The 123468-nt window shown below is 42.8% G+C and overlaps 2 protein-coding genes across 2 annotated transcripts in view; both read right to left on the bottom strand.

Annotated features, from left to right (window-relative positions):
* Positions 1–11146: 11146 nt before the first annotated feature.
* On the bottom strand, positions 11147–64423 carry ANXA3 (annexin A3). Its single transcript, XM_040324259.1, has 13 exons — positions 64296–64423; positions 57719–57750; positions 40883–40970; positions 34414–34508; positions 29782–29895; positions 28656–28746; positions 25497–25576; positions 24545–24601; positions 20933–21026; positions 19653–19748; positions 17955–18013; positions 17618–17740; positions 11147–11336 (listed from the first exon to the last, which is right to left on the bottom strand). Exons 2-13 carry the CDS (start codon positions 57731–57733, stop codon positions 11277–11279), a joined length of 972 nt encoding a protein of 323 aa, XP_040180193.1. The 5' UTR covers positions 57734–57750; positions 64296–64423; the 3' UTR covers positions 11147–11276.
* Positions 64424–102576: 38153 nt separating this feature from the next.
* FRAS1 (Fraser extracellular matrix complex subunit 1) overlaps positions 102577–123468 on the bottom strand; it is a 660838-nt gene continuing 639946 nt past the window's right edge. The window contains exons 71-74 of the mRNA XM_040324225.1: positions 120703–120869; positions 118675–118880; positions 109205–109351; positions 102577–106486 (exon numbers count right to left, since the gene is read on the bottom strand). Of these exons, the coding sequence (XP_040180159.1) occupies positions 105899–106486; positions 109205–109351; positions 118675–118880; positions 120703–120869 (1108 nt within the window). The 3' untranslated portion in view covers positions 102577–105898. The remainder of the gene's footprint in view (positions 106487–109204; positions 109352–118674; positions 118881–120702; positions 120870–123468) is intronic.

Below are 123468 nucleotides of genomic sequence, written 5' to 3'. Positions count from 1 at the left end.
TAAGTCTTTTTTACCCCTGGGAAAGGGACTCGGCTGGGAACTAAAATGGGAGCAGCGCAAATAAAGGATATCATGGATCAAGGAAAAATAAAAACATTCCGAGAGATAAAGGAAAAGATCACATGGGACATTAGTGAATGGGAATATATACAACTAAAACATCTGGTAAAGTCAATACCCTCGCCTATAAGAGAAGAAAAAAAATTAACAGCCTTGGAAAAATTATGCTGTATAAAAACCCCACTACGGCATGTAATATCAAAAGTATATCAAATTTTGGCAGAATTAGATTTACAAGGAAACCCACATTTTATAGGAAAATGGAAAAAAGAAATAAACAGGAAGTTTGAAGACCAACAAGTAGAAAGAATAATAGCATCCGTACATAACACCGCAACTGATATAACTACAATCGAAATGAATTATAAATGCATCGCGAGATGGCACAGGACACCTGAAATTATGCATAAAATCAGTAAAGATAAAACGCCATTGTGTTGGAGAGAATGTGGACAGATGGGAACAACCACACACATATGGTGGGACTGTCCAACGATAAAGGTATATTGGCAGGAAATTCTTGAGTATATTGAAGTGATAACTGGGAAAAAGGTACCCAATACCATACAAGCTTGCCTGTTCCATGAATCAAAAGAGTCAAATAGTAGCTATAGGAAAACATTAATCCCACCATTGATAAACGCCGCAAAGGGACTGATATCAAAAAACTGGTTAAGTATCAGAAAACCAGATATAAAAGAATGGTTTGAAATGGTGGAAAATTATAATAATTTGGAACACCTATGTAGTTGTGATGAGGGGCAACTTAATATATACAAAAAGAGATGGAGGCCGTGGAAAGATTTTAAATTAACGGAGAATATCTGGAGAAAATCATAGTAGACAGCAGCTAAAGAAAGAAGACTAAAAGGAAAGTAAGGGACAAAACCATCAGAGGCGGGGTTGTGGAAGGGGGTGGGTACGGTTTATATTATGAACTAACTAGATAAAACGAGAATATGTAAAATTAATATGAAGAAAAGAAAAGGGGGGGGGGGGAAGGAAAGAAAAAGCCAAAAATACATACCGTAAAAAAACATTTGAAACACCACAATGATGCAAAACCAAAAGTGTAGACGGAATTATGAATACAATCATGATCAAGTCTCTTGATGTGGTTGAGTCTGAGGTGAAAAAAAAAACAAAAAAAACAAAGCATATATTGCAATCACATCTTAGTGTGCCTGTGTGCCGGCACCAAGCTTCTCCAGCCGTGTATGTAAACATATGAGAGAAAAAGCGTTCCTCTATCGCATATCCCCTGAGCCTTTCTTACGATCAGCGTGTTGTCCCGTGGGTGTCATCAGATTCTACGCGTTTCACAAAGTTTGTTGCGTCATCAGGAAGCGTCCATATGTTTGCATACACGGCTGGAGAAGCTTGGTGCCGGCACACAGGCACACTAAGATGTGAGTGCAATATATGCTTTGTTTTTAACACAATACTTTTTTTTACCTACTATACTATGATGGGCATCCTTTTCCTGTGAGCTTTTATAGGGAAAGAGAGGCAGTAATAATAATAATATCAAGATACCTGACAGCGGTGGTGACTGACGTTAAATAGGAGTGGTTATCCTGGGAATGAACCAAAAAGGCATTTATTGAATAGGATCTGGTGAGTGGCCATTTTTAACGGTGATGGGAAGATCACGGAAGTAGTGAAATCACGTTGTATTTGAACACTCCATAGGAGGTATATTGATGGTCTATGAGCACTTGGTTATAACATTGGGACTTTCCTAACAAGGAGAAAATGATACATATAGGGATTCTCCCTTACATATATTTTCCACACTTTTTATTATTTGTCATTTTTTCCTTAATAATTGTTGTTTTATGACACAATATTTTTTGTAAAACCCGTAACAGGGTAACGCACGTTTTTGATTATATATTAACACGAGCATGTTATATTTATGTTTTTTCATATATACATACATAGCCGTTTTAGAAAACTATTTGTATACAGACACTGGGTATATGAAGAATTGACATTTGTTTATACATTGTTGGTGGATTGTCACTTATTAGTAAACTTGTGGTGGATTAGCACAAGGTGATATTTACAGGCGTTAATTAATTTTGCTTATTACAAATGAATAGGTGGATGTAGGTCACTTATCAGGGTAGCGCAATCCTTACATCATATCAAATACACTCTGGGCAAGCCACTTTAGAGGGACTTGCACCCTTTTGATTGCAGCAAACCATCCAACATAGAACAAAGTTGTTTTTTCCATTTGCGCCAGTAACATCCGTCCCATTTAAGCAGAAAAACTGGGTGTACAAATAAAAAAGTCACAATGAATAAAAGTCCTCCAGTGAATAAAGGTCTCCTTACCAGATTCACTGATCTTCTGATTAAGATCGTGACAGCGTGTGGCTTATTATCCCCGCCCGGGGTCTCTCACTACTGGACTTCAGATGCTTTTCCCTTCAGAGTCTCACAGGTCCTCAGTGTTTCTCCCAAATTTAAAGCCCCCATGTAAGAATATGAAACACTGACATGGTGAAGTACTGTAAATGAAGACTTTAATAAATATAAACAATTGCATTTATAAACATTTGTAGCAATTTCGTGTAAAATAGCAAGCCGACTGGCTTTAAAACTATTACGCCCACCCTTCCGGGATGATAGTGTTATATCCTCTGTGTTGTGAGAGACACAAGACTCTGGTCTGGAACAATCATACCTCCCAACATTTTAAAACTCCACTGCGGGACATTTTTGTTGAGGGGGGGGGGGGTTGGCCGATCATCGAAGTTGTTAAGCGGGGGGGCAGACGATCACAGGGGGGACCGACGATCGCGGGGGGGGGCGTGGATGGATGTGAAGTTCTTGCTACTCACCACTGCACAGCCTGTCAGTTCTCCTCGCATGTCTCCCCTCAGAACTTTTTCTTCTCCTTCCTGTGCGGGAAAGTTAACCGCTTTGCGGGACGATGCATTCTGTGCGTGAAGTTCCCACAGAATCCGGGCGGGTTGGGAGGTATGGGAACAATGGATGTTTGTTTCAGGTCATCTGTACACTGCAACATGCATCTCAGGACAGTACATTTTATCAGCTCCTTTACATGTGCTCTCTCTAAGATGGCTACTATGCCCCTTGACCCTTGTCATCACTGCTGGGTGGAGCCAGCCTTAAAGTGACATACCTAAAGGGTTCCACATGTACTAACACCTTCCATCCATCCCTAAAAACAAAACAAAAACAGGCACAAAACATTAACTGATAACTGTCCAATAACAGTCCTCCAAACGCAGGAGAATTACAGGACTTCTCCCACATCCAGATGGGAGACCAAGCTTCCAGGGACAGTTGCGGGGTTAATATGTAATCGGATCACTTCCGTCGGCCCCGTCGAACGTCTCGTAACCGCTCTTGCAACTGAAACCGGTCAGGAGGGTGATAGTGTCGTTGAGGCCGGGCATACAGCGATTCGGGACCCGAGGAAACAGGGCTGGCCGGAATGGGCACCGGCGGGGCCAAGAAGGGATCCCCCAGCTCAGAGGGTAAACAGACCTCCGGACCGGAGCTGGAGGGCTCTGTTGGAGCCGAGTTCAAAAGTTCAGAGTCCCCCCAATCATCAGTTTCCATGCATCCTGATTCGCTGGGAGCAGATCCTTGAGACACTGGTGGCTCAGCCGGCATCAGGGATTCGGGCAGTTGAGAACGAGGACGCAGTTGGCCCGCATGACGTCTTTAAATGGAACCATCTTCCAGGCGGACCTTGTACATCTTGGGTCCCAAAGTCTCTGCAATGACAGCAGGAAGCCAACGGGTGTTGGAAGCCTCATAAGATCAGGCCCATACCTTTTGTTGGGCATTGAATCAGGGGAGCTCATTGTGTTTGACCATCTTGTCTTGGGACTGCAGTACATGTTCCTGGACTGTTTGAGGGCGGAGCATATCCAAAACAGTCCATGGCTGCCGACCCAGGAGTTCCGCTGGAGTTTTCCCAGTGGTTGCATGTAGTGTGTTTCTGTAAGCAGAAATGAAGGAGTCCAGCTGCTGGGGTGACAGGGAGTGTTTACTTGCAGCCACTGTAGCTTTGAAATAGCGTTTGAAAGTCTGCACAAACCGCTCTGCTTGACCATTTGTAGCCGGGTGGTAAGGTGCGGTCAACTTGTGCTTGATGTTGTGGGCAGTCAGGAAATGCTGAAACTCCTGACTGGTGAATTGTGCACTGTTGTCTGATGATTTCTCTGGGGTATCCAAACGTAGCAGCGAGATGTAACAGTATGGAAACCGTTGCCTTAGTCGTTGGCTGAGTAACAGGAATGACCTCAGGCCACTTTGAATGGGCGTCCACTATGATCAAGAAGGTGTGTCCTCTGATCGGCCCTGCAAAGTCCAAGTGTAGGCGAAACCAAGGAACCATGGGCCAAGTCCAGGGCTGGACGCACCCTCGAGGAGGGTCTCTTGCCGTTTGTGCACATCCATTCACATATGTTGTGATATCCGAGTCTAGGTTTGGCCACCACACATAGCCTCTGGCCTTTTGTATTATACGTGTGCCCCCGGGATGACCAGTATGTAGCAAGTCCAGAATGTGTCTCCGGAGGGTCTGTGGAATGATCACTTGGTCTCCCCATAAAAAACAGTTGCCAGCCACAGTTAATTCTATACGCCTACGGAAATAAAGGTTCATACTCCTGTGTGACAGTTGCAGGCCAACCGGACCGTACCCAGGAGAGTATTGTTTTCAGAAAGGTATCCTTGGTTGTATGGGCTGCTATCTCCCCAGAAGACAAGGACAGGCTGGTATAACGACAACTCTTGACCGGTGGAGAAGAGTCCATGGACCGCCCTGTCAGTCGGGACATAGCGTTCGCATTAGCATTGGCATCATGACCACGATACTGAATTTTGTAGCTGTATGCCCCCAAGAATAGGGCATAGCGTTGGAGGTGGGCCGAAGTAGTGTGGGAGATGCCTTTGTCAGGGCTAAAGATCTGAAGAAGTGGTTTATGGTCCGTCAGTATGGTGAATTCCCTACCATACAGGTAAAGATGAAACTTCTTAATTGCCCATATTAGCGCAAGCGCCTATTTGTCAATGTGTGAGTAATTGCTTAATGCTTTTGTCAAAGACCTGGAGGCAAATACCACTGGTTTTTCTGACCCAGCTGGTAAGATGTGGGATAGTACCGCCCCCAGACCATAGGGCGAGGCATCACAAGCCAAGGTGAGAGTCTTCTGGAGGTCATAGTGCACGAGCATGCGTGACGCTAACAGCTTCCACTTAGAAACTTCAAAAGCACGTTGGTATGCAGCCGACCAGTCCCATCTGGAGTGTTTCTCCAAAAGCTTGTTCAACGGAAACAAGGTGTGTGCCAGATCTGGCAGAAATTTGTGGTAATAGTTCAGCAAGCCAAGGTATGATCGCAGCTGCTGTTGGTTTGGGCTGGAGCTTTGACTAAAGCATCAACCTTGGCTTCCGTGGTGTGTATACCCTCTGCATCCACAAGGTGGCCACAAAACTCCAAATTTAGGCACCATGAATTGGCATTTTGCCAAGTTCTTTCAGACCCGGTTCTTGGAGTCTCGCCAACACAAGCTCCACATTCTGCTTGTGTTCCTGGTCGATCCATCCCGTGATGAGCATGTCATCTAGCAGGCACTGCGTGAAAGGAATGTTCGCCAAAATCTCATTCATTTTTCATTGCCAAATGGCTGGGGCGGAGGCTATCCCAAACACCATCCAATTATATTCATAGAGTCCCTTGTGGGTGTTGATGGTCAAACTTGCGGGAAGAAGGATGGACCTCAAACTGTAAATATGCTTGTTTGAGATAAAGCTTGGTGAAAGTCCCCATTTGCTTTCTTTACAGGTATAACTGGTGATGCCCACTCGCTGTGCTCTACCTTTGAGATGACACCTTGTTCCTCCAGCCGACTTATTTCTGCTTCCACACCTGCTCGGAGTGCGAAAGGTACTGTCCGAGCTTTGAAGAACTTAGGCTGAGCGTTGGGTTTCAGCTTGAGTCTCACACAGTCATGCTTTATTTTTCCCAACTGGTCATCAAAAATCTTTGGGAACCACTGCTTCAGGGACACCAACCATCCATCATTATCTCCTAATGGAATTGTAACGATGTTACAGGGACTTATGGCGATGTCTGGCATACCAAAGTGAGAAATCCAGTCTCTCCCAAAAAGAGGGGGTCCCCCATTTTCTAGGATATATAATGGCAGTCTCTTTGTCTGACCCTTGTACAATACCTTTACGTAACCCAGTGGGTGGAGTATCTGCTTTGAGTAGGTCTGCAGTTTGATTGGTGTTGGGCGGACAGTTTTTCGGGTCTACATCCATCTTGAGTTTCTTTCCCTCAACGGTTACATCTACAGTCATTGCGGAGGGTGCTGAATGCATATGATGTACGTCCAATCTGTGGAGCACTTCCTCATCCTCTGACTCAGATGATAATGTATATCTTCCCACCATATATGTCTTTGTCTTGTGGTTCAGGAGGTTGTTATCTCGCACCTTCTTGCTACGGCAAACTTGTTTCAGATGGCCTGTCTTAAAGCAATTATGACAGGTCTGATCCTTAAACCGGCAGACTTTGTGATCATGGTCTGTATTCCCACAACGGTAGCAAGCCGACTCCCGGCTTGGTGGGGGGACTGTTGAGGCAGTATGAGGCAGTTTGCTTGACTGCTGTTCTGAAAACTTCCTGCTTCACCTCTTCCCTTCTGCCACTGAAGCTATCTCAATTGCCTTTGTAAGGGTAAGGTCTTTCTCGGTTAAGTCTCCTTTCGATCGACTCACAATTCAGTCCCATAATAAACGTATCTCTCAGTGCAGTAGGTAGGTACTCGCCAAAAAAGAACAAGAGGCCAGTCTGCGAAGGGCGAGCACATAAGCTTTAATCTCTTCACCTGTCTGCTGCTGCCTCTGAAAGAAAAAAATCTTTCTGCAATGTCTAGTGGTTTAGGCTGGAAGTGATTCTCTAGCAGCGATAGCAGCTCTGCCAATGTCTTAGTTGGTGGTTTTACAGGGTAAAGGAGATCCCTAAGAGTGTCATTTGTTTTGACACCAACCACTGTCAGAAATACTGCTACTTGCCTGTTGTCTGGGATGGCATTTGCACTGAAATACTGTTCGTCTCTCAACCCAGGAACTCCAGGATGTCTGTTCTCCATCAAACTCACTTAATGTCCCGATTAATGACATTTTCCTGCTGGGATCTGTGATTGCTTTTATCCAGGTGACAATCCACAATGTCTTTGTCTCTCTCGCTCTCTCTCTGACTGATATACACTTTGTAAATCCCATCCTCGTCGCCTCTGTTATATCCTCTGTGTTGTGAGAGACACAAGACTCTGGTCTGAAACATTGGATGTTTATTTCAGGTCATCTGTACACTGCAACATGCATCTCAGGACAGTACATCTTATCAGCTAGCGTTCTTAGTGTTGGTGACGCCAGCACATCGCTCCTCCCTACGCCGTTTCATCAAATGGTGACGTCTTCCAGGGACACGAGCAGCGTGCCAATTATACTACACAGTGGGAATGCCCAATTCAGACCTCCGGGGACTCCCACTGATTATTCCGCCGTGATTGAATGGAGAAATGTGCCAGTACTGTGTTGCAATGCTATGCGGCTGTAATGAAAAAACATGACGCTACTGGCTGAAAGTCAATAGAGGGACGCAACCTTCTATAAGGAAAAGCTGCTCCATATTAACTATATGAAAGTTGAATAAAAAATATGTATAAAAAAAAAAAAAAAAAAGATAAATAGAAGAGTTGGAAGCACAGATCGGCAGATAATCAATGTAGGTTACCAACGAACATTTTTAGATTTAGCATACTTGAAATTAATTTTGCCATTAGAGTTGGTAACCTACATTGATTATTTGCCGATCTGTGCTTCCAACTCTATTATCTTTTTTTTTATACATATTTTTTTTGTGATATTATTATTAATCAACTTTCATATAGTTAATATGGAGCAGCTTTTCCTTATAGAAGGCTGCATCCCTCTATTGACTTTCAGCCAGTAGCGGCATGTTGTTTTTTCATTACAGCCGCATAGCATTGTAACACAGTACTGGCAAATTTCCCCGTTCAATCATGGCGGAATAATCAGTGGGAGTCCCCGGAGTTCTGAACTGGGCGTTCCCCACTGTGTAGTATAATTAGCGGTGAGTCAGCACGCCGCTCGTGCCCCTGGAAGACATCACCATTTGACGAAACGGCGTAGGGAGAATCGGCGTGCTGACGTCACTAACACTAAGAACGCTATCATCCCGGAAGGATGGGCGGAATAGTTTTAAAGCCAGCCAGCTTGATATTTTACACGCAAATTGCTACAAATGTTTGTAAGTGCAATTTTTGATATTTATTAAAGTCTTAATTTACAGTACTTCATGTCAGTGTTTCATATTCCTACATGGGGACTTTAAATTTGGGAGAAACACTGAGGACCTGTGAGACTCTGAAGGGAAAAAGCATCTGAAGTGCAGTAGTGAGAGACCCCGGGCGGGGATAATAAGCCACACGCTGTCACGATCTCAATCAGGAGATCAGTGAATCTGGTAAGGAGACATCTTATCTGAGGTGGAGGATTTCTTTCTGCAAGAACACGGCACTTCTCTTGGGTGTTAAACTAATTATAGCCACCATCCTTTATTCACTGGAGGACTTTTATTCATTGTGACTTTATTTGTACACCCAGTTTTTCTGCTTGGCTAGTCACCAACCAGGAGGCTGCTATATACTTTGATATTTTTGGTACATATTTTTGTTATTTATTCACATTTGTTGATTCATTGTGGTTTCATCACTCATTCCATTCTTCACGGTTTAGATGAAACCGTATTTGCAGCGCAGCTTTGTATATATTTTATATATATAATTTTTAAATTCCTGGTCTATGGTGAGTCATTTAATGCAAACATTTACCAATTACCCAATTCCTTTAGAACAGCCTTCTATTGCTTACACCATCCTACCAAACCTGAGAAGGCTTACAAACGCTTGGTCTTACCACATTTGCTTAAGACGTGTTCTCTACCGAAAAGGGCGCCCGCTCCTGAAAAAAAGGGTTCTATTGGCGTGAATTCTTGTACTCCGACGATCACAACACCTTCATGGAGACTACACACTGTTCTATGGACTCTGAGCTGGTCTGGTGAAGAGGGGAACCTATCCAATATTTCCTATCTATCTTTTTCCACTGTATTTCGACCCCCCCACCATAAATAAATTTGAGGTCATTTTTTTTTTTTTTTTTTTGCTATAATAAAACTTTTTTTCAAAATTGTCGCTCTTTTTTGGTTTATAGTGCAAAAAAAAAAAAAAAAACTAAAGAAAAATCACAGAGATGATCAAAATACCACCAAAAGAAAGCTTGATTTGTGGGAAAAAAAGGAAATAAATGTTGTTTGAGTATAGCGTTGCACGACCATGCAATTGTCACTTACAGCAACGCAGTGCGACTCCCAAAATATGGTCCGGTCATTTGGCAGCCAATTCTTCCAGGACACTTTGAGGTTGAGTTACTGTGCACTGCAAGTGCATTTGCTCTAGATCTGAGGGCAAGCTCTGCTGATTTCTATCCAACCATGTGTAAGCAAAAATGCTGTTTTTTATTATCTTGAATGTGATGGAGTATTTACTGAGCTCTGAGATACTTGCAGCACACAGCATATTTTTCTTTAGTAAATCAACTACTTTCTCTTTACAATATTTTACTACCTCAATATATGCACAGCTTGTTTATTGAACTGTATATTTGTATTGTATGTACTTTGTAAAAAAAAAAAAAAGAGAACCTATCAGGCCAGAACAATAGGATTTAGCTGTCCCAGGACTTTCCTTATCCATCTTTCTCTTTGTGTGTCTGTGACCTGAAAAAAGCATGTGCACATCTGATGTCAGAATGCCTGACCTTCACATGCTTGTTCCATGTCAAGTATTCACCATTAAATAGTGAAGCAAGGATTAAAATGAGAGTTTTGGAACTTCCACGTTTCAAAAATGTTACGTTTTTGGGCCCTGTGTATTCAGGGTATATGCGCAGAACATGTCCCTGAATGCATACAGCGATAAATACAAGTAGCCCCTGGGGCAACGTTTAAACCTATCCAGCTACAGCCAAAGACTTTGACAGGCAGCAGGGCTGGATGCTGCACCTGTGCTTCCCAGGTGCACCAATACACCAGGATCTCATGAAAAGGCAACCATTGTGCAGGGGGTCCAATTATTTTAATTCAATTTCTCAGCTTTATTTACCCAGGTATTTGCCTGGTTTACTTTAAAGCAGAGTTCCAGGCTCAAATCAAACTAGGTGTAATCCAATCGAACATATTAGAAAATACAGTGCAACACATACAGCACAGTTCATACATACACAGTACATTCAGGAAGTAATGTCTTACAATTTTTATGCTGTCAGACAGACCGTGCTGTAAATGTTCATAAAAACTGTAAGACATTACTTCCTGAACGTACCAGTAGCAAGTCAAAAAGGAATAGATTTTACAAGCCTGCAGTGTCTTCCCACATATATTAATTTGATCAGCAAGGTAAAGCCTAACTGAAGGGCCCTTATCACATTGCTATTGTAGGTCTGGATGGGGCTCATGTGCAGGCACGAGGGCCCAGAATGACTGTCACCAATAGAGGAAAATTAAGTGTGGAAATACAAGCAATGGCAAGGAGCAGAACCGGACTTCAGGTGCTGTGGTGGAGACACTGGAGAATATCCCTGAAGTGGATTGCTGTTGGAGCCGTCATTTGAGTGATAGCCAATGAGCTATTTATCCTATTAGAGGGTAAGAGAACTAGTGTGTTCAGGTGCTGGTCTCTTTATGCCTATGACACAGTTTCTGCTTCAACAATTACCACTCTGGATGTATACATGGACTTTAGTTATTATAGTGCTGCACCATTTTTACAGTATACACAGTGTAACACACAGTTAGTGCAGCCCTAATGTAAATTTTTAAATGGGATGGAATTCTGAAACCAACCATAGACTGTTGTCACGTAGTATCTCTTAGATTGCTTTTAAGTTAGATCTACTTAACAGCAGATCACCCTGTCCCAGGAGAAAAGAATATGACATGTATAGCAATGTATTCTTTATTAGCAGCTGTTCTGTAATTTTGTGTGTTAACATTTAGCAGAGACAAAACAAGCATAACTTTATAAAATTGTATTTCTTCACAGTAGCAATAGTTTGACCATGTTCTTCCTTTAATCCTCTCCTCCACAGAGTTTCAACAGTGCTGCCTCGTAGTCCCCAGAGGTATCCGACTGAAGACAACAAATATAAAACAATGTTGTGTTTATAGCACACCTTTATAATTGACAGTCACCAGAGGCAGAAGACTGAAAACAATGCTTTTGGGAGGCTCATTATTCCTTTAATATTCCTTTTTATATGACTAGCTAACATGCTTGGATTTCCTGCAACTGACAAAGTATACATAACAGAGTAAAAAAAAATATAAATCCTTTATGACCATTTTTAAGTTTAAAAACAACCATTATGAAATACTTACCTTGGAACAAAGCCCTCCAGCAGCTCGCCTTCACCGCTGACAGGGCTTCCTTCCAGAGTTCGGGGACTCTGGCTGTGTGAGTGGGCGAAACCGCAATGACGTGTCACCCCTGAGCATGTGCCCTGTTCTGGCACGGCAAAGTCACTGGCTGCATCCAGTGTGAATATCTCCTAAATGGGCAAATTAATTTTACCTACAGGCAAGCCTCATAGTAAAAAATCACAAAGCGGACATTACTACTGCTTTAAGGAGACACGGCACTGCAAGCCAGCCAAAGCTTCTTTGCAGTGATGGAGCCTCCCTTAGCTCTCAAGCCCATTCTTTTTGGGCTCAGAAAATCTCGTGATTCATGCCTGCATCAGGGTATTGGGTCTCAGTTACCCTCTTTGAGATTTGAAACCTTGCCATATGCCCAGTCTCTCTCTGGACGGTTGAAAATGAACACTCTGGGAGTGTGGAACAAAAAGACTTATTGTACTGCCCTATGCGTCTAAACCCCAGGGTCAAACTCACCTTAGCATGGTGAATTTTCAGACAAGTGCTGGAATTAGGAAAGACCTTTCCTCCACAATCATGGAAGGCTCTCACAACAGATGCCAGCATGTTGGGGTGGGGTGAAGTTCTGGATACCATGTCGGAGCAGGGAATGTGGTGATTGGAGAAAGTTTGCCTTCCCATCTACAATCTAAAATTGCAAGAATCCAGTTTGACAATGCCACAACTGTGGCCTATAGTAAGTGAAACACCAAGCAGGCAACATGACTTGATCCTCTCTCGGGCAGAACTTAATGTTCCAGTCTTTTCCACCGTTCACAGCCCAGACATGGAAACTGGGCAGACAGACTTTATAAATCATTAGTATCTAGATCTGGGAGAATGCACTCTCCAACTGCAGGTATTGCAAAAACTAGATAAAGGACACAGGATGTAGATCTCTTAATGTCCAGATTCAACAACAAACTGGACAGGTTTGGGGACAGTGGATACTCTGGTGACTCAGCGAGACCAATTCAACCCGATCTACACCTTTGCTCCTCTCCAGATTCTTCTTTGCCTACTTTGCAGGATTGATATGAAAAGCAGCCCAGTGATCCTCATCACACGAAATTGGCCCAGGAGGATACAGTACTCAGAATTCTGTCAGATGCTCCATGGGCACAGCCAGGCTTCCTGGCCCAAGAGGCAGTGTTCCCTCTTCTTTCTCGGTTGCTGGCTTTAACAGCATTGCTGCTTAAGCCACAGTCCTGAGGGACAGGTGCTTTTCAGATTCTGTTGTTCCTCACTAGATAAAGGCTAGGAAGTTGACTTCCCACAAAGTTTATAATTTTACCTAATAAAAACACGTTTTGCTTGGTGTGAGGGGAGGAACTTTTATCACAGAAAGTACTCCATGGGTCTGTCTTTCCTACAGTTCGGTCTGGACCAATATTTGGATTTGAGTACCATCAAGGGACAAGGTTCAGCCTTGGCCATTCTTTTTCAGCGACCTCTGGGCTTTCACGCTCTATTTAAGGCATTTGTTCATGGTGGTGCTCACATCTATATCCTGCTGTCTGATCTTCTGTGTCCCCTTAGGGCAGTGGTTCTCAACCTGGGGGTCGAATGACCATTTGCCAGGGGTCACCAAATCCTGGGCTGTTCCTGAAGCCCGCACCACTCTTCCAGCCTTTTCGTGGCCACCCAGCAGGGCTGTCCCTGGAGCCTGTTGCTGCCTAGCTGGGCTGTTCCTGAAGCCCGCAGCCGACAATTCAGTTCACAGCATGGCTGGGAGGCAGAGACTAGAGGTCAGATGACTGGTGAGGAATATGAAGTGGGAGGGGCTGGAGGAGACCCTATCTCCTGATTTCGGCATAGGTGTCACTGCTACGAGACACCACAAAACCGGAGACACATTGAGTAACACTACCTGTTATTATAGTTTCCATTATAAGTCCCCACTACAGTTCTCGGATCAGCAGATGACCTTGATCAAGAGCACCTAAGTTGGCCGATCAGAACTCCCCCCAGCACTGCCACTCTTCCCAACTCCCCCCCACCAAGGAGTAAGAGAAGGAATACAAATAGAGAATACATCGAAGGGGGAGGAAAAGAGGCGGTGGAACAAAGAAAAAGGAGAGAAAGAATAAGAGAACAAAAATGATGGCTAGAGAGGGATGGGGGAAGGAAAAAAAAAAATTAAGACAGCGAGAGATAAAAAGGGAAAGAAAGGAGAAGAGAAAGATTGGTACATCCTAAAATGTACTAAGGGGATTTAATACTGTACAAGTGGAAGGGACTCAGGAATCGCTAAAAGTCCGTGGGTTAGGGGTACAAATTACTTGTCTTGGGTGCTGACAACCCACGCTACGAAAATAATTTTACTGTTAGGGGTCCCCACAACTTGGGACATTTTATCAAGGGGTCACAGCTCTAGAAAGGTTGAGAACCACTGCCTTAGGGCCTCAATCTGATTCTTTCAGCTCTGCAGAAGCTGCCCCCCAAACATATCAGGGGTATTTCCTTCTCTAACTTTACCTGTAATGTGGCCTCTCTTGTTGCTCTCACATCTACTAGCCAAGCCTACGCATTAGTGGTCCCAACCCCATTTTATTTTTCTAACATTAGCTAGGGATGGAGATGCGATTTTCAGGAGTGTAACAGAGTGCCTCCACAGATCTACCACCCACAGTTAATTTATGCATTGTCATTTTTTGACTAGCTGACCCAGTTTGATGTGGTCCGCACCTAGTTTGGTGGTATTTTGGTTTGGTAGGCATGTATTGGTTTCACCCCTTTTTTTTGTCTTTCCAGTGCTCTCATTTGCCAGACCAACTATAGATAGGGGCACCTTGGTTGGATGCCCCCGGGCTGTCACCGGTCGATCTAGTGATGGACAGACTGCTGAGGCAAGGAGGTGACCCTCTTGTGGGGTAAGAGATATATATGATGGGGTGGGCTTATGCAATGAATATCCCCAGTGACAGTGAGACCTGTCTTTGTGTGTTTTAGGTGGTGACGGGTGATAGCAATGCAGTTACCACATCCCTCTTGTACCGCTGATAGGGTTCTCTGCCGGAACGTCTGCCCTGTATATGAGCTGTGAAACTCCCCCCCCCCTTTTTTTTTTTTTTTCCTCCCCCTTTTTTTCTTTCTTTTTCTCTCTTTTTTTTTTTTTTTTGCTACCTTGTTTCTCCTCAATAAGTTTCCCTGAGTTGAGGAAGGGAGGGAGAACAGAATTGGACGTGATATGTACAGCGCTAGGTATGACAATGTTAACAACTTAGTTTGGATACAGCATATATTGTTTAGTACCCTTGTGTACGAGTAGAAAGATATGTGTTAGGATGCAGCCTGTATCCAGTGTTTTTTATGCTGCACAATGTAACGGATGTGCTTGTAAAATTGTATGGTTCTTCTCTCTTAATAAAACCTTTTCTGATTTAAAAAAAAAAAAAACTATAGATAGGGGCAGGTCTAGGTTGCCATCTGCTCCCTGTCTATTGATTAGCACACCTGTGTTCCTCCTTTGGAGGCCTTAAAAATCAGAGTTAGGACTGCAGCTACACAGAGTGCCGTGACGCTTGGCCTGCAGCTTCCCAGGTATTTGCAAATTCCTGCAACTAAACCTCTGTTTTAATTACATACAGTTAGACAGATTAATTTGGTTTAGTGCTTCTTGGGCTGGTATTTTTGAGCCTGGTCATTATGGAAACAATTTTTAGATTTTATATATATATATATATATATATATATATATATATATATATATATATATATATATATACTTAATCGCATACTGCTATAATCGCATCTCATTTAAAGTCCCAACCCTCCATTTTGTATACCATTACAGGGATGGAGGCCTGTGGTGATGTATACCACATGCCTCATACAAAGTCCCAACCCCATTTTATTTTTCACGCATTAGTGACCCTAACCTGTACAGAATTTGTTTCACAAAAAAATAAAATCTAAGTTGTTCCGAGGCTTAAGGGTACTTTCCCACTGGGGAGTTAGCGGTAAAGCGTTGCTAGTTTTAGCGGTGCTTTTTGGCCATTAGTGGGGCGAATTTAACCCCCGCTAGTGGCCCAAGAAAGGGTTAAAAGCACCCGTGTTAAATGCGGGGACTGGGGGGGCCTGGGCGGCGCACTGGGGGGCGGTTGTTGGAGGCCTTGAATGGCACCCCATCTCCGGCGTGGACCCCGAGTAGGGTCGCCCCTGGAACCGCCTAGTGTGGTTCTCCACCCGTGGCAATACCAGAGCCCGAACCGCGCTGTGCTTAGATAACTGAGGCGGGTAGGCGAGCCATCCACCCTACTCTCAAGAATAACCTTCTCATGCTTTACTTGTTTTGGCTACCTTCGGATATTTCTTCACGTTTTCTTTGTTGCTTTGTTGTAATGGAGAAATGTACGTCACTGTTACCAACGAGTATTGCTAAACTGTACAATGTGACTGAACTCAATAAAGTAAGTTTAAAAAAAAAAAAAAAAGCACCCGTGTTGCAGCGCTGTCGAATCGCTTTGCAGGGGCTTTGGAAGCATTGCCCATTCATTTCAATGGGGAGGGCGTTTTGGGAGCCGATCCCAAAGATACCTTACCACCCCAAAGATGCTGCTTGCACCACAGTTTGAAAGCACTTAGGCTTTTACACTGGGGAGGTATAAGAGGCGCTTTTCAGGCTCTAATTTTAGCGCTAAAACACCCGAAAGCATCTGAAGCATCCCAGGGAAAATTGCATGCATTGTGTGAATGTAGTGGGCTCTGTGGGGGCTTTACCTTTTAGCTACGACTTTCTTGCAGAAATCAGGATCCCCTCTTTGTACTTCCTGATGACTCCCACAAGGATTTCCCTGCATCCTGCTCCAGGTGGATTAGACAAGTTATCATCATTAATGCCTGTAGTCTGAAGAACAGGCATCTGTATCCCAGATTTGCAAGGCTTGGGCTTCTGCTCACCTTTGTGAAGTTCTATCAAAGTGAATGTTCCAGTCCCTTCTGATGCCAGTTTAGGGTATAAGGTACTATCAGCTGCTCTCCAGGCCTCTTGAACCATTTTTGTTCTGTGGGTCTGTTGGCATTGTAAGCAGTGTTGCCCACCTCTCAGTTGGATTGCTTTTGGACATCCCACTTATATTGATTTAAAGAAGCCTTTGTCCTATACTGTAAATCAGGACAATAGGATTTTTGACTTGCCAAGTACAGAACAGACTCCTCCCCTGTTCATATGCTCTAATTGCTTGCTACAAAACTGAGGCCAGGTTTGAATGGGAAGGGGGATGTTCACACAGCTTTTTTGCCAGTGTCTAGTCACCTGAAGATAGCTGCAGTAGTAATGATCTAAAGAAGCCTGTGTCCTGTACTCCAGGAAACCGATTGTAATGAAAGTCAAAAATGCCATTTTATCCTTCCAAAAAGTGGTTATGTATGAAATATTGAAGTTTGGATACTTAATTAGCATTTTTGTGAATTGGTCCACCATTTTTGTCTAGTGCGCTTTATGGTTGATAGATTCTTACAAATTTACAGATTTTGCCAGTATTTTTTTTTCTTCTTTAAGTACATATCTACCCCTCCTTCTAAATAATAGCAGTCAGTCACATCAGGCAAAAACACTGGTAACAAGCACTCTAAAAATGTGTGGGATCCAACCTATGCTATTAACCATTACACATTTCCACAATTATGTGGGTGCTTCTAGTTTAATAAAAAAAAAAAAAAAACACACACCTCACACATGCCCAGTACTAATATACACCAGAAGACTGGTAACGACCAACAACCAACACTGAAGTAAATCCAGATGCAATTTTCTTGAAAAATGTAATCTTTCAATTATAACTGACAGAAATTATCATGTAGATGGTGGATCCCAAAAATTAAACATGAGTGCTCGTTGAAAAGTAAAAAAAACAACAAACTTTTCTCCAATGAGAACAGGCAGCTGTCCAAATCGGAATTTTGTTTTGCCTACTAAATCAGAATAAAAAAAAAAGCTTGAATTTGGTGGACAAGTGTTGTTTTCTAACAGGTTACTGTTAACATAACTTTTACCTTGAGAGCTGAATGCAGGGACTCCCCAGAAAGAGTCTTATATTCGGCACGGATATCCAACAGATCAATTCCTGATCTGGAGATCATAATCCTTGTAAGAGTGTATTCATCTGTTCCTGCACCCTACCATGCAAAGGAAAATTTTAATAAATCCGATCAGAATCTAAAAAGGCACATACAGGAATGGTTCAGTATTAATGCTACGCAAAAATACTAAGATAACATGTATATTTTGTGGCTAGGTTTACTTAATTGTTATGTAGGTTATACAAGTCAGTAGATGTCATAGAAAACACTTTGTGAAAACAAAAACATAAATAAAATTGCATATTAATACCTTAATGGCTTTGTGTAACCTTTCAGCAAAGAAAGCAGGGGTGCTCCTTGCACATTTTACTGCATAAAAAAAAAAAACAACACACACATACTGTTAGCATTACAGTTTAAATGATTTCAGTACATTAAATACATTTCATATTTTAATTCCAATGAAGATTAAATAGAGCTTTATTTTATGAACAAACTGAAAACATTTCTATAATTTTTACACCATGCAAAGAACAAAAAAAAGAAAAAAAATACAAAATTTTAGTTACATTTAATTAAATGTTCTCCAGTACAAGTGAAAGTTGACTGCTTTAAAAGTGTGGGGTATTAAGCTACTTGACACCTGCCCTTCTGACGTAAATCTGAGAAGTCTGTACAACAAAGTTCTCCTGGAGATCCCTTTATTTTACAGCTGCTGCCTTTCAGATCTTCAATCCATAGCCACCAGCATCAGAGATACTCTAAAGACCACAGACGTGCAGCAATAATGAAAGGAACATCACAATTCTAGTGTCTTGCTCGTTATGCTGATCCACATGCTTTCCAGTCACTCACTGGAATAAGCATACAGCTAATGAAGTCAGTGAGAATGCACGACCCCAGTATACGTATAGGTACCTACGTATAGGTACTGAACAAGTGACTTAGAAAGTGTGCTATAACCATTAATTTATTATCAAACTAACTTTTGATGTCTTCTTGGTCAATTTCTTGATCAATACATACTTTTCTATAAATGGGGTGTTATCTGGACACATGAATGCTTCTGTTTTGGGCAATGGAGAAGCTGTGTGCAGACCATCCTGAAACTGCAGATTAACAGATCAGTCAAAGATCTCTATTCTGCCCAAGTACTTTGTTCTCCAAGAATGTCTATTCAGGGTTGTCATGGTACAATAGACACTAAATTGTTCTCAAATCTTCCCAAAAGTGTAGACTTTTCTATGGGCAACTTTATGACATAAGGCGGATTATGATGCTCGACAAACAAGCAGTTTAGCACTATAATTCTGTGTCCCTGCAAGATGGTCCTTGTTTACAAAAGCGTTTCTGTGCTCCCATGATATGAAAATCAATCACTTTAACCGTCTAATGTCTTGGTGTATCTAGAAAAGGTGATCATGGATCTTAAAGCGGGAGTTTACCCGAAATTTTTTTTTTTAACATTAGATTGAGGCTCATTTTGGTAAGCAGAATCGTGTGTGTTTTTTTAAATCGAAGCTGTACTTACCGTTTTAGAGATAGATCTTCTCCGCCGCTTCCGGGTATGGTCTTCGAAACTGGGCGTTCCTATTTGATTGACAGGCTTCCGACGGTCGCATACATCGCGTCACGAGTAGCCGAAAGAAGCCGAACGTCGGTGCTGCTCTATACGGCGCCTGCGCACCGACGTTCGGCTACTTTCGGAAAATCGTGACGCGATGTATGCGACCGTCGGAAGCCTGTCAATCAAATAGGAACGCCCAGTCCCGCAGCCCATACCCGGAAGCAGGGGAGAATATTGCTCTCAAAAACGGTAAGTACTGCTTCGATTTAAAAAAAAACACCCGATTCTGCTTCCCAAAATGAGCCTCAATTTAATGTTAAAAATTGAGTTTTTGGGTGAACCTCCACTTTAAAAACAAGCTGACAATGGCAATTTCTTATTTCTATCCTGACAGATTTTCTTTGTCTCTGCAAAAATATGATTTCAGAACTCTGGTCTTACCTATGGCAAGAAGCAAATCTTCAAGGTGACCGGATATTTCACCAGCTATGCTTTCTTCAATACTCTTATTGCAGATTTTCTGATATTCATCAAATGCTGTTTAAAAATCGAAAAAAAAAAAGCCACCCTTGAGTAAAGGTTACTTAAGATCTTTCACCCAACATGCAGCAACATACTGGCCTAACTTCACTTCAAAACCAAATTTATTAAAACTTCAAAAGACATGCTGGTAGGTTAATTGACTCTTGTCTAAATTGGCCCTAGTATGTGTATGTATGAATGTGAATTAGGAACCATAGATTGTAAGCTCCTCGAGGGTAGGGACTGATGTGAATGAATGTGTGTGTAAAGCGGGCATCCACTCATCTGCTACCGCCACATCCCTCACCTTGTTGTGTCACTGCCGCATCACCAGCCGTCCCATTAACATCACCGAAAATCAAGGTAGTTGATGGGCATAACTAAATCGTGGTTATGGTCCTATGTGGAGATGTGATATGATTAGGCTGTTCTGTGTAGACCACTACCCAAGGATAGGCAAAAGATACAATTTCACACAATAACTAGTTCATCTCATTAACACCATTTCCACATGCAGGTGAATAGTGTATATCACTATAAAATGCCCAGGGACTCCTTATGAGTAAAACGTTCATCCCCACTAAAATGATTCAGTCCACTGACACTGCATCTTTAATTCCTGCAATTATTATTATTATTACACAGGATTCATATAGCGCCAACAGTTTGCTCAGCGCTTTACAAAATGAAGGCAGACAGCAAGTACAGTTACAATTCAATTTGGTACAAGAGGAATAAGAGTGCCCTGCTCGTTAGAGCTTACAATCTACAAAAACCAAAATAAGTGTAAGCTGCAGGGTACACCGCGTGTCATCCTCGGTTATAGGGAGCAGATCACTGAAAGATGATCATGGCTTCTGGTGTGTCACAGCCAACAAGAGAGCCCACAACAGGAGCAGGCAGGTAGAACACAATGGCTTGGGTCTTTTCCCACCATCCAAACCCTAGGTTTCAGCACAGCAGACTGTCAACGAGTCAGGTTTTCAGTATAAATAAATAACTAAAACTACAATACGTGTGCGCTCTACTAAACATGCATTGTTGGAGACCCGAGAGGTTATAGGAAAAATGTGATCTTTCATTGGTCTGTTTATGGCCTATCTACTTTTCCCTGTGTGCTTCATACCAAAAGAAAATTATTTCATGAAACTTTCCACAACAAAGCCAATTTAATTCTCAATAAGAAAACAAAAACATACTTAGCCGGAGTTGTTGGAAACTTCTCAAACAAAGAACTTCAATGAACTTGTCCTCATCTGTCCCCCACTTTTTCTCCCCCGCATTGTACAGAATCTAGGTACAAGAAAAAAATGAAAATGAACACACACACACACACAAAAGTCTCTATCCAATGTATTGTCAGCCATATGCATCTTTCAACATCCTCTGAACTGCTTAGCAGTTCTGCTGAGCATCAAATACGCAGGTGGACGAGGTCCATGGTATAAAAAAATAAATAAAAAAAACTGCAGCAATCAAAATTCACATTGTGCTCGGTTAAAGGACCTCTAAACTCAACATATTGTGGAAAGTAATGCAGCCCCTACATCCAAGGTCTGGTAAGCTACAATATATTACATTTTTGTTTTGAAATACGCTTTTTTTTTTTTTTTTTTTTTTTTCCGCCTCAGAGAACTATCAGGATACTCAATCAATTTGCGTTCAATTCGCAGTCTCCTTAGTTCGCATCATGGTTGGAAAAGATTTTTTTTTTATTTTTTTTGTTATTGCAAAAGTGCTTTTTTAAATATGTGTCAATAAATATACGAAAGGAGAAAAAGGAAAAAATACTTAAATACATAAATAGATACATTAGTTTCCCCTAGCCGAACAAACCCTCGCCCCTCCCTCAAGCCACCCCCAACCCTTATCCCCACCCTCCCACCCTCCCCTATCTCCGGAATTCTGTCTCCTATTGAATCACTCTTTGCCCGTTCACCTTCCTACACTATATCATCCTATCTATATACCTTGGTCCAAGTTTAAAATGAACCCAATCCTGACATTTTCGTTTAAATCCGCCTTCTCCCTCCTCTCCCATGTACCTGAGCTGTTCAGCATAATATAGATCATTAATTCTGCAAAACCAGCTCTTCTCTGTCGGGCTCATAGGGTCCTTCCATTGTTTGGGGATCAGACTCTTTGCTGCATCTAGTACATGGGGAAGTAAGGTTCTCATGTACTGTTTAGTTGACATTTCTGTCCCATGAAACAGGCAGACCCATGGGTCAGGAGGAATTTTAATTCCGGTTATCTCCTCAATTATTATTAATACATTATTCCAGTATGTTTTAATTTTTGGGCAGGTCCACCATATATGTGACATAGTGCCCACCTCAAGACAGCCCCTCCAACAATATTTGGAGGTGTCGTCTTGATAACGGTGTGCTATGGCCGGGGTTATATACCATCGTGCTAAACACTTAAAGTTCATTTCGATCAATGCACAATTAAGTGAAGTCGTATGCGTCTTTTTTAATATTTTCCTGACCTCTGTCTCGGTTTTACCCGTTCCCAGTTCCTCTTTCCATTTATCAATATAAGGAGGGAAACCGGAGTCTTTCAATCCCATCAGTATTTTATAAATTGCGGAGATCGCGCCCCTTCCCTTTGGTGCTAAACACAAACGCTCCAAAGGGAGCAAGTATCTATCTGACCTCAGGGGGGAGGGGAAGGAATCTACAAAATGCGTCAGCTGCAAGTATCGCCACCTATTCAACTCAAACAGTTCTTTTTTTTTTTTTTAGTTCCTGGTAGGTAAGAATTTTGCCGTCTTTTAATATGTCTTTTAATTGTGCATCTGGTTTTTTAATCCAGTTACCAAACAGGTCCATTTTCCCTGGTACAAAAAAATTTGTGTCAAATAAAGGGATTAGTGGGGAGTTATAACCCCATCTATGTTTTTTATGTGCCCTATCCCATGTAGACATGGATGCCAATGTGATTTTGTGCATGTGCGGATTTATTTGTCTAAAATGTGGCGGTATCCAAATCTCTTTTCCTAACAGTGACTTATTTGAACAACTTTCTAATCTCACCCACCTTTTCTCTTTGTTATCTCTGACCCAATCAACCTCCCGTGCCATGTGAATGGCCATATAATATGTGTAAATATCAGGTACCCCCAAACCACCATGTTCCTTATCTCTAATTAACACCTCCATACTTATGCGCATTTTTTTGTTCCGCCATATAAACCTATTTAATAACTGTTTTAGTATTTTAAAGTAAGCACCCGGTAGTGCGATTGGTAACATTTGAATTATGTATAATATTTTAGGGAGAGTAAACATTTTAAAACAATTTATTCTCCCTAGTAGGGATCTTTGTCTCAATGCAATTCTCTTTAAATCTTTTTTAATATCATTTAATAATGGTATATAATTCTGTAGGTAGATTAGGTCAGGGGATGATGTAATATTAACTCCCAAATATTTTATCTCGGTATCTTTCCAAATAAATGGAAACTCTTGCTTGTATCTCCGTACGTCCTGTGGATTCACGCTAATATTAAGGATTTCTGATTTTAGAGGATTGATTTTGAAATTAGCTACATCTCCATACAATTTGAGGGTTTTTAATAGATTCGGGAGTGTTATAGTTGGATTTATTATAAATAATAAGATATCGTCGGCGAACGCTGCGAGTTTATGTTCCCCATCATTTGTTTGTATCCCCCTGATGTCGGGGTTATTTCTATACCCTATTTTTCTTCCGTCCGGCAGAACGGATATGATGAATACAGACACACGGTCCGTATTCATCCGATTCCCCATAGGGGAGAGCGGAGGAGAGACAGGGCAGTCTCTGCACTGTGTGCGGGGACCGCCCTGTCCGCTGACAGCTCAGCGGGGATTAACGGAGGAATCCCCACTGAGCCAAACGAGCTAACGGAGCGGATCAATACGGATCCGCTCCGTGTGAAAGAGCCCTTAAGATAGCGCACACTCCTGGAATGGTGCCAAACTTTAGTATTTAAAAATCTCCATAGACAATGCTTTAATTTTTTTTTTTTTTACAGGATTATATGTTTAGAGTTACGTAGGAGGTCTAGTGCTAGAATTATTGCTCTCGTGCCAACGTTCACGGGCATATGTAATCTGTGTGTATCTGGCTCGGAAACCTCACCAGCCACTGACCTCACCGCACGCCCCTGCTTGAATGCTGTATGAATATCAGAGTGAAGCAAGATCTCCAGACCTGCATACTTTTTCGATGTCAGTAAATCAGAAAGTACTAAAGACAATGGATTAGAATAACATTTTCAGGAGAGGGCATCAATGGCCATTATGCGTTTCATTTACAGTAATTTTCAGTTTATGAAATCAATTTCTAACCAGCTTATGAGTGCTAAAATATCTCAGATATGTACTCTAATAAATCTGAGGTATACGCTAGATACCCTACAGGGTGCAATTAGTTTTGCATTGGACCTGCCTACATCTTACAGCATCCAAGAAAACAACCATATTGTGTCTAACCCAATTCTGATTCCTTATACTACCTGGGCACCAAAGGCAGTAGTGGTTAACCCTCTGCAAGACTTGCTTATCAGCTCGATTTCCCATGATGCAGCCTCAACCCCTAGACACGCTTCTTTAATGGCTGCATTAAATTAGCATTTCTTTGCACTAAAACATGCACATAGCTCATCAGACATTGACTAAAAATGACTATTTGATAAATAGGACTGTTTAAGAGGTAGAAATTACAAGTCATTAGCATGCTAAGTGAGGGTGGCAGGCCGTATATATCATTATCAGGTGTCAATAGTACAGGACTGCAGGGGAGGCCTGTCTAGCTTAATTTACCTCGGCATCCTTTTTAGCAAGATGTTCATCCACTTTTGAACTTTCATCACGTCTTGCCTGCAGAAAAAAAAGAAAAGAAAGGAGAATCAATTTTTATAGATTAAGTATATGGAGATTGATTGTGTTTTTGTAAGCAAAGCTAAAAGCCTCAATCCATTCACTGAGGTAAACTTTACCACTACATTTACTAAAGACTTTGGTGTGTTCTCAGCGATCATTACGGCATCTTCATTAGGTTTTAGATCCATACCAAAACCTTTCTTCAAAGCCCACGTTTAAAAGACAAAATTATAATTTTTGCAATAATCCAGTAAAAAAATCATAATGCTTGTCAGACATTTTGCCCAATTAGTTTAACATAAGTACAGGATTCATGAGCGAGTGTAAACACATGCATACTCTTTCTATGTTTACACATATTATATCAGTACCAGGCTGATATTAACAGACAAAGCCAATCAGATGCCAATCTTAGAGACCAATAGATGGACATACCAAGAGAAATACGCAGGCTGCCATTGCTGACATTCGTCTATAAATGCCTGATGCCTGCCTGTCTCTGGCTTCAAGCAGAACTAAAAAGGCAAAACTTTTTTTTCCACATTTCAGAGTGAGGGAGGTTATAACCCTTGTGAACTTTATTTTTGTCACCCATGTCCCATTTGAGAGATTTCCCCTGCAAATCCTGTCCTATAGCTAAAATAAAAAAGTGAGAAGAAAAGTTAGGGACTCCCTGGTGAACACAGGCGGCTGAAAAGCATTATATATTCCTGCTCTAGTGATCACTTTATTTTTCTTTCACCTTCAGTGATAACAGTAAATAGGACAATTAGAGAAAATCTACTTAAACAGGGACACAGACAGCAATGAAAACCTGCCATGTGTTCTAATCCCTTTACACTATATCCAAAACTAAAACAAAAATAAGTTTTGCCTTTAGTTATATACTTACGTTAGCCAAAAAGAGCAAGGCTTTCCGAAAGTCACCCGTGGTCTCCGAACTGATGTCATCTCCAAGGCTTTTGCCATATACTGCAAGACAAAATAACAATGCATATAGAGAGCTGCAGACACAGATAGAGAGTTGAAAGTACTATAACTATTCTGAGCATTACTCAGGTGAGAAACATTTGGGCATAGGGGATCAACCAAAATACAAAATGTGCACTACAACCTCTCATAACAGATGGCTTAGGCTGGCCATACATTATACAATCTTCCTATTCAAATTCCTTTAGATTTATCTTAAACTATGTAGTGCAAGGGCTGGCCTGACTGCATACAAATTTAAAGTGTTTTGGTTTGACCTTCTATTATGTGGTTTTAGTAAATCAATTAAGAAAATTAAATAAAAAATTGTATAATGTATGGCCAGTCTGATAAATACTTTAGATCATCCACCTTCAAACACAATATGAATAATAATCACCAAATTACATCAACATCATATTCGAACCACAAATAACTTTATTGAATAATATGCATTCACGGAAATACAATTGTACCAAATGAGCCCAACACAGTCCCATTACTGTATACATCAGGGTTTGACAAATTTGCTTGGAATCTAGGAGCCAGATAAAAAAGTTAGGAGCCAGAAAACGCGCCCCGTCCCGACGAGCTTGCGCGCAGAAGCGAACACACACACGTGAGTAGCGCCCGCATATGTAAACGGTATTCAAACCACACGTGAGGTATCGCCGCAATCGTTAGAGCGAGAGCAATAATTCTAGCTCTAGACTTCCTCTAACTCAAAACATGCAACCTGTAGATTTTTTTAAACGTCGCCTATGGAGATTTTAAAGGGTAAAAGTTTGTCAGCATTCCACGAGCGGACGCAATTTTGAAGCGTGACATGTTGGGTATCAATTTACTTGGTGTAACATTATCTTTCACAATATAAAAAAAAATTGGGATAACTTTACTGTTGTCTTATTTTTTAATTAAAAAAAAAAAAGTGTATTTTTTCCCCAAAAAGTGCGCTTGTAAGACCGCTGCGCAAATACGGCGTGACAGAAAGTATTGCAATGATCGCCATTTTATTCTCTAGGGTGTTAGAATACAAAATATATATAATGTTTGGGGGTTCTAATTAGAGGGAAGGAAATGGCAGTGAAAATAGTGAAAAATTACACTTTTAGAATTGCTGTTTAACTTGTAATGCCAACGGCCACCACCAGATGGCGCCAGCTCACATAAGGACACAGAGGGACTTCACAAGGCCGCAAAGCCGCGCCTTCAATTACCGGCCGCCAGGTCACAATTTGTCGCAATTGCGACCTGGCGCCCGGGGATTGTCGACCCCTGGTATACATTATATGTGGATATTATAATGATAGAACATAACCAGAGCAAAATACTGCTCATTATGCAAGGCCAAAATTAATTATCATAACTGTGTGACATGACTGTGTGAAAAGAATTTAGTTCCATGAATAAAGTCCTTGGATAAATTTCACTTTGTTAGAGAAGCTTGTTCCACAACAAAAAAAAAGTAACTTTAAAAGACGAAATCCATCTATTCAACATATTGCTAAGCCACCCCCCAAACCCAGAGCACCCCCTGGTGACCGTATGTAGGGTTTTTCTCCCTTGCAGTATGGTGATAGCAGAACTCATTGATACTTCCTCCAGCTCTGCAAGGGAAAGTCTATACCTTTGTACAGGTAGAGCTTGAGGAAGAGGTCTGCAGGAGCCTGGCATTACACTAGTGATCCACTGATCATGGGTGCAATGCTTTTCAGCCTCCTGTGTAAAATAAATACATGCACATATATTTTCTTCAAAAACATGTACATTTATAAATTTTTAAAAGGTGAACCTAGCCTTTAAAGCACATGTCTACTTTGGATATTAACATTGTAGTCATTTGTATATTTTGGCCTTATGATGTATAGTGAGCAGTTTTTTTTTCTCTGGTTATGGAAAATTACTATATTAGTGAGTATTTGTATTTTGACAGAAGGAAGTACAATGAAATATTCATCACTGAGCCATCTGTTAGGGTAGTGTACATTTTGTACTTCGTCGATTTAAAAGTTTGGATGATGCTGGGTCAATCTGGAACATGGTGCTTAGATGTACATAAAACATGCCATTTTCAACCATATCCTCGCCCCTTCTTTTTAAATTCTCAGTGAAGGTTATAAAATTCTAAATGAAGCTCTGGTTCACACCAATGTGGCTTTGAAATGGCACTACTTTACTTTTTACTCCCCATTCGTAAGGCAATGCTAATTGGTTTCCGTTTTTTTTTTAGAGAATACTGGAGCGCTGCCATACTTCCAGATCTTGTGGGATTAATTATTAGAGTTTCCATGTAAAATTTGGTAGGAGCTATAGAATGTCACTAGTTGTTCGGCACCCAACCTACTGAAGAAGCCAGATCATGTGGCGCAACGGCTCCAGGGGAGGAGTCGAGCCAGTGACTTCCTGCCAGAGTCGAGTCGTGAGAGGTGGTGAGCTGGACAATATTGTTTTTGAGTAGCGCTTTTATTTTAATTTCTTGCAAGTGTCAATTTCAGCTGGGCTTTACTAAAGTGTCAGTACAGACTACATGGTTTGTCCTTTTATATTGCTTAACATATGATAGGAGTCTGTGGTAATCCTCTAAGTCGTGAAGATGGAAGCTGTTCATTAGCTGAGGAGGGGTGCAGGTTCAATCCTGGGGTGTAAAGAGACAAGCGTTTGTTGATTTGTACTGAGGTGAGCAGGCCCTGGTGGATTGTCACTGTGCATGAAAAAAGCTGGCATGGGGCACTTTGATACACAGGTATTTCTACACATATACACCAAAGATTGCACTTTGTTTGCTTTTTATACAATCACAATATTTTCACAAATTTGGGAAGTGTTTCGATACACAACTCTTTGGGATTTTTTTGGACTATTTATTAGGTTTATTGCTGCGCTACACAGATTTATTTTGTTAGGTACAGGTCAAGGTTAGTGTTAAAACCAGCAATCGCTGCTTCCAGTCCTAACAAGTCCACAAAACAAATAAACACATGGATCAATAGCAATTTCAAAACTACTGTATGCCCGCACCCTTTGGAAAAAAAAAAAAAAAAGAAGAGCAAACACACAGTAATTTTGGTCAGTAATAATATACCTGTGTAAAATGCCTCTCCAACTTCTTTAATTTGTTTGCTGGTTCTAGATGCTAAGATTTCAATTAAGATACTTTCAGTTGTCCCTGTGCCCTGGAATTAAGAAGAGAAAGTAAATGTACAGCAAGTTTGTGAGAAAGCCCAAGTATATACAGCATATTGATAAAGTAAATGAAAACAAGAGCACTTGTATTGAAGGTTTGATCAAGTTACCTTCAGGCACTCCTGCTGCCAGATAAACTAAATGAATGTTTGGCTCAGGAATAGAAAAGAGGAGATAAGCAAATTCCATGGGTTCTGCTCTTAAAGTGGTTGTAAATGCACAAGGTTTCCATGCACAGAATGTAAAAAAAACAAAAAACACACAAACACCTGTGTGCAGCAGCCCTTCCAAATACTTACCTGAGCCCCCTCTCAATCCAGCAATGTCCTCGAGAGCCTTCCCTTGGACTCTTGATTGGGTTTTGGCAGCAGAAAATGCTGTCAATCACAACCAGTGAGCCAATCAAAAAATGGAGGGGGTGGGGCAGGGATGAGCCGCGGCTCGGTGTGTAAATGGACAGCTGCTTGCTGTGGGGGCAACCAGAAGGAGGGAGGAGCCAGGAGGACAGCCATGGGACCAGAGAAGAGAAGGATCCAGGCTGCTCTGTGCAAAATCACAGGTTTGTGATTTAAAAAAAATTGTTGCAACAGCCAGTGATTTTCCTTTAGTGTGTACACTGTGAGCTTATTGAGCATTGTAGAAGGTGAAGGAGGTCTTACATGGGAAGTTTGGTATGCTGGCGATTTTGACAGGGAATGGGTAGACAGCCAATAGCAAAAATATAACACCAACAAGTCCCTATAAATTGAATTATGAGAGCGCAAAGTGCACAAAACTTCACAAAAAAGCCTCATGCAAAGAGTGGAAGCAGCCTTACTCTGTCTAGGCCACGCCCATGACATGTTTCACCCCACTTAGTACATACACACTATGGGCGGGGCAAAACATGTAAGGAGTGTCATAAATGACAGGGAATAGTTTTATTTTGTTATTGCAAAAAACACAATATGATAAGAAGCTGAAATAAAAAATGGATATAGGAAAACTGCAAAATCATCATGTAGTGTTTGCCATTTCCAGTTTACCTTCATCGCTTTCTTTAGCTGTTTGGCATCAAACACAGCAGGAGGTAATGTGAGGGAGACCAGAAGATGTTCAAAATTGCCAGAAAGATCACTTTTCAAATCATCTTTTAATTCCTTAATAAAGTAGAAAAGTTTGCAGTTAGTAGCTAAATTTTGGTAAAAGTACACTACAGACTAATAATAAATAATAATAATAATAATAATAATAATAATAATAAATAATAATAATGTAGGTAATAGACATTATGCTGCAATCTCACATTCACAATCAATCCTTTATTTTTTTATTTTTAGTATCTAGACACATCATACAGAGCTACAAGTCAGTGTGCCTGAAAGATCTTATGCCACAGGACAATAAACACAGACCTACAGACTGATAAAAAAATAAATAAAAATCCAACAGTGTTTGGCTAGCTAAAGCAACTTTTTTACTCTACCATAAAAAGGAATGGAGTTAGATTCCATTGGATGTTATGTGCAGCAATCAATTTTAATGGCATACAATACCGACAGCTCGCCATACTTGTCAAGGTATCTTACTAAACAGTGTGGATGGAGGGATCGTCCCTGCCAGCTGTTGTATCCTGATAGCTGCAGCACCTGCAGCGGTCCGAATAACTGAACAGTGACTGCATCCAATCGAGACAGACAATTTTCCACCCGGCTCCTTCGATTTTTCAGCTAAAGGATGTTGAGAAAAAGGGTGCCGACAGGGCCAACTGCATATCAAATGTTGTCTTATCAGGAATTGGCAGAAGCTTACTGTTTCTTAAAGTAGAGCAAAATAAAAAAAGTTTTGTCTATAGGATAGAGTAAGGGAAAGTCATAACTCATTTTTTAGTTTATTTTGTGTCATCTATGTCCCAATTCCCTTTCATTTACTGTTCTATAGCCAGAACAGGAAGTGAGAGGAAATCCCTGCAAATTGTTCCCATTGGAAGATTTCCCCTCTATTACTTTTCTGTCAACAACCCAAAATTTGGGATTTTCTTTTACTTTCAATGATAATAGCAAACTGGAAATATAGAAAGGGAGAACCTCCCTAATGGGCACAGGCAGCAAAAAAAACTATAAAAGCTACAATTCCTGGGGAAATTGTGAAGTGTTCTTGCCTCCACCAGTAGTCTACAACTAGAGTGGGCGGAGTAACTGTGGAAATCTGTAAGAAAAAGTTGAAGAAGTGATATAGAATAGTATGAATAGTTGGAAAAGTAGGAATGGTTTTAATTTTTTTTTTCCCAAAATGTTTTTTTTTTATGATTCCCCCCCCCCCCCTTAAAAAATTATTTTATTTAATTTTTATTCAAAAAGTTATATTTTTTATAAACTGTAAAAGATATCACACTGAAAAGATATAGCTGGATAGCTGAAAATGTTGAACATTTTAAAGTTTGTTTGGCGTCTGTAGGTGAAAGTATGAAGGAGCGGAAGAAGATTTTTAAGGATTTGAAGCATGCTCTCATTTGAAGCTTAATATTTTAAAAGTTATAAATAGTAGAAAAAAAAGTTGAAGAAGTCCCATCATTAGCTGAAAGAGCTGAACATTTTAAAAGTTGAATGGTTTTAATAGCTGAAAGTATGCAAAAGTTAAGCAGAGCCAAAAAAACTGAGCAAATTCCCCTCAGCGCTGTGTGGGAGGAGCTACAATTCACCTCAGCGTTGCCAGGAAACCAATGTTTATGCAGGCTCTAAGCACAGACCAGAGTTTTTTGCCTCTCCTGAATACTTGTCATTCTTCAAACGATCGCATTTTAAAAACTAAAAATCGTACAGCAAAGAGCTTTATATTGGGAGAATCACAAGACCCATACCTACATTTTGATGTATAGTATGTCTCTAAAATATTAAATTTGAAGGCACAGTCGCAGTTTAGATATTGCCCTTCAAACGGATGACAATAGATGGCGTGAGTTGCAAACAAATGGTCATATTGTGAAAACCACTATGGCTTAGCCGTGGACATATGTAGTGGCAGCAGGGATAGCTGAACGTTTTGATATAAGATTTGTGTAGGTGGGCTTGAAAATGAGGGAGTGGTGGCAGTTTAGAAATCATGTCCTGATTTTTCAGTTTTTGTCAGCTCACACTCTAGTTTTGCCATTCATTCCTATGGGACAAATTACGCCGCAAAACCGATGATATTTCGTGAACGATTTAGCGATATATTACTTGTCTATGTAGTGTAAAAACTGTGGGAGGAGTTAGGGTGGTAAATTTGGCTATAAGAATAATAAACTAGAAAATGCATTTCCTTCAGAAAATGTGTGGGAATGCTGAATTGCTAAGCCCACACCAAAACCATAACCACTACACTATATTTAGGACATACAAGCAGTGTTCCTTCAGTACTTATAAAGCCTCTCTTTGAGCATTAAAGGGGTTGTAAAGGTAAAACTATTTTTCCCTAAATAGCTTCCTTTACCTTAGTGCAGTCCTCTTTCACTTACCTCATCCTTCGATTTTGCTTTTAAAATGTCTATTTCTTCTGAGAAATCCTCACTTCCTGTTCTTCTGTCTAACTACACACAGTAATGCAAGGCTTTCTCCCTGGTGTGTAGAAAGCCTCTTGAGGGGGGAGGGGGCGAGCAGGAGTGTCAGGATGCCCACTAACACACAGCTTCTTTCTTTATCTGCAAAGTAGAGTGTGTCCTGACTTGCCTGCTTGCCCCCTCCCCCCCTCAAGAGGCTTTCTCCACACCAGGGAGAAAGCCTTGCATTACTGTATGTAGTTACAGACAGAAGAACAAGAAGTGAGGATTTCTCAGAAGAAATAAGGACATTTAAAAGCAAAATGGAAGGATGAGGTAAGTGAAGGAGGACTGCACTGAGGTAAAGGAAGCTATTTAGGAACAAGAGGACGGCGCCCTGAGCCCACCCAGTTGTGCGACAATGGCAAATTATTATTTGCTATTGTCTAAACCGATTCTCCTCCCGGCCAATCAGGAAGCGGGTCCTGAGACCCGTCATCTGATTGGCCAAGAGGAGAAGTGATCCTATTTGCCACCAGGGAGGCGACGCAGGGGAAGCCACTGTGAAGCCCAGGAGCCGAAGGCGCATGGTTGAAGCCACAGTCTGAAGGAAGCGCTGCTCGCGGCCTAGATGGGGTACGTGCGGGGCTGGTGACCGTCTGGGTGGGAGGGGGGGGGCAGGGGTTTTACCTGTGACCTGACGACGACCGACCAGGTGTCGGCAGGTGGATTGTTTTACCCCCCCCCCCCAAAAGATAAAACAACCAGTCGCCACTGCTCTACACAATATCCAAAACTAATTACCCAGGAGAATAACTAAAATAGCTTGGGCTATATTTCTCCTTTATGGTATATGGCTAGCCCAAGACAAAAAGTACTCTTGATTTACAGCAGGAGTCACATGAAAGGATAGTCAGCATCAAGACGAACTTCTCAACTTGATTGTGTACTTAAACGAAAAATAATGCAGTGTAAAAAAAAATAATACTGAATTGATGAGTTTTTCCTAACCAGGTATAACCGACATCCACTTTCGTACAGATCTTCAAACAATTTTTCAGAAATTCTTAAATTAACCACTTCAGCCCCAGACCATTTGGCTGGCCAAAGACCAGAGCACTTTTTGCGATTCAGCACTGCGGCGCTTTAACTGACAATTGCGCCCTCATGCGACGCGGCTCCCAAACAAAATTGATGTCCTTTTTTTCCCCCCAAATAGAGCTTTCTTTTGGGGGTATTTTATCACCTCTGCGGTTTTAATTTTTTGCGCTATAAACAAAAATAGAGCGACAATAAAAAAAAAAAAAAAAAAGCTATATTTTTTACTATAATAAATAAATATTTTTTTCCTCAGTTTAGGCCGATACGTATTCTTCTATATATTTTCGATATACAAAAAAAAAGAAAAAAAAAATCACAATAAGCATTTGATTGATTCGCGCAAAAGTTATAGCTTCTACAAAATAGGGGATAGTTTTATGGCATTTTTTATAAAAAAAAAAAAAAAAAAAAATTTTTTTTTTTTACTAGTAATGGCGGCGATCAGCGATTTTTATCGTGACTGCGACATTATGGCAAACACATCGGACACTTTTGGCACTATTTTGGGACCATTCACATTTATACAGCGATCAGTGCTATAAAAATGCACTGATTACTGTGTAAATGTGACTGGCAGTAAAGGGGTTAACCACTCGGGGCTAGGAAAGGGTTAAGTGTGTCCTAGGGAGTGATTCTAACTGTTAGGGGGGTGTGGCTACGAGTGACACATCACTGATCACTGCTCCCGATGAGAGGGAGCAGACGATTAGTTTCCGGTCACTAGGCAGAATGGGGAGATGCCTTGTTTACACTAAAATCTCCCCGTTCTTGAGCTCTGTGACCCGATCGCAGGACACCAGCGGACATCAGGTCCCGCGGGCACGTTCACGGAGCTCGTGGCAGGCACGCACGCAAATTCAAACTGATGTAAATATACGTCGATTTGCCCGTCGGTGCCATTCTGCCGACGTATATGTACAGGAGCCAGTTAAGGATTATCATGTTTTATCAAGCTGAAATAAAAACTGGTGCTTCAGAGGCCAGGGATACATGGCATTTAAAAATCGCTGGTTAAACATAATAAAAATAAAAAAATACATTATTTTTATCTGTAAAATACCTTTCCACAGGCTGCCTCATATTCTTTTGCAATTAACTGTCTCTGTACACAGGATCTTTGTGTCAGTATGTTAATTAAGGAATCTTCATCAGTTCCTGGGTAAAACAGAATTTTAAATGTATCACAATTGTGGTTTATGAAGGTAAACAAAGTTACAAAGTTACAATCTCCCAGCAAATGACAACTCATTCAATAGCAAGTCGATAATGAATATCTCATATGACACCAGACTCTCTAAATGCTGCTCACACTGGTCCTAAAACCCCCCCCCCCCCCCTTTTTTTTTTTTTTTTTTTTAATGGCTCCTGCCTCAAAAATTTTAATTTTAGCTTTAGAAAAAAAGGTTTGGATCACCTTCAAGTTTCAAATCTCTCAGGGACTCCAGGAGAAAGACTTTTACATCTGAGCTCTTTAGTCTGTCCATCTACAACTAATACGCAGGCATCTCACTCTCCCCAATGTAGTAATAGTTTACCGTGTGGGCATGGCATGGCTGGATTACTGTAAATGATTTGAAGCAATGTATCCACATTACAACCAAACTCCGGCTAAACCTTTATATGCAGCTGAATGCCTTCTTAGAGAAAATTAATGTTGTAGGTATAACTAGCTACAATTCTTTGCTATGCATTTACAATCCCCGATGTGACACCAACTGGTAGCTGAATTAGAGAACATGAGTGGCTACTGAACCTGGAGACTGCAGTTAAAGCTGCTGGAATTCATTCACTATGCAATCAGACTGCAAATCTCTGCTGCAAGAGAGAACCTTCATTGACTGGAATTCAGATTTTTTTTTTTTTAGGCAATTAAAATATATTACTAAACCCACAACAGTAAAATGTATGCAGTAAAGCATGCTTGTTATACTCACTGTGGAACCTAAGGAGTTAATCCTCTGCCTTGTGTAAAAAGGCTGTTTGATACTGTCTTTTATGATCCACCCCTTCTTACTGTCCCCAATCCATCTCCTGATAGTAGAGCATTGGGGGCACTCTGCACATGCTCAGTTTAGTGTGTATTGGAAGATAAAAAATCTGCACGTGATCAGCACAGGACCAATCAGTACTGTCCAGACAGAGGGTCAAGGGTCATGCAGCCTCATAGGTCAAAGGAGAATGAAATCTTCTCCTACAAGCTTTAACCAGTGCCGAGCCGGACAAAGATATAAGTCACAAGACTGCTATATACTGCTGATGAGAAAAGGTATTTAGAAGTTTATATTTACCTAAATAATTGCATTACTGTGTGTCCTGGGTTGAGTAACACTTTAATTTACAGTATGAAATCTTAGTGGACTAACACTTTTATTAAACTTATTATTTACTGCAGTTTTTGCCATACTTCTATTAAAAGGAATATTTTTTAGAATTGTAACTAGACACATATTTTTCACCAGCACTGTGAAGTAACTACAATTGTTCATAAGACCATGGACTTTTTTCATAAAGTGTTATGCAGACATTTCTCAAGTTGACTGTGCTTTGCTACGGCTTCCTCCTTTGCAGGTTTAAAGAAGTCACTGTTTAACAATTCTTAAAACACTTTCATGAATGATTAGGCAAAAAATTACTATAGGGCAAAAACTAAACTATTCAAAGAATAATGTGAGGTTAGCAAGGATATCGCTATATAAGGCCTTATTCACAGCATGTTGGATGCAAAATAACATCCAGCAGTGTCTTTTTGCAGGCTGCTTTTTGTTTGCAACAGGACTGTTCTCACAGCTAGAGGATCCACTCAGGGCAGTCATAGAAATCTAGAAGCAACCAAGGTCTGGATGCTGCAGATGGTTAGGACCTTAATGCCATTCCCCTTATCATTAGCCAAAATGACTACCAAAAAATCAGGACGGGTCTGCGTATTTTGTTGCATATTCTAAAGTCTGATAACTCTACCCCCTGTATTTCAATTTAACATTTGTTGGACCGCAGAATGCTTTTCAAGCAGTCACCCAATCAACACACTGTAACCCCGTTTTCTGGCTCATAGCTTACAGCAAGGGACCCCGGTGTGGACCTCTGCTATTGTAGCCCATCCACTTCAAGGTCTAAATTGTGAACTTTTCATCAACTTCTACATATCTGACCATTTTAATTTGACCCGTCACTACCAAAAGGTCTCTTCACCCATTGAAATGCTACTCTTGACATTTTTTCATTTTGCTCAGCACTTTCTGTAAACACTAAATACCATAGTGTACAAAAATAGTTTGAGCTGCTACAATGAAGTCTAGCATATCCTTCAACAAATATAGTTTTAGATCACACATACATATTGCTTGTTAAAATATTTGGACAAAGTGCGACTGAACTTTCTGGCTAGGTCAGCGGACACACGGTTTATGGAAAAATTAATATAAAAAACGGCAATAATCAACTTCTGAGTTTTTGACATAGAAAAACCTGGTGCAACGTGAACAGTGAGCCATAAGCATATTCTGAGGCCCCATACACACGGGATGATTTATCCGCGGATACGGTCCAGCGGACCGTTTCCGCGGATAAATCCTCTCGAGGATTTCAGCAGATTTCTTTGCGATGGAGTGTACTCACCATCGCATTGAAATCCGCGCCGAAATCCTCTGGCGATGACGTGTCGCGCCGTCGCCGCGATTATGGCGCGGCGACGTGCGCGACGCTGTCATATAAGGAATTCCACGCATGCGTCGAATCATTACGACGCATGCGAGGGATCCCTTCGGACGGATGGATCCGGGGAGTCTGTACAGACCAGCGGATCCATCTGTTGGGATGGACTCCAGCAGATGGATATGTTCTGCATGTCAGCAAATATCCGATCTGCTGGAATCCATCCCAGGGGAGATATATCCGCGGAAAAAGATCCGCTGGCGTGTACACACCATAGGATCTATCCGCTGAAACCCATTTGCTGGGATTTATCTGCGGATGGATTCTATGGTGTGTACGGGGCCTTAGACTTATTTATTGTCTAAAGCCCCATACACACTATTTTCTGTAGATTTTTGTCCTCAGATTTAACAAAACCATGTAGTGCAAGGGCCTGCCTGATTGCGTACAAATTGAAAATCTTAAGGTTTGACCTCATATTATATGGTTTTGGTAAATCTGAAGAGAAAAAAAAAAAATCTAATAGTGTGCATGGGACCCAACGCTATGCAGTAATAGGAAAAAAAAAATCTAATTGTGCCCCACAAACAGAAGAACAACAATATAATGCTTGTTGTTATAGGATATGACCCAACACATAGCAATACTTACAGTGCCTTGAAAAAGTATTCATACCCCTTGAAATTTTCCACATTTTGTCATACTACAACCAAAAACATAAATGTGTATTGTGGTTTTATGTGATAAACCAAAAAAAAAAAAAAAAAAAAGTACATAATTGTGAAGTGGAAGAAAAAAAAAGTGTTTTTCTATTTATTTTTTTACAAATTAATATGTGAAAAGTGTGGCATGCATTTGTATTCAGCCCCCCTGAGTCAATACTTTGTAGAACCACCTTTCACTGCAAATACAGCTAAAAGTCTTTTTGGGGGATGCCTCTACCAGCTTTGTACATCCAAAAGAGTGAAACTTTTGCCCATTCTTCCTTGAAAAATAGCTCAAGCTCTCTGTCAGATTGGATGGAGAGTGTTTGTGAACAGCAATTTTCAAGTCTTGCCACAGATTCTCAATTGGATTTAGGTCTGGACTTTGACTGGGCCATTCGAACACATAAATATGCTTTGATCCAAACCATTCCATTGTAGCTCTGGTTGTACGTTTAGGGTTGTTGTCCTGCTGGAAGGTGAATCTTTGCCCCAGTCTCACGTCTTTTGCAGACTCTAACAGGTTTTCTTCTAAGATTGCCCTGAATTTGGCTTCCTCCATCTTCCTATCAACTCTGACCAGCTCACCTATCCCTGCTGAAGAAAAACATCCCCACAACATGATGCTGCCACCACTATGTTTAACGGTGGGGATGGTGCGTTCATGGTAACGTGCAGTGTTATTTTTCCGCCACACATAGCGTTTTGTTTTTAGGCCAAAATTTTTAATTTTGGTCTCATCTGACCAGAGCTACTTCTCCAACGTTTTCTGTGATCCCCACATGGCTTCTCACAAACTGCAAATAGGACTTCTTATGGCTTTCTTTCAACAATGACTTTCTTCTTGCCACTCTTCCATGAATGCCAGATTCCATTTTCATTGAGGGATTGAACAGTGCTCAGGATATTTTTTATAACCTAACCCGCTTTATATTTCTCCACAACTTTATCTCTGACCTGTCTTGTGTGTTCCTTGGCCTTCAATATGCTGTTTGTTTACTAAAGGTTCTCCAACAAACCTATGAGGGCGTCACAGAACAGCTGTATTTATACCAAGATTAAATTACACCCAGGTGGACTCCATTTACCAATTAGGTGACTTCTGAAGGCAATTGGTTCCACCAGATATTAGTTAGGGGTATCAGAGTAAAAAAGGGGCTGAATATAAATGCATGCCACACTTTTCAAATATTTGTAAAAAATAAAAAAAAATTAAAACCATTAATCATTTTTCTTCCACTTCACAATTATGTGCCACATAGTGTTGGTCTGTGACATAAAATCCCAATCAAATACATGTTTTTGGTTGCAACATCACAAAATGTGGAACATTTCAAGGGGTATGAATACATTTTTAAGGCACTGTACCCTACTCCAAGTTCTCAAGACAAATGGTAGGCTGTTTCCCTTCCAGATTTGGAATACGTGATAAAATATTGGATGTGCCTGGTAAAAGGGGTTCTAATTTAAAAGGATAAGTTCACCTTTTACAAAATAATAAATGCACATCACCATCAACAGATCACAGGTGCAATGCCAGGACTGCAGACCATCAGTACCATCCGACATGAGCAGTTACTGAATTGCAGGAAGAATCAATGAACTACAAGAGTGCTCATCAGAACACTTGCAGTTCATTGAGAGCTACAAGCCATCGGTCTCGGTGGCCGACAGTACTTGTAGTTCATTCATTCACAGAACTCTGAATAAATGACACAGCTGTGTGGGTGGAGTCCTGTTTTAAAATGTGACAGCGTGTGTGGGGAGAGATGGGGGGGTTGTTGAGAGAGAAGGCAAGAGCTGGAACATGTAATATGTTCCACCCTAAATATGGGTGGAACATTAACATGTTCCAAAGGTGAACTTAGCCTTTAAAGTCCTTTAAGTGAGATGATCTTTTGTGCCAGGCATTCTTCTGTACACATCCATTTGTGGAGAAGGATATGGGGGTTTTGGGAGAGGGAGAGGGAGAGAAAAATCGGGAACTGGAGAAAGTGCAGAGAAGGGCAACCAAACTGAGGCATGGAGGAGCTCAGCTATGAGGAAAGATTAGAGGAACTGCATTTTTTTTTCACTCTTAGGAGGGGGATATGATAAACATGTACAAATATATAAGGGGTCCATATAGTGAACTTGGTGTTGAGTTATTCACTTTACGGTCAACACAAAATACAAGGGGGCACTCTTTAGAGAAAAAAAGATTTAATCTCCAAATACGGAAAGGTTTCTTCACAGTAAGAGCTGTGAAAATATGGAAAAGACTCCCTCCAGAGGCGGTTCTGGCCAGCTCAGTAGATTGCTTTAAGAAAGGCCTGGATACTTTCCTAAATATAATATAACTGAGTACTAACATGTATAGGTAAAGTTGATCCAGGGTAAATCCGTTTGCCTCTCGGGGAATCGAGAAGGAATTTTTTCCCCTGCTGTAGCAAATTGGATCATGCTCTGCTGGATTTTTTTGCTTTCCTCTGGATGAACTGTGGGTATAGAATTGGGTATATGGATTGTACGATATTTTTTATTTTTTTTGTTTATGGTGGAACTGGATGGACTTGTGTCTTTTTTCAACCTAACTATGCAACATCCAAGAATTTACCATTCAGCAAGTGCTTCTTTAGCAGCCATCAGAGAGGTAGAAGCCTAGGATCAGAATAGGGGTCTCCCAGATCTATATTTTCTACAGGGATCTGCTCCTTTGACAGAAAGCTTGTCTTACAGGATATCTATCGGAAACCAATTTTGACTTCTTTTAGCCCAGTACCGTCATACACACATCAAGGATCTGGAATGTGGTCTACAGTCCCACAATCTATCTCCCTGCCAGATCGGTTGCAACATCTAGTCCCCTGAAGCTGCCTTTATTGTCACTGGCCCTCTTACCAGCATCACCATGAACAAAGCAGGACCAGCAACCTCATCCTATCCTAATAAAGTGTCTGCTGCTGCCTTGTTCATGAGGATATAAGGCTGCCAACCCACATTCCAGCCCGGGAGAGCAGAGAAAGACTGTTGGCTGTCTTCGGGCCATTTAGTAAGGCAAGTATTATTCGGTGTAAGAGAACTCCCTAGATAAAACAAGAAATATATTCATCAGTGGTAGAGGGAACAATTTTAATTACTTACCGGTAATTTTTGCCCAGAGTTATGCTTCACAGATTTAATAATAAAACTTACCGAGACCTTTGATTGCTTTTCTTACAGCATCAGCATCCCTTCCTGCACTGAATCCAGGGAAATCTTTAACAGTTCCTCTGCTGCCAACCTGTAAATGATCAAACATGATCGATAAAAAGTCTATGAAGCTTTATTAAAATTCAAGCGACAAATGAAAAAAATGTATTGGACAGAATAGGGAAAATAATTCATAGCAATTCATGAAATGTAGATTCAAATAAAATAATTCTATGTTATGGCGAGTATTAAATGCTCTTCCTTTGTTATCAATCCAGTTTAGCTTGAAGTGTGTGTGTGTGTATACGCAAACACACATATATACATATAAACATACACACACACAATCAAAAAAATTAAAAGGAACACTTTGAAAACATATCAGATCAACGGGCAAAAATCTCATGCTGGATATCTGTAGTGATATGGACTGGGTAATGTGTTAGGAATGAAAGGAAGGCACATCATTTGAGGGAAATGAAAATGATCCACCTACAGAGGGCTGAATTCAAAGACACCCCAAAAATCAAAGTGAAAAAATGATGCAGCAAGCTAGTCCATTTTGCTGAAATTTCATTGCAACAACTCAAAATGGTCCTCAGCAATTTGTATGGCCCCCAAGTGCTTGTATGCATGCCTGACAACATCAGGGCATGCTCCTAATGAGACGATGGATGGTGTCCTGGGGTATTTCCTCCCAGATCTGCACCAGAGCATCACTGAGCTCCTGAACAGACTGAGGTGCAACCTGGCGGCACCGGATGGACCGAAACATAATGTCCCAGAGGTGTTATTTTGGATTTAAGTCAGGTGAGAGTGGGGGGCCATTCAATGGCATCAATTTCTTCATTCTCCAGGAACTGGCAGCATGCTCTCGCCACATGAGGCCGGGCATTGTCGTGCACCAGGAGAAACACAGGACCCACTGCACGCGCATGGGGTCCGACAATGGGTCCAAGGATTTCATCCCGATACCTAATGGCAGTCAGGGTGTCATTGTGTAGCCTGTAGAGGTCTGTGCGTCCCTCCATGGATATGCCTCCCCAGACCATCACTGACCCACCACCAAACCGGTCATGCTGAATGATGTTACAGGCAGCATAAAGTTCTCCGCTGCTTCTCCAGACCCTTTCACGTCTGTCACATATGCTCAGGGTGAACCTGCTCTCATCTGTGAAAAGCATGGGGCACCAGTGGCGGACCTGCCAAATCTCGATGTTCAATGGAAAATACCAATCGAGCTCCACAGTGTCCGGCAGTGAGTACAGAGCACACTAGAGGACGTCAGGCCCTTAGGCAACCCCCATGAAGTCTGTTTCTGATTGTTTGGTCAGAGACATTCACACCAGTGGCCTGCTGGAGGTCATTTTGTAGGGCTCTGGCAGTGCTCACCCTGTTCCTCCTTGCACAAAAGGAGCAGATACCGGTCCTGCTGATGGGTTAAGGACCTTCTACGGCTCTGTCCAGCTCTCCTAGAGTAACTGCCCGTCTCCTGGAATCTCCTGGAATCTCCTCCTCCAGACTGTGCTGGGAAACATGGCAAACCTTCTGGCAATGACACATATTGATGTGCCAACCTGGAGGCTTTGGACTGCCTGTGCAACCTTTATAGGGTCCAAGTATCACCTTGTGCTACCAGTAGTGACACCGACCCTAGCAAAATGCAAAACCAGTAAGAAACAGTCAGAAAAGATGAGTAGGGGAAAAAAATTTCAGACACCTCCACCTGAAAAAACATTCATGTTTTGAAGGTTGTCTCATTGTTGCCCATCTAGTGCACCTGTTAATCAGTTTTAGCTGCTTTGCTGTTAATTGAAATTAACAACCCCCTCTGTATACACCTCTCCCCCTCTGCTACTTAACTGACCAGATCAATATCCCAGGAGTTCTGATTCAAAAGTGTTCCTTTTTTTGAGCGGTGTATATACAGTGCTGTAAAAAAGTATTTGCCCCCGTCCTGATTTATTTATTTGCATATATGTCACAATAAAAATGATACAGATTAAATACATTTTAATAATACACATACTGCAGCTGCTGACTTTTAATATTAGGACACTTACCTGTCCAGGAGTCCAGCGATGTCGGCATTGCAGCTGATATTTCCATCTGCTGGTCGTAAGAACCCAGAACAAAGAAGTGTAGGCCTCATTTGGCTCAGTGAATGGCAGTGTTCATGATTAAACAATAAGAGAGACTGGACAAAAATGGCATCCTTGGGAGAGTTCCAAAATGAAAGCCACTGCTGACTAAAAAGAACTCAAAGGTTTGTCTCGCATTTGCCAAAAAACATCTTGATTATCCCCAAAACTTTTTGTAAAATATTCTGTGGACCGGTGAGACAAAAGTTTAACTTCTGGTGTTACACTAAGCATTTCATAAAACAGTCAAATATTGTGGTGGTAGTTTGATGGTCTGGGGCTGCTTTGCAGCTTCAGGTCCTGGATGACTTCCCATAATTGATGGAACCATGAAAGCCATTAGTTTCTGACCTGACCTCAAAGTCAAAGCCTGGACTTAAAATTTGCTTGAGATGCTGTGGCATGACCTTACAAACGCTGTTCATGCTTTAAAAAAACCCTCCATAGTGGCTAAATTAAAGCAATTCTGCAAAAAAGAGTAGGCCAAAATTTCCCCATAGCAATGTGAAAACAAAAAAAGGGGAAAAACCCATTGGCAGTTATTGCAAGAGCTAGATTGCAGTTGTTGCTGTGAAGGGTGGCCCAGTAAATTATTAGGTTTAGGGGGCAATTACTTCTTCATATAGGGCCAGAAAGGTTTGGACAGCTTTTTCCCCTTAATAAATGAAAACATAACATAAAAACTGAATTTTGCCCTTTCTTGGGTTATTTAGGTGTAATATTAAAATGAGTTTGATGATCAGAATCATTTAAGTGTGACAAATATGGAAAAAAAAAAAAAAAAAAAAAAAAAAAAAAAGTAAAAAGTTCAGAAAGGAGGCAAATACTTTTTCACAGCATTATATCCAGCTGAAATAGTTTTTAATTTTTGAATATACTGAGGAAGAGTTTGAACCACGGTCAGGTTTTTCTGCTATGTTAGAAAAATTTCCCCTCACTTTCTGTACTGTAAAAAAAAAAAAAAACAACAACAACAGACAGACAGAATTTTATTGAATTTTTATTTTTTGCAAAGGGTACAGGAAGGCTAAACCCCCATGTTTCCCTATTGAAGGTTTTCCTTACTTCCTGTCTTGTAAGGCTCGGTATGCGTTTTTTGGTGCTTTTTTCAGAAGGCACTACAGTTCATTTAACATGGTTTCCTATGGGACACGTTCCCATCTGTGCTTTTTTCATCCAATGCAAAAAAAACTTCAAATTCCTATAGAATCGCATGTGCAAAAATGCAAAACGCACCGCAAAGAGCACTGTAGAAACAATTAAAAGCAAACTGCATAGGTGTGAACCAACCCAAAGATGGTTGTCAGCAGGACAGAAAAGGAGGGTAAATCTCTCCACCAGAGCCCTGGAAAAAAGTAAAAACCTGCCAGTAGTTACTCCACGTGACCCCAAACTAGAAAAAAAAGGTATTGGCTTAGCATACACTTTAACGTATGGTTATTTCGGCACTTTTTCTAATGCTTTTAAGCAGCATGGTTTTATCTAGGATTCCCCTTTAATGTCTGAGTCACTTAAGATCATATTGGCTTAGTATCCACCCATCACAAATGTTTCTGTGCCAGTGTTAATTACTGCCACAATAAAAAGCTGCCTTACCACAAAGCAGTTGAGCATGATAAACACAGTTCTTCTAATAGCCACATTTTTTCTCCTACACAGTCTCAACTAATTCTGGATTTAAATAAATGATTTACTGTAGGCTGCAACAAAGCTTGTGCACATCCTCTGTATCAGGAAGTTCTGATAATAGCTTTCACAAAAGATTTAACATTCAGTCACATTCCATGTTTTCCCCCCACCACCTCATTACATTGTGCATTGCAATGAGCTATTGTCATGTTCTCTAGGGTTTGGGCCAGAATACTGGCTGGATTACAGATCACAGACTTTGTAACATCATTTTTTTTAATAAGGACCTTATACTATAATTAGCTTAGTACAACTGGTACCACAAACTTATTTTCTTAGTTTTGATAGTGCAGGGAGAGTTAGAACGATTACAGAGATAAGCCTTATTTATCACATAAAGAAATATCCTCTGAGAATGTCCCTTGCATAGACGAAATACGTAAGGGGGGGGGGCACAGCCTATGACGTCATCACAAACGCTGGTGTAGCGCAGCATTATGCCTGTGAGCTTTTGTTATCCTGAGATGCTTGTCAGTATATTTGCATTAAATAAATTGGCGTTTTTAGCAATATTACTTTACGGCCCTCTGTATTTTCCATTGAACCTTACTGCGTAGAATTACGCTTTCTGGACAGCCAGCAGAGGACCTGGTAAGCGTGGAGGTTGTTACCATACCCTGGTGTAATTTGTATCTGGTGTATCCTGCTCTTGTGAACTCTTAATCTGGAGATCTTGGTTATTTGGAAAGGGAATTCATACACCCATGTCTGAGGTGCTTAGGACAAAAAAAAAAAAAAAACAAACACACACACAAACACACAAACTGTGGCATTTCATTTTCACACAAGATTCGACACTGGCCACCTAGTGGAGCCCTGAAATATTCTTTTGGGAATGGACTTTAATTTTCACACAAGATTTTTTTTTATATTGGCACCCTGTATATCGTTTTTTCAACTCAAGGGGCCCTAAGAGCCCATTTACACAGGGGAAACATGACTTCTAGCGACTTTGGGAGGCAACTTGGACACGACTTAAGTATAAATCATCAGGCAACTTACAAGGCAACGTCAAGTTGCCTCCAGGACAGTACAAGGCAACTTGAAGTCGCCTCCAGGACAGGAGGCTTTCCAGTGGCCAATCAAACAACAATCAGCACTGTGGGAGGGAGGGGTTTGCCTGAGAAATGTATGTTATCTTCCTGTATTGTTGCTTCAGTTAAGACAGTGATCCGACTTCTGAGGCAACTTCCATTGAAATAAATGGGTACAAGTTGCCTAGAAGTCAGATTAAAGTAGTACATGAACCTTTTCTAAAGTCGGAGCGACTTCAGTAGTGTACATTAAGACGGCTCCCATTCATTTTCTCGACCGCGCGACTTGAAGTCAGATTCCAGGTCGCCCCAGTGTGAACCGGCTCTTACAGGTCATGTTTTCAGGATTTCCATCAGATGAACCGGCTGTGGTAATTACTAAGGCAGTGAAACTAATTGAATCATCTGTGCAAAATAATGAAAAATCAAAAAACCTGACCTGTTGGGGCGCCTTGAGGACTGGAGTTGAGACACACTGCTGTATATCCCTTTGGGGAGAGGACTTTCATTTCCATTATATCATTGTTTGATTTATATTAAATATGCCTTGATTTTTCCACTTTATTGGTGGCTTTAGTTATTGATGCCGATATTGTTTGTATCGCTTTGTTTGCTTTCATTTGATTTTTATGGTCAGAGATTTTGCGCACTTTGTTTATCATTTTGGTTTTAGGGAACATAGTGTGCAGCATTACCCTCTAGCATCAAGCGCATAATTATTTGGTGATTTATTAATATTGAAAAAATGTTTGAGATGAGTTCCAGCTAAAAAAAAAAAAACTATTCACTTATTATTGGTGTAGAGTGGTTGCTTTGGATTGCAGCATTTAACACTGCCCGTGCATTTTTAAATAGCCCTGTAGAGGATTGGAAGTACAGGGACTGTGTATTTGAATAGTAACATGAATATTGGTTGCTAGAAACTGGAAAAACAAGCTCTACCGCAATATATGTACAGCTGCACATTCATACCATAAAAAGCCTAGCATTTTACAACTATTTAACTCTCCATGGTTGTCACTTTAATAGCAACAATGTTATTGATAAAATAATTCAGATCTGCCTTATAAACCACACTATGAAGGCAAGAGCCAAAATAAGGATAGGAAGAGATGTACATCCGGGAATGTGGCTGCTTTATTACACACAAACATTTCATGTGGATCTCAAGGTCATTTATAGCACACATTACTACTAGTAAAATTTACAAAATAAAGCTGCATCTGCAGCTGTACCACATTTGAAGTTTACATAAAACCAATCACTAAAATATCAGCTTTAACATGGTAAAAATGTGTGCCTGTTCCAGAACAGGAAAAATTGGGGCTAAAGCGAGTGCCTTAACGTGCACTATTTGCAGAAGGGCAGTGCAAAGGGTATGACAGCATGTACATGAAAGTAATGTGAAGGCAATTACAGTGGGCAGTGAGGAAAAGGAGTATGGAAGGCATGACAGCTGGACATGCAGGGGGTGGAACCATGCAGGGGGTGGAACAGTGGGCAATCTACACAGGAGAGGAGTGTGGAGGGTATGACAACGGACAGTATGTGCAGGAGAAGAATGCTGATGTCGTGCAGGAAAAAAAGAGTGTGCAGTGTATGACAGCAGGCAGCATGTGCAATAGAGGTGTGCAGAGCATATTATGAGTATTAAAAGGATGGAAATCTGTGCAGGAGTGGAGTGTTGAGGGCAGCGTGTGCAGGAGAGGAGTGCTGCGAGTATGACAGCGCATAGAATATGCAGTAAAGGAGCCCATAGGGTATGACAGGAGGCAGTATGTGTGAATTGTAGAATAGTTTGAAAAATAGGACAGTGGGCAGAATAAAGGAGGAGACTGTACTTCTCCTGGGGAATCACATGAGTGCACTCACAGTTCGTTCTGCACTCCTGTGACCAGTTTGCAGCTTTAGCCCACCTGTAGGCCATCACTGAGCCAGTCCAGGCTCAAGAAAGATCCTGACTTTACAATTGGGATCCACCCAGATGCCTAAACCGAGAACGGGCTCAGCCTCTCAGCGAGCCGGTGAGCAAACTGTTCCTGCCCTTTCCACAGCCCAGTGCTCCAGTGAGCGCTTGATGGGCAGAGCAGAGAGCTGACAGTCACCAGCTCTCTGCTCAGTGAGGACTAAGGCCCCGTTTACACCTGAGCATAGAGTTTTCAGGCAGAAAGTCGTGCAATTTTACCACGATTTTGTACAAGTCAAAAAAGGTCACCAAATGTAAAATATATAAATCTGCCTAAAAAAAAAAAAAAAAAGTCCCAGAACTTGTTTGACCTTCAGGCGTTATGGAGTGGAGATGTGAACCATCTCCATAGAGAATAATTGATTTTTTTCCCCCCCTCCAGCGTTTTGTAACTTCATGCTTCAAGCTACAAAACGCTCAGGTGTGAATGGGGTCTAAGAACTGAGCCATCAGTGGTCTTTGCTTAGTTCACAGTCTTAGAAGCAGCATTGGGCCAATGCTGCATCCCCCTAGGTGAGTAAAGGTTTATTTTTTTGTAGACCCATTATTTTATTCTTTTGACTCCCTCATGGTGGTTACTTATCTTTCCAGAATTAGCAACAGGTAAATGACAGGTGCAGATAAATGTGAAGGCCCTACATCCCATTAGGAAGTGAAAAACTCTGTCCCTGGGTTGTCAGCTTAATACAGGCTTCTACCGACATCAATTGTCCAGCATGGGCCACTGCTGTCACCATCGGGAAACTCGTCCTGAGAAATGCCATGCAAGCATCCCTGCAGTGTATGAATGCAGATAGGACTTGACTACAAAAAGGCTGGGGGGGGGGGGGGAATCAGCACTGGACACAACTGAACAATAAGGTTCAAACTGTTCTGGTCTCCAATTATAGCATGGTAAACTGAATTTAATAATGAGCTAATGTCAGCATCAGACAAAAGATACATTTTTCACCAGAGGCCAAAAACTTTATGGAATAATTATTTTATACTGAACTCTGCATCCACGAACAAAAAAAGCATAATAGCTTCTTCTATCCTACTAAATGTGACATTTTTGTACAGCTACATTGTCTAGCCTCCAGTTTTAAAAATGATGTGTCTACACATCTCTACTCTCCTGACAGGATGATATGTTCTGTACACAGCTTGACTAAGCAATATTTCAACACTTCACTTATTTGTGCACAGATCATCAATCCATCTAGGTTTAAAAGCAAACTTTATTTGGCAAACATTTTTGATCTAGATGCAATGGGCCTTTATTTAGACAAAAATAAACTCTTACAAGTTATCCATTATACTTAGAACTAGGGTTGTCCCGATACCAGTTTAAGACCGAGTACAAGTACCGATACTTTTTTTTTTTTAATGTCATTTTATTTTTATTTTACAATTTTAATTTTTCACAATTTTTAGTTTTTTATACAATGCTTTCTTAAGGGGGGTGGGGGGTGGATGTGTCAGTGTGATTTTTATTTTAATATGTATTCATTTTTACAATTAATTATTTTTATTATTTGCTATTTTTTCCCTCTTTCTTAGCCCTGTTGGGGGGCTTTGATGAGATATCAGGGGTCTTAACAGACCTCTGACATCTCCCCTTTGAGACAGAGAAAGGGACTAGGGACACAGATTCCCCAGTCCCTTTCTCAGCTGCACTGGAAATGAATGTACAGGAGACAGAGGCTCCTATCCAGGGCCGGCCCTACCATGGGACCCGATGGTACCATTGTACCAGGCAGCACTTTCAGGGGGGCAGCAAATTTCCTGCCTGCACGCCATTCCCATTCCGCCAGCTCCACTCCACTGTGGGGCTAATTGCCGCTCGACAGCTCCTCCCGTTCCGCTCTCCGCTCCACTGTGGGGTTAATTACACGAATAGAGCCATAACGGGTCCTTTTTATACTCCTATATACATGTATAGAGCCATGATAGGTCCACTTTAGTTCTCACGATATAAAATAATGGATGTGGGGGTATTTTGGTGGGCGTAATTCTTTAGGGGGGGGGGGCAGCATCTCATTTTTGGTACCAGGCAGCACAATGTCTTGGGCCGGCACTGCTCCTATACATTCATAAACTGAAGCATTGTAAACACAGTTTACTATGCTCAGTTATATGAATGGACAGAGTCAGTGATCACTGACTGTTCATTCAGAAAAGGTAGGAGCTGGGTTTAGCGGCTCCTACCGCCGCTCTCCATCCTGACAGAGGGGGCGGAGGAGGACAAAAGGGGGACACAGAGCACGGAGAGGGGACAGGGAACATGGAGGGGGGAGAGCAGAACGGAGGACAGCTGCGGCACGGCACGGAGGGGGGAGAACAGAACGGAGGACAGCAGCAGCACGGCATGGAGGGGGAGAACAGAATGGCAGCGGCACAGAGGGGGGGGGACACAGGAGCATGGAGGAAGAGAGCAGAACGGATGGGGGAACTGGAGATGGATACAGGGAAAGTCAGGTATCGGGTAAAGTATCGGAGCATTTTCCTCGAGTACAAGTACTCGGGGAAATGCTTGGTATCGGTCCCGATACCGATACTAGTATCGGTATCGGGACAACCCTACTTAGAACTGTTTCTGCATTATAAGACCTCATGAACACTGGATGTTTTTGGCTTCAGACGTTTTTTTCTACAGTCAAACTCTCCAGCATGTTATCCTGTGTGTCCATGCACACATATGCTGTGATCACCGGTTTTAGGCTGGGTCGTTTTTGCTGTAAAATAAACCCAAATCTAGTGGATTACGAGAGGCGTTTTTCAGTGGTACAAAAACACTGACATAAAAAAACCCAGATAAACGCTCAAAAATTAAACTCAGTGTTTTTTAAAGTTTTTGATCCATTGTGTGTGTTTGTAAAAAAAAAAAAAAACACACACACACACACACACACACACACACACAATAAAAACCCCAACACAACAACACACTTAAAAACGCCAATTGAAAAAAAAAAACTCATTGCAAAGCTACTTGTGTTTTTATAATTGGGACACAACAATCTACTGGAAATTAACAATGAAAGTAAAAAGGTATATCACTTGGAAGAGACACTGGCGTCCCCCTTCATACAGACGCATACAGCTGTATACTATAACCATTCATGTGTACAGTGCATCTGGAAAGTATTCACAGTGCTTCACTTTTTTCACATTTTGTTATATTACAGCCCTATTCCAAAATTGATTAAATTCATTATTTTCCTCAAAATTCTACAAACAATACCCCATAATGACAAAGTGAAAGATGTTTGAAAATGTATAAAATTGTGATGGATAAGGTAAACTGCCTATTTTCTATATTTTTCTTTGTATATATAAACTGCTTTTATATATTCCTGACTCAAAATGGCCCCTAGTAGCACCCCTCCCATCAAGTCAAGAACGTAGCTAAAACATTGCGCCTTTGACCAGGACTACGTCCGACTTGGGGGACGCCCAGATCCTGGAGGAAGTTCACCTTACATGGAAACAGCCAATAATAAATTACTAAAACCTAGATAACATTGTGCTAATGATACATTTGCTCACCGCCTTAGTAGCTTATCTACAAAACCCACATGTATCCAGGACTAATAAAGAGAGTATCATCAATCTGAGGACAGTCTCAGGTTGATATTTTCTTGTGCATGCACCAAGTTGTTATATCCTCGGTGTTGTCTCTCTGGAGGCGTGGTTTATGGTCCGTCAGTATGGTGAATTCCCTACCATACAGGTAAAGATGAAACTTCTTAATTGCCCATATTAGCGCAAGAGCCTCTTTGTCAATGTGTGAGTAATTGCTTTCTGCTTTTGTCAAAGACCTGGAGGCAAATGCCACTGGTTTTTCTGACCCATCTGGTAAGATGTGGGATAGTACCGCCCCCAGACCATAGGGTGAGGCATCACAAGCCAACGTGAGAGGCTTCTGTAGGTCATAGTGCACGAGCATACGTGACGCCAACAGCTTCCGCTTAGAAACTTCAAAAGCACGTTGGCATGCAGCCGACCAGTCCCATCTGGAGTGTTTCTCCAAAAGCTTGTTCAACGGAAACAAGGTGTGTGCCAGATCTGGCAGGAATTTGTGGTAATAGTTCAGCAAGCCAAGGTATGATCGCAGCTGCTGGATGTTGGTTGGGGCTGGAGCTTTGACTAAAGCATCAACCTTGGCTTCTGTGGTGTGTATACCTTCTGCATCCACAAGGTGGCCACAAAACTCCAATTTAGGCACCATGAATTGGCATTTTGCCAAGTTCACTTTCAGACCCTGTTCTTGGAGTCTCGCCAACACAAGCTCCACATTCTGCTTGTGTTCCTGGTCGGTCCGTCCTGTAATGAGCATGTCATCTAGCAGGCACTGAGTGAAAGGAATGTCCGCCAAAATCTCATCCATTTTTCGTTGCCAAATGGCTGGGGCAGAGGCTACCCCAAACACCATCCGATTATATTCATACAGTCCCTTGTGGGTGTTGATGGTCAGAAACTTGCGGGAAGAAGGATGGACCTCAAATTGTAAATATGCTTGTTTGAGATCAAGCTTGGTGAACTTTTGACCCCCTGCAAGAGAGGCAAAAATGTCATCTACTCTGGGTAGGGGATACTGGTCTATTTCCAGTTGAGAGTTCAGTGCCATGCGGAAATCGCGCCACAAATGCGCAAGTCCCCATTCGCTTTCTTTACCGGTACAACTGGTGATGCCCACTCGCTGTGCTCTACCTTTGAGATGACACCTTGTTCCTCCAGCCGACTTGGTTCTGCTTCCACACCTGCTCGGAGTGCGAAAGGTACTGTCCGAGCTTTGAAGAACTTAGGCCGAGCGTTGGGTTTCAGCTTGAGTCTCACACAGTCATGCTTTATTTTTCCCAACTGGTCATCAAAAATCTTTGGGAACCGCTGCTTCAGGGACACCACCCATCCCTCATTATCACCTAGTGGAATGGTAACGGTGTTACAGGGACTTATGGCGATGTCTGGCATACCAAAGTGAGCAATCCAGTCTCTCCCAAAGAGAGGGGGTCCCCCATTTTCTAGGATATATAATGGCAGTCTCTTTGTCTGACCCTTGTACAATACCTGTACTTTTGCGTAACCCAGTGGGTGGAGTATCTGCTTTGAGTATGTCTGCAGTTTGATTGGTGTTGGGTGGACAGTTTTTAGGGTCTGAAGTTGTCTCCATTGTTTCTGGGTGATAACTGAAACTGCTACTCCTGTGTCTACATCCATCTTGAGTCTCTTTCCCTCAACGGTTACATCTACAGTCATTGCGGAGGGTGCTGAATGCATATGATGTATGTCTAACCTGTGGAGCACTTCCTCATCCTCTGACTCAGATGATGATGTATATCTTCCCACCATATATGTCTTTGTCTTGGGGTTCAGAGGTTGTTTATCTCGCCCCTTCCTGCTGCGGCAAACTCGTTTCAGATGGCCGGTCCTACTGCAATTATGACAGGTCTGATCCTTAAACCGGCAGACTTAGTGGTCATGGTCTGTATTCCCACAACGGTAGCAAGCCGACTCCCGGCTTGGTGGGGGTCTGTATTTCCAGTTTGCAGCAGTTGGCTTGACTGCTGTTCTGAAAACTTCCTGCTTCACCTCTTCCCTTCTGCCCTGGGGGTTCAATTCCTCTATCTTTCACAGCCATTTCCATCACTGAAGCTATCTCAATTGCCTTTGTAAGGGTAAGGTCTTTCTCTAATAACAGTCTCTTTTGGGTCGACTCAGAATTCAGTCCCATGACAAACTTATCTCTCAGTGCAGTAGGTAGGTAGTCCCCAAAAGAACAGGTAGAGGCTAGTCTGCGAAGGGTGAGCACATAAACTTTAATCTCTTCACCTGTCTGCTGCTGCCTCTGATAGAAGCGAAATCGTTCTGCAATTTCTAATGGTTTAGGCTGGAAGTGATCCTCTAGCAGTGTCAGCAGCTCTGCCAATGTCTTAGCTGCTGGTTTTACAGGGGAAAGCAGATCCCTTAGAGTGTCATATGTTTTGGCCCCAACCACTGTCAGAAACACTGCTACTTGCCTGTTGTCTGTGATGGCATTTGCACTGAAATACTGTTCCAGTCTCTCAACCCAGGAACTCCAGGATGTCTGTTCTCCATCAAACTCACTTAATGTCCCGATTAATGACATTTTCCTGCTGGGATCTGTGATTGCTTTTATCCAGGTGACAATCCACAATGTCTTTGTCTCTCTCTCAGACTGATAGACACTTTGTAAATCCCATCCTCGTCGCCACCGTTATATCCTCGGTGTTGTGAGGGACACAAGACTCTGGTCTGGAGCAATGGATGTTTATTCAGTACAGGCTGTACACTGCAACATGCATTTCAGGACAGTACAGGTTATCTGCTTCCTACATGTGCTCTCTCCAAGATGGCTACTATACCCCTTGACCCTTGTCATCACTGCTGGGTGGAGCCAGCCTTAAAGTGCCAGTACATGTGGAACCCTTCAGGTATAACATAAGTCCTATAGGTTTAATCAGGACGGGGGCAGATACTCAGACGATTGGTCTGTTCCAAAACAAAAGCACATGTACATACAGTGCCTTGAAAAAGTATTCATACCACTTGAGATTTTCCACATTTTGTCATATTGCAACCAAAAACTTAGATATATTTTATTGGGATGTTATGTGATAGACCAACACAAAAGTGGTACATAATTGTGAAGTGGAAATAAAATTATTTTCAATTTTTTTTACAAATATGTTAAAATCATGGCGTGCATTTGTATTCAGCCCCCTTACTCTGATAGCCCTAACTAAAAATCTTTTGGAACAAATTGCTTTCAGAAGTCACCTAATTAGTAAATCGAGTCCACCTGTGTGTAATTTATTCTCAGTATTAGGCTGGGTTCACACTACTACACTACTTTCATCCTACTTTGCTCTGCTACATTGGTCCTACATTGGTCCTACATCCATCCTACTTTCATGAACAGGATACTACTTTGGTCCAACTTCAATGATATTCAATGGGCCTGAAGTAGGATCAATGTAGGACCAAAAGTAGTACAGGGAGCATTTTCAAAGTCGGACCGACTTGTGTAGGACGCTACAAGACGCTCTCATAGGGAAACATTGAACACAGAGCAAAGTAGGATGAAAGTAGTGTAGTAGTGTGAACCCACACTCTTCCTAGATCGGGCTGCCCGGCCAAACTGAGCGATCGAGGGAGAAGGGCCTTAGTCAGGGAGGTAACCAAGAACCCTATGGTCACTCTGACAGAGCTCTAGCATTTCTTTGTAAACAGAGGAAAACCTTCCAGAAGAACAACCATCTCTGCAGAACTCCACCAATCAGGCCTCTATGGTAGAGTGGCCAGACAGAAGCCACTCCCCTGTAAAAGGCACACAACAGCCCACCTGGAGTTTGCCAAAAGGCACCTGAAGGACTCTGACCATGGGAAACAAAATTCTCTGGTCTGATAAAACAAAGATTGAACTCTTTGTCCTGAATGGAAAGCATCATGTCAAGAGGAAATACTATAATTAAGCATAATGGTTACAGAATCATGCTGTGGGGATGTTTTTCAGTGGCAGGAACTGGGGGCCTGCTCCACAAAAAACGGCCGTAACTTAACTTTTGGCATTTAAGCTACACCGCCGCAAAATCTCTACCTAAGTGCCCGATCCACAAAGCACTAGAAATTTTGAGCGGTGTAACTTAAATCCATCCGGCGCAAGGCGTTCCTAATCTAATGGGGCAAGTCCCATTTAAATTAGGCGCGCTCCCGCGCCGGACGTACTACGCATGCTCCCGACGTGCATTGCGCAAAATGACGTTACGCCGAGTTTTGTGAATCGCGCCGGGTAAAAAAAAAATAAAAAAAAATAAAGAGATGCGGCGGGGAAAAAAAAAAATGTTTTAAAAAATTTACAGCGTCGCAGGAAAGAAGGGTCTACTTTTACATGGTGTACTAACTTTACACTTTGTAAAAGCAGCCCTAATTTTGCGACGGCAAACTAATACTTACGGAGAAAAACGAAGCTTAAAAGCTTCGTGGATCTCCGTAAGTGCTAATTTGCATACCCGTCGCTGGATTTCAACGAAAAATGCCCCCAGCGGCGGCTGCGGTACTGCAACCTAAGATCCAACAGTGTAAGTCACTTAAACATGTCGGATCTTCTGCCTATCTATGAGAAACTGATTCTGTGGATCAGTTCCATAGATAGAAACAGGGATACGACGGCATATCAGTAGATACGCCGCCGTATCCCTTTTGTGGATCAGGCCCTGGGAGACTAGTCAGGATCGAGGGAAAAGATAAATGCATCAATGCAGAGACAACTTTGATAAATACCTGCTCCAGAGCGCTCTGGGCCTCAGACTGGGGCAAATGTTCATCTGCCAACAGGACAACTACCCTAAGCACATAGCTCAGATTACAAAGGAGTGGCTACGAGACAACTGTCAGTCAGGGCCCAGACTTGAACACGATTGAACATCTCTGGGAGAGATCTGAAAATGGCTGTGCACCGGCACTCCCCATCCTAACTGATGGAGCTTGAGAGAGGTCCTGCAAGGAAGAATAATAGAAACTGCCCAAAAATAGGTGCGCAAAGCTTGTAGCATCATACTCAAAAAGACTTGAGGCTGTAATTGGTGCCAAAGGTTCAACAATGTATTATTTACATGTGATTTTCGTTTAAAAAAAATGTTTTATTTGCAAAGATTTTAAACAAACTTCTTTAACGTTGTCATTATGGGGTATGGTTTGTAGAATTTTGAGGAAAATAATGAAATGTTATCAATTTTGGAATAAGGCTGTAATATAACAAAATGTGGAAAAAGTAAAGCGCTGTGAATACTTTTCAGAGGCACTGTAAATAAGCGGGAGCAAATGGTTTTCACTGCTCTTTTTCTCCTTGAATCTTCAAATAAGATAATTACACCGTATTCCTCAACCCCAAGACTTAAAAGTTTAACTAAAGGCAGAACTTTTTTTAAGTTTTGGAAAAAATGAAGAGGGATTAGACAACGTCAGTTTGTTTTACTGTCTGTGCCCCCATAATGGAAATTTGCCCTCTCTATTTGTCCTGTTTACCTTCATCATCAAACGTGAAAGAAAACCCTAAGTTTGGGCTGTCCCAGGAAAAGTAATGGAGGAGAAATCTTCCAATGGGGAGACTAGTTCTGGTAACCTGGGGGTCCCCAAGGAATGCTCTTAATTTGCAGGTATTTCCTCTCACTTTCTATTTGGATCAGGAAGTGAAGGTAAATCCCCCCCAATGGGGCACAGATGGCAAAAAAATGAATGGACAAGGTTGATAACCCTCCATTACTCTATCAAGGAAAAAAAAAAAGTTTTGCCTATAGTTCTACTTTAATGAGCATTTAACTCTTGCAGTGTGGGAAGGCCCCAGAGCAATTTTGTTTTTGGTGCCAGAACGTGGACCTAAAAATTCATGCAGGCATAGGTTTACTAGTTCTGTGATTCACACACATCTACCATATTGTATAGCCAGACATCGAACGCCCCAATTTCCTGGTGCAACCTAGCATCTTTCTGTGTCATGTTGAGACTTGAAGCTTGCAAAAGGGTAATGATTCTCTTCCTGCCCCAATGTGAATTACATGCTCACTATGCCATGTCTTCAGGCGCTACATGGTGCAGCAGGGGTTAAAAAAAGGTAGTTGTGTGCAGCCATTAAAGCGAACCTTATCTTTTGCCCTGTATTGGAAAAGCACATGTTCAAACCTATTTAGCATTCAGTGTTACAGTAATGAACTTTCAAGTAAAGAATTCTCCAGAAATGTTATTTTTTCATAGTACAGTAATGAATATGGTTGCATGTAGATTTACATTATTTTTGTGTTTTACGTACATGTTCATGAGTATAGAGCAATAACCACTTGCCAAACACCTACTATGGGAACATTTCAGGGTAGAACAAATTCTTTAGTGGGAAATCTAAGGCATGAAAATGTTGACAACATGGTTCACTGATGCATAAAATGAGGATGTGACTATATGCAGGTCTTTACCAATCAAGAGGCCAGACTAAGAATTAAACTGTACATACCCACACTGATGCCATTTCAAATTAAGATTAACCTGTTAAAAAAAAAAAAAAAACAACAACTTTACATTCATCAAGTCCAATATATTGCATACAGTGACAAAAATGTGATCAGTTACTTCTTTTCACATTCAACACAATACAACAGAAATAGGCCTCTAATGCAGAAGGGTTAAAAAAGACATTTGTACCATAATCACCAGGACTGCTTAGCCCAAAAGACTCCTTTCACCTGAGGCTGCTGCATTGTTCTACCCCAGGGGTGCCCAAACTTTTGAGGAGCGAGGGCCACTTTAGCAACCGGTCTCGGGCCACAATGAGTTTTAGCCAGTTCAGCAGGAACTGGCTTAGATTCGATCCGTGTGTGGGCAGGCTGAATGTACCTAGTTGATTAATTGATCTCCTTTGGTACAACCAGCCTGCCAGATTCACTTGCAAAAATCACTGTTCCTGCTGAACCGGCTAAAATTCAAACCGCCTATGGCCGGCCTAATTCCAATGACAAATTTGTTTGTAAAGACAAGGGGACTACAGTATGTGTATGTAGGTAACCAGAATGAAAGTAGATAAAGCAAGAAACACACTGCATGGCAAGCAATTGTTAAAAGCAGAAAGATAACTTTTTATTCTAGCCACTTCAGCAATGGAAGGATTTACCCTCTTAAAAAGAGAAGTTAAGCAAAATCTTGTTTGGCTGTAATTCTATGGATCACAGAAGTGCAATTCGTTTTGAATCTCAGCACTCCAATGGGGGGCAGAGCAGAGAGCTGTGATTGATAGTCTGATAGGCTCTGAAAACCGAGCGATCGCCAGTGTTCGATTGCTTAGTTCTCAGTGTAGAGGCACTGGGGGACAGATGCTGCATCCACCTAGGCAAGTATGAATAGGGGGGAAAAAAAAAAATCTTTATTTCTCTTAATGACAAGGCCATTTATTGCAAATCAGCACTGCGTTATTTTAACCGACAATTGCGTGGTAATGCGATGCTGTACCCTCAAAAATAGAGCTTTCTTTTGGTGGTATTTGATCACCTCTGCGGTTTTTAATTTTGTGAGCTGTAAACAAAGGAGCAACAATAAAAAATCATTTTTTTTTTTACTTTCTGCTAAAACATATCCAATATATATATATATATATATATATATATATATATATATATATATATATATATATATATATATATATATATATATATATATATACACACACACACACACACACACATATATACATACACACATCAATTTAGGCCACGCGTATATTGGTTTGCTCAAATGTTATTGCGTCCACAAACTATGGGATAGCTTTAGGGACATAGGGCCAGATTCACGTAGAATCGCGGCGGCCTAACGTATCGTAGATACGTTACACCGCCGCAAGTTTTCATCGCAAGTGCCTGATTCACAAAGCACTTGCGATGAAAACTACGCCTGCGGCCCCCTGGCGCAAGGCGGGCCAATTCAAATGGGCGTGTGCCATTTAAATTAGGCGCGCTCCCGCGCCGGACCTACTGCGCATGCTCCGTTTCCTAACTCCCACCGAGCTTTGCGCGCCGTGACGTCATTTTTCGAACGGCGACGTGCGTAGCGTACTTCCGTATTCCCGGACGTGTTACGCAAACGACGTTAAATGTTACATTTCGACACGGGAACGACGGCCATACTTTAGACAGCAATACGTTTGCTGACTAAAGTTAGGGCACCTAAAACGACGACTAACTTTGCGACGGGAAACTAGACTAGCGGCGACGTAGCGAACACGAAAATTCGCCAGGGATCCGCCGTAACTCCTAATTTGCATACCCGACGCTGGTTTACGACGCAAACTCCCCCCAGCGGCGGCCGCGGTACTGCATCCTAAGATCCGACAGTGTAAAACTATTACACCTGTCGGATCTTAGGGATATCTATGCGTAACTGATTCTATTAATCAGTTGCATAGATAGAAACAGGGATACGACGGCGTATCAGGAGATACGCCGTCGTATCCCTTTTGTGAATCTGGCCCATTATTCTTTTTTTTTTTTTTCTAGCAATGGCGATTAGCAATTTTTTGCGGTATTGCGGCGGACAAATTGGATGCCAAGTTACACTTTTTGGGGACCAGTGACACCAATACAGTGACTATCAGTGCTAAAGAAAAAAATGCACTGACACTGTATAAATGATACTGGCAGGGAAGAGGTTAAACGTGTTACCTGTGTGTGCCAAATGTGTGGGGGATGCAGACATTAGACAAAGAGATCGGAGTCCCTGATTAGCAGTAATCACAGATCTCACGCTTCCTCTGTGACAGAATGACGGTCTGCCTTGTTTTCATAGGCAGACTGTCATTCTGTCATCTCCCCCCCCCCGAACGATCGTGGCCGCCAGACCTACTGATTGGCTACCGCTGTGTGTGTGTGTGTGTGTGTGTGTGTGTGTGTGTGTGTGTGTGTGTGTGTGTGTGTGTGTGTGTGTGTGTTCGGAAACTAAATCCAAAGATATATTTCTACATCTTCGAAAGGCCCATAAAAAAAACTAGGTATGTAAATCAAAGACAATAGGTACAGACAAATATTTCCCAGTTGGAATGTTTGATAAGGCAAATCTGTTTCCCAGTCTATAATTGGATGTAGGGTGGCTCAGCACCTTGGAAGTTGTGTCCGGAGGGCAGCATTTTATTATTACATATAGGAAAATGCCTGTAATCCTGCTTGGCTGTGTTTATATTACATTCAGGATGTGATGCAAGAAAGCTACCACTCCTAAACCTGATGAACACACCCTAAACCAATCATTCCCCAACACCAGAGTGTTATCGTCCAGGCTCAGGAATCTCCATCTTACTCAGACTTCAGATCAGAAGTTCAAAAAGACTTTGTTAAACATCTGTTTGAAAAAATCTTTAAAAAAAAAAAAAAAAATGATATGATTTACAGTTACATTAGATACACACAATTTCATGATTTTAAGTGGGCCTATTGTTACACTATGGTTCACACTTCAATTGGACAGTTGGGCATATGTTGGCATTACCAAATCACATTATTATTCTTCTTATTAATAAAAGTATCAATACGGCCATAAACAAACTTTTTCCCATCATAGGAACAGCGATAATTGCAGTCTGTACCCAAACATTTTTTACAGCTGGTTCACACCGGATGCAGTCTAGTGCGTTTTTTTTCCCCTTCGGAATCAAAAACATGCCCTTAAAAGGCAAAAAAAATAAAGTTTCTTCTAGATATTTGGGGTATTTTGACCCCAGGTATCTCAATAAAGAGAACCTGTCATGCCTATTACAAGGGATGTTTACATTCCTTCTGGGGCTGCAACCAATGATTATTTTCATAATCGATTAGTCGTAAAAAAAAACAAAAAAAAACAAAACATAATATGCCATTTTGTTGTTTATTTAAAATAATAATGAAAAAAGAAAACAGTGTTACATAGGTCATATACAGGTATCCTGTCATGATGGGGTTTATATTACAACCCCCCCCCAGGACCACCGATGATGGGGCACTATCTCCCCCCCCCCCCAGGAACAATGATGGGGCACTATCCCCCCCCCCCCCCAGGAACAACGATGATGGGGCACTATCCCCCCCCCCCCCAGGAACAACGATGATGGGGCACTATCCCCCCCCCCCCCCCCAGGAACAACGATGATGGGGCACTTGTCCTCACAGAAATCCCAAAAATCAATGTTTTGCCACGTTTTGTCACTGTATTCCTTATTGCAGCTTGGCGCTCACTGCTGCTTCTCTCCTCACTCTTACCTTGAGGCAGCAAAGTGGGCGGGGCTGAGAATACTCCGCTGATGTCAGCGAGGAGGAGAGAAATGGACGTGCCTTGTCACATGAGCGCCGCTATGAGAAAGCAGCTTGTACACAGGCGATTGTGTAACACTCGGACAGAGGCAAGACTGACAGGCAGGAAGGAGGGGGCGTGCGGATCAACGAATCAATAATGAAAATCGTTGACAACGATTAATCTTTTCAGCCCCAATTCATGTGAGGTATCACTGCGATTGTTGGAGTAAGAGCAATAATTCCAGCACTAGACATTCTCTGTAACTAAATTGGTAACCTGTGAAAACGATATCGACAGGTACCTGCTCCCACTTCTGTTCCGGTCGCCTTAGGCACAGGCACCTTAGTTCACCCCCCCCCCCTCACAAAGTCTTCTGGGACATATGAGAGGTCCCAGAAGGCTTCAGAACCAGGCAGAGCGCAGCTCAGGAAAATTCCTGAAACAACCACAATCTATTCCTTTGGTGGCCTCGTTGTCACCACCCGGCTGAGCAAAAAGTTGACTTGCCCATCGATTTTTGTTGAAGTATTTTGACAGCTGAGGGTGGATGTCAGAATACAACTGCTGGCACTGCGGAGTCATCCATCCAACGCTCTTTAGAATGAACCCAAAAGCGATAAGCTCTGATCATCTCTGCTGTCAGTCTCTTGCCTCCTTGACTGGAGAAGAAGCCAAGTATAGTCAGTGCTCGGGCAACTTCAACAGGTGACACCAGGGATCTAATTGTGAGAAGAATAAAGCTTAATAAAAAAAAATTGAGTCTTTCTAAATGTGGCCTGGGCTTGTATTCCATCCCAGTGGAAGCAGCCTATCTCAACAGCTAACCAAATCCAAAGGACATCAAACACTTGTAGAGCCTCATGGTCTCCTTATATCATACAGAGGAGAAATCATGTAACACCTGGTAGCCATGGTCTACCTTCTCTTCTCACTTCAGGTCAAGAGCTGAATACTTTATTAAGCACTTCCCTACCCGCCCATAGACATATGACGTCCACAAGAGGGATCTCTGCATCATTCGGGAGGTGGCACGCGTGCACAGCGGCCGCAATGTCTGTGGGGACCCGTGATTGCTGGTAATAGAGCAGGGACGGGGATCTGTGTGTGTAAACACACAGATCCACGTCCTGTCAGGTGAGAGGAGACCGATGGTGTGTTCCCAGTACATCGATCGGTCTCCTCCCCCTGTGAGTCCCCTCCCCCTACAGTAAGAATCACTACCTAGGTTACACATTTAACACCTTGATCGCCCCCTAGTGTTAACCCCTTCCCTGCCAGTCACATTTATACAGTAATCAGTGCATTTTTATAGCATTGATCGCTGTATAAATGTGGATGGCCCTAAAATAGTGTCAAAAGTGTGCGATATGTCCACCGCAATGTCACGAAAAAATAAAAATCGCTGCCATTACTAGTAAAAAAAAAAAAAAAAAAAAAGCCATTAATCTATCCACTATTTTGTAGGCACTATAACTTTTGCGCAAACCAATCAATACACGCTTATTGCAATTTTTTCAAACAAAAATATGTAGAAGAATACATATTGGCCTAATTTGAGGAAAAAGTTATATTAAAAAAAAATATATTAATAAAAATTGGGATATTTATTATAGCAAAAAAAAAAAAAATTTTTTTTTTTTTTTTCAAACTTATCACTCTTTCTGTTTATAGCGCAAAAAATAAGAACCGCAGAGGTGATCAAATAACACCAAAAGAAAGCTCTATTTGTGGAGTATATTACCAGTAGGTACAGTGTTGCACAACCGCGCAATTGTCGTTCAAAGTGCGGCAGTGCTGAAAACGAAAAATTGGCCTGGGCAGGAAGAGGGTGCAAATGCCCGGTATTGAAGTGGTTAAACCCAAAGGGAAATTGTTATGACAGACACACAAGATCACAACAATAGACTGAACAAGATGCAAAAACGCAACTAAATTACCAATAACAAACATAAACCTAATCTACAAATCAAACATCCAACAGGCAAACTACCAAATAATACATCCCTCTAATGTTGGTCGGTCACCCAAAACCCCTTGGCTCGTTATGACTGGCCACATCTTGGATACATTTTGACCCCTATCCAAGGGAACCTCGCATATTCTTTCACCGCGTTTAGGTGCCAGTGAAAATAAATGGCACCGAACAGGCATTTTGTGATTGCAGTGCAATTTGAGATCGCAGGCAGAAACGCAGCGATTCTGCCTGAGATTCCACAATGTGAAATATACAGCTAACACTGCACCCCGATTGGGAAAAGCATTGCCCAATCAGGGCGCAGAATGCACTGTGCAGCGCTCAATGCATTGCAGGGTGTTTCTCGGGGTGAACGCTGTGGATTCGGATGTTTGGTGAACAGGCAAATGCCCGTCCCAAATTACCTGCCCGTCCCTACTAGCAAGGTGTACCTAATAAAGTGGCCGGTGAGTGTAAATGGATTGGATAGATTAGGTAGGTCATCATATTATACGGTTTTGCTTGATTGTATTGTGTATGGTGACCCTTAGGAGAATGCCTACGGTTGCACAGACAAACTGTTGCATAGAAGAGATTAGGAGCTCACTTTTACAGATAAGCCATTTAATAAAGCAGTGCACTTGTCATACAAGGAGATGTAACCTAAACAGTCCTGATAATGAGCTCTATGGGGGAATGTAAAAGCTGCTGCTGAAGATGGGACAGGGAGACAGGAGAAACAAAGCTGCTCCCAATGTGACTAGGAGTATGTAATAGCAGACAGACCCAATACTACACACTTCCCTCACTCTCCATGTTCTATACTCACCGACTTGTGTACTCCAGTCACAGCAATGCTTCTCCCCTCCAGGCTCAGGCTGAGGAAAGTGAACAAGCCGCACCCTTCCCGGGCTCAGTCATAGGAGGGAGGATGGTGATGATGATGAAGAGGAGTAGAGGTCCAGTCAGCACTCCTCCTCCCGGCATGCACTGCGCCCTGCACGTCAGGAAGTCTCTTACCTCACACACGGGGCTCTCCTCACACACGGGGCTCTCCAGTCCTCACACACAATGCAGTAAGAGAGGACATGGCCAAGTCTCCTCATAGCTAGGTTACGCTCACACTAGATTTATTGAAAATGCAGGTGATATAAACAAACTTCAAGTGTAACTATAGTCTAAACTTAGTTTTGTTAGTTTTAAGTAGAGGAGTTTGGACCCCCTGTCAGGTTTTTATTGTTGTTGTGCCCCTGTTATGCCTGGTACACACTGCTAGTTTCTTTTTTTTCTTTGTGTACTGTTGGTGTGCTGAACAAAAAAAAAAAAATCACTTGTGCTGTTCTATTGTGTTCTGACATCCCAGCAGTGGTGTCACTAACTAGCGTTGGTGTCACCTGGTGCGATAAACATGGTGTCACCCCCCCCCCCCCTATTTTCGGGCCGGTGGTCTTTGGTGGTGCTGGGCAGTAGGGATGAGCTCCGACGTGTTGGCACATTCCATGTGCAGAGCCCGCCAGGAAGTCAGCACGTCGCTGCGCTAATTGCAGGCAGGGAGACATTGTGCCGATGCGCGGCTGCAGAATTCGTGAAATGTCTCCGTGCCTGTGATTAGCGCAGCGCCGTGCTGACTTCCTGGCGGGCTCTGGCAGTAGAGTGTGCAAACATGCCGGATCTCATCCCTACTGGGCAGCGTTTGTCCCTCTCTGGTGGTGTAAGTACACCGTTGCTCCTTCTCTGGTGGTGCGGGTACAGCGTTGCTCTCTCTCTGGTGGTGTAAGTACAGCATAGCTCTCTCTCTCTGGAGGTGCTGGGCAGCGTTACTCTCTCTCTCTCTCTGGTGTAAGTACACCGTTACTCTCTGGTGGTGTAAGTACACAGTTGCTCCCTCTCTGGTGGTGCGGTACAGCATGGCTCTCTCTCTGGTGTAAGTACACCGTTACTCTCTGGTGGTGTAAGTACACAGTTGCTCTCTCTCTGGTGGTGCGGTACAGCATGGCTCTCTCTCTGGTGGTGCGAGTACAGCGTTGCTCTCTCTCTCTGGTGATGTAAGTACAGCATAGCTCTCTCTGGTGGTGCGTGTACAGCGTTGCTCTCTGGTGGTGTAAGTACACTGTTGCTCTCTCTCTGGAGGTGTAAGTACATAATAGCTCTCTCTCTCTGGTGGTGCAGGTATAGCGTAGCTCTCTCTCTGGAGGCGTAAGTACAGCATGGCTCTCGAGTCTCTCTGGTGGTGGAGGTACAGCGTAGCTCTCTCTGGTGGGGCAAGTACAGCGTAGCTCTCTCTCTGGTGGTGCGTGTACATGTGTCTCTCTCTCTGGTGGGGCAAGTACAGCGTAGCTCTCTCTCTGGTGGTGCGTGTACATGTGTCTCTCTCTCTGGTGGTGCGGTACAGCATGGCTCTCTCTCTGGTGGTGCGGGTACAGCGTTGCTCTCTGGTGGTGTAAGTACACTGTTGCTCTCTCTCTGGAGGTGTAAGTACAGCATGGCTCTCTCTCTGGTGGTGGAGGTACAGCATAGCTCTCTCTCTGGAGGTGTAAGTACAGCATGGCTCTCTCTCTGGTGGTGGAGGTACAGCGTAGCTCTCTCTGGTGGTGCGAGTACAGCCTAGCTCTCTCTCTGGTGGTGTGTGTACATGTGGCTCTCTCTCTGGTGGTGCGTGTACATGTGTCTCTCTCTCTGGTGGGGCGAGTACAGCGTAGCTCTCTGGTGGTGTGTGTACATGTGGCTCTCTCTCTGGTGGTGCGTGTACATGTGGCTCTCTCTCTGGTGGTGCGTGTACATGTGGCTCTCTATCTGGTGGTGCGTTTACACGTGGCTCTCTCTCTAGTGATGCGGTTACAGCATGGCTCTCTATCTGGTGGTGTAAGTCAGGGTTTGACAAATTTGCTTGGAATCTAGGAGCCAGCTAAAAAAGTTAGGAGCCAGAAAACGCACCCCGTCCCGACGAGTTTGCGCGCAGAATCGAACACATACGTGAGCAGCGCCCGCATATGTAAACGGTGTTCAAACCACACATGTGAGGTATCGCCGCGATTGGTAGAGCGAGAGCAATAATTCTAGCCCTAGACCTCCTCTGTAACTCAAAACATGCAACCTGTAGATTTTTTTAAACGTCGCCTATGAAGATTTTAAAGGGTAAAAGTTTGTCGGCATTCCACGAGCAGACGCAATTTTGAAGCGTGACATGTTGGGTATGAATTTACTCGGCGTAACATTATCTTTCATAATATAAAAAAAAATGGGGATAACTTTACTGTTGTCTTATTTTTTAATTAAAACAAGTGTAATTTGTCCCCAAAAAAGTGCGCTTGTAAGACCGCTGTGCAAATACGGCGTGACAGAAACTACTGCAATGATCTCCATTTTATTCTCTAGGGTGTTAGGATAAAAAATATATATAATGTTTGGGGGTTCTAATTAGAGGGAAGAAGATGGCAGTGAAAATAGTGAAAAATTACATTAGAATTGCTGTTTAACTTGTAATACCAACGGCCACCACCAGCTCACACAAGGAAGAGCTGGGGACTTCATAACAACAACAAAAAAAAAACAAGTCGCCAGGATGCTATTTCTAGTCGCCCTGGTGACCGGGATTTGTCAAGCCCTGGTGTAAGTACAGCATTGCTCTCTCTTTGGTGGTGTGGGGTACAGTGTGCAGGGGAGGGCTGGCAGCCTTAGGCCTGGGGGGCAAGTCCAGTCAAGTGGCCCATAGAGCGTGGAAAAGTGATGGATTGAGGAAAACAGTCTAAGATTTTTCATGATCGCAAGAGTGGGGGGAGGACAATGTGGCCCTCCAGAAACCCTGGCAGGGGCTGACTGGCATCTTTTGGCCCAGAGGCAAGTATAACCCAGAGGCCCATGGTGGAGCAACTTTGCCCCACTCTCCCTCTCCCCTGCCTCCCCCCAACTTCCACTTTTGTCATCCATGTTAATTTACCTTTTCTTAGTCAGAGCCATTTTTGCACACACGTTTAAAAAATAATTTTAGGCCTGAAGATTACACAAAACCCCCAAACATTATATATTTCCTGAAAGCAGCCACCCTAGACAATAAAATAGTGATAGTTTTTTATGTCACACGATATTACCGCAAGGGTCTAGGAAACGTAACATTTCTGTAAAAAAAACACCATAAAGTGAAATTTAGAGCAGGCAAACGCATTAAAATGACCCAAATTTGAAATTGCGGTGAAATTCAGTACCCTATATTTTCTATAGACAAAGCTTCAAAATCCCCCTATAGGTATCAGCTTAGTGTTACGGAGGAGGTCTTACGGCGTGCATGGTAATATGTAACGTGCATCGCAATCAGCGCTTTCACGTGTAGGCTCCCCTGTGGCATGCGTTTACGTTCGTTCATGTACTTGGGTGTAACTTTTTTCCTTATGTTATTCTTTTCATCACATAGGGAATAAAAGGTCCCCTATGTGATGATTTTAATGTCACAGGAGGCGGTATGAAGAGTAGGGGCCTTGGAGTGCCAGCGGGGGACCCCAGAAGAAGAGTCTGGGCTGTTCTGTGCAAAATCCTTTGCCAGAGCAGGTAAGTATGACAAGTTTGTTATTTTTATATAAAAAAAACAACAACATTTACAACCACTTTAATCTACAATGCTATTTGGAAAATGCAGCATGGAGGAGGTTAATGTATTGCTATTGGTCACTGATGCATTTGTGACCAGTGGCAATTAATTACCCCTTGATGCTGCATTAGTGGCAGTGGCACCAGTGTCAGTGCTAATTAACGCCTTTATGCTGCAGCATGAAGGGGTTAATTAACACTGACACCACTGCTGCTAATGCGGCACAAAGAGGTTAATTAACTGCCACTGGTCACAAATGCATTAGTGACCAATAGCAATACATTAACCTCCTCCATGCTGCATAAAACAAATATCATTGTAGATTAATTAACCCCCGTGCGGAGATCCCTGACAGGGAGAGCATTATGGTACACTTGCCTTCAGGGGCGGACTGACAACATTCAGGGTCCCCAGACCAAATAAAGCAAGGGCCCCCTGTCAGGCCCCACCCATGACCCACGCCTGCCCTGTCCATGACCCGCCCCTGGCCTCGCCCCCACATTTCGTAGAAAGTACAACAGAGAGTCTGTTAGAAAGCGTCTCCTCCAGGCTCCATTAGAGACTACAAAGTTTAATGGAACCTGGAGGGGGCCTCTTTTAAACAGAGTGTACAGTGAACACCTTCACTCACTCTGGTCCTCATGGGACCCCCTTCTTGTACCATGACTCTCACCCCTGTACATTACACACTCCTGACCCCTGCATGCTGTACATTATGTTATGTACATTATTATGTAAGCATCAGAATCCTCACAGAGCCCCCCTTACATCAGAGTCTGCACAGAGGCCCCCCTTACATCAGAGTCTGCACAGAGCCCCCCTTACATCAGAGGCCGCACAGAGCCCCCCTTACATCAGAGGCCGCACAGAGCCCCCCTTACATCAGAGTCCGCACAGAGCCTCACCTTACATCAGAGTCCGCACAGAGCCTCCCCTTACATCAGAGTCCGCACAGAGCCTCCCCTTACATCAGAGTCCGCACAGAGCCTCCCCTTACATCAGAGTCCGCACAGAGCCTCCCCTTACATCAGAGTCCGCACAGAGCCTCCCCTTACATCAGAGTCCGCACAGAGCCTCCCCTTACATCAGAGTCCGCACAGAGCCTCCCCTTACATCAGAGTCCGCACAGAGCCTCCCCTTACATCAGAGTCCGCACAGAGCCTCCCCTTACATCAGAGTCCGCACAGAGCCTCCCCTTACATCAGAGTCCGCACAGAGCCTCCCCTTACATCAGAGTCCGCACAGAGCCTCCCCTTACATCAGAGTCCGCACAGAGCCTCCCCTTACATCAGAGTCCGCACAGAGCCTCCCCTTACATCAGAGTCCGCACAGAGCCTCCCCTTACATCAGAGTCCGCCCAGAGCCTCCCCTTACATCAGAGTCCGCCCAGAGCCTCCCCTTACATCAGAGTCCGCCCAGAGGCCCCCCTTACATCAGAGTCCGCCCAGAGGCCCCCCTTACATCAGAGTCCGCCCAGAGGCCCCCCTTACATCAGAGTCCGCCCAGAGGCCCCCCTTACATCAGAGTCCGCCCAGAGGCCCCCCTTACATCAGAGTCCGCCCAGAGGCCCCCCTTACATCAGAGTCCGCCCAGAGGCCCCCCTTACATCAGAGTCCGCCCAGAGGCCCCCCTTACATCAGAGTCCGCACAGACCCCATATACATTAGAGTCTGCACAGACCCCATATTCATCAGATCTGATGTAAGGGGTAATCTGGGAAACTTGATTTAAGGGTGCATGCTGTGGACTATGGTGTAAAGGGGGTCTCTGCTCACCAAAGCCTGCCCCCCTCCCCTTTAACAAAGTCCACAGAGCACCACTTTTTATACACTGGAAGGCAGGAGAGACTAGAGAGGGTGAGCTTACCAGGATGGAGGCTGAGTCGCAGGCAGGCAGGCTGTCTGATCCTTTTTTGGGTTCAAACTTCCTGTCCAGTGCCCACACATGCCCAGGGAGTGTGGGCAAGGCAGACTCAGAAGAAGGAGGAGCAGATGAGCTCTATCTCTCCTCATGTCTGTGCAGAGAGAGAAGGGGATGTCAGCGCTGGTGTGCGCTGAAGCTGAGCTATGTGTGAGAAGAGACATAGCTCAGCTCTGCAGCCATCTACCTCGGAGCTGCCACAGGCAAGGCTGCACAGTGGGAGGTGAGCAGCGGCTGTGACCTGTGTTAACAGAGCTCCAGCAGGCATATTCCTGCTCTGCAAAAACAGCATTTGGTAGTGGCGGCCGGTGGCTGTGCATAGTGTCACCGGCCCGGGGAGAGATTTCCACCATGCCTCCCCTGACAGTGTGGCACTCACCCTCTCTCTGGTGCTGCGGGTAGTGTGGCACTCTCTCTCTGGTGCGGGTACAGTGTGGCTCTCACGCTCTCTCTGGTGGTGCGGATACAGCGTTGCTCTCTCTCTGGTGGTGTAAGTACAGCATGGCTCTCTCTCTGGTGGTGGAGGTACAGCGTAGCTCTCTCTGGTGGGGCGAGTAAAGCGTAGAGCTCTCTCTGGTGGGGCGGGTACAGCGTTGCTCCCTCTCTGGTGGTGCGTGTACATGTGTCTCTCTCTCTCTGGTGGTGCAGGTACAGCGTAGCTCTCTCTCTGGTGATGCGGTTACAGCATGGCTCTCTATCTGGTGGTGCGGGTACAGTATAGCTCTCTCTCTCTCTGGTGGTGTAAGTACAGCGTTGCTCTCTCTTTGGTGGTGCAGGGTACAGTGTGGCACTCACTCTCTCTCTGGTGCTGCGGGTAGTGTGGCACTCTCTCTCTGGTGCGGGTACAGTGTGGCTCTCAAGCTCTCTCTGGTGGTGCGGGTACAGCGTTGCTCTCTCTCTGGTGGTGTGGGTACAGTGTGGCACTCTCTCTCTCTGGTGCTGCAGGTACAGTGTAGATCTCTCTCTGGTGCCGTGGGTACAGGGTAGCTCTCTCTCTGGTGGTGTAAGTACAGTGTTGCTCTCTGGTGGTGCAGGTAAAGTGTGGCACTCTCTGATGGTGCAGGTACAGCGTATCTCTCTCTCTGGTGGTGTTAGTACAGCGGTGCTCCCTCTCAGGTGGTGCGGGTACAGTGTGGCTTGGGGAGCATGAAAGTCACCTTGTGCATAACTCTGAGGAACGCAGTCCTGTCAGGGGAAGATAAATGATGGGGGGTCTTGTGTTTTCTAGCGTGTTTGCATTTAGGGCTTCTGCTCCTAAAATAATGCAAAACATCCCAATTTGTGGACTTTGAGCAATCTTTTAAAAACATGTCCAATGTTGCCTCTCCTACCTTTCTCTAGTCTCCTGTGCCATTAACAGAGGTGGCAAGCTCAAAGCTGAGAAAAATATAAAAAGAAAATCATATTAAAGATGAACTGCAGTCTGCTCACATAATTTGTAATAAAAACATCTTTGCCATTGTGAAGCTTCCCTCCAACCACTTTGCATATTATTTTATATATACTGTGATTCTGTACTTGCTAATAATGCTGCAAAAATCTCCCTCCACTGAGTCTGGCTGCAACCATTTTAACTGTGGGCAGCTGAAGTTGCTGCCAGTTCACTTCCTGGATTTACACAGACACACATAGGCACACCTCCAGCTCTGCATCTCTAATTGGCCCTCTTATGTCTCATCCCCCCTCCCTTCCTGGCAAACTCTCATGAGTGTGAGAGAGAGAGAGAGAAAGCTGTGGATGATGTCATAGGCCTAGGCTTTTTTCCAAACAAGGAACAGGAAGTGAGGTATTTACTGTCAGAATAAAAATGTTTTACTATCCAAAGTTAAAACAACAAGGGCAGAAGATTTAATAGATGGAAAGATTCCACTTTAATCTCTCACCAAAACGGGTACACTGTCCCTTTTAAGGCCCATCTGCTTGCATATGTAGCACTACCCCCGGAGGAGCTGCTGGATTTTTGGGCGGCATATTACCTCATGGCTCCTCCAAAATTCCTAGGGGTGAATGTTGCATATTGCATATAGTAGGAGTAAAGGAATGTCCACGACAGGTGCTCTTTGCTGTGCTCTTTATTACCCAGCCAGGTAAAAACAGTAACTTATGGTGAGGAAAGTAAAGTTGAAGAAGAATGGAGAATAGCAGATTCAGGCGTGATAATAGGAAACAGTCCTGCTCCCAAACGTAACCCTTCTATGCGCCACTCCCGCCGGAATGGCTTTAGCGTACCCGGACAGGCCTCTCTCATTGACCTGGCAGCCGGAGTATCACTCGGACAATTGTAGGATAAAGTCTCTGCCACAGACCCTCCTTACTGAACTTGAGAAAGAGTCTCTGCCACAGACTCCCCTCAGTGAGCCTCAGAAAGGTACTTCTGCCACAAGCCCCCTTCTGGATTGAATTCTCGGAGGTATCCCTCCTTGGATGAGTTACGTCTGGATCTCCTTCAACTTGTCGCCCAGGTACTGACTGACAGGTGATCAATCCCTCAGTGTCCGGTTACATCGATCCCCGGTGGTCTCGTCCAGGCCCTTTTGGACCGCCAGCCTCTCAATGGCGCTCCTCAGACCGACTCCCCACCGAAGAGCAGTACAGCTTGGGATCTTCAGAAGTGGGAACCCAGTCACTCACTGGGTCTCCATCACTGTTCGGATGCCCTGGGCCAGCATGGTCCCGGAACCAGGAACACCGCGTGGCACGCACGCCCCGGCCAGGTAGGCCATAGCGCCAGGGCGGCGCGGTGTGGCCACCCTAAAGGTGGGTGCCACACTGGACGAAGAAACCCAGACCAAATGGCATCTGCCTCATAAATACCCCTCCCAGCATGCACAGTGAGGACGAACCCTCCTGATTGGCTGCTGGGAAAGAGCACCCAAACCTTGACTCCACTGCTGCCACCTGCAGCACCGGGGCTGGAAGAACACCCCAGTACAACAGAATAAGCCCACAGCACAGCCAAGCTGAGACAGAGACCCTGTTTTGCATTTAACAATCTGGATCAGAGTTTAACTACACTCTGATCTACCCTTAAATTTAACTAGCACCAGTACTATAAAGTACATAGGCGCTACACATACACTTACTTCAGAAGTATCAGCAGGTGAGCCCAGGCAGCCCTTCCCTGCTGGCTCTCTGGTAAAAAGAAACCCTTCCAGACCTGGTATATTCATATGAAAGGCCACCTATGTGGTATACTTCACTATTTAACCAGTTAAGGACTCCTTAATGCCGATATACGTCGGCAGAAGTGCACAGCTGGGCACAGGCATGTACCTGTACGTCGCCTTTAGGAGCCCACCCGTGGGTCGCGAGCGCGACCTGTTCTCCGTGACCACGCCCGTGGAACACGCGGATCCGATCACCGCCTGTGTCCCGCGATCGGGTCACAGAGAGGAAGAACGGGGAGAGGTAAGTGTAAACAAACTTTCCCCGTTCTTCCTAGTGGTGGCTGTTACTGATGTGTTATTGAACGACGATCAGTGACTTCACACGCACAGCCACGCCCCCCCACAGTAAGAACACTCCCTTGGGGCACACTTAACCCCTACAGCGCCCCCTCCTGGTTAACCCCTTCACTGCCAGTGTCATTTTCATAGTAATCAGTGAATTTTTATAGCACTGATCGCTGTAAAAATGACAATGGTCCCAAAAATATGTCAAAAGTGTCCGATGTGTCTGCCATAATGTTGCAGTCACAAAAAAAATCACTGATCGCCGCCATTACTAGTAAAAAATATTAATAAAAATGCCATAAAACTATCCCCAATAAATAAACGCTTATTGCGATTTTTTTACACAAAATATGTAGAAGAATACGTATCGGCCTAAACTGAGGGAAAAAAAAAATGTTATATCTTTTTTTGGGGATATTTATTATAGCAAAAAGTAAAAAATATAGATTTTTTTTTCAAAATTCTCGCTTTATTTTTGTTTATAGCGCAAGAAATAAAAACCGTAGTGGTGATCAAATACCACCAAAAGAAAGCTCTATTTGTGGGAAATAAAGGACGCCAATTTTGTTTGTAAGCCACGTTGCACGACCGAGCAATTGTCAGTTAAAGCGACACAGTGCCGAATCGCAAAAAGGGGCCAGGTCCTTTACCTGCATAATGGTCCGGGTCTTAAGTGGTTAAAGATATCGATATATGCATTAAAGGCAATCCCCCAGGCCCTTTTTCAGCGGACATCGTACCCCTGCAACATCAAACTCTAAATTAGACATACCAATAGCAAGTTTCTTACTTTCTGCTTCCTGGGTCCTCCAATTTGGAATTATTCCAGCTTCTATGCTGTGCACCTATTGATTGAGATCATTGCCATCTTCATTTTGGTGTGGACTTCTCGGTCTGGGTCAGGTTTCCCCCTTTTTTGTCCCCCCTTTTGGCCGTCATTCGGGGTGGCCTTACCTGTCTCTATTCTCCTTGGACATTGTAGGGCCAGCAAAGCCAAACCTCCTTGCTTTTACAATTCTTGATGTGACATACCAAGACGCCTGCTTCTACATGATATCATAGATATTCATACCACTTTCTCCTGATGAAGAGGAAAAAACCGCATGACCTTTAAAATTGAGTATCACTCTGTCCAAATGTATAAGAGTGATGTAAATGAGTGGTTTCTCATTATGAACAATATGTTACATTACTTTTAGTATTACTTTGTAATCTGTTTGATGTAGCCAATGCTGTGTCTATATTATAAGTTTATATTATTAAACTTATATATTTTACATACATATTTTTGCATACACATTTTTTGGAGTCATTGCCTTTAAAGTCCCACCAGAGGATCTTTTGTTTCTGTGTTCCATATTAGGGATGTGGGCAATTTCTCCTATACCCCACTAGAATTGAACTATCCTATATACCATTCCCAAGGCAGACAGGAGACACAGAATCTGAGACAAAACCAGTCAAACTGTCAAACCTCCAGGAGCATACAGCACAGGAGGGAGCAAACAGCAACAAGTCTTTACCTCAGAAAACTGGTAGGACTTCAGAGAGAGGAAAATAAGTCAGTTCCTCTTCCAGCTTCTAAGACTGTTATGCCATTGTTTGGGTCACTATCCTGTACCGCCCATCTCCATGCCCCCTGTGACATCATCCACAGTTGCTCTCATGCCTCGTACACACGACCAGTTTTCCCGTACATGTACTCTTTTTTCCCTGCCGGCGGTCTTTTTCCCAGAAGTTTTCCTATGGAAAACACTGCACACTGCGCACCTGGCCAAAGCTCTCATGGAAGTTTTGCCGCGTGTAGGGGGAAAAATCTGCCTAGCCGGTTCTTGGCTTTCCCATCGGGAAAAAACTCCCCCCGGAAACCCGTACGTGTACGAGGCATCAGACTAAAAATAAAGCCAGGAGAGCTGAACCTGGAGGGGTAAGTGCAGCAGAGGGGGAAAATACTTGCAGCAAAGTACTTACTGTACCAAATGCAATAAACAGGTGGCCTGGAGCATGACCCCAAAAGAAGAACACTTCACTTGTGGAGGGGCCTTCTTTTATTTAGCTGGGAAGAGGTGGTCCTGTGGGTTCCAGAGGATGCATTAACCCATTGTGTGCTGAAGTGAGGTGGGCCAGGAAATATAAACAGTATATAAATATAAACATATACAGTCAAAAATATTGGCAACCGTGCATTTTTTTGTCAGATAATGCACTACTTTGCCCAGAAAACTGTTGCAATTTCAAATGTTTAGGCATCCTCATGTTTATTTCTTTTTTTTGTATTGGTATGACACAAAAAAGTGGAGAAACAAAAAGCCAAATCAGACACATTCCATGCAAAACTCCAAAAACGGACTGGACAAAGTTATTGGCACATTCTCAAAATTTTAAGAAATAATTGCATTCCAATTTTGTGATGGTGCTGTAATTTGTAATTAAACTCACCTGTAATATTTAACCCCTTCGCCGGCTTTTTAGTGACAACAACCGATGCAGCTAAAAGTCGCTTGGCTGTTTTTGCTAAAGGAGCAGGAGACCCGAGCCACCATTTGGCGTGTTCGCTGCCTAGGCTGAGACCCTAACAAAGCCGGATTCTGCTCTGATCGGGTCTCCGAAGTAAAATCCAATGGCGCTGATTTAAAAAAAATGACAGTATTCAGAAATGCAGATTTCAGTGATCTGAATACTTTTAAGTGCAAAGGAGGGGTTTCGGGTCTTTTAGACCCCCGATCTCTCCATAAAGAGTACCTGTCACCACCTATTACTGTCACAAGGGATGTTTACATTCCTTGCGACAGCAATAAAAGTGATCAGATTTATTTTAAATTTTTTGTAAGGGCCAATGTTAAAAAAAAAAAATGTTTAAAGCGCCCCCGTCTCCACCTGCTCTCGCAGCAAAATGCATAGCCTATGGAGATTTTTAAGTGCCAAAGTTTAACATGTTAGGTATCTATTTATTTGGAGTAAAATCATCTTTTATATTTTCCCCAAAATTGGGTTATATATGTATGGTTTTTTTTTGCATTTACATTCTCTAAAGTGTATTTTTTTCCAAAAATATTGCATTCTAAAAATTGCTGTACAAATACCATGTGACAAAAAATTGCAACAACCGCCATTTTTTTCTGTAGGGTATCTACTAAAAAACATTCTAAGTAATTTTTGAGCAAGAAAAATATATTTTTTACATGTAGGAGAGAAATGTCAAGCCTCGCTTTCAGATCGCTCTACTGCAGGGTAGTCTTCCCGATCACAATTACAGACTGACATCGGTAAGAGCCGGTGGTACTACGGAGGATGGTCTATGTAGACAGCTTTACCCAGGATGCCTGCATACATAGATGTGCTTTTTTTTTAATCATCAACCATGTGAGTTGCTAAATGTTTTACCTTCATTAAATGTAATCATATTGCTACACTTAGAGGCGCCTCTCTTCTCTTCTTTTATACTCTGTAGCTCCTGCTGGATTTTGCTTCTAATCCCCTTGTGAAGGCTTTCATTTGTGGATAGACATTTTATGGTTATGCAACTTGGTCACATTGCTATAATTTTTTTATACGGACTATAAACTGAAGGCCTTATGAATAAGTGGAACGAATTATCTGAGTTTCTATAATTTCTTATCCTTTCTACAAGCATGTTTCTGGAACGAGGTATGCTCGCAATCCGAGGTTTTACTGTATAACTTTTTCAAAAATTCTATTTTCTTATAGATGTACAAAACAGTTGTATTCCCCTTGTGCCTGGCCCCTGCTCCTTCTGTAGTGTGTAAGAGTTGAGGAATCTTTCCAACATTCCTTGCATAACTGTGAATGTGAGTCTGTACTATGCTTTGCATGATGCCAATTGGCCAGTACAGTATTTAGAACACTTTTCTTTAAACCACCTGACACATTTGTGTAAATTACATTAATCGTACAAACTATGCATAGTGTGAGGAAATAACCTGTAACCTGATGGTACTGAAATCTTTTATTACCTATATACAGTATATTGTGAGAACCACCTTCAAACGGTAGAGCATTATTGATGCAGCCGCTCAATTAAATCTTCTTTTTAAAGGCTTTTCTTGCACACTTTTATTAAAACAAAGTTCAAAACATCACACAAGTTTCCCTCGCATGGGTTTTAAGCATTTTTCTGCCACTAAACAAATTTTCATCAACCTCCTGGTTTACACTTGCAGTGCTGCTGCTCTAGCCTCAATCCTCAGGCCCTTGTCTCCATCCTCTGGACAGTCTTCTCACACAAACACTATGCAAGCATCGAGCAGCCAACAGCAAGGTGGCCTTTGTGAGTGTGACATCATCGCACAGGTGGGCGGAGCTGATTAAAAACGTATTGGGAGGGCGGGAGAAAAAAAAGGCAGATGAATCATTGTAGATACCGTTTTTTGCCTTATGAGAACGTTTGTGTTCTTTTAGCGATGCAAGTAAAATTTTATTATGTTTAAGAAACATTATTAAAGCAGAGAGCACTAGATGTTCATTTTCTCCTCTGTCTAGGAAGCTAAGTCAGTTCTTTCTGGAAACAGTGACAACAGAGGAGGGAGTTTGCCAGCCAGAAGAAAGTGACTGTGAAACTAACTTTCAATATAGTGGATTGTTGGTTGTGTATCGACACCATCCCTTGAGGCGTTCCAAGGGGTCCATTTATAAGGGTGAGCGTCCAGCACATGGGTAAAGGTGTTAGAGACCAAAGGTGGTGGTTTTTGGTTTGGAGAGGAAGTTTATTGGACTGCTATTTTCATTTTGTCTTTTTATTTTGGAGTACTTTATTTTCTAGTATTTTATTAGTTTATTACTCCAAATTTGTATTTGAAGGACATATTTGTTTTTGATTTCACAGACTTTGATCATATACACTTTTTTTTACATTATTTAACATTTTTGCACAATTATTATATGCAACAGGTATATGCAATTATATGGTAAACAGGGGTTCTGAAATTTTGTGAAAATAGTGCAGCGCTGCGTATCTATAAATCTTATAAAAACAAATAATTATACATTCCATAAAACAATTTATGAAAAAAGAAAATTATGAAAAACTGTTCATATGTAGGTTTCCAAAGCTGTCACCACCGTGAAAAGTCCTATTTAAATGGATCCAATATTCAGTGCACACCACAACCTGCTAAAATGCCTGCTCACCTCAAGGATGAGTATGATGCCGCGTACACACGATAATTTTTTGGCATGAAAAAAACAAAGTTTTTCAGCATGTAGAAAAAACAAAGTTTTTTCCAACTTCATCATTAAAACAACGGAGCCCACACACCATCGTTTTAAAAAAATGCTCTAGCAAAGCGTGGTGCCGGTGACGTACAACACGTACAACGGCACTATAAAGGGGAAGTTCCATGCGGATGACGCCATCCTTGGGGCTGCTTTAGCTGATTTCCTGTTTGTAAAAGACGATTTGCGCTTTTCTGTCTGTTACAGCGTGATGAATGTGCTTACTCCATTACAAATGGTAGTTTTACCAGAACGAGCGCTCCCGTCTCATAACTTGCTTCTGAGCATGGGCAGGTTTTTAACGTCGTTTTAGCCCACACACTACAACCCGAAAAAAATGACATCATTTAAAACGTCATTAAAAAATGCAGCATGTTTGGAAAAAAATTGTCGTTTTTCAGAACCCGAAAAATGATGTGAAGCCCACACACCATCATTTTAAATGACATTTTTTAAAAACGTTGTTTTTTTCATGCCGAAAAATGATCGTGTGTACGCGGCTTAAAACTCCACCACGATCAGTCCACTTTACCAATGGTAATAATTCCTACAGTCCCCAGACTGCACCTCTGTGTGGGTAATCAACGTTTAAATTGTCTCCAAACACCACCTTCCTCCATTCGCTTTTTGATAATCAATTCCACTTATATTTATTTAATTTATTAAAAAAGCCCCCCTAAAAAAATTCACTTACAAGAAATAACAATAAAAACAGCATGTATCAAATCACCAGCTCATTCACCGCAGATCTAAACTCACGGTGCGTGTCGGCCTCTCATTGGCCTTCATCAGTAGATCCTAGTTCTACTGATGAAGGCCAATGAGAGGCCAACACGCATTTAGAGGGGAGGAGTCGTGGCAAAGCACCGTGAGTTTAGATCTGCGGTGAATAAGCTGGTGATTTGATACATGCTGTTTTTATTGTTATTTCTTGTAAGTAAAATTTTTCAGAAGCAAAAAAAATGGGTTCAGATGCAAAAAATGTTTGCGTTTCAGACGCAAAATGCGGCAAAACGCCGCTAAACATGGCAAAACGCGATACCGGCGTTTTGCTGCGATTTCGTTTATAGGCGTTTTTAAAGGTGACCTATTTTTTTACATTAGAAATCTCAAAAATTATGGCAAATGATGAAAAACCATTAAAAAAACATAAAATTGTAATTGCTTGCATTGCATTGTGGACAATCCACAACTTGTGGCAGGTGACATGGCCAGGTGACGTGGCCAGTGGACAATCCACAACTTGAGGCAGGTGACATGGCCAGGTGACGTGCGTGGCAAGTGGACAATCCACAACTTGTGGTAGGTGACGTGGCCAGGTCACGTGGCCAGTGGACAATCCACAACTTGTGGCAGGTGACATGGCCAGGTGACAGTGCAGGTGACGTGGCCAGGTCATGTGGCAAGTGGACAATCCATAACTTGTGGCAGGTGATGTAGCCAGGTGATGTTGCCAGGTGACATGGCCTGGTGACGTGGCAAGTGGACAATCCACAACTTGTGGCAGGTGACGTGGCCAGGTGACGTGGCAAGTGGACAATGCACAACTTGTGGCAGGTGACGTGGCCAGGTGACGTGGCAAGTGGACAATGCACAACTTGTGGCAGGTGACGTGCCAGGTGATGTGGCAGGTGACATGGCAAGTGGACAATCTGCAACTTGTGGCAAGTGACGTGGCAAGTGGACAATCCACAACTTGTGGCAGGTGATGTGGCAAGTGGACAATCTGCAGCTTGTGGCAGGTGATGTGGCAAGTGACACGCTAAATACAAGTACACTGCTGCTCTCCCAGCTGCTACTCACTCTGGTCTCACAAAATGGCTGAAATGGTTAAATAATACTGTTTTTTGAGCTTAGGGGGGTCTTATGATGTTTCTTAACTAAACGCTTATAAACGCAAACGCAGTAAAACGCCGCGAAATTCGCTGCAAAACAGGCGTTTTAAACGCCGGTTTTTGCATTTGAAAACGTGTGTTTAGATGAGTTTGCATCTGCGTCTCGTGTGCATGGGGCCTGAGAAGTAAGGTGGAGCACTGCTCTAGTATATTGATTTATTATTGTTTTGATTTTATGTAATAGTGTAAACACACACAGAGGTGGGAGCAAGCTCTGGGTAGTTTTATTTTAATTAAAGGAGTTGTAAAGGAAAACATTTTTTTTCGCTGAAATGACAGTTTACATGGTATAGAGACATAATAGTTAACTGATTCCTTTTAAAAATGATTAAAAATAGATAAAAATCAATCATATAATGTACCTGTAGTTTCAGTTTCGTTTATGCATCTAGTTTCTTGCTTCTGTGAAGTACAGAGACACAGAGCCAATAGAGGGCAGTGATGGTTTGTAAAACGAAAGTGATTGGTTCTAAGGGGTTTAAGACACACAGTTATCACACTTCCTTTATTAGTGCCACAGAGAGAAAGCTCCCATGACTTTTTTCATCAGGAAACAGACTGTTCAGAAGAGAGAAGGATTATAGCAACATCACAACATCATAGCAAAAACGATAAAGGAAGCTATTTAGCTAAAAAAAAAATTCCTTTAGTGACCCTTTAAAGCGGAGTTCCACCCAAAAATGGAACTTCCGCTTAATCCACTCCTCGCCCCCTTACATGCCACATTTGGCATGTAATTTTTTGGGGGGGGGGAGTGGGGGCTTCCTGTCCCACTTCCTCCTTCTGCCGAGGGGCTGCTATATAGTCTAATCGCCTTTTGGCAGCCCCTCCCTCTAGGTGATCGCCTGGGACACGTGACAGGTCCCAGGCGATTGCCTGTCCAATCTGATGGCGCAGCGCCGCTCGCGCATGCGCAGTGGGTGCCTGGCCGTGAAGCCGAAAGCTGTCACGGCCAGGTGCCCACACTTAGAATGAAGACGCCGGCTGGAGAGGGGGGGGGAGAGGAGCGGAGCCCCGGCCGGCGCGTCGCTGGAACATGGAGCAGGTGAGTGTATGTTTATTAAAAGCCAGCAGCTACACTTTTTGTAGCTGCTGACTTTTAATAAACATTAAAAATGACTGGAACTTTGGAGACTGCTTTCCTCCCAAATTTCTATGAAGCCTCAAGACTGAAGACCCAATCTGGGATTTTCCAATATTTGCATGAGACAAAACCACCATGAGGCCCCTCAACCTGCCTGGATAAGAATCCTGGGTGACACATAACCCTTTTTATACCATGGCAGGGCACAGCACAGTCACTGTAGATGGAGATGCGTTTTCAGGAGTGGAATAGAGTACCTCCACCGATCTACCACCAACAGTTAACTTATGCATTGTCATTTTTTGACTAGCTGACCCAATTTGATGTGGTCCGCACTTAGTCTGGTGGTATTTTGGTTTGGTAGGCATGTTTTGGTTCCACTCCTGTATTTCTTTTGTTATTCCAGTGCTCTTTTTTGCCAGACCAACTATAGGTAGGGGCAGGTTTAGGTTACCACCTGCCCCCTATCTATTGATTAGCATGCCTATGCTCCTTATTAGGAGGCTTTAAAATCATAGCTAGGACTGCAGTACACGGAGTGCCTTGACGTTTGGCCTGCAGCTTAAACAGGTATTTGCAAATACATGCAACTAAACCTCTGTTTTAATTACATACAGTTAGACAGATCTATTTGGTTTAGTGCTTTTTTGGTTGGCAACTTTGAGCCTGCGCTGTGAAAACACACTATCAATAATATATTGCAAATGTGTGAAAGGGGAGGGGAAGGGGGAAAGGGGGGGGGGGGACACAAGTGACAGTGAATACGTGGGTATGCCGTGGTAATAACTATAGATAGCAAAAAATTGAACAATAACTCAGTAAATATAAAAGATACACATATGCAACTAAAAAAAATGATGAAGTCACATGTGTGACGATACGCGTCGGGATTGGAGCGCTGGACAACCCCTAGCATCCGACGGACGTAGTACGAGTTCGCTACTCGTGGATTTATGACATTAATACCGACTTAAATGTGAGTTTTATGTGCTGTTTTAAATTAAATTTGATAGTTTTTACTGGATTATGCGATGTGTTTTGCTTCCCTATTGCTTTGATTGTTCCACTGCTGCATGAGCTGTATAGTGTTTCCAGCCTGACATCCCAGCCTGACATATATGGAAACTGCCTGACATGCATGGAAACTGGTGAGAGAGGAGAAGCAGGACACTGACGAGCGCGCTGCTCGTGGAGATAAGCCTCATATTTTATATTCCATGTGAGTGCATCTGAGTGTGTTATGTGCAAGACCCCCCCCGGCTCTATCAATATTACACCATCCTGTTCTATGTTCCTTATATTTGCATGTACTGCCTTGGAATGTGAGAGCAATCTATACCATCAAGACCAGACTAAAGGCTCTTTTTGCTTGATGTAAGGTGAGCTGCTGGGACCACCAGAGGTGTGTGTGGAGATTTTTAAGGTGACGGTCTATCCTTTCTTCACCAGAGTTGGCTGTGGGGTCTCCCTTCGTTGAATATCTGTCCTTGGGGCGCATGCGCGACGCGATGCTGGACAGACTCGCCTGAGTCCCGAGACTCCACGAGACCCGGACCTTCCAGGCGGATTACCCAGGGCATTTTAGAGATTTTAGTGGCAAATCCACCTTGCACCCCTGTGGGAACACTCAGCGCATGCCATCCGCTAGGAAGAAGCGGAATCGGAGCTCCGGACATACCCTCACCAACTTTCTCATTGACATGGAGCAGAGGCACAAGAAGGTGTCCCAAGATGGCGCCGGCCAGCTCATGTGGACACAGGCCTGCACAGACTCTAACTCATCCGAGGCACATCCTGAGCAGCACAACAGTGAGTACTACTCCCCTCTCTCCAAGGCAGACCTGGATGAGAGCCTTACCGCTATATTTAACAAACTGGTGGAGAAAATAGAAAATGAAGTACATAAATCAACAGTAGCCCTCTCCCAGGAGATAGCCAGCATAGGCAATCGTACTGACCTCCTAGAGACAAAACATGATGAGCTCGCCCTGGCTCATAATGATCTTAGAAAAGATCATGAGAACTTAGCTGACAACTTTGCTTTCATGCAGGCACAGGTCGAGGACCTTGACAACAGAAACCGCCGCCATAATATCAGGCTGAGGGGGGTCCCAGAGACAGTCATAGATCTGATGCCTGCAGTATCTAAGTTCTTTCATAATCTTCTACCAGACAAACCACCATCTGCCTTCATATGTGACAGGATTCACAGGGCGCTGCGACCAAAACCCCCTTCAGATAGTCCACCAAGGGACATTGGGCCTGATTTACCAAGCCTTTACTCCATGACTCATGGAGTAAAAGCAGGAGTAGCAGCCGTTTGGCCATTTACTAAAGAAATACGCTGCTAGTGCAGTGTATTTCCCTAGTTACTAATGTGCTCCGTGCGCCCAGGAGAGGGTGCATTGTGCACCAGTACAGACCTGGCGCACGGCACATTAAACTGTAAATTGCGGGGGTTTGGGCGGGAGTTTATTAGGGGGGGAGGTGGGGGGATGCAGGGGAAGTGAAGTGACATGTGTTTTAAAGTGTTTGGCGGGCCGAATTGAAAGGGAAAGTGTTTTTTGAAAACAGATCCCCGTACGCTTGCACAGTGCGCCTGAACCTCGGGAGGTTCATTTGCATACTGGGCATGCGCAGAGAGAAAAGTCAGGGATTCCCGTGCGCTTTGTCAGTACGCCGTGAAAATCTTGGTAAATACCAAGCGGCGTACCCGTGATTGCGCTGCGTGACGCGGCGCACGGGAATCTCCGAGCTGTTTTCAGCCCTGAAGGGGAACTCGGCGCCAAATTTCAAACTTGAAATCGGCGCGGGTCCCCCTTCAGGGCTACATTAGGCTCTTAGGCTTGGTCCGGAACGTGAGGGGTTAAACCCGCGCCGATTCGGCGCGGGGGTCCCCCCCAGATCCAAACCAAGCCCTCATCCCAAGCATGCAGTCTGGCCCGGACAGGAATGGGGGAGGGGACGAGCGAGCGCCCCCCCCCCCCTCCTGAGCCGTACCAGACCGCATGCCCTCAACATGGGGGAGTGTGTGCTGTGGGGGAGGGGGGCACTGCCCCCCCACCCCACAGCACTCTTGCCCCCATGTCGATAGGGACAAGAGCCTCTTCCCGACAACCCTTGCCATTGGTTGTCGGGGTATGCGGGCGGGGCTAATCGGAATCTGCGAGCTCCCTTTAATAAGGGGGCCCCCAGATGCCGGCCCCCACCCTATGTGAATGAGTATGGGGTACATCGTACCTCTACCCATTCACATGGGGGAAATGTAAAGTAAAATAAAACACCACACAGAATAAATATTTTATTAATCTGCTCCGGAGCCCCCCCTTTCTTCTTTAGCTCTCTTAGAAGGGGGGGTTTCTTCTCTCCCGATCTTCCGCCGGGACCCTGGGCTTCGGTGATTTCTGCCGGGGGAGGGCGCCATCCTCGGTCCTCTCCGGAGCCTTCCGCCGGATGCCCCCACCCCATTTAAGCTCTTTTTCATTAGGGAGGGGCATCCGGACTTCGGGGTCTTCTGCCGGGGGATGGCGCCTATCCCCCGGTCTTTCCGGTGCCTTCCGCCAGGGTTCCGGTCTTCCTGGTCTTCTGCCGGGGGTGCGCCAACTCCCAGGTCTTTTCTCTTCTGTCTTCTCTGCTCCCTCTTCTGCCTGGCTCCCCCGCGGAGCCAGGGCTTTCTTCCGTCTTCTTTCTTCTCTCTTCCTTCTTCTGCCTGTCTCCTCCGGGAGCACAGGGCTTGTCTCCGCTGTCTTCTTGCTTCTCTTCCATTGGATGTTGACACGACGAGGTCCGGCGCTGGAATGCCGTCTGAGCAGTGGGCATGGACTTATATAGGGCAATGCCACCATGTGACCTCAACCCATGTGACATCACATTCCCATCATGCCCAGGGAATGTGATGTCACATGGGTTGAGGTCACATGGTGGCATTACCCTATATAAGTCCATGCCCGCCGCTGACACGGCATGTCAGCGCGGAACCTCGTCGTGTCAACATCGAATGGAAGAGAAGGAAGAAGACAGCGGAGACAAGCCCTGTGCTCCGCGGAGGAGACAGGCAGAAGAAGGAAGAGAGAAGAAAGAAGACGGAAGAAAGCCCTGGCTCCGCGGGGGAGCCAGGCAGAAGAGGGAGCAGAGAAGACAGAAGAGAAAAGACCGGGGAGTTGGCGCACCCCCGGCAGAAGACCAGGAAGACCGGAACCCTGGCGGAAGGCACCGGAAAGACCGGGGGATAGGCGCCATCCCCCGGCAGAAGACCCCGAAGTCCGGATGCCCCTCCCTAATGAAAAAGAGCTTAAATGGGGTGGGGGCATCCGGCGGAAGGCTCCGGAGAGGACCGAGGGATGGCACCCTCCCCCGGCAGAAATCACCGAAGCCCAGGGTCCCGGCGGAAGATCGGGAGAGAAGAAACCCCCCCTTCTAAGAGAGCTAAAGAAGAAAGGGGGGGCTCCGGAGCAGATTAATAAAATATTTTATTCTGTGTGGTGTTTTTTTTACTTTACATTTCCCCCATGTGAATGGGTAGAGGTACGATGTACCCCATACTCATTCACATAGGGTGGGGGGCCGGAATCTGGGGACCCCTTTATTAAAGGGGTCTCTCAGATTCTGATAAGCTCTCCGCCCGCATACCCCGACAACCAACGGCCAGGGTTGTCGGGAAGAGGCTCTTGTCCCTATCGACATGGGGGCAAGAGTGCTTTGGGGTGGGGGGGCAGTGCCCCCCTCCCCCACAGCACACACTCCCCCATGTTGAGGGCATGTGGTCTGGTATGTCTCAGGAGGGAGGGGGCGCTCGCTCGTCCCCACCCCCATTCCTGTCTGACCAGACTGCGTGCCTGGGATAAGTGCTTGGTTTGGATCTTGGGGGTGACCCCCACGCTATTTTTTTTTGCGCGGGTTTAACCCCTTATGTTCCAGACCAAGCCTAAGAGCCTGGTATGCACCTGGAGGGAACCCACCTTATTTTTTTTTGGGGGGGTCTGGAGTTCCCCTTCATGAACAGCGATCTGTCATTTACACATGTCAGTCCCCCCCCTACAGTTAGAACACACCCAGGGAACATATTTAACCCCTCCCTCGCACCTAGTGTTAACCCCTTCCCTGCCAGTGGCATTTTTTGAGTAAGCAATGCATTTTTTACAGCACTGATCGCTAGAAAAATGCCAATGGTTCCAAAAAAGTGTTCGATGTGTCCGCCATAATGTCGCAGTACCGATAAAAATCGCTGATCGCCCCAATAACTAGTTAAAACAACAAAAAAAAAATTTGTAGACGCTATAACTTTTGCAAAAACCAAACACTAAACGCTATTTGCGATTTTTTGGAACCAAAAAGATGTAGAATACGTATCGGCCTAAACTGAGGGGTTTTTTAGTTTTTTGAATATATATTTTTGGGGATATTTATTATAGCAAAAAGTAAAAATAATTTTTACATATGTGGGCGGGACTTACGCAAGTCCCGCCCACATATATAAACATCGTTCAAACCACACATGTGAGGTATTGACGCGTGCGTTAGAGCGAGAGCAATACTTTTACCACTAGACCTTCTTTGTAACTATAAACTGGTAACCTGGAAAAAAAAGAAAAGGTTGCCTATGGGGATATTCACGGAATTCATTTTGGCCCCATTGCAGGAGTGTTTCCAATAGTAAAGCGTGACATGTAAGGTATCTATTTACTCAGTGTAACATCATCTTTCACATTATCCCCAAAATTGGGCTCACTTTTGTGTTTTGTTAATTTTTAACCACTTGAGCCCGGACCATATTTCTGGTCAATGACCGGGCAAGTTTTTGTGATTCGGCACGGCGTCGCTTTAACTGACAATTGCGCAGTCGTGCGACGTGGCTCCCAAACAAAATTGGCAACCTTTTTTTTCACACAAATAGATTATTAAATGTGCGTGTTTACTTCTGTCTTTAACACCTCCCCTTCAGGCTGGAAAGCATCAGATCAGGGGAAACCAAAAAAAAAAAAGCTCTCATTCCATTGCAGCTTGGTTCCTACATGTGTGATGAACTGAGCATGCTCAAACACTTAGAAAAAAAATATCCTTTCTTTTAAAAGGTGAAAAACACTCCTTGGATGCTCATAGAGCGTGGTTTGGATTAATTGCAGGTGTGCCCAATTACAAGCTCACCCAAACTAGAGACTGCAATTTGGTCATGTGATTTCAATTGCTTCATTACTAGCACTGTTATAAAAAGCTTGGATCGATCAGTCCTCAGCTGCCCTCAGAAGGGGGCAGGCTGGCAGAAATGCTGTTGCTAAACACAAATGTGGTTTGTTGCATGGGTTTTGTTTTATTTTGCCAATGGTTTAGGTTTATTTTTAAATGATGTTCACTTTGATGTATTTGTCTATGTGGCCTTATTTTATGAAAAATGTGTAAAGCTATGGTTATTTAGAATTTTGAAATGTATTTTTGTTTGTTTGTCTTTTTTTGCTTTCCTTGTTTTGTTGACCAATAAAAATTACTTTAAAATTGTTAAGTTTGTCTTTTGTTACTTTTTCATGCTACATATGTTGACAGCTGCAGCTGAACTAGGTTTGGGCCTAACAAATTATGTGTGATTTTTGTCTAAGCTTCTTTCCTGGTGTGTAATCATGAAATGTTTGCCATGTTTATTCTCCCTGACTTTAAGACAAAAACTGGTAAGTATTTTATTTATTCTGCAGTGGTCCTCAGCCCTCAAGTACCCCCGACAGGACATGTTTTGGGGATTTCTCTTATCAAGAATTGCTGTCCAGACTGTATTTTAAAGCACATGTGCAAGATGAAGGAAAACCTGCAAAACATGGCCTGTGGGGGGGGTTTGCTATGGTGGACAGGCTTGACGTGCTGATTTACAGCACTGTGCTTAAATCTAGCGCAAGGCAATCCTATTCAAATTGTGGGTGTTTGAGGGAGCCAAGTGAGTGTTAGAACCCCTGCTTTGTGTTTTTTTATTTTTGTGTTGAGCTTTGTGTCCCTTTTCTTAAAATTGGCTTCACTTCCTGTCACACAGCTGAACAGGAAGTGAGGTTAAAACCCTACCAGTGTCATTTCTTGGGGACACAGGTCAATCTAACTAGTGTCCCCATTAAGCAAATTGCACTCCAGCACTGCTGTGTACACCCCAAATCATGGGTCTTCAAACTACGGCCCTCCAGTTGTTCAGGAACTACAATTCCCATCATGCCTAGTCATGTCTGTGAATGTCAGTGCATTACAAGGCCTCATGGGATGTGTAGTTCTAAAACAGCTGGAGGGCCGTAGTTTTGAGGATCCCTGCCCCAAATGATTATTTAGTTTGGGGTTTAGTAAAGGCAAAGCCACTCTGCAGTACAAGCATAGTTGCTGAAAATCAGAGAGGAAGCACTGATGGTTTTAACATCCAATCCTGTAGAAGCAAAGTTGTTTTGTTTTCTTTCTTCCTTGCTTTGCACTTGTAGTGCAAAGTGGATTTGCCTTTAGTCAATGGACCCCAAAGTCCAAGATCCCTAATAATTTGGGGTGTACACAGCAAAATGCTAGAGTGCAATTTACATAATGGGAAACTATTTAGCTTGATCTCTGTGTCCCCAAGAAAAGATATTAGTAAGGTTTTTACCCTCACTTCCTGTTTGGCTATGTGACAGGAAGTGAAGGAATTAGAAAGGGTTGAAGACACCTCACAAATGTTGTCACTATCAGGGGTGCAGACATCCCCAAAAAATGAGCAGATAATACTTATTTGCAAATTAATAATTTTTAGTTAACATTGGGTGGGGTGCTCTAACGCACACATTCCTACATATTAGCAACGCTCTATCCTGGCCTATTGGCATGGTTATATTTTTTGGGGCTCTCAATAAAACTCTATGAAATTTGTGCTTAAACTAGAACCAGGGGCGGACTGACAACTCGTGTGGCCCCTGGGCAATAGAAGATTATGGGGCCCCTCTGGCTTACAGATGACCACCACGCCAGGAGGTAGTGCAGAGGCGGGCAGCTAAAATCTTGGGATATTCACATTAAAAGCATGTCATTTTCGGACATATCGGGGACAGATCTAAAAAAAACACAGATTTTTACATACTGTCCCTGGTTTTACTGAGCCTGGCAACCCGGATGGGGCCCCCTAGTGGCATGGGGCCCTTGGGCAGTGCCCGAGTGACTCAATGGTCAGTCCGCCCCTGACAAGAACTATAATCAACAAGTTTTATTTTCTTTAATTTTGGATAGAGTGAGGGAGGGTTATAGGCCCTGTCAGTTTATTTTGTATTATCTGTGTCCAATTGGGGAGATTTGCCTTCACTTCCTGCCCCATAGCCAAACAGGAAGTGAGAGAAAAACTATGCAAATTAACCACTTCCCCGCCCAGCCTATGGCCGATTTACGTCCGGGAAGTGGTTACACAATCCTGACAGGACGTCCTGCAGGATTTCATGCCGCACGCGCCTGTGGGGGCACGCAGTGCGGCGATCGGTGATGCGGGGGTGTCAGTCTGATCTCAGTAAAGAGTCTCTCACGGAGACGGAGACTCTTTACCACGTGATCAGCCGTGTCCAATCACGGCTGATCACGATGTAAACAGGAAGAGCCATCGATGGCTCTTCCTCACTCGCGTCTGACAGACGCGAGTATAGGAGAGCCGATCGGCGGCTCTCCTGACAGGGGGCGTTCGCGCTGATTGTTTATCAGCGCAGCCCCCCCCTCGGATCACCACACTGGACCACCAGGGATGCCCACCCTGGACCACCAGGGTGTGCAAAAACAAAAAAAATATAGAACAAAAAAACAAAAAGCAATAAAAAATAAGAAAAAAGATGCCAATCAGTGCCCACAAATGGGCACTGACTGGGAAAATCAGTGCCACCCCACAGTGTCCATCAGTGCCACCCCACAGTGCCCATCCATGCACAGTGCCCACCTATCAGTGCCCACCTGTGCCACCCATAAGTATCCATCAGTGCCACCCATAAGTGCCGCCCATCTGTGCCGCCCATGAGTGCCCATCAGTGCCGCCTATGAGTGCCCATCAGTGCCGCATAGCAGCGCCGCCAATCAATGCCACCTCATCTGTGCCGTCAGTACTACCTCATCGATGTCCATCAGTGCCATCTCATCGGTGCCCATCAGTGCCGCCATATCAGTGCCCGTAATTGAAAGAGAAAAACTTATTTACCAAAAAATTAACCTAAAAAAATAAAAACTTTTTTTTTTGTTTCAAAATTTGCAGTCTTTTTTTAGTTGTTGCGCAAAAAAAAAAAAACGCAGAGGTGATCAAATAACAACAAAAGAAAGCTCTATTTGTGGGGAAAAAAGGACGCCAATTTTGTTTGGGTACAGTGTTGTATGACCGCGCAATTGCCATTCAAAGTGCGACAGTGTTGAAAGCTGAAAATTGGCTTGGCGGGAAGGTGCGTAAGTGCCTGGTATGGAAGTGGTTAAGGGAATCCAGTGCCCCCCCAGAACTAGTGTGTGGGTCCCCTGAAAATTACTGGGCGGGGTTATACAAAAACAGGGTGTGACCTTGACAGGAAGGGGTGGGTCATTTTTCTATTAGGAGGTGCAGATATGTAGTCAGGCCTAGGGCAGAACCAAACCTAAATATACTACTGCATATTAGGGCTTATTTAGACCGGAACCGATTTACAGCGTGTTTTTTATATTGTGGGAGGAAACCCACGCAGGCACAGGGAGAACATGCAAACTCCATGCAGATGCTGTCACGGGCGGGATTCGAACCAACGACTCTTTTGCTGCTAGGTCAAAGTGCTATACACTACACCACTGTGGTGAAAGAACATGATTGCAGCTGAAAGCATGAGAACTTTTATTTTTTTTTTCAATACCATGCTTTCCAGCCTTATTGACCCCGCCTCTCTCCATAAAGAGGACCTGTCACACACTAGTCCTATTACAAGGGATGTTTACATTCCTTGTAATAGGAAGAAACTGATCATTTTTTTTTAATTTTTTTATTTCATGTAAAACATAAAACTAAATAAAAATAAATAAGAAAACCCCCAAAATTTTTTTAAAGCGCCCCGTCCCGACGAGCTCCGCGCACAGAAGCAAACGCATACGCGAGTAGCGCCCGCATATGAAAACGGTATTCAAACCACACAAGTGAGGTATCGCCGCGATCGTTAGAGTGAGAGCAATAATTCTAGCCCTAGAGCCTACTCTGCAACTCAAAAAATGCAACCTGTAGAATTTTTTAAACGTCGCCTATCGAGATTTTTAAAGGGTAAAAGTTTGATGCCATGCCACGAGCGGGCGCAATTTTTAAGCGTGACATGTTGGGTATCATTTTACTCGGCGTAACATTATCTTTCACAATATATAAAAAAATTGGGCAAAATGTATTGTTGTCTTATTTTTTAATTCAAAAAAGTGATTTTTATCCAAAAAAAGTAAGACCGCTGCGCAAATACGGTGTGACAAAAAGTATTGCAATGACTGCCATTTTATTCACTAGGATGTCTGCTAAAAAAAAATATATAATGTTTGGGGGTTCTGATTAATTTTCTAGCCAAAAAATTGTGATTTTCACATGAAGGAGAGAAGTGCCAGAATTAACCCGGTGGGCAAGTGGTTAAAGTACTCATGGCTATAAAGAATAGAGTCATTGCTCATTAAAAAAAAAAAAAAAAAAGGGGGTCCCTCCAAATTAAATTACCAGGCCCTTCAGGTCTGGAATGGATATTAAGGGGAACCCCGCCGTAAAAAAAAACCCCAAAAAATGGCGTGGGGTCCCCCCCAAATATCCATACCAGACCCTTCAGGTCTGGTGTGGATTTTAAGGGGGAACTCCACCCCAAATTGAAAAAAAATTGCGTGGAGTCCCCCCTAAAAATCCACACCAGACCCTTATCCGAGCACGTTGACCTGGCCGGCCGCAGAAAAGAGGGGGGGACAGAGTGCGGCCCCCCCCTCTCCTGAACCGCACCAGGCCACATGCCCTCAACATGGGGAGGATGTCCCCATGTTGATGGGGACAAGGGTCTCATCCCCACAACCCTTGCCCGGTGGTTGTGGGGGTATGCGGGCGGGGGGGCTTATCAGAATCTGGAAGACCCCTTTAACAAAGGGGACCCCCAGATCCTGGCCCCCCCCCCTATGTGAAATGGTAATGGGGTACATTGTACCTCTACCATTTCACCCCAAAAAAAAATGTCAAAGTGTTAAAAATGACAGTAGCCCGGTTTTTGACAAATCTTTTAATAAAATCTTCTTTTCTTCTTTCCTTCGGGTTTCTTCCGCTGCTTCTTTCTTCTCGTTCACATCTTGCCCGACGTGTTCTTCTATCTTCTCCGTCCGTCCTTCAGCCTTATGGTCCCGCATCTTGCCCGTTGTCTTGTCCTGTCTTCTTCTCCGTCCGCCTCCTCGTCCGCATCTTGGGTCTTCTGCGGTGTTCTTCTCGTCCCCGGACCCAGCGTTTGAATTTGATTTGGCCGCCGTTTTCCCGCTCCTGGGACCCGCCCCCCTCTGACGCCACAAGTAAACTCCTTAGAAGGTCATGTGCGTCAGAGGGGGGCGGGGTCACATAAGTGTGACACGGCGGGAACTTCTTCTCCGGGCGGCGCGATTGAAATTGAATTCCCCCGCTGTGTGACGCTCTGCGACCCCGCCCCCCTCTGACGCACATGACCTTCTAAGGAGTTTACTTGTGGCGTCAGAGGGGGGGCGGGGTCACATGAGTGTGACACGGCGGGAACTTCTTCTCCGGGCGGCGCGATTGAAATTGAATTCCCCCCGCTGTGTGACGCTCTGCGACCCCGCCCCCCCCCTCTGACGCACATGACCTTCTAAGGAGTTTACTTGTGGCGTCAGAGGGGGGGCGGGTCCAGAGCGGGAAAACGGCGGCCAAATCAAATTCAAACGCTGGGTCCGGGGACGAGAAGAACACCGCAGAAGAACCAAGATGCGGACGAGGAGGCGGACCGGAGAAGAAGACAGGACAAGACAACGGGCAAGATGCGGACCAGAAGCGGAAGGACGGACGGAGAAGATAGAAGAACACGTCGGGCAAGATGTGAACGAGAAGAAAGAAGCAGCGGAAGAAACCCGAAGGAAAGAAGAAAAGAAGATTTTATTAAAAGATTTGTCAAAACCGGCTACTGTCATTTTTAACACTTTGACATTTTTTTTGGGGTGAAATGGTAGAGGTACAATGTACCCCATTACCATTTCACACAGGGGGGGGGTCAGGATCTGGGGGGTCCCCTTTGTTAAAGGGGTCTTCCAGATTCTGATAAACCTCCCGCCCGCATACCCCCACAACCACCGGGCAAGGGTTGTGGGGATGAGACCCTTGTCCCCATCAACATGGGGACATCCTCCCCATGTTGAGGGCATGTGGCCTGGTGCGGTTCAGGAGAGAGGGGGGGGGCCGCACTCTGTCCCCCTCTTTTCTGCGGCCGGCCAGGTCAACGTGCTCGGATAAGGGTCTGGTGTGGATTTTTAGGGGGACTCCACGCCATTTTTTTTTCAATTTGGGGTGGAGTTCCCCTTAAAATCCACACCAGACCTGAAGGGTCTGGAATGGATATTTGCCGGGAACCGCACGTCTTTTTTTTTTTTGGTTTTTTACGGCGGGGTTCCCCTTAATATCCATTCCAGACCTGAAGGGCCTGGTAATTTAATTTGGGGGAACCCCTACACATTTTTTTGTTTGTTTTATGAATGAATCCCTTTAGAATTGTCAGAGCCGACAATTCATTATAGCCGCGTGTGAATTTTTAAATGACTTTTTTCCTTCTGAATGTCACTTTGTGCAGGGGGGAGTTCTAAGTGCGGGAAAAATGCGCTATTTCACATGCTGACATTACACCCCCCCTAGGTACGAAATTTAAAGGAATATTTCACTTTTATTGTTTCACTTTAAGAATTATTAATTTCACTGCTCCCGAAAAAAACGGCCCGTTTTAAAAAATAAAAAATGCATTGATACATGTCCCCTGGGGCAGGACTGAGGTGCCCAAACACTTTTTAGGACAAAAACTTGCAGATTAGCCTTTAAAATGAACACTTTTGATTTCTCCCATAGACTTCTATAGGGAGTTCGGCGCGGCTTTACATATTAGTTTCAATGCGCCGGCTGCTACGCTGGTTCATGCGCCCAATTAAGCCTCCACCCGGAGTACTAATTAACGCATGAACCAGCGCAGCGCACAGAGCATAGTAAATCAGGCCCATTGTGTTGTGTATGAGGGATTTTCTTATTAAAGAAGAAATAATGCGTGCCTCTAGGAACTCCACCAACCTCACCATGGAGGGTAAAAGAATCCAAATATACCCTGATATATCCCCTGCGACTCTTGACAGAAGACGCAGGATGAAAGAAGTAACCACCATCTTGCAGGCTGCCAGGATTAGGTATCGCTGGGGGTTCCCCTTTAAGCTTACGATCCCACACAACGGATCCACATATACGGTCTACAATGTCATCGAGGGCAAAGAATTGCTGGTGAAATTGGGCCTGCTAACCCAGGACCCTCTTATTCGCCCCCCCACTACACCTAGACCTTCACCGATCTGGTCGACCCCATCATCTAGACGTAGCCAAAGGGACCAAAGAAGATTGATCCATTCCTTTCAGAATCATCCTATGTGAGCTGATTTGATCATTCCACGATTTGATTTAAGTGACACTTTTTTCTCCCCTCACAAGAACCTTTTTTTTCTCTTTTTCACTTTATTTTATTATCCCTCTCTTCAAAATTGAATATTGATTTGGGACACATCATCATCTTTCACTTCAGAACTCTCCAGTGGATTCATCTCTAATGACCTCCCTACCTAACCTTCCTTCTACGGATAGACTATAGTAGGTCAGCACAACCACCATGAGTTCATAACTACGTGTCCTTGCTTTTATTTTACCTGAGCATGTACTTATCATATCCAGAACTAACACTCTCACTGCAGGCTGGTCCAGTCTCGCCCAGACCTGGCCAGTTTTTCTATTTTTTTTTCTTTCATTTTTTTTTTTTTTTTTGTTTCAAATATTTCTGATCGGCCTGTATTGCTCTCAATCACCAGCAACCTGTCTCGCAATGTGTGATACTGGATCATCTGCTCCACTCCATCACTCCTTTACTCTGGTGGGGGCTCCCGCCAAATTCACACTGAACCAAATCTTGTTTAAAGATCATTTCAAATTTTTTCCATTATTACTTTTCTTTTTTTTCCTGTTTTTTTCAAGAAGCCTGGAGCATCCGTCGTCGCTAGATTGACCCCACTCCCACAACCGTTCTCGACTGCTGTTCCATTTTAGGATGGGGCATCACTTGAGCAGTTTGTGGGCCAGGGACATATTTGTCCCACATTCTGTTACATGTTCTTATTGTAAGTTTGACAGGTTTTATCCTGTCCCCACAGTTTATTCATTCTCATTGTCAATTTTGTGGTTCCTGCTGTTGGCCACTAGGGCCATTTTTTGGATAAGCATATATTTTGACAGCCAATGGATTGTACGTTTCACACGTTTTCATCTCTCATGCACCATTTTATTTACTTTTTCATTGTTTTATAGGAGATATGCACGATTATCTTACACAATTTCTCAAACTGTATGTGAATTTACGTTGACAATTACTACATATTTGCTTATGTGTTGGGTTAGAAAACTGCTTTTCTGGTTTTGTTCCCGATCAAAGCCTATTCTGTCGATAGCCCACACAGTGCCAACGCATGGTTATTAGGATAATCTCCCATAACACACAAGGATTTAACTCGCCCCACAAACGTAAAAAAGCATTTCAACACTATAAGAGATTAGGAGCTGATATTGTCTTACTCCAAGAAACGCATTTTGCCACTTCCAATCATCCAACTTTTTTTAATAGATCATATGGACAACACCACTATACTACGTTTTCCAATAAAACTCGTGGAGTAGCAATCTTCATTCGCAACTCTGTCATTTTTGATATCCAACATATTTTTAAAGACCCAGATAGCCGTTTTATCATATTAAAGGGCACCATTAATAATAAAGAGATCACTATAGCTTCTGTATACGCCCCAAATGAATCTCAAACCTCTTTTTTTTCAGATTTTTTTAACACCCTAGATAGATTTACTTCTCCTCACATTATTCTTGGTGGAGACTTCAATCTAACGGCACATCCTGCTCTAGACAGAAGTAAAATCAACCCCTCCACTAAATCTTTCTCCAAAACAATTAACAGACTCATTAATAAGAACCAGCTAATTGACTCCTGGAGGGCTCATAATGTAGGAATAAAAGCATATACACATTACTCCCACCCACATGACTGTTATGCCAGATTGGACTACATATTTTGCACCCCCATCCTATTAGCAAACTCCACGCAAGCACATATTCACCCATGCCCATGGGCTGATCATGACATCACCTCTTTTGACACATCACACATAGGCCTCCCCTCCTCTACTTATAATTGGCGCCTTAATGACTCTATTCTGACAGACCCTGGGAATAGAAATTCCATTTCAACACACATAGACAACTATTTCAAAGACAACATCAACGACGACACTCCTCCCACTTCCCTTTGGGTTGCCCATAAGGCAGTTCTAAGAGGTCACATTATAAAAATTGCCGCAACTAAAAATAGAGAAAGACTTGCTGATATCAAATGTCTGACAAATGACTTAAACCACTTATATAATAGATTACAACACACGACGTCCCTAGAAATCACACAACAGATCCAAGCCAAACGTAGGGCCCTTGACCATATTTTATCGGCCAACACGGAAAGATCTTTGAGGTTCTCAAAGGCCAAATTCTTTTTACATAGCAACTCGCCCTCGGCAATGTTTGCCAGGAAACTGAATCAGGATGTCAACCCCACACATGTCTACAAACTACGTGACAACCGCGGAAACCTCATTACACATCCTCATGGAGTCCTTGACATTTTTACAGACTTTTACAAACAACTATTGTCGGACCCATGTACTGATTCCAATACACTAGCCAACTCCTGGTTAGACGACCTACAACTCCCCTCCTTAGACGACCATCAATCAGAATCCCTAAACAGACCTTGTACGATAGAAGAAATTACCAATGTAATTAAATCCCTCAAAATTTCCACAGCCCCAGGCCCGGATGGATTCACAACATCCTACTATAAAAAGTTTGCCCCCTTATTAGCTCCTAGTCTTATGAAATTGTTTAATCACATCTTGGAAGGTAACCATTTCCCGGAAGAGATGCTCTTAGCTAACCTCTCCTTGATCCCTAAACCAGATAAGGATCACACCCTCCCCCAAAACTTTCGTCCAATTTCAGTATTAAATAACGACCTTAAAATATTTGGCAGAATCCTTGCTGACAGACTGGCCACAGTTATATCTCCCCTAATTCATCTAGACCAATCAGGATTCATCCCTGGCAGGCAAATAGTCGACAACATCAGACTGGTGACTAACGTAATCCAAGATGCTAATTTGAATTCCAGACAAGCCCTCCTCTTGAGCTTAGACATCCACAAAGCCTTCGACAGCGTTAGCTGGTCCTACCTGAATAAGCTCCTCCCCAAATTTGGAATCGCAGGTAATTTTCTTCAGGGATTTAACGCCCTATACCATTCCCCTCACACTCGCATTAAGATCCCGGGCAACAATTCGGAATTCTTCCCATTAGGTAGAGGCACTAGACAGGGATGTCCCTTATCCCCATTCCTCTTTGCTCTAGCCATAGAGCCCCTCGCCAAAGCAATTAGGTCCAACACTGATATTAGGGGATACATGAGAGGCAACTCAGAATTCAAGATCAGCCTATATGCTGACGACGCACTAGTATTTCTTACAGAACCCCTCCTCTCTATCCCAGTTCTCCTGGACACACTAAATTCCTTCCATGCCCTCTCTGGCCTTAAAATCAACCCTAACAAATGCTCAGCTCTCCCACTCAACCTAACCTCAGATCTACAGGCCACATTACGTAATAACTTCCCATTTGTATGGTGCCCGGACTCATTCAAATACTTAGGGGTTAATATCACCTCATCATATAATCACTTATATAGAGCCAATTATCCCCCCGTCTTCACTCGCATTAGTTCCCTCCTTAATACCTGGTCCTCCTACCACATTTCCTTTCTGGGCAGGGTCTGCGCCATTAAAATGAATATTATCCCTAAATTACTTTACTACTTTCGCTCCCTCCCAATACTTGTCCCAAAAACCAAAATTGAAAGCATACAAAAAACCATTAACAAATTTATTTGGGCAGGCAAGAAACCCAGATATGGCTACGCTCTCTTACACCGTCCACAAACGAAAGGTGGCCTGGGTCTCCCCAATCTTTGGCATTACTATCTGGCAACAAAACTCTCCCAATTATCCCAGTGGTTCTCCCCACTAAATAATTTACCTTGGAAGAAGTTCAAATCCATAACGGTCCTACCATACCACCTTCAGGGCATATTGTGGTCCAATACTGTCCTTTATAGAAAATTATCCAAACTTAATATGGTTGTTGCCCATCTCTTTCAATTTTGGGTTAAAATAAAGGACTCACACTCTCTCTCATCACCCATATCTCCTCTCACATCATTTCTAGGTGACCCCAGACTTAACCTCGCATTCACAAACAAAATACGGTTCTCGTATTGGATTGATAATAACCTCATCACCCTAGCTTCACTTCAATCTAAATGGGAGTTTAGGTCCTTTGCAGCGTTACAGAGGGACTGTGGCCTTCCATACTCAGAACTAGAAAACTACAGGCTTATTAGATCCTTTTATGCACAATTCTTTTCTTTATCCACCCTCCCCACTAGAACCTTATTTGAGAGGATATGCCTAACCTCCTCAAGAGATAGAGGGGTGATCTCTCGTTTATATGACTACCTCAATAGCACTAATATGGATGAGAAGTCCTCCCAGATGATACGTTGGGAAGAAGATTTGGGTATCACAATCTCCCCTGAGACTTGGTACTCTATGGCGGAGAATCTCCGTAAATGTAACAAAGCCATAACCTTTAGAGAAACACCAATTAAGATTTTCTCCAGATGGTATTTCACCCCCTCTAAACTACACTCCTTTTATGTATCTATCTCCCCAAATTGTTTCAGAGGCTGTGCGGAACTTGGTACCCTATTGCACACGTTTTGGAGCTGCCCCCTATTGGACCAATTATGGAAAACTGCTACAACAAAATTTGAAGCGGCCACAGGACAAAAAATTTCCCTCACTCCCCAAATCAGTATCCTCTATGCAGGGATCCCTAACATCCCCACACCAAACGTCAGACTACTACACTCCATGTGTAGCTCTATACAGTGGATGGTCGCACTTAACTGGAAAACCAGCACAATTTCCTGGCAACAGGTCTTAGACCGCATGGAAACTCTTAAACTCTCTGAGAGAGTCTACCATACTCTTAATGATAGCTTACATATATATTACTCTAAGTGGTCTACCTGGTCCACCCCTTATTAGGACAGACCCGGTCTCCTTTTCCCCCCACCTTCACTGTTTATGTACAACCCCATCTCCTTTTTTATGTGTAAGTAATGTCTCCATTTCTATATAACACAAGTTTAATTATAGCTACTCGATATCTCATATGGAACTACTACATTATCATTATACCATGATTGATGTACTTTTTATTACAACATTTGGCTGTATTGTGTTCTGCCTATTTTATTATTGTATTTATGCCTATTCGCATTTAAATTTACAATAAACCTTGGTAAACAATGAATATCTGTCCTCATTTTTCAACCATCTGACTTACCAGACTTTTGGAGACCTGGAGTTTCTTTTGTTTCTTGGACTTTTTTTTTTTTTTTTTTGTTGCATATGTGTATCTTTTATATTTACTGAGTTATTGTTCAATTTTTTGCTATCTATAGTTATTACCACGGCATACCCACGTATTCACTGTCACTTGTGTCCCTCCCCCCCTTTCACACATTTGCAATATATTATTGATAGTGTGTTTTCACAGCGCAGACATCTTTCACTTGTTCCATTATCACTTTGTCTATCAAGGAAGACCTTCCTAGGTTTTGCAGCAGTGCCCCTTTCACTCTCCCTCCCCCCACCCTCCACCCCCTTTGTATTCACAGACAGCGCAGGAGTTTCACCTTTCACAACTTTGAGCCTGGCTATTATGGAAACATTTTTTGGAGTGCTGCTGGCACTGGGGAGCTACAGTTCATTGAGGGAACCAAGATATCGAAAATGTACTGTGACATACAGAAAGCAGAGCATGATCCCCTCAGTTCGGAGACTGGGCCCCAGGGCAGTATTCCAACATGATAATGACCCCAAACATACCTCAGAGATGACCACTGCCTTGCTAAAGAAGCTGAGGGTAAAGGTGATGGGCTGGCCAAGCATGTCTCCAGACCTAAACCCTAGTGAGCTTCTGTGGGGCATCCTCAAACGGAAGGTGGAAAAGCTCAAGGTCTCTAACGTCCACCAGTTCCGTGATGTCGTCTTGGAGAAGTGGAAGAGGACTACAGTGGCAACATGTGAAGCTGTCAGAAACCATGAATCAGACCGAAACAGAAGTACAATTAAATCACACTAGTTTAATAATAAAAATAAAAAGGTCAACCGAGTAAGCATAGTCAAAACATAGCCAGAGTTCAGTAACCAGATCGGGTAGTCGGCCAAGCCAATGTCCAAGAGCCAGCGATAAAGGTAAGTAGTACAGCAAGCAGGATCTGTAACCAGAGGGAACGTCAGTCAAGCAGGTCTTCAACAGGAATGCAGGAGAAAGTCTCTTGTGATGTTAACACAGGCGAAGACAAAGAGCAAATTAACTGGAAGGCTTTAAGTAGGCAGAGCTGATGAGCAGGATCATCAACAGGTGGATCACTGTGGAGAGATGGGAGCTGGCAATTAGCTGACAGCTGAGCTGCCAGCACAGAGAAGGAAGGGCGGAGCCCACCCCTGACAGAAGCTCTAGTGAACTTCATGCCCAAGAGGGTTAAGGCAGTGCTGGAAAATAATGGTGGCCACGCAAAAGATTGACACTTTGGGCCCAATTTGGACATTTTCACTTAGGGGTGTACTAACATTAGTTGCCAGCAGTTTAGACATTAATGGCTGTGTGTTAAATTATTTTGAGGGGACAGCAAATTTACATTGTTATGCAAGCTGTACACTCACTACTTTACATTGTAGCAAAGTGTAATTTCTTTAGTGTTGCCGCATGAAAAGATATAATAAAATATTTACAAAAATGTGAGGGGTGTGCTCACTTTTGTGAGATACTGTATGTGTGTGTATATATATTTTATATATATATATATATATATATATATATATATATATATATATATATATACACATTTATTTTTCCCTACCCACCTACAAGTACAGCCCCCTTTGGAGGATACAGAACCAAGTTTGATTTGGTGGTGCCAAGTATAGACAATAAAAAGAAAAGCAGTAAAATCGATATCCTTCAGCCAGATAGACTTCCCACCAGCAACAACAGATCCACCCCAGTAACAATAGACCCCCACCAGCAACAATAGACCCCCTAGCAGCCAGCATAGACTGTTCAGCAACCAGCACCAATAGATCCCTCAAGAAACACTAGACCCTTCAGCACATCCCAGTACCCCTTGTCAACACATACATTCAGTGCTGGAGGTGCCTGAACTACATACCACCATGTTGGCGCTAAACAGCCCTATATACAAGGGAGGAGAGAAAACTTCTTAGCCTTGTATAGAAATAGTTTACATGTCATTTCTCAGTATAATCGCCTTTCAAGCCTTTGTACTTCGTCCATCGATGTTCCAATGCCATAATGCCAGTTTTGTAGAAGGTTTCCTCAGCCAATGGCATATACATTTTCTCTTTTCTGCACATAAGTATCCTGAACTATACAGATACATGAGGCAGTGCTGTTGCTATACTTGTAGAAAAAAGTGACAGCCACTACCAGCGTCTATGCCACTGAACATCTGGAAAATTATAAACTACAGACAATTTAGTCAATATTACCAAAATTCTCTTTATTAATATAAATGTTTCATGGCACATATATTTCAGGTACAATATATATGTATATATAAAAACAATAGGTACGTTGGTATTCCTACATTTAAAGCACCATAACTGGGATACTGAGTCATCTCATACAAAGACTCGTCTTGTGCACATAGTGAGTGAGAGGAGCTCAGTACTCCCCTAGTGAGCGTTTCGCTCTGTGCACACTCACATCATTTTCCAGCATTTTTTTTATTCCAACAACACAACTGTCCAAAGCAACCTCCCCAGCATTTCAAGAAAGGCAAAATGACAACCATGCTATACAATCTGGGTTTAGTCTAGGCTAAAAACAAGAGGCAATATAATGCTTCAGGTTGTGTTTTCAGAGTTTCTACATACAGTAAGGCATTGAAAAGATTGGAATTGCAATAAGTTAAAAAATGTTACATGGCACAAAATACTGGCTCTAATGAATAATATAGATTCTTGCTACCCTCTGCAGTTTATATAAAAAAAATTGAATGCTTGTTGGACCATAAATAAAATATTACATGAACCTAGGGGAACTTGGAACATCCAGACAATATTATTCATTGGTTGTATGTGACCTCCTAAAATTTTAGTACAGACTTATTTTCATCTTTGTTGTTTAGGCTTTTTTTTTCAGATTTAGAGATTCATTTATATAATTTTATATAAAAAAAGCACAAAATAATGCAGTAGGCAATCAGATTTTCTTTATGTTTTCATTCATTTGTTTTGACTACTGAGATTATATAATTATGTTTCCATGTCTAAATAAATACCAATCTGGAAGTTTACTGGAAATGTCTTTCTAAAGGCAAACTACATATTGCATAGAACGTGTACAAAAATAACCTGTCATGTATTCTTGTCTATAAAAATATCTTTAATATTTTTTTTTGTAGTGAGAATCATAATATAATAGCAGGGAGCCTTTTTAAAGTGAAGCCGAGTTGGTGCATGACATAAAACTGTCTCTACAACTCTCTCACCATGAAAACAAAAATAAAAAAATGAGTAGAGGGATCCATTTTGCTCTGTAAATTCCAATGCATATGCAGAAACACGTTTTCAATAGTGAATATTTCCTTCTTACCAAAACAAAAATATAAAAATTAAGATAAATAGGTATTTTGTTACCACTAAATTCCAAAAGCATTTTTGCAAGCTGTATTTTCAGTAGTAGTTTTGTAAGATGTGCAACATCCCTTCCCTTGCCAAACAAAAAAGACCCTTTATGCTCCATGTATTCCAGTGTGTACCTGCACAAATTACACTTGCAGTAGTTTTTTTCCCTCTACACATATGTGCGCAATAGTTTATAGACAGTGTAGCCTAACCAGCTTACTCATAACTAACATACAGTATGGAAGATTTTTTTGTTAGGTCCATAGACTTTCCACCATTTCTAGATGTTAGCTTCACAGCAGAGCAAAGCCAATTGGCACTGAGGTCTAATTATCAATTCTATTGAGCATTATGAGTTTTAATATGCTTAATTAATAGAGCCTGAAAATAGTTTTTTTCTCCACTGATCTATGCAGATTTAATTACTTGCCAGTGTTACAAAAAAAAGAGAGATTTTTTTAATGTAAAATAAAAGTTACAGTAGTAGACAGCGGTTTGAGGTCTCAATGTAAAAATGTAGACTAATAATGTATTATATATTTCAAAAGTATGTTAATTTTTTATTTGAAATACAAATTATTAGTAATTTTAATTATTGATGTTGCTTCTGCAAACTCATTTTAATTGTGTTTAATCCAGTGTTTTAGAAACAAATAAGCCTATTTCCATAAAATTACAAGAACAATAATGCAGGTTTATAGGCAACCATACACATATTACAGTGCCGTTCTACCTCATAAAATAATACTTTGTGTATAATATTTATTCCTCCTAGAATATCACAAATGTAGCCTATTTCAGTCTGCAGGCTGATCCTTCCTGCTACCACCTTCTATCTATGCTCAGTAGTAAGCACAATAAAGGCCTTCAGACATATTCTGAACTTATAAAATTAATAAAAAAGTTGCCACAATGCTACAGAATATGTCATCATTGAAATGTATGTTTGGATAAAATAAAAAGAATTTAGTACATCTCTGTAATATGGGCAAATTTTGTCTCTTAAAAAAAAAGCTGCACGTATAGAAAAATACCCAGTGATCTGCCAGAAATCCAGTACCCCTGTTGCACTTAAACCCCAAGCAATGCTGCCTATGTTCTTCCCTTCGGCACTGAAGAACTCCTCCCTATCTTATCATATCCACAACACCAGGAAAGGGGGTATTTTGTTGTCCAGCAGGGGAAAGTTGCTAACTCAGTACAGTAAGCTGGCAGATTGCTGGATTTCTGGCAGATCAATATATATTATTCTATATGTGCAGCATTTTTAAAGAGACAAAACATAGCAGATATGAACATTTTTTTTATTTTGTCCAGATATACACCTACAGTGGAACTAAAGCCTCCCATCCTTTTAGAGCCAAGGAAATGGCCATATTAGCCTCTGTTAGATCTGCAGTTGCCATGTGATGGCTTGACAGCTCAGTTTAAAGCTAAACATAAGCAAACTATAAGTTATCATTCACAATATGCCTTGAAAGTAACTGCTTTGGGAAACTGTTAAATCGGTGGGTCTAGTTCACTTTCTTGATAGGGGTGTAAAAGTTAAAACATACTGTAGGTTAACTTTAATGATTTTTCTTGGAGAATTGTCCTCTTAACCCTAAAATAATATTCTACAGGAAACCTAATAAATTAAGCATATCAGTATGGGTTCCCTATTAACCTTCATAAAAAAGATGTGTTGATATTTTCAGAATTATTTTAACGTATCACAAAAAAATGTAAAAATGGTATATGGAAAATATTTGCATCCTAGAGACAAAGACTTTGAAAGTATACAATAATGACATAAAATAATGAAAAACATAAAATAATGTGTTTAGTGGTTGGATCACTTGCTATAAAATGAATACAGTGCAGGTAAAGCTATTAATTATAATACAATGACATGTGATTGACCTTTGGTGGCAGTGTTTTATATGTGCAGTGCATCACTAGGGGAAAAAGGACAAAAAAAAATGTCAACATTTTCCCGATATCTCACACACGCATGGGCGTAACGAGGTAGCTCAGTTGTGAGTCAAAGTACATACTGCACATCCGTTCATCACTCTATTACTTTCCCTTTTCACTAATAGAAAAATACTGGTGCTCCGTTCTCTTGTTTAATTTGTATAAAAGAGCAGATATTTTGTATCAAAATATATTTTTGTGCTAGCCCATAGATCATCAAACTTCTGTCCCATCATGTAAGTTATTGTGAACTTTCACTTCAAAGTTCTTCTGTTTGATCTTGACGCCTTTGACCTCATAGCTATCTTTACTTTCACTGAGAAGGTTGATGTTCCTTACAGTACATTGCTGTCTGTTTAAGTTCTTTTCCACACGTTCAATATTTTTCCTTGAAGCATCCACTTTGGTGTTTAGTGGATATTCTTCTGTGACATCCTTAGGTGGCTTCTTTTTCTTATTCTTTCTGCATTTCTGTACTATGAGGCACACAGACAAGAAAACAAGCATCAATAACATTATGGCTGCAAATGCACTTCCAATGGAAGCGCCTGTTTGTGATGCAGCTGTAGCCGCTGTTTCCACTTCCAAGCTCAAAGTCTTCATGTTTGTGCCATTCTTAACTTGATCTCCTTCATTGTCATAGATCAAAGAGTCATCCAGTGTTAGCTGCCCATTCTTGTCTACTAGATCCCTGCGTCCACGTCTCAGCTGATAGGTTAGAGATCGCTGCACTCTGGGTCCTGCCATTGTCTCTGGTCCAATAATATAGATAACTTGAAGGTACCACTGATGCCCAGTTTCAACCTTTAAAAAAAAAAAATCTTTCGTGACTAAACCATACAGGATATAAACGTTTTCTTTTTTTTTTTTTTATTGCCTTGCGGCATCATTCGTGATTTATATAAGAGCACATACACTACACAAAGGCGTGTATAGTGTTCTGTTTATGTCAAATTTCAGGGACCCTAAGATGAAAAATATAATTTTCATCTTAGTTAGTGTATAAAACAGAGCCATGCAGAAGTCAGTGGGCCGGATTCAGAAAAGAGATACGCCGTCGTATCTCCTGATATGCCGTCGTATCTCTGAGTCCGGCTGTCGTATCTATGCGCCTGATTCACAGAATCAGGTTACGCATAGATATGCCTAAGATCCGACAGGTGTAAGTGTCTTACACCGTCGGATCTTAGGCTGCAATTTCACGCTGGCCGCTAGGTGGCGCTTCCGTTTGTTTACGCGAGGAATATGCAAATTAGTATTTACATCGATTCAGAAACGAACGACCGCCCGGCGTTTTTTTTTACGTCGTTTGCGTTCGGCTTTTTCCGGCGTATAGTTACCCCGGCTATATGAGGGGTATGTGCGGCGTATTCTATGTTAAGTATGGCCGTCGTTCCCCACGCCGAGTTTTGAAATTTTTACGTCGTTTGCGTAAGTCGTTCGTGAATACGGCTGGACGTAATTTACGTTCACGTCGAAAGCAATGACGTCCTTGCGACGTAATTTAGAGCAATGCACATTGGGATATTTTACGGACGGCGCATGCGCCGTTCAAATAATACGTCAAAAACGCGGGGTCAAGCCCAATTTAAATAAAACACGCCCCCTACATCCCCATTTGAATTACGCGGCCTAACGCCGCAACACATACGTTACGCCGCCGTAACTAAGGGCGCAAGTTCTTTCTGAATAAAGAACTTGCGCCCAAAGTTAGAGCAGCGTAAGGTATCGGAGATACGTTACGCGGGCCGGACAGATACGCCATTGTATCTGAATCCGGCCCAATAAAGCCTAAGTACAACGAAAATAGAAAACACAAAAATGAGCACAAAGGACACAACTTACAGTCAGCAGAATGTGTGCCTTGTGCTGATGCCTTTTCTAAGTGAAATCTTCCTCTGTCCATGTGAACCACCCCCACTGTCACAATCTTCTGTTGTGGTGGGGGTTAACAGAACAAAAGGGACATCACAGTCTTTAATTAAGCGTGCCCGAATATGTCCACCCAGCTCCTCCATTCATAGAAGCCATACTACAGTTTCTTTGATTTGAATCCATACTCCCATACTCCATTCACAGATCACTTTCCATTTATAAAAGCTGTAATATGGCTTCTATGAATGGCGGAGCTGGGTGCCTGTCACAGCTCCCACAGTTCTAATACCCCCACTGTACCTGAAGATTGGGGGGAAGGGGGCATAGAAGGAGGAGGATTTCACCTAATAGAACTGGCATCAGTACAAGGGACACATCCTACTGACTGTAAGTTATGTTCATTGTGATGATTTTTGTGTGTTCACTGACTACAGTAAACAGGTTACTTTAGTTGTGCCTTTTTAATTACCATAATCTTTGTGTTTGCAGTTTCCAACATTAAAGTGATTGTAAGGTTTTGTTCTTTTAAAAAAAATAACAAACATGTCATACTTACCTCCACTGTGCAGTTTGTTTTGCACAGCGTGGCCCGATCCTCGATTTCTGGGGTCCCCTTGTGGCGCTAGCAGCTCCTCTCGCATCGTATAACCACCTAGTAGAAGCGCTCTCCCAGGGGGTTACCTTAGGGGCGCGCTGCCGAGTCCAGCATTTGCATCAATAGACGCAGAATGCCGGACTCGCTCCCGCCCTGCGCCATTGGATTTGACTGACATAAGTGGGAGCCAATTGCTGCGCTGCTATCAATCTATCCAATCAAGAGCCGAGACGGGCAGAGGGGAAAAGCGCGTCTCCGGCAGAGGAATTACAGGACTAAATGGCTGGATGGCCGGTCAGTGGCAGGATGCATCAAGGTGAAAAAACATGAGGATTTACAACCCCTTTAAGATACACTGGTGACAACTGATGCCAAAGCACACTATTAGAGATCTAGAAAAGCTTTCTCATTAGACTTCACTATTGGTCAGTGAGTCCATCAGTCAGAGTTTTGGGCCTATAGTGATGCATTAAAGGCAGATGTTTTAGGTGAGGCTAATGACAGTCCTTAGCATTTTGTTTCCAGGATGCCCCTGACCTTTGGGATACCCTGTAGCAACCCTAGCTGCCTTCTTTGAAAATGTATTTAGCATCACTACAGGTGTACATAAATTACGGGTATAATGCATATTATGTTGCAAAGCGCTGCACAAAAGGTTGGCGCTATATAAATCCTGTATAATAATAATATTGAAATCAATAAGTAGATTTTCTTTTGTGAAATGTGTCAACATAATGAGAATAGGTGCAGTCTGCTACTATGTTGTTGCTATCAAATTAAATTGTTGTGCCTGGTACATTACATGTAGGACAACCTAACTGTATTTATATTTTTAATGCAGAATTTTGCTATGAATTAATGCATACATACCACAGCACTATTTATAGGCAAATTGAAACAAAGGTTAATTTAAAGTGTGTTGCTATAAATGTTATAAATGAACCTGTATTGCTAAGCTCAGTGTTCTCTGAATAAAGTCAGTTTATGTTATTTTAAAGTTGATTGAAAAATGTGTAAATATTCTAGTAGCAATAATAATAACAATAGCACACCTTATACAGGGCGTTAACTTTCATGGTAAACCCATCCACTCCTGGCATACCGCCCATAGCATGAAAATCCGATTGATCTGAAGCAAACCCAGCTTCAAACGGAACGTCGTGGAAGTATTTATCAGTAACTTCCGGCTGGTTTCGATCCTGCAGAAATTTGAATAAATAGGAAACAAGTTGTTTATTAAAATCTATTATTTATTAAACACCGTACAAGAAATAAGCAAACTTACAAGCACACAGGAAATGTGCATCTAATAATACATAAACAATAGAAAATAAAAGGGCACAAATGCCTAGTGCAATTTACAAAGCCATCCATAACTCTGCCCCCAGCTACATCACTAACCTAGTCTCAAAATACCAACCAAGCCGCTCTCTTCGGTCCTCTTAAGACCTCCTGCTCTCTAGCTCCCTTGTCACCTCCTCCCATGCTCGCCTCCAGGATTTCTTCAGAGCTTCTCCCATCCTTTGAAACTCCCTACCCCAATCTCTCCGACTGTCCCATAATCTAATTAGACAAAACCCTTTTCTTTAAAGAAGCATATCCTGCTTCTAACTAATACACTGCCAACTGACATTCCCTTTTAGATTGTAAGCTTTAATAAGCATTGCCCTCTGATTCCTCTTGTACCAAATTGCAATGTAACTGTAATGTCTGCGTTCATTTTGTTAAGCGCTGCGTAAAATGTTGGCGCTATATAAATCCTATATAATAATAAATAATAATAGTTATTTACAGCACTTTAGTAAAAGATGAAAAATACAAATTCTACTCACAAACCAAAGTGGATTGTAACATATCTCAGATACAGAAACCAGAAGTACGCCCTCTAGCCTCATAGGACAGAACGAATGACCATACTGGCTGACGCGTTTCTGGGGACCGACCCCTTCTTCAAAGCAAAGAATGGTTATGTACCAACCTCCACCTTCTCAAATATAAGGTGATGCATAAGACCTCCCACCTCCCCCTGAGGGGGGTGGGGGAAAGAAGGTCAGAGGGTAACACCGCCCCTGGTGATTCCAAGTGGTATACTAACGGTGGCACCCAACTAAACAATTCAACCCAATCAGTACTTTTTAAAAAAAAAAATACTGATTTGGCTGAATCATATAGTATAGCATGCATACTATTTTAGGGTTGAAAAAGTTTTTATTGTCATTTTAACAGATATCACATTGAACAACATAAGGAGTTACATTCCATAGACAGTCACAAATAACCATATACGGTGAGTCAGCCCCATAGCTAGACTTGCATACCATTTTAAATAATTGATGCTTATTTATTTGATGTTGTCATTGGAAATTACATGCTAACAGCAGTTTAATTTAACCACTTGCTGCACGCCACAGTCAAATGGTGGAGGGGAGGTGCGGCTCTCGTTCTGGCGAACGTCATATGACAGCTGCCTATTCCAACAGGGCATGTGCGCGATCAGAAGCGCAGCCTGGCACCGCCGGTGGTGGCGTGTCACAGAGACACAGCATATCACCGACAGAGGTAAACAGCCAATGGGCATGGCTGTTCAGCATGTGATCGGCCGCGATCCATCAATGGCCGATCACAAATGTAAACACAGATCAGTAACTGGCTGTTACCAGCTCTTGTTGCCTTACACACCGTTTCCAGGGTAAAGAGAGAAGAACCAGGAGCAGAGAGTTACCCATCAGTCACCTCAGTCACGCCTGTCACTCATCAGTCACCCATCAGTGACCGTCATCACTCACCCATCAGTTACCATCACCTGTCACCTCTCAGTCCCAAAAGGTGCACTGGTCACCATCAGAGACTGCCATCAGTGACCATTGCCTGTCAACCATCAGTGATTGTCACCTTTCACTTATCAGTGACCGACGCCTGTTACCTGTCAACCATCAATGACTGGCACCAGTCACCCATCCGTCACCTGTCGCACAGCCCATCAGTGACCGCACCTGCCATCCATCTGCCACCCGTCGCACAGCCCATCAGTGACCATCGCCTGCCATTCATCTGTCACCCGTTGCACAGCCCATCAGCAGCATGTCCAAAAAAAATTATAGCAGTGAAGAGGTGTTCCAGATCCTCTCTATGATTGATGAGAGCAGTGGGGAGTTCTCATCAGATTCCAATGCCAATTCCGATTCGGAATCAAATTCAGCATTTGAGCCAATTGCTAGCAGTGGATCGGCAAATGAATCAGAGGAAGATGTGTCCCTCCTAAAAGGGTACGGCGCCCTGAAAACCAGGCAGCCACCAGCAATAGAGTTCAAAATGTTTATGGGCCTCACCATAAACACGGGGCTTACAAAAAAAAATGAAGGACATGTCTACTGGTCCACCAACTCCATCCACCACATGCCCATTTATTCTGCCTTAATGCCCAGGTCCTGATATGAGATGATTATTCACTTCCTTCACTTCAGCAACAACAGACCACTGATTTCCTCCCCAGAATCATCCAAATTCGCCCACTCATGATTTTTTTTCTCCAAAGATTTGCAGAACTCTATGACCCTGATCAGCACATATGTGTGGCTGAGTTCCTGGTACCCTTTTCAGGCCGTCTTTGAATAAAAAAATATATTCCCAGCAAAAGGGCCAGATTTGGAGTAAAATTTTACAAGCTTTGTGAGAGAATCACGGGATATCTGTATGCGATCTGCATATATGAAGGAAGAGATTCCCATCTACATCCCCCTGAGTGCTCGGCCTACATGGGCACAACTGGAAAAATTGTATGGGACCTGAAATTCCCACTGCTGAACAAAGGTTATCACATAACTATTATACCAGCCTGCCCCTTTTCAAACACCTATACCTTGCAAGAACCCTGGCCTGTGGAACCTCCAAAAAGAACAGGAAGGGCTTTCCACAATCTATAGTTAACAAAAAAAAGCAACTTTGAGAAGCAATGAAGTGCTGGCCTTGAGGTGGAAGGATCGCAGGAATTTGTACATGATGTCCACCATACTTGGTGACACTACAATTGAGGTTCAGAGAAGACGAGGTCCCATTGAAAAGCCAACATGCATCCAAGAATATAATCTCTACATGGGGGGGTGGATTTCAATGACCAAATACTTCAACCCTATTTGGCAAAAAGGAGGTCCCATTTCTGGTACAAAAAAGTAGCGATTTATCGTAATCATTTGGACATTTATAATGCAAATACATACTTATAAATTCTGCTTATAAACAACAAATCCATGGAAAGCCCCACCTTCCTAAAATTCACCAAAGAAGTTGTCACGTCCCTTATCTATCAACAAAGACCCCCCTCAGAAAACCTTCACTCTGATGCTGTTAGCTGACTTCATGAGCGCTACTTCCCGGACAACATTCCACCATTTGAAGCAGGCTGCAGTCACCAAAAAAGGTGTTGCATATGCAGAAAAAAAAGGATTTCGAAGAGATACCAGCTACCATTGTCCCTAGTGTCCCTCCCAACCCGGCCTATGCATTAGAGAATGCTTCCGACATTATCACACATCCCGAAAATATTAGCATATATTTTTAACCGTTTCCCCATCTTCATCACCTTTGCTGACCATTTTCCATGCTTCCTCAAATAACCATGCCACTGCCTTTCACGTGAACTGACCCTGGCCTGTTTTTAAACTATGCCTCTGCCTACCGCTTGAATTGCTTCCACGTGAACGGACCTGTTTTATCAGTCATGCTTCTGCCCACCTGGCCTGTTTTGTAGACTATGTATTTGTCTACCGCTTAGACTGATCTGTTGCCCTACTACTGTAGTACACAGGGTTCTCACATATGTGAGGGGCTCCAGACTTGTTTTTCTGGATGAAATTTCCGGACTAAGGTCTGGAGTCCAGAGGCTTCATAGAGATTTCGGTAGGAGAAGCCTCTACCCCTGTGCCCAGGCCTTACCTGACTGAGGCCCTCTCTGCCTGCTGCATGAACTGACCACACCTCTGCCGGCTACCTTTACTATGGAAACAATTAGCTATAGCAAGAGGCAGTATGTTTATGAAGGGCAGGAGAGCGATACAATAATGAGTGTCTGAAGGTAACAGTGTACCAGGACCAATATTATGGCTGTGCTGGCTGTGTCTGCATTTTCTTTTTTTTCACTAGCTAATGACATTAGAAGGGATCTTCAACCTGTTCTGGCTGGTACTGGTGGGCAAGATGGTGGGGCTTACTCCTTTTTTCTCCCCCTCCGCAGCAGCTTGTGTTTGCAGTATTTCTTTTGCTTCCATGTTTATTCTGGGCCCTAAGTCCGTACATCTCCATCTCTGATTTTTTTTGTGTATCTACCCCCCCCCCCCCCCGATAAGGTGTTTTCCTGCCTCCTTTTTTTCTTCAGCCTTTTCCTCCCTTCTCCATTTTTTCTGTCTCCTTTTGTGCTTATTTTCTGGCTTCTGATTTCTCTTGCCTGGGGCTGCTCCGTGGGGGGCTTATTCCTTCTGATTTGTGGTTAGTGTGTTCCTCCCCGGCCATCCATGGGCCTTCTTAAGGTCACCTCCCTTATCGAGCGAGGTCTGAATGTCCTTGAGAAATGTACTTGGCTCTCAAATTACTTTTCTGCAAGAAACACATTTTAGAAGTGACACTGTCCCTAAACTGACCAACAGAGACTTTCCGAAGATGTACCACAGTCTTTCACCCATTTCTAAATCTAAAGGGGTTAGCATTCTGGCCACCAAGTCTGTGCCCTGGACCTTTGGTGCAGTGCAGTCTGACCACCAGGGTTGTTATCTACTTCTCAGGGGGAAAGGTCTTCATGTTCAGGTCACCTTTACCAATGTCTACTTTCCGAATGTAGACCACCCGCAGTTTCTGCAGGACCTTCTTCCCGTACTTTTGGAGTTTGCAGGTGGACGCCTGGTTCTTCGGAGGGGATCTTAATTTTGCCATGGATCCTTTATTAGATGTCACGTGGCTTTTCTCATCTATCCTATGCTCGACTTAAATGCCTAAAGACTGATCTGCAGCTCCTACAATTGGTAGACCCCTGGTGGCTATTACCCCACTGAACTATTGAACTATTCCTTCTTCTATCATGTCCACCATACTTATTCACGTTTGGATTATCTTTTATTTTCTCATAGGGCCTTGACTAGGGTTGTCTCTGCAAATATCTATGTTATTTTTTGTTCTGATTATGCTCAGTTTTATTTAACCCTCCAATTGGGTCCGATCCTTCAGAGCCCCCTGTCATGGAGATTAAATGAGGCTCTGCTGCAATCAGTGGACATATGCACTGAATTGCATGTGGGCTTGTCAAGGTAGTACGCCGTTAACTGTGACTCCATATACAATCCCCTGGTTGTGTGGAGGCTCACAAAACGGTCATTCAAGGCATGTTCATTGGGATTGGAGCCCGCCTTAAGAGGGAGATATCTCGACGTACGGATGAACTCCTAGCTAAGTTAGGTGGTCTGGAATCTTCACACAAGACAAGTCTTGCATGTTCCACCTATCAGGAACTCCTTAAAGTTCAGGAGGAGCTATGGTCCTTTTTATACCATAAAACAAATCAAAAATTGGCCTGGGCCCATCGTGCTATGTACAAATTTTCAAATAAACCTGGTACATTATTAGTTCAGGCTTTGCGTGGACCCCGCACCAGAATGTATATTCCCCCATCTTTTGGACTCCGCTGGGCAGAAATTGACAACCTCTATAGCAAAGTCAGCAGAGTTCCGCACTTTTTTATCACGGTCTTTACAACCTTGATCATTCCTCTTCGTCAGTATCTCCTTCGGGAGCTTTCCAAATGATACAATCGTATATAGCATCTTCGGGTATGCCGTCTCTCCCTTCTGAAATCTGAGAGGAATTGGAAGAGCCTATTACAGCGGAGGAGCTGGGGGTGGCCCTGGCCCATTCCAAATCTAAAAAGGCTCCAGGCCGAGATGGCCTCACCCCAGCCTATTACAAGGTCTTTTTTAAAGGTATTGTCTTCTCAGTTAGTTTCCATGTTTAACTCCTCTACGAAGGGAAGCCCTTGCCCCCGGACATCTTGCAGGCTTACATCTCTCTGATCCCCAAGGAGGGGAAGGATCTTACTCAGTGTGGGAGCCATCGCCCTCCTAAATGCAGACTTGAAGTTATTTGCAAAGATTCTGGCAAACAGGTTACTCCCCCATATCCCACATTTAATTCATAGAGATCAGGCAGGATTTGTACCTCTGTGTGAACCTCGAGAAAATACGATTGTAAATTGGGTTGTAAATTTGATCCACGCTGCCGGAACAACTCATCATCCCCTTCTTCTGCTGTCTACAGACACAGAGAAGGTTTTTGATCGGGTCAATTGGCAGTTTCTGCCTGCCACGCTGGAGTATATTGGGTTGGATCTTCTCCCTCTATTCTTGCCCCTTTGCCGCTATCAAGGTTAACGAGACAAGGTCTGACTTTTTCACAATCACGAATGGTACCCTCCAGGGTTGTCCCCTGTCCCCTATAATTTTCATTCTTTCCCTGGAACCTTTTCTCTGCACTCTAAGGGCAGACCCATAAGGTGGCCTTTGTGGACGATTTGATATTTTCCTGACGGACCCTTTATTACCTCTGTTGCAATTGCTTCAATCGCTGCGCACATATGGTGCCCTGTCTTACTTTCAAATTTACTTTTTTTAAGTACTCTTAATATTTCAGTGGATCGGGCCATGATTGACCTCCTTTGTCCATCTTTCTCCTTCCGATGGGCGGATGACTCTAGTCATTATTTGGGAATTAATATTACTTCAGACCCTGCTTCTCTCTATTTGACCAATTTCGACCCAAGTGCATACTGATTAATTCCATTGGCACTTGCTCACTTTAACCTGGTTTGGCCGTTGCAGTGTCCTTTAAGACAATTTTGCCCAGGGTTCTTTAACTTCTGCAGGCCCTTCCTATCCTGTTACCTCCCGTTTTCTTCAAATGTGTAAACCCCGTCTTTCGAGAGTTTGTATGGTCCCATCAGAAACCTTGAATTTGGTTCAAACTTTTCCACCTTTCCAAATGCCATAGTGGAGTTGGCCTCCCAGATATACAGACATACTACAAAGCGACCTATCTCACCAGGCTGATCGATTGGCATTGTCATGCCGGTGCAAAACATTGGGTGGAGATTTCTGGGGCGGTCTCCAGCTCTGAGATTTCCTTTGTAAATGCTCTCCTGATATTTTCCGCCAACTCACGGAATCTGTCACGGATGGGAACCAATCCACCATAGTCTTTCTACCATATACGCAGGTCTGATTTAGCCAGCATTGGACTTCACCCCTGGCTTTCTCTCTAAATGGGAATCTGATTTGGCCATGCAATTCAATGATTTACAAAAAAATTAAAATCCTCCACTTTGCCCAGAAGTCTTCTATTGCCACAAAGGTTCAGGAGACCAATTACAAGATCTTAACCAGATGGTACAGGGTCCCCACAACTCTGCATTGCTTCTTTCCTCAGGTATCAGATATGTAGTACTGGACAGGGTACTATGCTACATATTTTTTTGGGACTGCCCAAAGATTACACAGTTTTGGCAAGCAGTGGCCGAGACTGTTAAACACCTGACAAATGTTAACCTGGCGGGGAAACCCATGGCATTCTTGCTGCACCTTACAGAATGACCCATTAAAAAAGGTGTGTATTCCTTTGTCCTGGAAGTCTGTGAATCTGCCTACAAAGTCTCTTTGGTTTTCCAAAATTAATAAACTCAGGGACATGGAGGACCTCACGGCTACCCTACATAACAGGGAGGAGATCTTTCATGACACATGGAGGCCATGGAAATATTTTGTGTACACTGATGCTTATTTGCAGGTGGTTTCACAATCCGGCTGAGCCCCAAGAGCCTGTGGTTGTTTTTTTTTTTTGCCCCAGGCGAGAGAGACTGCTTTTTCCTGGTTTCTTCCTTCTTCCTTTACTTCTTCCATCTTTTCTTCCCTCTTTTCCATTTCTCTGCTCCTTCTCTCTATTTTCTTTATTCCCCTCCCCCATACCCTTTATGAAGTTTGGTAATATATTCCTTGCGGTTTTGGTGAGTATCCAGTCACTATACTGTGTTCATTCAGTTGTAGGCTATTTCTGTGTAATTTTGGCCTCCGGGCCTCTCTAAAGACCCCAGTCTTCTTTATTTTTTATTTACTTTACTTTTTTCATATTAAATATACTGTAGTTGCTTTCTTATACTGCATTTTATTTGCATGTATTGGAGGCTCTTATCTGCCACCTCTTTCTAAGACTTTTTTTTTGTCACCTGATTTGCAATTTGTAATTTTTTTGGTTCTCATTGATGCTATGCAGATCGTATTGCATTATCACTATTTTTTTATGTCTGTCAATTCATATGACCTTTTTTATGCACTATTTTTGCACATGTTTGAAAATTCAACTTTTTGTTAAAGGAATAAAAAAAAAAGCAAAAGAAATATGAAGGGCCTTTAAAAATGATAAGTTGTCAGGAAATTAGATGTGCAATTTATGCTCCTAGAACATCTGAAGGTGCTATTTAAATGTTGGGCCACATTTTCTGAACACTTGTGGAGGAGTAGGAGAATCTATTTTGGGGTGCAATTTTTGCTATGTACATGCTATGTGTTAAAAATATTGTATAAATGGACAACTTTGTGTAAAAAAAAAAAAAAAATGCGTTTTAATTTTCTTTCCACATTTTCCAAAAACGTGTGGAAAAAAATAAACCGTTCACAAGACGTATAATGTTTTGTAGAATATACGTTGGGGTGTTTGCTTTCCAAAATGGGGTCATTTTGTGGGCGTTTCCATTGTCCTGGTGCTTCAGGGCCTTCAAATGTATGAAAGGTCGTCATGAAAATATATGTGTAATTTATGCTCCTAGAAATCCTGGAGTTACTTCTTGCCTCTGTTTGTGGCCAGGCTGTGTAAAAGTCTCATACATGTGGTATTGCCATACTGAGGAAGAGTAGAAAAATCTATTTTGGTGTGAACTTTTTGCTATTTACATGCCATGTGTTAGAAATATTGTATAAATGTACAACTTTGTGTAAAAAAAAAAAAAAAAAAATGCGTTTTCATTTTTTTTCCACATTTTCCGAAAACGTGTGGAAAAAAATTAACCATTCAAAAGATAATGCCTCATAAAAAATACGTTGGGGTGTTTGCTTTCCAAAATGGGATCATTTTTGGGGCGTTTCCATTGTCCTGGTGCTCCAGGGCCTTCAAAAAGTGTGATCATGTTACTTCCTTCAGTATATCAGTGTGACAGAATATGTTAAATTTCTCCGCTATCTAAAAAATATGTCTAGAGTTTAACTTTATGTGCAAAGCCCATTGACACTGAGTCAAGTGAAGCTGTTGTGAATAACAACCTGTGATATTCCATATTTTTCCATGTGCAGGAATTGTTTTAATTTTTTTATCCTGCTTTATTAAGCAAGCCTTACTGTATATACTCCCATATGTAAAACCTAGCTTAACAAAAATAATATAAAAGCAGCTTTTTGAAAAACTCATTATGGTAATTGGTTATAAGAGGTCTCCTACTTACCAAGAGCAAAAAACGGTGCTTCAAATTTTTATTAGGTTGAATACAACCATACTGAGTTCCTTCATTATATATAGTTCCAGTAGGGTCAAAGAAAGGTACATATCCATCCTTCCCAGTGCAAAGGTAGACCTTCTCCAGCTGCAGCTTGTACGCAGAATTGAGGTTTTGGTCTGGATTCCACAGTACTCTTCCATATAGTGTTTGCCCTACAATAATATATTATACTTTAAAACTAATGAAAAACAGTGGATTGCAAGTTGTTTAAGGAAAACTGACAGTAATAGTATGAAACAGTGAACCCATGTAACAAAATGATCACTAAATCAAAGGATAAAGGCATCTGAATTTATAACCAAATTTCATCTTGGCCCTGATCTCTTCTACCTTGCAAGTGACCAGGGAGGCATTGTTTTACTTTAAGGCCCCTTTCACACGGGCGGCTGTTCTGCCACAGTTAAAAGCATTTTCTTTCTTTTGAAATTCAAGACTCCAGGCACAGCGATCGGCTGCATTTGTACACTGCGATTAGCTGCGTTTACATACAGCTGCGTTTAGCTGCGGTTGGTCATTATTGCCATCCCCATAGCAACCGTTTTTATTTTGATGTGCTTCTTGTTGTTTTTTTCTTTTGTTCATGCTGCTATCCGCAGCTGACACAGTGCACTGTGATTACCTGCAGTTATGTGCAGATAGCTGGACGCAGTCAAATATTTTTTTTCTATCTGCACAAACTGCATGTAACGAAACCACAGCTAAACGCAGTGTGTGAATGGGGCCATAAGAAAGCATTGTGTGCGTTTAGCTGTGGTAGATAACTTGAGAATCCGCAGCTAAAAGCACCATTCTATCCGTCCGTGTGAAAGGGGCCTAAAGGACTAACAGGTAGGATTAATAGAGGGGTGGGATCAAGCTTGATTTACAGGAATAAATAAGATTTGCATATAGTTTAAGCTGCCTCCACAGCTGTCTCTCTGCATGAAAAGTTTGAAATGTTTCTTTCACTAAAGATAGCCTCTATATATTAACCATTATATGCTGATTTTGATATGTTTAAGTTTCAGACAGGTTCACTTCATTTGGAATCATAAGCTGCATCAGACTTCCTTTTCTGGGAAGACTTTCTTTTCACTGGCAGTAAACCTCTATGATAACATGTCATACCAACGGATTCAAATCAAACACACCCTACTTAGAAACAAATGAAAATTTAAATATGTAACACATAAGGAAACTTACCTCATGCTGTGCCTATATGGATAGCAAGATTTCATATTTTTGCATTACATAATTGATGGAGTACTGCATTTTCATCAAAGTGTGATTAATTAATCAAACTCACAAATTTGCTAGATTCAGGAGTTTTGCTAACCAGTTCATTATGTATGTGGCTTGAGACGAACCTCTTCTCAGTAAATGTCAAGATAATAGATTGTTGGATATTATATGCTGCATGCATTATTTTGGCTTGCACTGAGATGAATCCCTCCAACAGCTGATCGTGTCATTCTGCTAAAAGTTCTGTGTAATCACCTGCTTGTGTGGCTGAACTGGCTGAGATGATTGTCCTCTGCTTCAGAGAGATGTTTATGCAGAAAATTAGTGTACAAAAAGATAAATGCCTGATGTTTGCATTTACCATCATGTCAGAGAATTGTTCCTTTGATTTCAACAAGATGGCCTTGTTCACATGGGGCAATTACATGCATGTCCTGTGCAGGGCTGCGTTTTGCTGGCACAGGGATGCACATATGTTGAATGCATCCCCATGCCAGCACCCTCACGATTGTCATATTGGGACACAGCAGCTGCTGCGTCTCAATAGATAAAAATGGGACTTCTGATATAGGAATACACAAAACACCTGTGCATCCCCGTGCCGGCAAAACACAGCTCTGAACAGGACATGCATGTAATTGCCCCAGGTGAACGAGGCCTTACTGGATGTTTCAGCTCTTGTTTATAGTTTTGATAGTGACATATTAAACATACTACTCACAAAAACCATTGTTGCATATCAGACACTATTACCTTTGGAAAAGGCCCCCTTATAATCCATCTCAGCCAGGGACATTTCAGTCTTAGTTGGGTCCATCAAAAAGATCTTTTCATTGTTGCACAGTTGGAATTCTGTGTTTAATGAATATACTACTGGTACTGGACGATTCGTTTGCTGGAATGCAATGGGAATAAGAAACCTAAGGACACAAATTTTGAAACACATTGGTTATTTATGCATACAGGATTATGTTTTCTTATCAGATCAGCTCAAAATATAAATTATAACCAAATCGAAAGATTCATTTTAAAACATTTTCTATAAAATCCCTATTTTACACATTCCAAAACTACTTTCAAAGATACTTGTATTACATTTAGGTGGTAGACTGTATTTTTATAGTCATTTATATAATTAAGATCTTATGTAACATGGTCCACTGCAGGCCATGCTGCCTCGTCTTTGCCAGAATGATGTCAATCTGACATTAAAATCCTCACTGAATTATGTGCAATCAGAGACAGTTAAAGCGGTGGTTCACCCTGCAGAACAACATTTTAGCATAAAATTCGGCATTGTAGCCCGAGCTACAGTATGCCGGTCTTAATTTTTTTATCGCCGTACTCACAGTGTAATCGTACATAGTAGATTCTGACTGCCCGCGGGGAATGGGCGTTCCTTTCAAGAGGGAGGGTGATTGACGGCCGGCTCTGGCACGTCACGCTCCCCGAAGACAGCTGGAGTAGGTCTCGGCTCTTCACGGCGCCTGCGCACAGACTATGCGCAGGCGCCGTGAAGAGCCAAGCATATTTCGGCTATTTCCGGAGAAGCGTGACGCGCCAGAGCCGGCCGTCAATCACCTTCCGTCTGGATTGGAACGCCCATTCCCCGTGGGCAGTCGGAATCTACTATGTACGATTACACTGTGAGTACGGCGATAAAAAAATTAAGACCGGCATACTGTAGCTTGCGCTACAATGCCGGATTTTAGGCTAGAAGAAATTTTTTTATTTTTTTTTATTTTATAGGGTGAACCCCCGCTTTAATAAACTGTGCACCTGAGATATGAAAAAGGGAGAGGAAAATGTGAACCCATGATTTACAGCAAAATTCCTTATGGGGTTACTTTAGGTGTAAATTTAGCCCCAACTACATTTTTATTTTAATTCTGCAGAGAGGTTTAGAATGCTTTGGCTGTCTTGATTCTCAATGGGGAGCTTTCACTTTATTTTCTGTCACTGGTACCATACAGAAAATAAAATAATTATCTACAGGAGATGGCAATACATTTATTTCCTCAAATAACTAACAGGAAATTCTTATTCCCAAACTAACCAAACCAGAACCTGGCAGAATGAACTTTCCCAAAAATAAAAATGAACAAAGGGACAGACTTTGGAGAATAGCAGAATAGAATAATAGGTGAAGTGGCCATTTCCAAACACAAAGAAAGTTTTCTTTGACCTATCTGTCAATAATTCTATGTACAGAACAGTAAAGTGACCTGATGTGCAGTTATCAGAGCAGTCCTACTGACTGATAGCCAAGCTACTCAGATGTATTTAGGTAGCACAGCGCCAAACTAAGTTACAAGGGGATTTGTCTGGAAGCTGGAGTACATTTTTTACACAGCTATACACTTAAGCAATAAAACCTTTCTGTTTTCCGTACTATCTTTATGTAGCTTTTAGAACTGTGGGTCAAATAGGCGTGCAGTTTCCAAAGTGAGGTTTTAAAGCAGGCATGTCCAAAGTCCGGCCCGCGGGCCAATTGTGACCCCCATTCCGGTTTAATGTGGCCCCCCTGGTAATTTGGATATATATATCTTTTGTGGCCCGCAACTGTATTTATCGGCGCTGCCTCGGAGGGGACAGGAAGTGGGGAGTGCCGTAAAAATTACATACAGAAAAATCTGTTTATTCAGCAGCATCTGTAATAGGAAGTCCCATCTCCTGGGCTTACATTGGACAACTCCTCTGTCTATAATAGAAGGCGGGACATTGTATTAAAGAGGCTGCTGTGTAAACAGGAGATTCTCCTGTATGTAAACTGTTGGCGCTCATCCCCTCCGAAGCTGCAGATGGGCATCGATCAGGCTGCACTGATGGCAATGGAGAGGCTGCATTCATGGCAATGGTGAGGCTGCAGATGGGCACTGATTAGTCTGCATTGATGGGCACTGCATTTTGCCTCACAGTTCTTTATTTAAAATTAAAACATTTTCCTGAAACTTCCCTCCTAAAGTGAAGGTGCGTGTTATACGCCGATAAATACGTATATCCAAATAACACGCCCAAGCTCATCCTTAGTCCTCTCAGGGATTCGTTGGGGCCACAAAAGAGATATATATATATATATATATATATATATATATATATATATATATATATATATATATATGTATGTATATACACACACACAAATAATACGCCCGACCCCATCTCTTCACCACACACAGCCACAAAGTCAAGAGGATTCTTGTTGTGCCATGTATTAGTGCTCGGACGAACATACTTAGCCCGACTTTTAATGGTTCAAAGAATGTCAGGCAAAATGGTCAGCCCTCACGCAAATTCACTTCATCAAATCTGGCCCTCTTTAAAAAAAAGTTTGGACACCCCTGTTTTAAAGGAATGGAAAGCATCCTTAAAAATTGTCAATCTCTGCACCCTCTGCAAAGTGCTCCCAAACTGCTGCATGCAGGAGCTCCCACCATTTCTGAACATGATATTTTACCGTGCCTTTCCAAGTAGCAAAATACTCAGGAAAATGCTAACCTCTGAACGAGGATCTACAGC

Source organism: Rana temporaria, chromosome 1 (genome assembly GCF_905171775.1).
Source record: "Rana temporaria chromosome 1, aRanTem1.1, whole genome shotgun sequence".
Taxonomy (NCBI): Eukaryota; Metazoa; Chordata; class Amphibia; order Anura; family Ranidae; genus Rana; species Rana temporaria.
The sequence above is the reverse complement of the archived record's forward strand: the minus strand, read 5'-3'. Positions and strand labels throughout refer to the sequence as shown.

Coding starts and splice junctions, on each gene's coding strand:
- ANXA3 (XM_040324259.1), bottom strand. Junction 28,747..29,781: donor AGCTAAAGAAAGCGATGAAG/GTAAACTGGAAA, acceptor TCTTAATTCCAG/GGCACAGGGACAACTGAAAG. Junction 21,027..24,544: donor TTGCTAAAAAGGATGCCGAG/GTAAATTAAGCT, acceptor TCTTGTACCTAG/ATTCTGTACAATGCGGGGGA.